Source organism: Bos grunniens, chromosome 25, assembly GCF_055505025.1.
Source record: "Bos grunniens cultivar Pamir isolate PY7600 chromosome 25, Bosgru_T2T1.0, whole genome shotgun sequence".
NCBI lineage: Eukaryota > Metazoa > Chordata > Mammalia > Artiodactyla > Bovidae > Bos > Bos grunniens.
In genome coordinates this window covers 20,416,170-20,554,933 of record NC_141189.1, presented here as the reverse complement: position 1 = coordinate 20,554,933, position 138,764 = coordinate 20,416,170, and the positions used below count along the sequence as shown (strand labels likewise).

Here is a 138,764-nt window from a genome sequence, read left to right as displayed (position 1 = left end):
CACTTTTTATCATACATTCTATCATATGAGGTCAGTTTCATTACCTGGATGCATTGTTAGTAATTCACTTTGAGCTCAACTGGCCTTCACTTTAATTGCAGTCCACTCCTATGACAATTTTCTTGAGTTAATCACCACCCGTCACCATACCCATCTTAAAATTTCAACTCCAGTGTGTCATCTGCAACCTACTTTTTCAGCTACTTTCCCTATTGGCCTTATTTAGACCTGAGGTTTCAACTCATCCCTTAGTCACTTACTGGCTTTCCTTCTATAGCTGCCTGTATCGCATCATTTCAACCACATGCTAACACTCCCCAAACCTGCTCACCCTTACCCATCTTGCTTATCTAAACAGCTCAGTCCCCAAAACTAGATACAGGTGCTGATAACTGCTGCTTAACAATTAAAAGGCTTGAAAGAAAGTTGAAGAAATAACTGCCAGGCACTGTGCTAGGTGCAGGCCTTACTTGACCCTTGAGAATGCTAATGACTCATGTTTAGTGCTGCTTTGAGCAGGAAGCTCCGCTGCCTGTGAGGATCAGCCCAACCCGGAGTACTCTAGTGCCTAACTAGTCCACCTAAGTAACCCCTGCCATTTGGAGTTGGACATGTGAAAGCCACCTATCTTTGCTGGTTTCCAAAAAGGTCATGTTCTGTCTTACTCAATTGACTGTTTGCTCTGGCTGGAATTTCCTTCCTCCTCTGTATCACAAGTTTCTACCCATTGTTTGAGAGTTAGCTTGATTGTTTTGAGTCCTCAGGGTTGCCTGCCTACCTCAAAATAACACCCTCAGGACACAATTGCATCACCGAATATGCTATAGTAGTATTAACTCTCCAGAGTGCTTACTATGAACTGTCTGATCTCCACTGCGTCATGGAAGCCAGCAATATGTCAGCTTTTTTAAAGACGGGAATATAAGTTTTGAGCCCCTATAGGTCTGGGAGATAGTGTCCTTCCAATGACCAGGTGCTTTAGTGTGCCAAGGATAGACAAAGCCTTATAATTAAGGGTTGAAAAGTAGCTCCTTTACTAGTCTCAGCATGCCAAATGAAGAAAGCTAATCCCCTCCAAGATGTTTAAGGCAGGGATTCAGAGAAGGTAGGCAACTAGTTTTAATGGTTTGTTTATTCCGATTTCTGCAAGTGTCCCCATCTATGTCTTGTCCACTTTTTCCTGTCTTCTTTGAGTGAGCTCTGTTCTTACTGTACAAAACTGTACAGAACAGAACCTCTGATTTGGAACCTTCATTAAAGTCTTTTTACACTACTGCCATTAAGCCGGCTTCCGTGGGTTTCTTAGCAACAGTGAAAACCTCACTAGCACACATACACACAGCGTATCCTGCTTTGTTTTTTTATATACCATGTGCTTAAGTCACTCAGTCATGTCCGACACTGCAACCCCATGGACTGTGTAACCCACCAGGCTCCTCTGTCCTTGGGATTTTATAGGCAAGAATACTGAAGTGGGTTGCCATTTCCTCCTCCAGGGGATCTTCCCGACCCAGGATTCAAACCTGCATCTCCTGTGTCTCCTGCATTGCAGGTGGATTCTTTACCTGCTGAGCCATCGAGGAATCACATCCTTTTTTAAGAATCGAGAATGATTTTGAAATAAGTGAATAAACCATATAAATCCTTGATAAAGGATAATGTGGAGCTGCTATAAATGAATAACAGGTATACAATATGAAAGAAATGGGGTTAACAGGAAAATTCAAAGATTTCATGCGTGGACTTCCCTGGTCGTCCAGTGGTTAAGAATCCACCTGTCTGTGCAGGGAACCTGAGTTTGATCCCTGGTCAAGGAAGATCTCACATGCTGTGAAACAGTTAAGCGCTCTGGCCACAACCGTTGAGCCCACATGCTGTAACTACTGAAACCCACGCTCCACAACAAGAGAAGGCACCACAATGAGAAGCACAAGCAGGGCAACGAAGAGTAGCCCCTGCTTGCCACGTGCAGCAACAAAGACCAGGTGCAACCAAAATAATGATCTCGTGAATTTTTTCAGCAACTTCAAGTGTTTATACCAGGGCTTTCTTTGTTGACTTTGAGATTATTTTTAGTGTCATGTTAAAAGGATTTTAAAACAGTTACTGATAATTTCATTATGCACTTGGGTGAACAGTGATTTTTTTTTTTAACCAACACCAACATGAATCTTTTCCACTCTGCAGTGTGGCTATTTAGTAATTTGCTATGAAGTTGGCTTGGCCAGTATAAATCTTTCTCAGTTTTCTATTTTTTAAGTTTTTAGTGGTACAGCAGCCAAAATGGCTATCATCAAAAAATGCACAATAAATGCTAGAGAGGGTGTGGAGAGAAGGGAACCCTCCTACACTGTTGGTGGAAATGTAAATCGGTACAGCCGCTATGGAGAACAGTATGGAGGTTCCTTAATAAAAATAGAGCTGCCATATGACCTTGCAATCCTGTGCATATATCTGGAGAGAAACATCTGAAAGGATTCATGCACCCCCAATGTTCATTACAACACTGTTTACAATAGCCAAAACATGGAAGAATCCTGAATGCCCATCCATAGAGGCATGGATAAAGGAGATGTGGAATGGAATATTACTCAGCCATTAAAAATAATAATGCCATCTGCAGCAACATTAATGGACCTAAAGAGTATCATACTGAGTGAAGTAAGTCAAAGAAGGAGAGAGATGGTATGACATCCCTTATATGTGGGATCTTAAATGGTACAAATCAACAGAAACAGACTCACAGACTTAAGAGAATGAACTTATGGTTGCCTTGGGGTGGGGGGAGGGGAAGGTTATGGGGAACGGATAGTTAGGAAGTTTGGGATGGACATGTACACACCGCTATATTTAAAATGGATAGCCAACAAGGACCTACCTATAGCACGTGGAACTCTGTTCAATATTATATGGCAGCCTGGATGGGAGGGGAGTTCGGGGGAGAATGGATACATGGATATGTATGGATGAGTCCCTTCACTGTTCACTTGAAACTATCACAAAATTGTTAATCGGCTATATCCCAACACAAAAAAGTTTTAAAAACAATTGAGTTGCAAGCTGAAAGAAAAAGTCCTTTAGTGATAAAAGATACTGATACAAGGACTTCCCTGTCGGTCCAGTAGCTAAGAATCTGCCCGCCAATGTGAGGACACAGGTTTGATCACTAGGGAGATGCCACATACAGAGCAACTAAGCCTCTGTGCCACAACTACTGAACCCACACTCCAGAGTCCAGAAGCTGCAGCTAGTGAAGCCCAAGCACCCTAGAGTCAGTCCTCTGCGATGAGAGAAGTAACCTCGGTGAGAAGCCCTCGCATTGCAACTAGAGTGTAGGCCCTGCTCACCACAACTAGAGAACGCCCACATGCAGCAACGAAGACCCAGCACAGTAAAAAAAAACAAGATACTAATACAAGAGGGGACATACATTTAAGATTTAAAATACTCTTTTGTGGCGACACTGACACCTGAAAATTTTGATAATTGCTTATAAATATGTTTTTACCTAGGCTTAATGATATATGATTAAAGCTGGTAGACTGACTCTTTTTCATCTAAAAATTAACAAATTTAATGAAAAATGAATATAGGGCAAACTATATCAGTGTTAGGAACCAGGTAAAATATAAAAGGGGCAGACATGGTCACAAATGTGTGATTTCTACCACAATACCACATTTTTAAAGTTTGGGTTTTTTCTATTTTTGTTTTTGTGAGAGTGTGTGTGTGTGTGTGTATGGTTTCGTCTGATTTTGTCACTCAGTGGTGGGTGGCCATCCTGGTGATTATCACTGGTGGAAACATACTAAGAATAAAAACAAAATAGCAGTTCATCGATTAGTAGCAATTTTTCTGTTAAGAAAATGTTGAAACTGACAGTTAATTCCTGAAATTTTGAATCCCTTGAATAGAATTGTTGTTTAGGAGGGATTTCAACTTGACTTTATCAAGTTAATTTGGATTCAAAAATAACCCAATCCAAGAATCCAAAGAATCTTGACTTTACTCAGAATTTCAAGTCAGAATCTCAGGCTAAAGAACAGCCTCCCAGTCATGCAATCAATTTTTACCTCTTGTAATTACTCTGGGAAATATTATTTTTCTGCATTTAATGTGTCTTTCTTTCTTAGTTTAATAGTTTAATAATATATTCTTAAATATTAATTAGCTTGGGAAATAAAATTTAATAAATATCAATTTACAAAGTCACATTGATATCTTATAATTTTAAATGTTTCTTATATCAAAAGAGCTCATTAGCACACTTCATTAATACTTTATATATAACTGATGTAACTTTGTATTAGTTTAAGTTGTGTAATCTGTTGATTTGATAGACATATATTGCAGTATGATTGCCAACCTTGTGTTAGCTAACATCTCTATCATGTCACATAGTTATCATTTATTTTTGTGGTGAGAACAAAGGATATAGTCTGTTAGCAGCTTTGAAGTTTATAATAAATATTGTTGGCTATAAACAAAAAAGAAGAAATGCCTGTAATTCTCTTTCTTGAGAAAGCAGATGGCCTTTTGGGAAGTACAAATAGATCATCACTAAGTTGGAGGCAGGGCTTCCCAGGTGGCCTAGTGGTAAAGAATCCACCTGCTGGTGCAGGAGACGCAAGAGATGCGGGTTCCATCCCTGGGTCAGGAAAATCCCCTGGAATAGAAAACGGCAACCCACTCCAGTATTCTTGCCTGGAAAATTCCACGGAGGGAGGCACTTGGTGGACTACAGTCCATGGGGTCACAAAGAGTTGGTCACAACTGAGCGACTGACCAAAGTTGTAGAGACAGGGTAAGGCTGTGGAGCACAAGAGGAATATTCCCTCTGAGTTCACTTTTGAAATGGAAGTTGCACTTCAGGTTTCCTTGACTTCAATCTTAGGCTACAATGTTGATTCATAAAGGTGAAGATTCTATCCAAAAATAAATGGCTATACCTGGTCGCACTGCCAGGAAGCAGGTGAGGCCACACAGGCCTCATTTGCCTGGCTATTACAGGAAAGGAAAAAACACCTAAACATACATAATTTTCAAATCATTATGGTATTGGTACTAGCAAGGGCAGACAATTAAGTGGAATTGAATACCATTCCAGAAATTGACCCAAATATAAAAGTAGTAACAGTTTCAGCATAAATAGATGTGAAAAGGATAGATTTTTCAGTAAATACTTTGAGAGAACTGGACAGCCATTTAAAGTAGACTTTTTTCACATCTTAAAATTCTAGATAGGTTAAATTTTTCTCCAAGATTTTACCCAAGTGTTGATCAATTTCACTCCAGCCTTCTAGAATCATCTTTTCTTAAATAGTTTGGTCTTTATTTTCCAAATCAGCCTGTCTATTGGAAACCCGGGTTCTTCCTCAGTATTTCTGACGGTAGTTGTGAGATCTGGTTTACCTTGGTTTCCCTTTTTTGAATTCCTGATGTCTATTCCTTGTGCTGATTTTTCTCTTCTAATCTCACTAGAATCTCCGTCTTCATAGATTTTCTGACATTTCTCCCAGAGCAAATCACATCCTCATTTTCCTATATACAGCAGCATCCTGCTTTTTTGTCTTATACCATAGGCTTTTCATCTTTTAAACTGAAATCAGTCATTAAGGTATTTTTCCAAACCAAGAAACAATTCCCCTGTGATGAATTACACCATTAGAGGGCAGAAGATGCTGCAGTTAGTTCTTTAAGAATAGCAACTCTTTTTTTTTCCCCCCTCTACAACTTTTTATTTTCTTTTCTGTGGTCTTGGTTGCCATGCGGTATTTTTTAGTTGCAGCATGTGGGATCTAGCTCCCTGACCAGGGATTGAACCCAGGCCCCCTGCATTGGGAACATGAAGTCTTAGCCACTGGACCACCAGGGAAGTCCCCTCTACAACTTTTAAAAATTACAAACTCAGCTATTACTCAGTATACAAATGGCCCGTTACCATTTGAAAAAGATATCCCTGGTAAAAAGAACGCCAATAAAATAGAGTTCCGTTGCCCTCAGTTGTTTAGAATCATCCACAAGTCCAAAGTCTACTTGATTCTCCATCCCCCGTTCTCTGATGGTTAGTGTTTTTTTATGAAGTTCACCCAGATCATCATATGCATTCTCAATTTGCAAGTTTTAAATTTTGTTTCTTAACAAAGTTGTACGTAGTTTTAAAAGTCACAAATTTCTTCAAGACATTTCAGTCTCTTGCCCTAAGCTGAGGCACCTCAACTCCAATTCTCCAGAGGCAATTTCAACTCTGCTAATTGTTTCTTTAATATACAAAAGTAGGGACTTCTTCAGCGATCCAGTGGTTAAGACTCCACTTTCCAGTGCAAGGGACACGAATTCAATCCCTGGTTGGGGAATTCAGATCCCACATGCTGAGTGGTGTGGCCAAAAACAAATATATAAACAAAAGAAAAAAAAAAACTACCCCAAAGCATAACCCAAAAACCTAAAAAAATAAAACCCCAAACCTTTTTATAATAAAATAGAGCATGCTCCTCTTATTTCCTGATTTTCCAGTTTCAAGTATTAACAATTACTTTAGTTCTTCCTTGCCTCCACCTGCCCCCACCCCACCACATAGACATCCTCTCCCATCCTCTAAATAAAAGTTTTATTATTTAGGCTAAATCAAATTGTGTATACATTATGATATGTTATCCAGAATCAAGTCATCTGGTATATAAGGATTTCTTGTAAAATTTTATTTTTCCTGGAATTAATAACTGGTTCATTAAAAAAAAAAAAATGTTTAGGACTTCCCTGGTGGTCCAGTGGTTAGAAATCCACCGGCCAATGCAGGTTCAATCCCTGGTCAGGAAGGATCCCATATGCCACAGAGCCACTAAACCCGAAAGCCACAACTGCATGTGTTGCAACTGTTGAAGCCCATGCACCATAAAGCCCACGCTCTGAAACAAGAGAAGCCAACGCAATGAACATCCCGAGCACGACAATGAAGAAAGTAACCTCTACTTGTTGCAACTAGAGAGAGCTCTCACACAGCAATGAAAACCCAGCACAGACAAAAATAAAAGTTTTAAACTAATTTAAAAGTGTTCTAAAAAAAAAAAAAGTGTTCTGTTTCCTGTAGATTACTAGAAATGTAAACAACCTCTTGGAATATTCAAATAAATCTTGTTCCTTCAGCTTTATCTTTTTGTGTGTGATAATTCTCCTAGAACCTTCTTTACATTTATTCTTTTTAGCCTGTCACACAGCTGTCACCGCAGGAGCTCATCTTATTATCCTGGAAATTCTCCTCACCTTCTCACCTGCACTGGATCTTTATGTTTTCCATGCTGTGTCTCTCTTTTAGGTTTGTTTCCTCATTTGGGGTAGAGGGCACATGCGCTAGTAAATTCCTGAGAAAGGATGCATGAGAGGTAAACTTTTTGAGCCCCTGTAATATTAAAAGTGTTCTTACTTCACCCTTACTCTTGATGTATGGCTTGACAAGGAACAGAATTCTAGGTTGGAAATTGTTTTCACTTATACTTGGAGGCCTTTCTCATGATGCAGCTTGGCACTGCTGATAAGGAGTTCAAATCCAATCTAATTTCTAATCCATTTATATATGATTTTTTTTTTTCCTTTCCCAGGAAACTTTTGGGAACTTTTTCATCCTGGGTGCATTAAAAAGCCCAGTAATGTACACTGATGTGAGTCTTAAAATTTATTTCACTGAGTGCTCTCTGAGCCCTTTCAATCTAGAAACTCCTGTCTTTCAGTTCCAGAAAACATTATTTTATTACTTGTGGAACAATGTCCTCCCATTTCGTTTTTCTCCTTGGACTTATTCTATTTATATGTTAAGATTTCCTTGGGTGATTGTCTAATTTTCTTATCACTTTCCTCCTATTTTCCATCTGTGTTTTTTTGTGGTGAAGATTTCAACATTTCCCAGTTTTTATTTTTGCTAGTATAGTTATAATTTCTCATAATTCTTTTTTTGTTCTATTGTTCCCTTTTAATAACATTCTGTTCTTTATTCATGGATATAATAGGACTGGTGGAGAGATGATAGGCTTTGTGTTTTGTTTTTTTCTTTTAGTTCTTGCCCCTTGCATGAAAAACTGTGTGTGAGGTTTGTCAAGTGGGTTCTATTGTTCTTGTTGCATCATTTCATTAGGGGAGACCCAGCTGCTAGTATCTCCCAGGCACTTTTCTTGGGCTAGTTTCCCAAAGAGGAATTTTCCACTCTTCACAATGGGATAGAGGAGGTGCAATATAATTACAAAGCTGGCTACCAGAAACTTTTTTTGAAGCCAGATAGGCTTCACTCTGTATACAGACTTTAAGTCGATCTTTCTGTTCTTGTTGCAGCATCCCTACTACAGCTATGCCCGATGTCCTCAAATCCTGAGCCTTTCTGTTCAGTGGTTCTCCCGGGGCTGCATATTGAAATTACCTGTGGAACTTTAAAAATACTGAAGACTGGGGCATTTTAAAACACTGAAGATGCTACCCTCCAGAGTTTCTGATTTAATACATCTCCCCAGGACTTCCTTGATGGTCCAGCAGTTAAGAATCCACCTCTCAATGCAGGGGACACGGTTTCGATCCCTGATCCGGGAAGATTCCACACGATGCGGAGCAACTAAGCCAGTGCACCGCAACTTCTGAAGTGTGGACCTAGAGCTTGTGCTGAGCAACAAGAGAAGCCTCTACAATCAGAAGCTTGTACACTGCCCTGAAAAATAGCCCCCACTTGCTGCAATTAGAGAGAGCCCATGAGCAGCAACGAAGACCCAGCACAGCCAAAAAAAGTTAAAATAAAAAATAAATCTAAAAAAGATTTACACAATTTCCTTCATGTGAAAAAGAAAAATAAAATTAAAAAAAAAATTACATTTCCCCAGGTGGTTTCAATGTGCAGCCAAGGGTTGAGAAGCACTGCTCTCTAGAGAGCTACTCTGCATTCTGCAGGATGAGCTGCTGTGTATCCACTCTTCTGGCCCTAATTGCATTCCTGCTTTCCGCAGTATCACCTATGTATTCTGATTCTTCCTGGACTTCGGTGTTATGAATAGTTTGACTTTGGGCTACTGATTTAGAACTCTGATTTTCTGATTGTTCATTTGAATTTCATCTTCCAGCAATGTGTTGTTATTGTTTCCTTTCCTATTCCTTTTCATTTGTATCCCTTTTCTCCCTTTATTATCATTAGAGTGAATTTTCAGGGAGAATCAGAAGGAAATATATTCAATCCATTATGTTTAGCTGGAATCCCTCAATCCTACTCTCTCATCAATAATACTGTTAGACAATGTCTAGCTGGGGACTTGGTCAAGTCCTCCAGATTAGCAAAACTTGGCCCATAAAATATCTAAGTTTTCCCCTGCTGCTGCTAAGTTGCTTCAGTCGTGTCCGACTCTGTGCGACCCCATAGACTGCAGCCTACCAGGCTCCACTGCCCCTGGGATTCTCCAGGCAAGAACACTGGAGTGGGTTGCCATTTCCTTCTCCAATGCATGAAAGTGAAAAGTGAAAGTGAAGTCGGTCAGTCGTGTCCGACTCCTAGTAACCCCATGGACTGCAGCCTACAAGGCTCCTCCGTCCCTGGGATTTTCCAGGCAAGAGTACTGGATTCTATAAATTTCTGGACTGCTCATGTTTTTAAGGCCATTGTAAATTCATGACTAGAATCCTTGGTCAACCTAAGTTGACCTATATCAGTCTATGTTCTTCCTTTAGATGACTAACTTTTTCTTCTGCTACTTCCCTTATTTCATCTTCTCTTCCTCCAACCTCTTTTATTTATTAATTTATTTATTTTGGTTCACTGATCGTTTGTAGTGTATAACTAAGGGATTTATTTTCCATGTACCTATCCATGAGCTTTTTTTTTTTTTTAAAGTTTTTTGAGTTATAATAAGCCAAAATTAATGTTCCAGGTGTATGACCTACTGATTCAGTATTTTTATACATTATAAAATGATGACTACAATAAGACAAATTATCATCTGTCATTACACAGGTTGTTACAATATCATTGACTATATTCCCTATGTGTACGTAACATCCCCATGATTTATGTATCTTACAGCTGAAAGTTTGTACCTCCTAATCCCCTTCACCTGTTTCTTCCATTCTACCCTCCCCACATCCCCTGCCTGGCAACCATCATTTTTGTCTCTGTATCTATGAGTCTGTTTCTGGTTTTTCCTTTGTTTCTTTTCTTTTTTGGTTTTTAGATTCCACATGTAAGCGAAATCATAAAGCATTTGTTTTTCTATCTGACTTATTCCGCCTAGCATAATAACCTTCTATGCATCCATCCATGTTGTCACAAATGGAAAGATTTCATTCTTTTTTACGACTGAGTCATAGTCCATTGTATTTGTATACCACATCTTTATTCATTCATCTATGTGTGGGTACATAGGTTGCTAGCATATCTTGGCTATTGTAAACAATGCTGCAGTGAACATAGGGGTATGTATAGCTTCTCAAACTAGTGTGTTTGCCTTCTTTGGATAAACACCCAGAAGTGGAATTTGCCAGTTCATATGGTACTTCTATTTTTTAAATTTTTTGTGGAACTTCCATATTGTTTTCCATAGTGGATATACCAATTTACATTCTCACCAACAGTGCATGAGCGTTCTCTTTTCTCCACGTCCTTACCAATACTTGTTATTCTTGTCTTTTTGATAACGTGAGATATTCCCTGATGATTAGATGAGTACATTTTCATTTGGCTGTTGACCACCTGTATGTCTTCTTTGGGAAAACATCTATCCTCTGCCCAATTGTTTAAATCAGGTTGTTTTTTTGATATTGAGTTATATGAGCTATTTGTCATTTCGGATATTAGCCCCTTGTTGGTCACATTGTTAGAAAATATTTTATTCCAGTCTGTAGGCTATATTTTCATTTTGTTAATGATTTCATTTGCTGTGTAAAAACCTCTAAGTTTAATTAAGTCCCATTTGTTTTAGTTTTTTTGCTTTTATTTCCATTACTTTAGGAGATGGATGCAAAAAAATACTGCTGCAAATTATATCAAAGATTATTCTGCCTAAGTTTTCCTCTAGGAGTTCTATTAGTATCTGGTCTAAAATTTAGGTCTCTAATCCATTTTATTTTTGTATTAATATTAGAGAATATTCTATTTTCATTCTTTCTTTCATGTAATTGTTTTCATGTACCTTCATTCATGTACACAACATTCATTTTTCATGAAACTATCCCATTTTCCCAGCACCACTTATTGAAGAGACTGTTTTTTCTCCATTTTATATTCTTGCCTACTTTGTCATGGATTAACTGACCATCAGCCCATGGGTTTATTTGTGGGCTCACTCTCCTGTTCCGTTGATCTATGTATCTGATTTTGTGCCAGTACCATACTGTTTTGGTCACTGTAACTTTGAAGCATAGTCTGAAGTCAAGAAGTATGATTCCTCTAGCTCTGTTTTTCTTTCTCAAAATTGTTTTGGGTATTTGGGGACCATTATGTTTCCATAAAGTGAAAGTGAAGTAAAAGTGAAGTTGCTCAGTTGTATCCGACTCTGTGACCCTGTGGACTGTAGCCCACCAGGCTCCTCTGTCCATGGGATTCTCTAGGCAAGAATACTGGAGTGGGTTGCCATTTCCTTCTCCAGGGGATCTTCCCAAACCAGGGATCGAACCCAGGTCTCCTGCATTGCAGGCAGACGCTTTAACCTCTTAGCCACCAGGGAAGGTTTATAGAAAATTTTAAATCACTTGTTTTAGTTTTGAGGAAAATGTCATTGGTAATTGATAAGGATTTCATTGACTCTGTAGATTGCCTTGGGTAATATAGTCATTTTAATAATATTGATTCTTCCAATCCAAGAACACAACATATCTTTCTATCTGTATCATCTTCAATTTCGTTCACCAGTGTCTTGTACTTTTAAGAGTATAGGTCTTTTGCCTCCTTCAGTTTAGTTCAGTTCAGTCGCTCAGTCATGTCCGACTCTGCAACCCCATGAACTGCAGCACGCCAGGCCTCCCTGTCCATCACCAACTCCCGGAGTTCACCAAGACTCACGTCCATCGAGTCAGTGATGCCATCCAGCCATCTCATCCTCTGTCGTCCCCTTCTCCTCCTGCCTCCAATCCCTCCCAGCATCAGAGTCTTTTCCAATGAGTCAACTCTTCGCATGAGGTGGTCAAAGTACTGGAGTTTCAGCTTTAGCATCATTCCTTCCAAAGAAATCTCAGGGCTGATCTCCTTTAGAATGGACTGGTTGGATCTCCTTGCAGTCCAAGGGACTCTCAAGAGTCTTCTCCAACACCACAGTTCAAAAGCATCAATTCTTCGGTGCTCAGCCTTCTTCACAGTCCAACTCTCACATCCATACATGACCACAGGAAAAACCATAGCCTTGACAAGACGAACCTTTGTTGGCAAAGTAATGTCTCTGCTTTTGAATATGCTATCTAGGTTGGTCATAACTTTCCTTCCAAGGAGTAAGCGTCTTTTAATTTCATGGCTGCAGTCACCATCTGCTGTGTTTTTGGAGCCCCAAAAAATAAAGTCTGACACTGTCTCCACTGTTTCTCCATCTATTTCCCATGAAGTGATGGGACAAGATGCCATGATCCTCGTTTTCTGAATGTTGAGCTTTAAGCCAACTTTTTCCTCTCCTCTTTCACTTTCATCAAGAGGCTTTTGAGTTCCTCTTCATTTTCTGCCATAAGGGTGGTGTCATTTGCATATCTGAGGTTATTGTTATTTCTCCCGGCAAGCTTTATTCCAGCTTGTGCTTCTTCCAGCCCAGAGTTTCTCATGATGTACTCTGCATAGAAGTTAAATAAGCAGGGTGACAATATACAGCCTTGATGTACTCCTTTTCCTATTTGGAACCAGTCTGTTGTTCCATGTCCAGTTCTAACTGTTGCTTCCTGACCTGCATACAGGTTTCTCAAGAGGTAGGTCAGGTGGTCTGGTATTCCCATCTCTTTCAGAATTTTCCACAGTTTATTGTGATCCACACAGTCAAAGGCTTTGGCATAGTCAATAAAGCAGAAATACATGTTTTTCTGGAACTCTCTTGCTTTTTCCATGATCCAGCAGATGTTGGCAATCTCATCTCTGGTTCCTCTGCCTTTTCTAAAACCAGCTTGAACATCAGGAAATTCATGGTTCACATATTGCTGAAGCCTGGCTTGGAGAATTTTGAGCATGACTTTACTAGAGTGTGAGATGAGTGCAATTGTGTAATAGTTTGAGCATTCTTTGGCATTGTCTTTCTTTGGGATTGGAATGAAAACTGACCTTTTCCAGTCCTGTGGCCACTGCTGAGTTTTCCAAATTTGCTGGCATATTGAGTGCAGCACTTTCACAGCATCATCTTTCAGGATTTGAAATAGCTCCACTGGAATTCCATCACCTCCACTAGCTTTGTTCGTAGTGATGCTTTCTAAGGCCCACTTGACTTCATATTCCAGGATGTCTGGCTCTAGGTCAGTGATCACACCATTGTGATTATCTGGGTCGTGAAGATCTTTTTTGTACAGTTCTTCTGTGTATTCCTGCCATATCTTCTTAATATCTTCTGCTTCTGTTAGGTCCGTACCATTTCTGTCCTTTGCCTCCTTAGGTAGGTTTATTCCTAGATATTTTATTCCTTGTGATGTAAGGGTAAATGGGCTTGTTTCCTTAACTTCTCTTTGTTATTTTGTTGTTAGTGTATAGAAATGCAACAGATTTCTGTATATTAATTCTGTATCCAGCAACTTTACTGAATTCACTGACGGGCTCTAGTAATTTTCTGGCAGCATCTTTAGGATTTACCATGTATAGAATGTCATCTTGAAATATAGTTTATTTATAATAGCAATCCTAACAAATGTGAAGTGACTCCCGACTGCTATTAATATTTTTCTCTATCACTGGTTTTTAAATATTAGATTGTGATATTCTTTGGTGTAGTTTTATTTTTGTGTTTGGTATTTGATTAGCTTTTTAGATCTGTGTGTTTATAGTTTTTATCCACTTAGAAAAATTTCAACTGCGATTTATTAAAATATTTTTTCTATCCCACTCCTTTCAGGGTCTCCAAGTACATGTATATTAGGCTGTTTGAAGTTTTCCCAAAGCTCACAATAGTCAGCTAATTTCTTTCAATCTTTTTTTTTCTACATGCTTCACTTGGGATTATTTCTATTGTTATGTCTTTGTGTGAATACATGCTAAGTTGCTTCAGTCATGTCTGACTCTTTGTAATCTTATGAACTGTGGCCCACCAGGTTCCTCTGTCCATAGGACTCTCCAAGCAAGAATAGTGGAGTGGGTTGCCATGCCCTCCTCCAGGGGATCTTCCCACCCCAGGGATCCAACCTGTGTCTCTTTTGTCTCTTGCATTGGCAGGCAGGTTCTTTACCACTCGCACCACCTGGGAAGCTCTTTTATGTCTTTAGATTCACTAATATTCTATTTTACAAGTATAATCTGCTTTTAATCTTATACATTATAATTTTTATATCAGTCATTACAGTTTTCATATCTAGAGGCTTGATTTTTGTCATTTTTATACCTTCCATGTTTCCACTTAACATATTTCATCTTTCCTCTAGACTTATATATATATGGAACATAATTATTACAACTGCTTGGATTGTCTTACATACTAATTCGATTTTGTGTCATTTTTATTTATTTTTTCCCACTGTGTGATATTTTTCTGTTTCTTTGCATGTTTGATAATATTTGAGATTGGATGGTAGAACTGTGAATTTTATTTTTATGTGTGCTTGGATGTTTTCATATTTCTTTAAATATTATTGAACTTTGATATGGGAATCAGTTAAGCTACTCAGAAATATATCAATTCTTTTAAGACTTGCTTTTAAGGTTTATTTGACTGAACTAGAGTTGTGTTTAATTTGGGGATTATTTGGGCCTAACACCGCAGCAAGACAATTCTTAGTATTCTACCCAATAATTACAAAGTGTTCCAATTTAGTGTGGTGAGCAGGAATTATTCCTGGCCCTGTATGTGCCTCAGGAATTGGTTCCTCTTAGGGTGGTTCTTTCAATTGTCTTTGGTAGTTTTATCACATGTATGAGGACATGTTATATCACATGTGATGATCTGTACTCAGCTGGAGACTTGAAGGGCACACCTGAAGATCTCTGGAGCTCATTCCCTGCGAGGCTCTTTCCTCTCCAGTACCCTGCCTGGCAAACTTTAACTGCCTTGGCTTCTGTGATGTCCCTGCTCTGTCTCCTCAACTCATGGAGACTGCCAGCCTCAGTCTGAGTCCCACCTCTCTTACTACAACTCTTACTACAACTCTCTCCAGGTAGTAACATGGGGCAATAATAGGGCTAATATCGTTTGTTTCATCTGCCCTTTTTGTCTAATGTTCATTGTCTTGAAAACTGTTGTTTTATTTAATCTTTTATTTTAAGCTGTTTCATGCAGAAGGATACATCCAATTCCTGTTATTCCATCTTATTTGGAATTAAGAGCCAATAATTTCTTTTTAAAAAGTTAAGCATAACGTTTTTTAAAATAGTCTTCATTTAACTGTATTATTGCATGAAATTTATAAGGATCAAATGCTGCTCTTTGTTCTGTCTACTAGTGCTTTATATGTTATAACTGATGCTTTACAATTTTGGATTATGAACTCATCTGCAGTGGGAACTTAGTCTGTGGGAATTCTGTGGAGCCTGAGTTCAGGGAACTTGCCTTGGGATCCATTTTATGTTTGCCTCTCCAAGGCTCCTCTCTTTATGTGTTATTTTCCACTTGGGGTATTCCTGGGTCATACAAATAGTGTATATTCAAACATCAAAGACACATGAGGACAGGCCTTGTTTATTAATTATGAGAGATTTTCCCCAGATTTCAGGTCAAATCACATAAACTTGCATGTTTTCTTGAATGTAAATGTGGACTTTTTTCTGTTGCACATTTTCAGTGAAAATACAGCCCTTTAAGGGCTCTAAGTTGTTGTGGAAATTTCTGTTGCATCTCCCCAGACACAAGACTTTGTCTCTACACTGCTCAAGGTTGCTGCCCAGTCCCCTAAGGTTGCCATGTCCCCATTAAACACCAGCTCCCAAGGCTGACACAGTGTTAACTCAGGTGCTTAGCTCTCTGCTTTTCTGTTTCTTCTTCCCTTCTAGAGCACTCAGCTATGCACTTAAAAGAAAGCTGTTATACATTATCTAGAATTTCCCTATGCTTATTCAGTCCTCCATATTTTTGGGAACAGAATTTTCCAATTTACATCTCGACTCACTATCATCAAACATCCACCTCCACAACTTCACTGATGCTATTCTTCCAAGGCCATTGATGACCAGGAGGCCACTGACAAATTCAAAGGATGCTGGATCAGTTAGGATACGTTCCAACCACAGGTGATAAAAATATGTGGCTAAAAGTGTTTTTTCTGTCCTTCTTCATAACATCCTAGTGTTACACCAATGATATTTTTTACCTCATTGACACATGAAGGCTGCCTCCCATGACCACATCCAATGAACAAAAAGTAGCACAGAAGGAAAGAACTTTTTCCTTGTGAGTTTATCTCTTGTCAAGCAGGATAAAGGAGGTTCCAGCAGCTCCAGAATCTTCTGGAAAGAATGGTCACATGTCCATCCTTGGAGCAATCTCTGGTGAAGGAGAATGGAGTCATCCCTGGGGCTGGAAATATTGATGTTGGAACCATAATCAGGATGTGTTAACAAAGAATATGAATTGTAGAATGCATATGGCAGTATCTCTGTCCTTAAGGTGCACATTGTCTAGAGAAGGCATCAGAAACTCAGATATCAGATCAGATCAGTCGCTCAGTCGTGTCCAACTCTTTGCGACCCCATGAATCGCAGCACGCCAGGCCTCCCTGTCCATCACCAACTCCCGGAGTTCACCCAGACTCACGTCCATCGAGTCAGTGATGCCATCCAGCCATCTCATCCTCTGTCGTCCCCTTCTCCTCCTGCCCCCAATCCCTCCCAGCATCAGAGTCTTTTCCAGTGAGTCAACTCTTTGCATGAGGTGGCCAAAGTACTGGAGTTTCAGCTTTAGCATCATTCCTTCCAAAGAAATCCCAGGGCTGATCTCCTTCAGAATGGACTGGTTGGATCTCCTTGCAGTCCAGATATAGCAAACTCAAATTTCATGGCCACACAAACTTAGGTGTGCAAAATTATAATTGCTCTAATTGTCTACACCCTGTGGAAAATTCTGAAAGAGATGGGAATACCAGACCACCTGACCTGCCTCTTGAGAAACCTGTATGCAGGTCCGGAAGCAACAGTTAGAACTAGACATGGAACAACAGACTGGTTCCAAATAGGAAAAGGAGTACATCAATGCTGTATACTATCACCCTGCTTATTTAACTTATATTCAGAGTACATCATGAGAAACACTGGGCTGGAGGAAGCATAAGCTGAAATCAAGATTGCCGGGAGAAATATCAATAACCTCAGATATGCAGATGACACCACCCTTGTGGCAGAAAGTGAAGAAGAATTAAAGAGCCTCTTGATGAAAGTGAAAGAGGAGAGTGAAAAAGTTGGCTTAAAGCTCAACACCCAGAAAACTAAGATCATGGCATCCAGTCCCATCACTTCATGGCAAATAGATGGGGAAACAGGGGCAGACTATTTTTTGGCCTTCAAAATCACTGCAGATGGTGACTTCAACCATTAAATTAAAAGATGCTCGCTCCTTGGAAGGAAAGCTATGACCAACCTAGACAGCATATTCAAAAGCAGAGACATTACTTTGCCAAACTAAAGTCCATCTAGTCAAGGCTATGGTTTTTCCAGTAGTCATTATGGATGTGAGAGTTGGACTATAAAGAAAGCTGAGTGCTGAAGAATTGATGCTTTTGAATTGTGGTGTTGGAGAAGACTCTTCAGAGTCCCTTGGACTGCAAGGAGATCCAACCAGTCCATCCTAAAGGAGATCAGTCCTGGGTGCTCACTGGAAAGACTGATGTTGAAGCTGAAACTCCAATACTTTGGCCACCTGATATAAAGAGCCGACTCATTTGAAAAGACCCTGATGCTGGGAAAGATTGAGGGCAGGAGGAGAAGGGACAACAGAGGATGAGATGTTTGGATGGCATCACTGAGTCAGTGGACATGAGTTTGGGTAAACTCTGGCAGTTGGTAATGGACAGGGAGGCCTGGCGTGCTGCAGTCCACGGGGTCACAAAGAGTCAGACAGGACTAAGAGACTGAACTGAAAACTTAATTTTACCCTACATAGTCATTCTGCCCCACACAGGAAGCTTAATGTATCACATCATGTAAACTCAGCCACCTGTGCCTACCACAGACACCTCTGCTCTTATTATATAGGACTTAGAACAAAATTTCTGATTATGGAAAACTTCTGATTTCCTCTTATGGGCATTTTACACTGCTACCCGTCTGAACTTTAATTGTAATTTCCTTGCTCAAACAGGCCCCCAAATTATAAGGTGACAGTGAGTCATACTATTTTCTTCTAAGGAAAGAGGTCCATATAGTTTGTTTACCTGTTTATTTATTTGAGTCAGTGTCAGAGCTTAGTAGCAACCCTAGTATGGAGAGTGTCAAGAGAACAAACATTTAATTTGATTTTAAATCTAAACCAGAGAAAAGTCACCCAGACGAGTTTATTCGGAAATGATTAGATTAAATTTACTATACTGGGTAGGATGGGGGCGTGGGGGGGCGCAGGGTGGGGAGGCTGGAGGGAGAGGGGAGGTTGGGGAGTAGACAAATACAAGATTCACATTTCTCATGCCTCAATTTGTGAGACTCTGAAATTTGCATCTGCTACATCTGTTGCTGTTTCTGTTGCCTCTAACAAACAATGTGCGCCTCCAGGATGGAGAGCTCACTTCGCGCATTTCTTTAACATCGCTTCTCTTCCCTTGCGCAAGATCCACAATGTACTAAGTACGCCACACACACAAAAAATGAGTTTGTTTAATAAAAGATTGTTTGGGTGTAGGAACAAGCGAGAAAAGGAGGTTACTGCAATGGGAGGAAATAAGCCTCACAGATTTTCCAGCCAGATCTATTTCACTGAATCCTGATTAAGGAGGGAAACGAAGGAATGCGTTGAGTGCAGAGAGGGCTGCAGACAGAACTGAGCTAGATCGCTAAGAGGAAGACAGCCTAATCAGAGCCAGACGGGCCCCACCTGACTCCTACTGCAGCTAGGGGGGAAAACGGCGGGCGGGGACTAGAAGGTTCAGCAGGAGCGTCTCTCCTTCTGCAGCTCCATCACTTCCCACCTCCGCCCCGCTCCCACTGCTCTGTAAGGAGGCATGGAAGCTGTGGGGAGGGGAGCCAGCCCAGTCGGGTATTCCAGAACGAGGCAGGATGGTGTGAGCTCGAAAGCCCTGCAATTGCTGGAGCAACGGTGGCGACACTTGAGTTATTCACAAAGGCTGGAATTCAAATGAGGCTGGCGCTGCTCCAAGTCGCAGTAGCTTAGGAGGAGGGAAAAAGGCATATTAACTATTCATCAAGATCCGAGCGTTGCTGGGGCTCTGAGGTTCTCCATCTGCATCCCTCCTTCTATCATTGATTTCTAGGGGGGAGGGGGCTCCTCCAGAAGCACTTTATCTGCCAGTCTCTGAGCTGGAGGTGGGGGCAGGGGGGCTGAAGTTAGGCAGATTTGTCTCGTCACATGATGGAGGACCTGTATCATGTGATGACTCCGGTGATGTTGGAGGCAGCATGTGACTCCCAGGGCTACGTGGGCTCAAAAACAATTTAAATACAAAAACACAAGCAGGTTCCCCTCCTTTCCTTTGCCTTTTGGTCTGGCTCTCCCTTCCCTTTGGGTTGGCGCCGGCCTAAATGGAAAACCCGTCGTCTTGCCTCCACTAACCTGTGAGCACCGGGTACCTGGAGGCCAAGGCCCCTCTGCTGGGCGGGGGGCGGTCCCCCGGGAGCTGTACCCCATCATTCCGCAGCCCGGTAAGTTCCTGAACACTTGGAGCGATCGTGTGTGAAGCCGATCTAGACCCCTCATTAGCGTGCAGGGGCACCCTGGTTGGGCGCGTTGGCAGGGAAGTGTCGGCGGGCTCTGGGGACCCGCGGCTCCCGCCCAGCCAAACAGACGCAGGCTTCCTGGGGGCAGCGCTGCGCGGCTGTGCCGGCTGGCATGTGCGCCCCATCTCTGCACCCTGCCTTCCCTGTCTTCTCCCTCTTCTCTCTTCTCAGCCTCTCTTACTTCTCATCTCTTCCCTTTCCACTCCCCTCTCCTTTTCTCTCTTCATCACCCCCACCCTCTGTCTCTCTCTCTCTTGGCTTTTCTTAGGAGTCCCTCTCCCCTGGACTGTAAACATTTGGGAGAAGTACCTAGATTTTATGATCTTTCTGTCCAGAATCTGAAGGACCAGCTTCTGGGGACCTGATGGTTGGAAATGTACCCAACAACCCCTCCTGAGATGGTTTGCTCACTAAGACAATGCAGAAGGCCCAGCTCCTGTCCTGCGTGTGTGCGTGCCTGTATGTGTTAAGGGTGACTGATGGATTTACTGGGGCCGTCAGAACTGTTTCTTGGGTGGATGTTTGCTGGCTCCAGATCCCGGCTCACCCAAAGGGATCATCAAGTGATAGGAACGGCGGTTACAGCAGTTAGGAGACCATGTCCTTTGACCCTAAACGACTGACTCCCTGTGGGAGAAATCGGGTGTGAAAGCAGAAGTCAACATCCAGTGCTCAATGCATAGGGGCTCATTCAGATGTCACGAGGCACCTCTCAGAGGTGGCTTAGAGTTTGAAACCACACCTCGGCAGAATGAGACAGAGCTCTGGCTGAGAAACTAGCCACAGGGAAGACACATGTAAATTTAATCATGGCAGTGTCTGTATCCACAGAGGAAGGACATGTTGGCCGTGTCAGAAGCTTCTGGTTCACCATTCCCTAGGTGTGCTGGCATCTGTTCAGCAAGAAATAATTAACATTTTTTAAATATTTATTTATTTGGCTGCGTTGGGTCTTAGGTGCAGTGCATGGGATGTTTGTTTTGGCAAGCGGGCTTCTCTCTAGTGGCAGTGTGTGGTCTTAGTTGCTCCAAGGCCTGTGGGGTCTTAGTTCCCAACCAGGGATCAAACCCGAGTCTCCTGCATTGGAATGGAGATCCTTAACCACTGGACCACCAGGAAAGTCCCAAGAATGGACTATTACTGAGCATAATCCATCCAACAATTCAATGTGGAAATGCTATTTGTATCCCCATTTTAGAGATGGGAAAACTGAGGCACAAAGGAGTTAGTTAGGTCACTCAGTTTGTAAGTGATGGAGCTCGGATTTGAGTCCAGGCAGCTTTTCTCCAGAGTCTGCACTGATAACCTCTGTGATAAAATTCCTTCCCCCAAATACCTATCCCCAATCCTGTGTGCCTGGTGGTGTGCAAGGCTTGGGGCCACATCTATGAACAAATAGAGACTTCCTGTTCTCATGGAGTTTACAGTCCAGTGGAAAAGGCAGCTAATAAACATATCATCACACAAGACTATGTATTTTTGTTTCAAATTAGAGTATTTCCTAAGAAGGAGAATAATAGGGTAACATGAGAATATATAACTGGAGACAAATATGTTGGGGGGCATAGGGGAAGATTTGCTCAAAGGAGTCCCCTTTGATGCTGTAGTATTTAAGTTATGACTTGAAAGGAGAATAGGAGTCAACCAGGTGAAGAGCCAGGAAGAGCATTCCAGGGAGAGGGAATGGGGTATCTGAGAACCGGGACCACTTCAAGAGGAAAAACAGGGGGACCACGGGAGGTGAGGCCATCCAGATATGTGGGTCACAGCTGTTGTGGTTCAGTTGCTCAGTCGTGTCCAACCTTTCTAACCCCGTGGACTGCAGCACACTAGGCTTCCCTGGCCTTCACTGTCTCCCAGAGTTTGCTCAAATTCGTGTCCGTTGAGTCAGTGGGTCACAGTAGGCCTTGCTAAAATGACTTGGGTTTCATCTCAAGATCAATGAAAAACCTTTTAAACATTTTATACAGGGAAGTAGCATAATTGTATTTGCAGTATGAAAAGACTCCTTCCAGAGGTGTATCAGTCAGTTTTTGCTGCATTACAAAGCACCCCAAATCTTAACGGCTTCAAGCAACCATCATTTATAGCTCAATTTGCTACAAGTTGACAACTGCAGCTGGGATCATCTGGACAGAATTACTTGCCTAGTTCACTCATACAGCTAGTCAGCTGGCAGGCTGGCTGGCAGTGGTTGATCTTAGATGGTCTTACTCATAAGTCTACTAACTGGCAAAGGCAATTGAAACTGACTAGACCTTGTGTCTCCATGTCTAACAAGCTAGCTCAGTCCTCTTCAAATGATGGCTGGTTTCCAAATTCAACAAGAGAAGGGAAGCTTTCAAACATCTGCTTGCGTTGTGGTTGTTAGTGCTCCATTTGCCTAGACAAGTTACATGGTCAAGCTCAGGTTGAAGGGATGAAGAGAAAAACCTCTTGACAAGAGGAGTTATAAAACACTATGTCTATTCATTTCCAGGCTGCTATATGAATTCGAAATGGTAAGCCTGAGGTTGTCTTCATTTACGGAAGAACTGAAAGCCAAGAGAAAGTTTAAAGCCAGTTTTGCTATGATTAGAGATGAACTTAGATCTGGTCATATATCAAGCTTTATTTTCTGCTTAGAATAACCAAGGGTCTGAGCATCTCTTTCAGATGTGCATCAGAGGAGTGTCTAAAAAGTGGTGTAGAAATATCTCCTCTTCTCATGGGGTTATCTGGGAATGACTTGGAATTCAAGAAGACTTTGAGATTGTTTCCCTAGAGTGAAATTTGGGCCATTTAGCATTTGGAGTGTGTTTCAGTGTTTTAGGCAAGACAACAGTGTGTACAGAGGCCCTGAGGCAAAGTAGGTGGCTTATTTGGGGAAATAGGAGGCATTAGTTTAATGTAACTGCAGTGGAGATGGCATGGGAGTAGACAGATTAGAAAAATATTTAGGAGGCAGAAAGAACAAGCCTTGCTGATGAACTTGATTGGAGTTTAAGAAAAGGGACATAGTCATGAGGACCTGCAGGTTGCTGATATCATTTCCTAAGGTGGAAAGATTAGGAGAGGATCAGAATATTTTGGTAGGGAAAAAGATAATGGGCAGGCAAAAAAAAAATAAGCATTCTGTCAATTTGGTCAAATGTTGCTGAGATGCTGAGTAAACTGAGGACAGGAAATTGTCTATTCAAGTTGGTAACATGGAGGTAGCTGAAGATTTTGACGAGAATAATTTTGGTGGAGCAGTGATGATGGAAGCCAGATTGGAGTGTGTTAAGGAGTGAATCCCTAGGGGCTCAGTGGTAAAGAATCTGCTTGCAATGCATGAGACCTGAGTTTGATCCCTGGGTTGCCAGGATTCCCCAGGGAAGGGAATAGCAACCCACCCCAGAATTCTTGCCTGGGAAATCCCACAGAGCCTGGTGGGCTACAGGCTTGCAATGCATGAGACCTGGGTTTGATCCCTGGGTTGCGAAGATTCCCCAGGGAAGGGAATAGTAACCCACCCCAGAATTCTTGCCTGGGAAATCCCGCAGAGCCTGGTGGGCTACAGTCCAAGGAGTTGAAAAGAGTTGGGCACAACTGAGCTACTAACACTTTCACTCTCAAGGAATGAATAAAGGTGCATAAACTTCAAAAAGGAGCACAGAAATCCGGCATCATTTAGATATGGATCGGGGTTGGGGATCTCTCTTGCTTTTATCTTTGCTTTTAAAAAATAAAAGCAGCAGCCTGTAGTTTATGTAAACTGTTGGAGTGGTCCAGTTGAAAGGGAGAGAGGGACTTGGGATCTAAAGTGTGTGTGAGTCAAGAGGTGATGATAAGGTTATTTTATTTTATTTGTTTATTTGGCTACACCAGGTCTTGGTTGCGGCACTCGAGACCTTCCGCCTTCATTGCAGCATGCGGGATCCTTAGTTGTGGCATGCAAACTCTTAGTTGTGGCATGGGGGATCCAGTTCCCTGCCCAGGGATCAGACTTGGGCCCACGGAGTTGGAAGCACAGAATCTTAGCCACTGGACCACCAGCAAAGTCCCAGATTTTTAGCAAAGTCCCTCCTTTTAGGAGGGAATAATGAGAAAAAAGATGGAGGTGATACATGACGATTTGGTGCTGAAAGGATGAAGAATTTCCCATCAGCCAACTTTTATTTTCCCAGTGAAATATAAGACAAAGTCTTTAGCAGAGAGAAAGGAGATGAGAAGAGGGAGGAGGTGAACATATGAAATGGAGAGGGTGAGATAAGCATCCTAAAGAGAAAAACAGGGCTGCTGGGCCCAGCAGAGAGCCTACTGAAAACAGCATGGATTTAAAATCGTCTCCTTTTCTCCAGTAACATTTAAGTGCTGGCTTCAAAAACCTGGAGAAGTTGGAGTGCAAGTTGGGTTGAAGTTTTGCTGAATGAATTCCACAGGAAAGAAAAGGGCCAGGTGTTGAAGGGGTTTTCAGAGGAATGGGTTGTCCAGGTGAGACACAGAATCCAAGCTGGGCCAGAGTGGGAATGGAACCAGGAAGGGATGATGGAGGATGAGTTAGTGGTAGGCTTAGCGGAACAGAGGTTTGATGAGGTGAAAGACTGCATTCTTGGAGGTAGTCTGGCATCGTCATCACCTGGGAGCTTGTTGGAAATGCAGACTGTCAGGCCTCAACCTAGATTTTCTGAATCCAAGTCTGCATGTTAACAATCCTCAGGTGGCTTATAGGTACACTGAAGATTTAGAAGCAAGGATCTACATTGTCTTGTGAAAAATAAATGGTGTTATTCTGGGCAGAGTGAGAAGTCAGTGAACCCCAAGATGTCTTACTCCTTTATTTTTTCCCCTTTAAAACAGATCTTGATTTAGCAGAAGTTCCCTTTTTAAAATTTGGTCCTGGGTTTTATTTTAATTTTATTATGCATAATCCCAAATGTATTTAGAAATGTAGTGAAAACCAGTCTACCAACATTAGTTTCACTAATTTTCAACTCGTGACCAATCTTGTTTTCTCTATAGCATCCCTTCCTGCACCCCAGCAAGACCCTCACCACCATCAAACAAGTTTATCTTGAATCAAATCTTGGACATGATATAATTTCTCCTGTAAATATTTCATCAACTACCTCTAAAAGACAAGGGCCCCCTTTTAAAACATAACCACTGTATCATCACCACATCCCAATAAGAATAAATTCTTCTTTTCAGATATACAGTTAGTGTTCACCTATCTGCAGTTGCCATGTTTGTAATAATTTGTTTGCATGAGCATCCATCCAAATTACGGTCTAAACCTGGCAATTGGGTAATATGCCTCTTCTGTCTTTTATAATTTATAGGTTCTTTCTTTATCTCTTCTTTTTTTCCTTGAAATTTTATATTGAAGAAACAAAATGATTTGTCTTCTAGATTTTCCCAGAGTATTGGCCCAAGGTATCATTGAATATGTTCCACTAGGTAATTGGACCTAAAGAGAACTGCTTTTGAAAATACTTTTATGGCAAAATGTATAGCACATAAAATGTTTATGTATTAATACATACATATATACAGATAGCCTGGGCTTCCCAGGTGGCACTAGTGATAAGAACCCGCCTGCCCATGTAAGAGCTGCAAGAGGTGTGGGTTCAATCCCTGGGTTGGGAAGGTCCACTGGAGGAGGACGTGGCAACCCACTCCAGTATTCTTGCCTCGAGAATCCCATGGACAGAGGGATCTGGCAGGCTACTATCCATAGGGTTGCGCCAAGTCAGACACAACTGAAATGACTTAGCCCACACGCACATATACATATAACCTGAAGAATAAGAATATCCTTGTAACACCTCCCTGGTGCCTTGTTTACATTTTTTATTTTGACTGTGCTGAGTCTTAGCTGTGGCACGTGGTCATCTTCAATCTTCGTTGCAGCATGCGGTCTCTTAGTTGCTTCATGCAAAATCTTGGTTGTGGCACGTGGGATCTAGCTCCCTGATCAGAGGTGGAACCCAGTTCCTCTGCACTGGGAGGGTGCAGTCTTAGCCACTGGACCACCAAGGAAGTCCCTGCCTGGTGTCTTGTGTGCATATGCATGCATTTTAATTGCTCAGTCGTGGCTGACTCTTTGCAACCACATGGACTGTAGCCCACCAGGCTCCTCTGTCCATGGAATTCTCCAGGCAAGAATACTGGAGTGGGTTGCCATTCCCTTCTCCACGGGATTTTTCTGACCCAGGAATTGAACCCAGGTCTCTTGCATTGAAAGCATATTCTTTACCATCTGAGCCACCAGGAAGCCCCACCTAGTGCCTTTGAAGCCCTTCAGTAACATCCCTCTTCATTTACATACCTCTTCATAACCTGCCTATCACAGAGATAGGTAATCTCTATCTTGACTTCTGTAGTAATGATTTTTCTTCTAGTTATATATATATATATATGTATTTATATGTGTATATATATACACATGAGTATATATATATACACACACACATATATATATACACATTCCTAACCTATTAGATTTTCTCTCGGCTTTTTTTTTTTTCATTATTTTACCATGTGTTTATTCTTCAATGTATGGACAAGTAGAACATCGGATTATTTGATAACAGTTGTTACTGCCATCTAGCTTGCAATATAAATATTAACTTCACATTGTCCGATAGCTTTCGCTCACCTTTCCACAGAAACTATTCTAGCTCACTACTGCTTCTCAAGAAACTCTCAAAGTTATGCTGTACTTTTATGCTACAGCCCCATTGCACGACTTTTGGTCATGGAAATGGTCAGGCCAATACACCCTTTCTCTTTTTTTTTTTTTAGGGGTTTCTTCACACTGAAATTTATTTATTTATTTATTTTTTTTCTAAACTCTTGGAAGGCCTGCTGCAGATATCATGGTTTTTATTCCCATGAAGTATCCCACATACTTCAGTACATATTTCTGAATTTCCTAAGAATAGGGATATTCGGTTAATAACTGTAATAGTACAGTTGTCAACTTCAGTAATTTAACATGGATAAAATACTTTTATTAAATCTACTGTCTGTATTCTAATACTGTTAACTGACCCTCAGTGTCCTTTTTAGCACTTTTTCCTTCTAGTACAAGATCTAGTCCAGGATCAGATATTGCATTTCATTGTCATGTTGATAAAGTCTCTTTTAATCTGGAACACTTTTACAGCCTTTCTTTGTTTTTTATGATATTGTCATTGTTAAAGAATACTGCCCCTACTTTTTTTTTTTTTTTTTTGACAGCTTTAATTTTTCAGCACTTTATTATTTTTTTTTTTATTTGATAAATTTAACGCCTTTTATTGCCATACCTCATTTTACTGTGCTTTGCTTTAGTGAGCTTTATAGATACATGTGTTTTTTTTTTTTTTTCCCCTTGTTAATTTTCTGTTTAGTTGATCTATCCATAAGTGTGAGTGGGGTATTAAAGTCTCCCACTATTATTGTGTTATTGTTAATTTCTCCTTTCATACTTGTTAGGATTTGTCTTACATACTGCGGTGCTCCCATGTTGGGTGGATATATATTTATAATTGTTATATCTTCTTCTTGGATTGATCCTTTGATCATTATGTAGTGACCTTCTTTGTCTCTTTTCACAGCCTTTGTTTTAAAGTCTAATTTATCTGATACGAGTATTGTGACTCCTGCTTTCTTTTGGTCCCAATTTGCATGGAAAATCTTTTTCCAGCCCTTCACTTTCAGTCTGTATGTGTCCCCTGTTTTGAGGTGGGTCTCTTGTAGACAACATATGTAGGGGTCTTGTTTTTGTATCCATTCAGCCAGTCTTTGTCTTTTGGTTGGGGCATTCAACCCATTTACGTTTAAGGTAATTACTAATAAGTATGATCCCGTTGCCATTTACTTTATTGTTTTGGGTTCGAGTTTATACACCATTTTTGTGTTTCCTGTCTAGAGAATATCCTTTAGTATTTGTTGGAGAGCTGGTTTGGTGGTGCAGAATTCTCTCAGCTTTTGCTTGTCTGAAAAGCTTTTGATTTCTCCTTCATACTTGAATGAGATCCTTGCTGGGTACAATAATCTGGGCTGTAGGTTATTTTCTTTCATCATTTTAAGTATGTCTTGCCATTCCCTCCTGGCTTGAAGAGTTTCTATTGAAAGATCAGCTGTTATCCTTATGGGAATTCTCTTGTGTGTTATTTGTTGTTTTTCCCTTGCGGCTTTTAATATTTGTTCTTTGTGTTTGATCTTTGTTAATTTGATTAATATGTGTCTTGGGGTGTTTCTCCTTGGGTTTATCCTGTTTGGGACTCTCTGGGTTTCTTGGACTTGGGTGATTATTTCCTTCCCCATTTTAGGGAAGTTTTCAACTATTATCTCCTTCTCTCGGCTTTTTGAATTGTATATAAATGTAATCAGACCATACATATTTTCCCATGACATTTATTTTGCTCAACATTTTATTTTTGAGATTCATTCTATTTATGTATGTAACTATAGTTCATTCATTTTTGCTGACATATAGTAATCTACCATGTGGATGTGCTACAATTCATTTATCCATTCTACTATTGATGGACATTTGGTTTTCCCCCTCAGTTTGGGGGTATCATGAATAAGACTGCTCTGATTGGTCTTGTACATGCCTTATGGACTTGGGCAAGAATTTCTCCAAGCTATATACCTAGGAGGGAAAGTGCTGAGTCATAGAGTATGTGTAAGTTCAACTTTACAAGAAAATGCCAAATTATTTTCTGCAAGTTGATTTTGTTCCCTTCCAAATCCTTACACCTTTTCATTTTTGTTGTCGTGGCCTTATTATACCAGCTAAGTTTTCTAATACAATATAATAGAAATGGTGATGGCCATTATCCTTTTCTCATTCTGATCACAAAGGGAAAACATTGAACATTAAATTGATTTTTTTTTTTTTTGGTTGAATGGGTTTTTTTTTAGAGTTTTCTCTCTTATCAGATTAAGAAAATTCCTATTTCTTCTTTGCTTGGAGTTTTTTTAAATTATGAATTATTTTTGAATGTTATTGAATACTTTTTCTGTGTCTTTTCTGATGATAAAATGATTTTCCTATTTTATTCTTTTAGTACAGTGAATTATACTGATTAATTCTCCCTTTTTTCTAGCTTTATTGACATATTGACATATATATATGTTTAAGGTAAACGTAATGATTTGATACGTGTGTCTATAGTGAACTGATTGCTACAATAAGGTTAGTTAACACTTTCATCCTCACATAATCACCTTTTTGTGTTTGTGATGATAACATTTAAGATCTACTCTCTTAACAACTTTCAAGAATGTGAAAGTGAAAGTGATAGTTGCTCAGTCGTGTATGCCTCTTTGTGACCCCAGGGACTGTAGCCTGATGGGCTCCTCTGTCCAGGAGATTTCCCAGGTTAGAATACTGGAGTGGGTTGTCGTTTCCTTCTCCAGGGGATCCTCCCCACCCAGGGATTGAGCTCGGGTCTCCTACATTGCAGGCAGATTCTTTACCATCTGAGCCACTAAGGAAGCCCTTAAGAATATAGCACAGTATTATTGAGTCTGGCTAGCAAAACTTTTTCATTTTATAGCGGAAAGTTTGCACCCTTTGACCAACATCTCCCCAATTTCCCCCATGCCTCAGCCCCTGGCAACTACCATTCTACTATTTTTGTGAATTTGAATTTTATAGATTCCACATATAAGTGAGAACATATAGTATTTATCTTTCTCTGACTTAAAAAAAAAGTTATTTGGCTGCTTTGGGTCTTAATTGCAGCATGTAGGATCTTCATTTGCCTCGTGCAAGATCTTTTGTTGTGGCTCATGGACTCTGTAATTGCAACTCTCGGGCTTAGTTGCCCCCTCGGCATGTGGGATCTTAGTTCCTTGGTCAGAGATCAAACCCACGTCCCTTGCATTGCAAGGCAGATTCTTAGTCACTGGAACACCAGGGAAGGCCCCCTGTCTGACTTAGCTCACTTAGTATAATGTCCTTAGGATCCATCCATGTGTCACAAAAGGCAGGGTTTCCTTCTTTTTTTCTGGCTGAATAATATATGTTTGTGTGTGTGTGTGTGTGCACGCCCACCACATTTTCTTTTTCCATTCATCCATTGATGAACACTTAGGTTGTCTTTGTTTTTGGGAACAGTGCTGCAAAGGACATGAGGGTGTAGATATCTCTTTGAGACAGTGATTTCATTTCTATTGGCTATATATCCAGAAGTGGGATTGCTGGTGATATGATAGTTCTATTTTTCAAGTTTTTGAAGGATCTCAATACTATTTTCCACAGTGCTAAGTCACTTTAGTAGTGTTCGACTCTTTGAGACCTCATGGACCTGTAGCCCATCAGGTCCTCTGTCCATGGGATACTCCAGGCAAGAATGCTGAAGTGGGCTGCCATTTCCTTCTCTAAGGGATCTTCCTGACCCAGGGATCAAACCCACATCTTTAGGTCTCCTGGGTTGGCAGGCAGATTCTTTACCACTAGCCCCACCTGGGAAGCCTGGTTTCCGCAGTCACTCCAGCAGTTTATGTTTCGACCAACGGTGATCCAGGATTCCCTTTTCTCCACAGCCTCACCAACACTTGCTGTTACTTGTCTCTTTGATAACACTCATTCTAATAGGTGTGAAGCAATATCTCATTGTAGTTTTTATCTGCATTCCATTGGTGACTAGTGATGCTGAGCATCCTTTTATGTACCTGTTGGTCGTTTGTGTGTTCTTTGGAAAAATGTCTATTAAGTTCTTAGCCCATTTTTTTTCTTAGCCAATTTAAAAATCAGATTATCACTAAATCTGACATGGAGTTATACAAGTTCGTTATATATTTTGGATATTAACTTCTTTTCAGATAGATGATCAGCTTAAATGGGAAAAATTTTTGAAAAAGAATAGGTACATGTCTGTGTATGACTGAGTTGCTCTACTGTGCATCAGAAACTAACACAACATTGTTAACTATACTCCAAAACAAAACAAAAAATTTAAAAAGATAAATGGTTAGCAAATATTCCCCCATTTGGTAGGTTGCCTTTTTATTTTGCTTTTTTATTTTATTTTATTTATTTTGCTTTTTTATTTATTTTATTTTTACCTTTTTATTTGACTGTGGGTTTTGCCGTGCCAAAGTTTTTAGTCTGATGTAGCCCCACTTGTTGATTTTTGCTTTTGTTGCCTGTGCTTTCGTTGTCATACACCAAAAATTGTTGCTAAGACCAATGTCGAAGATGCTTTTCCCATGCTTTCTTCTGGTAGTTTTACCATTTTGGATCTTCTATTTAAATCCTTAATCCATTTCCAGATAATTTTTGTGGGTGGTATAAGATAGGAGTTCAATTTTATTATTTTGCACGTGCATGTCCAGTTTTCCCACCATTTATGGAAGAGATTTCCTTTCCCTATAGACTACTCTTGGCTCCCTTGTAAAATGTTAGTTGACTTTACATGTGTGGGTTTATTATCTAGGCTCTTGATTCTTTTTTCCTTGATCTATGTGTCTGTTATTATGCCAGTACCATACTGTTATATTATTATAGCTTTGAAATAAATCATTAAGTATGATGCCTTCAGCTTTATTCTTCCTTCTCAGAATTGCTTTGGCTCTTCAGAGTCTTTGTGGTTCCATACAAATTTTAGGGTCACTTTTTCTATTTTTCTGGAAAATGCATTGGGATTTTGATAGAGATTGCTTTGAATATACAAATGTTTTTGGGTAGAATGAACATTTTAGCAATATTCTTCTGATCCACAAACACAGGATATTTTTCCATATTTGTGTCTTCAATTTCTGTCATCAATACTTTATAATCTACCATATACTTTCATATCCTTGGTTAAATTTACCTGTAAGTATTTTATTTTTTTAATGCTTTTATAAACAGCATTCTTTACTTCTTTTTCAGGTAGTTCATTGTTGGTGTATAGAAATGCATCTTTTATAGGTTTATTTTTGTATCTACAACTTTATTGAACTCATTTACTAGTTTTAACATTTTTTTTCTTTTTGGTGGAGTCTTTAGGATTTTCTATGTATAAGATTATATCATCTGCAAACAAAGACACTTTTACTTCTTTCTTTATGATCTGGATGCTTTATATTTCTTTTCCTTGCCTAAATGTTCTGGCTAGGACTTCTAGGGCTATACTGAATAGAAATGTTGAGATGGAGCACCTTTGTTTTATTCTTAGTCTTAGTGAGAAAGCTTTCAGCCTTTCACCATTGAGTATGATATAAGCTGTGGGTTTGTCATTTATGGCCTTTATCATGTTGTTGTTCAGTCGCTCAGTCATGTCCGGCTCTTTGCGACCCTATGCACTGCAGCACATCAGGCTTCCCTGTCCTTCACCATCTCCCGGAGCTTGCTCAAACTCCTGTCCATAAAGTCGGTGATGCCATCCAACCATCTCATCCTCTGTCATCCCCTTCTCCTCCTGCCTTCAATCTTTCCCAGCATCAGGGTCTTTTCCAGTGAGTTAGTTCTTTGCATCAGGTAGCCAAAGTATTGGAGCTTCAGCCTCAGCATCAGTCCTTCCAATGAATATTCAGGACTGATTTCCTTTAGGATTGATTGGTTTGATCTGCTTGCAGTCCAAGGGACTCCCAAGAGTCTTTTCCAACACCACAGCTAAAAAGCATCAATTCTTCGGCAGTCAGCCCTCCTTATGCTCCAACTCTCACATCCTTATATGACTACTGGAAAAACCATAGCTTGGACTAGATGGACCTTTGTTGGCAAAGTAATGTCTCTGTTTTTTTAATGCACTGTCTAGGTTTGTCATAGCTTTTCTTCCAAGGAGCAAGCATCTTTTAATCTCATGGCTGCAGTCACCATCTGCAGTGATTTTGGAGCCCAAGAAAATAAAGTCTGTCACTGTTTCCATTGTTTCCCCATCTATTGCCATGAAGTGATGGAACTGGATGCCATGATCTTTGTTTTTTGAATGTTGAGTTTTAAGCCAGCTTTTTCACTTTGCTTTCACCTTAATCAAGAGGTTCTTTAGTTCCTCTTTGCTTTCTGCCATAGGGTGGTTTCATCTGCATATCTGAGGTTATTATGTTAAGGTATATCCAGTTTTTTGAGAGTTTTTTTTTTTAATCATAAAAGGATGTTGAATCGTGCCGGGTACTTTTCTGCATCTGTTTTTAAAATTTTTTATTTATTTATTATTTTTTGTTGCACTGGGTCTTCATTGCTTTGTGCAGGCTTCCTCTCTAGTTGTGATGAATGGGGCTACTCTTTGTTGCAGTGAGGGGGCTTCTCATTACAGTGGCTTCTCGTTGCAGAGCACAGGCTCTAGGCGCTCAGACTTCAGTAGTTCTGACACACAAGCTCAGTAGTAGTGGTTCATAGGATGTTACTCCACAGCAGGTGGAATCTTCCTGGTTCAGGGATCGAACCTATGTCCCTTGCATTGACAGGAGGATTCTCATCCACTGCACCACCATGCAGGTCCCTTTTCTGCATCCATTGAGATGATCATATGATTGTTATCCTTCATCCTATTAATGTGGTGTGTCATGTTTATTGATTTGCATATGTTGAACCATGTCTGCATCCCAGACATAACCTCACTTGAGGATGGTGTATGATCCTTTTAATGCACTGTTGAATTCAGTTTGTATTTTGTTGAGAACTTTTGTATCTATACTCATCAGTGAAATTGGCCTATGGTTTTCTTTTCTTTTCTTATCTGGCTTTGACATCATGGTCATCCTAGTTTGTGAAATGAGTTTAAGAATTTTGTACTCTTCAATATTTTGAAAGTGTTTAAGAAAGACTACTGTTAATTCTTCTTTAAACGTTTGTTAGAATTCATCAGGGAAACCATCTAGTCCTGGAGTTTTCTGTGTTGAGGTTTGTGATTAGTGATACAATTTCCTTACTTGTTATTGGTCTGTTCATATTTTCTATTTCTTAATGAGTCAGTCTTGGGAGGTGGGATGTTTCTAGGAATTTATCCATTTTTTCTTAGATTATTCAATTTGTGGACATATAATTGCTCACAGCAGTCTCTTATGATCCTTTGAATTATTGTTGTAATGTCTCTTCTTTCATTCCTGATTTCAGCTATTTGGGTTCCCTTTTCTTTTTTTCTTAATTAGTCAAGCTAATTCCTGATGGCTTCCTGACTTCCCTGATGGCTCAGACGGTAAAGCGTCTGCCTACAATGTGGGAGACCCAGGTTCGATCCCTGGGTGGGGAAGATCCCCTGAAGAAGGAAATGGCACCCCACTCCAGTATTCTTGCCTGGAAAATCCCATGGACGGAGGAGCCTGGTAGGCTACAGTCCATGGGGTCACAAAAAGTCAGACACCACTGAGCGACTTCACTTTCACTTTTCACTTTCAGTCAAGCTAAAGCTTGGTCAATTTTATATTTTTTAAAAAACTATTAATTATGTTGATCCTTTTTGTTTTTCTTTCTAGTCTTCATTTCATTTATTTCTACTCCAACCTTTTTTTATTTCTTTCTCTCTGCTAATTTTGGGCTTGGTTTGTTCTTCTAGTTCGTGAGGTGTAAAAATTTCTGGAGGGGCACAGAGCTCATGGTTTGCCCAGAAAGGGGGATATGAATAAGAGGACAGGAGCTAGCCTGAGCTAGGCTAAAAGTTTTTCTGAGTATTGTGAGGATAAGGACACCTAAAAATTCATTCTCCTTCCTTTCCCCATGCCTTCTCAGCTTCCGGGTAGGAGGGTGGGGGGCTCCTGAGCAAGGAAGAGCCTTCAGGTTTCTTCTGGGGTTCCCAGAGCTTTGGGCAGGCAGTGCACATCCCCTGGTGCCACCTGACCTCATCCCCCAGCTTAGGGCAGCTTCTCTCTGCCTGTGAGCACCAGGGTCTACAGGATGACAGATGGTGATACAGTTCCCTTGATCACATCATTCTCATCCACCACCACGAGTCGGTGACTCCCTGCTTCCACTAGCCTGCTGAGAAAGGTCTCCAGAGCCTCATGCAGGTCGCACTTGAAGCTACATTTAAAGTACTGTGATTGATTTTTCAGGGCTTTGACTACAGGCACATCTAGGTTGTGGTAGATCTTTTATGCTGCCTGATGGATAACATCACTGAAGAAGGAAATGGTAACCCACTCTAGTGTTCTTGCCTGGGAAGTCCCATGGACAGAGAAGCCTGACCAGCTACAGTCCAGAGGATCCCAAAGAGTCGGACGTGACTGAAGTGACTTAGCACGGATAACATCAAATGTGGAATAGATGTTCACCACCTGACCTTCCTCGTTCACTGGCAGATCCTGTACAGAGATGCCCAGAGCTGTGTCAGTGGGGTCATAGTGCAGAACATGGCAATGCTGGCATAGAAGCTAATCTTCTATTAGACTTAGACATGAATTCTGGCTTAAGAGCTCAGTGATAAACACTTTGAGGAACATGAGAATGCACTTGTGGGTGAGGGTGTACAAGATGTTGCTTGATTCTGGGTCAACAACTGGCAGCCTGTGGATCTTGTTCTGAATTAATGAAAAGACAGCATTAAACAAGTTGGCATTAGAAGAAATGCAGACAAGTGGTTTGAAGAAGTCCTGTATATACACCTCCTTTCAAGTTTCTATTTTGTATTCTTCCAGCTCATAGCTCTGGAACCAAGGCTGACATATAGTAATAGTGCAGGATATTGATGAAATTGGTAATAATCCACATGCCCACAAGTCCTTGCTTTTTAGTATCCAGAAAGGGGCAACTTGTATACCTGCAGGGAAGTAGCAAACACAACCAAATTGGAGCTTGTGAGACTCAGGTCATAGCAGCCAGAAACTTTATAAGGGAAGGATATATGCTATTGGTGGATTCTGGGGTCTCTCTCTCTTTTAATTAATTAATTTTATTTATTTTTGGCATGCAGGACCCTTGTTGTGGCATATGGGATTTTTCATTTGGTGTGAGGGCTCTTCCTTGTGGTATGTGGGCTTCTCTCTAGTTTTGGGGCATAGGCTCCAGAACACCTGGGCTCAGCAGCTGCCACATGTGAGCTCTGTAGTTTTGGCATCTGAGTTTAGTTGCCCCACCACATGTGGGATCTTAGTTCCCTGACCAGAGATCAAACCTGCATCCCCTGTGTTGGAAGATGGATTCTTAACCACTGGGCCCCCAGGGAAGTCCTGATTTTGGAGCCTCTTGAGTACGTTCATTTTTCCAGAGTTGGAAACTCTCAAAAAGTGACCATCTCCATTGCAAGAGGCCCTGGCTGGGTTCATTTGCTCTAGGAACCTCACTTTCTTTTTTTTTATTATAAAGGTACTTATTGCTTTGGTGCTTCCCTCATGGCTCAGACGTTGAAGAATCTGCCTGCAATGTGAGAGACCTAGGTTCGATCCCTTGGTTGGGAAGATCCCCTGGCAAAGGGAACGGCTACCCCCTCCAGTATTCTTGCCTGGAGAATTCCATGGACAGAGGAGCCTGGCGGGCTACAGTTCGTGGGATCACAAAGACTCAGACGCAACTTAGCAACTAGACAACTACAACAACAACAAAATAGATAATGTATTTCCTGTGTTTCATGAAGTTAACTAGTTGCTATTATAGGTACAGTAAGAATTAACTCTGTTTTCTGACCTCCTGAGAATAATATTTTAAGGTAAGTGTTAGTCGTGTCCAGCTCTTTCTGGAACCCATGGACTGTAGCCCACCAGACTCCTCTGTCCAGGTAAGGAATTGTCTATTCATTGAACACAACTCAATAACTGGAGTTGACTAATGATAGACCAGGGAACAGTTAGGCACAGTGTAGTAAATTATGTTCTGTCATCTTATAATTCTTAATAATTCAGCTGTCACTCTAGACATTTTTGTGTCTTTGTCTGGAGAATGGAGAGAAATAAAATTTAGGCTGCTATTACAGACAAGGTAAAAATCTGGGGTGTCGGGGGAAGGAAAGGCTTCACAGAGAAGACTCTAAAATTGGGTGCTGCATGTGAGTGAAAGTTCACGAAGGTGACATGGGGAGAAAGAGAAGGCATTCTAGACAGAAGGAACAAGATGGACACAGATCACAGATGGAAGACATCTTCGCTGGGAATAGAGAGGCTGTGTGCATTTGTGAGAAAGAGTTCAGGAAGGCAGATTGAAGGGGCAGGGTGGGGGCCAGGTAATATGGTGTCCTTAAGAGTTAGACAAGCCTGGGACCAGACTCCTGCTTGGCCTCTAATTAGCTCTGCAATCTTGAGCAAGTACCTCTGTAATATTCTTAATTCTCTATGTGTAAATTCATAAAAACAAACTAGTACCTACCTCCTAGGATTACTGTGAGTTTGAAATAAGAGAGTCCATTTGAAATGCTTAAAATGACACTTGATCACGAGGTATCATTTAGGGGCTCAGTCAATAGAAGCGTGCGGTTGCTATTGTTACTGTCACACTAGTAACAATGTGTGTGTGGGTATACACACTAATAACAATAGTGCTTTTATGTGAATCAAGGGACTAGATTATGAAATGGTTTAGAGACCATGTTTAAGAGTACAGGCTTTTTCTTTTAGGTCAATGTTTCTAAAATGTGGTCAATTAATCTATAAAATTAACAGTCCTCAAGCAGCTTCTGTGGCAAAAGCAATGAAAAGATATCTGTTTAAAAATTTTATGAATTTGAAATGGAAGAAAAATTATCAAATACCATTATGCTCTTAATAAGGGTTCACACATAGAGATGGCTCAAATTGGACAGACTCTTAAGGTGTAGTTAAAATTAGTAGGATATCGTTTATTTTAGTTATATCATTGGAATATTATTGTTTATGTGTGTAAAGTTTGCATTTTTTCTTGTTACTCTTGTGTTATGACTCTGATTAACAAAAATAGATTAATGACTGAAAAAGTGATTCATTGAAATGTAAAAGCAATGATAAAAATAGTACAAAAACTACAATTCAGAAGAATAATTAGTGAACAGGATTTCAGGATCTTTTGGAACAAGAGCATCTGTGAACATGATGAATTCACTCAAGCAGCTGAAAGGGAAAGTGTGAATGGGAAGGGTGGCTATGAATATCTAAAAACAGGATTTTATTGAACCAGCGGTTTGTTCTCCTCTTGTCTCCAGTGTGCACTCTGTATTAGAAACCTCTGTCAGAATGCTTAGTGATGCTCTCAGTGGTTTTACATCATTCCCGAAACAGAATAACCTGGAGACTTCCCTGGTGGCCCAGTGGTTAAGATTCCTTTTTTTAATGCAGGGGGCATGGGTTCAGGGAATGAAGATGCACATGCTATGCAGCGCAACCAAAAAATAAGCAAATGAAAAAACAAAATAGAATAACTTTATGGGTCAACCTGGAGAAGGAAATGGCACCCCACTCCAGTATTCTTGCCTGGAAAATTCCATGGACAGAGGAGCCTGGTGGGCTACAGTCCATGGGGTCACAAAGAGTCGGACACAACTGAGCATGCTTGCCTGTGGGTCAGCCAGTAGTTTTTCCTGAAGCAGGCACAAAATAATATTTTCTGGTATGAAATTGATGTGTTTTATTTCTAAATGCGAAGAGGCCAGAACAGTAGCATCCACAGATGCAAGCCATGCTAGGGCCAACACGTTTATAAAACTGGCCTCAAACTCGGGACAAATAAAATGCTGGGAGAGGAAGCCAAAGCAGTCCTGGGCAAACCTAATGTCAGGACAGGATGCTGCATAGCGCAAATGACACACAAAGATGTGGAGCTCTTCTTATTGTAATGATGACAGCCAGATTTTGTTTTCAGTTCAGTAGCCCCTCAGTCATGTCTGACTCTTTGCGGCCCTGTGGACTGCAGCATGCCAGGCTTCCCTGTCCATCGCCAACTCCTGGAGCTTACTCAGACTCACATCCATTAACTCGGTGATGCCATCCAACCGTCTCATCCTCTGTCATCCCCTTCTCTTCCTGCCTTCAATCTTTCCCAGCATCAGGGTCTTTATAAATTTTTTTTAATAGTTGAGTAATTTATTTTGCTTTATAGTTAAGTAAAACTATAAAACAAAACTATATTTTGTTTTATAGTTGAGTAAAACCACAGAAAGGGAAAGATATACTTAACTGAATGCAGAGTTCCAGAGAATAGCAAGGAGAGATAAGAAGGCCTTCTTAAATGAACAACGCAAAGAAATACAGGGAAGCATAAGAATGGGAAAGACTAGAGATCTCTTCAAGAAAATTAGAGATATCAAGGGAACGTTTCATGCAAGAATGGGCACAATAAAAGACAGAAATGATGAGGACCTAACAGAAGGAGAAGAGATTAAGAAGAGATGGCAAGAATACACAGAAGAACTGTACAGGAAAGATCTTAAGGACCCAAATAATCACGATGATGTGGTCACTTACCTAGAGCCGGTCATCCTGAAGTGTGAAGTCAAATGGGCCTTAGGAAGCATCACTATAAACAAAGCTAGTGGAGGTGATGGAATTCCAGCTGAGCTACTTTAAATACTAAAAGATGATGCTGTTAAAGTGCTTCACTCAATGTCAGCAAACTTGAAAACTCAGCAATGACCACAGGACTGGAAAAGGTCAGTTTTCACTCCAGTCCCAAAGAAGAGCAGTACCAAAGAATGTTCAAACTAACACACAGTTGTGCTCATTTCACATGCTTAGCAAAGTTATGCTCAAAATCCTTCAAGCCAGGCTTCAGCAGTACTTGAATCGAGAACTTCCAGTTGTACAAGCTGAGTTTCGAAAAGGCAGAGGAATCAGAGGTCAAATTGCCAACATTTGTTGGATCATGGAGAAAGCAAGGGAATTCCAGAAAAACATCTACTTGTGCTTCATTGACTATGCTAAAGCCTTTGACTGTGGGTCAGAACAAACCATGGAAAATTCTTAAAGAGATGGGACTATCAGACCACTTTACTTGTCTCCTGAAAAACCTATATGTGGGTCAAGAAGCAACAGTTAGAACCAGACATGAAACAACTGGCTGGTTCAAAATTGGGAGAGGAGTACAACATGGCTGTATATTGTCACCCTGCTTATTTAACTTCTATGCAGAGTGTGTGTGTGTGTGTGTTAGTCGCTCAGTCATGCAGAAATGCTGGGCTGGATGAATCACAAGCTGGAATCAAGATTGCTGGGAGAAGTATCAACGTCTCAAATGATGCAGATGATACCACTCTAATCGCAGAAAGTGAAGAGAAACTAAAGAGTCTCTTGATGAGGGCAAAAAGAGAGTGAAAAAGGTGGCTCAAAACTCAACATTACAAAAATTAAGATCATGCCATCCAATCCTATCACTTCATGGAAAATAGAAGGGAAAAAAATGGAAGCAGTGGCAGGTTTCCTTTTCTTGGGCTCTGAGATCACTGAGGACAGTGACTGCAGCCATGAAATTAAACGATGCTTGCTCCTTGGAAGGAAGACTATGACAAACCTAGACAACGTCTTAAAAAGCGGAGACATCACTTTGCCTACAAAGGGCCATATAATCAGAGCTATGGTTTTTCCAGTAATCACGTATGGTTGTGAGAGTTGAACCACAAAGAAGGCTGAGCACCCAAGAATTGATGCTTTTGAATTGTGGTGCTGGAGACTCTGAAGAGTCCCCTGGACTACAAGGAGATCAAACAGGTCAATCCTAAAGGAAATCAACCCTGAATATTCACTGAAGGACTGATGCTGAGGCTGAAGCTCCCATACTTTGGTCACCTGATGGGAAGAGCTGACTCATTGGAAAAGACCTTGATGCTGGGAAAGACTGAAGGCCAAAGGAAAAGGGATGAGGATGAGATGGTTAGATAGCATCACCAACTCAATGGACATGAGTTTGAGCAAACTCCAGGAGACAGTGGAGGACTGAGGAATCTAGCATGCTGCAGTCCATGGGGTTGGAAAAAGTTGGACATGACTTAATGACTGAACAGCAACAACAACAAAACCGTTAGTGGGAATAGAATAAACCAGCTCTTTGCATCTCTGTGGTACCCATAGAAAGAGAAAGACATACCTTATAATTTTGAATTCTCATTATCATTTCATCTAATATTTTTGTGAGATATGATGCAGATTAGAAGTGTATTTGAGGGCATACTGATGAAGGACCAGGCATGTGTCCAGCAAAAAGGTTTGGTATGTCAGTATCAACTTTTTTTTTTTAATATTTATTTGTTTATTTTTTGGCTGCCTCTCATCTCAGAGGATGAGATGGTTGGATGGCATCACCGACTTGATGGACATGAATCTGACCAAGCTTCGGGAGTTGGTAATGGACACGGAAGCCTGGCACGCTGCAGTCCATGGGGTCGCAAACAGTCAGACACGACTAAGCAGCTGAATTGAACTAAATGGGTCCTAGTTGTGGCAGGCAGACTCAGTAGTTGCGGCTTACAGGTTTAATTGACCATGGGGCATGTTGGATCCTACTTCCCCAACCATGTTGGGACCCACGCCCCCTGCATTGGAAGGCAGATTCTTAACACTGGAGCACCAAGGAAGTTCCTGTATCTATTGCTACAAAAATGTACAGCCACTTCAAAACCTCACCGCTTAAATAATAGGAATTTATTAATCTCATGAGTCTGTCGGCCAGTGGAGTGGTTCTTCTCATCTCAGCTAGGCTTACCCTGGTGTCAGTGACAAGATGTGAGCAGGACCAGCTGTGTATTTTGTGGAGCTCAGAGCAAAATGCTGGGCCCCTTATTTAGACATTATGAAGAATTTTGAAGCAATGACAACAGAACATTAAACCAAGCATGGGATCTTTCTTACCGTAGGACCCTGTGTGACTGCAAAGGCCAAGAACCATGAAGCCAGTCCTAGCTGTGGGTCATCGTGTAGGCATCTCTGCTGCCCTCAGCTGGGTTCTTCCCTCTGTCTGAGTAGCAGTGTGGCTAGTCTGGGTTAGACTTGGCTGGGACAACAGGGGTAGCTATACTCTGTCCATTTCATCCTTTAGCAGGCTGGCCCAAGCATGTGCATGTGGCAAAGAGACAGGAGGAAGGACAGGCAAGCCCAAACACGCAGGCACTTCTCAGGTCTCTGCCTTGTCACATTTGCTGCTGCCCACTGCATGAGTGGTGGACTCACTGCATGAGTGGAACCACTGCGTGCTTCCCAGGGGGCACTAGAGGTAAAGAGACCACCTGTCCATGCAGGTAGACATAAAAGACTCAGATTCGATCCCTGGGTCGGGAAGATCCCCTGGAGGAGGGCACAGTAACCCACTCCGGTATTCTTGTCTGGGGAATCCCATGGACAGAGGAGCCTGGTAGGCTGCCATCCATAGGGTTGCACAGAGTCGACATGACTGAAGCAACTTAGGAAGCACGCACGTACGCACATTGGGTCACAGCAACTCCTATGGCCAACCCAGAAGTAGAGGGGGAGGGTGCTACCACACTATGACAAAAGGATGAAGAATTAGGGCCACTTTTGCCTTGTACCTCCCTCGACTACTCAAAACCAGCTGTATCCGAGTGCTAAGATTGCACATTGTCTTATTTACTAAGAACAGTTAAGAATGGTGATCTTCGCTAAGTGGTGAAGAAGGAACGAAAATTGTTAGCACCATCAAATCTCCACGACAGAGCATATGTCTTTTCCATGTGTCTTGCGAAGAAATGGGTGGCTTGGACTAAAACTGTTTTTCTACCCTAAAATGTGCTGGCTATCCAGGGGGAACGTACTCATGTGAAAAACGGAAACGAGGGAGGAGATAAAATTTCTTTATAACGCTAATAATGCCAGGAAAAACCAGAAACCAGAAATCATCCTTGTCATTACTGGTGAGGAAATGTTATCTCAAAGGTTTCCAGTGGGTGTCAACATGCCATGGGCAATAGGTTGAAAATCTCAAACCTCTCATTTCAACCTCATCAGATATTAAGTGCGGAAGATAACATATCAGGAAATTGAACTGTGATGCAAGAGGCTTTGTCAGCCAACAATGAGTCTTCCCTAACACTTGATTTTTTTCCATTTTCTGGAGAAAGACATCAGTGACACTGGGCATGTTTAAAAACCATTTAGTGTGCCAGAAAACATGGAGAAATTCTTTCCTGAGCTGAACCCAAACAGAAAACTTTAGAAATGCATTTGTATCTGTCGTCCAAGTTAAAACATCCAAGGACATCCCTGGTGGTCCAGTGGTTGAGAATCTGCCTGCCAAGGCAGGGGACATGGGTTTGATCCCTGGGCAGAGAAGATCCCACATGCCAACTAGGGCAACTAGGGGCACAAGGGGCAACTAGGCTGGTGCCCCACAGCTAATGAGCTCAAGTTCTGGAGCCCACATGCCGCAACTACTAAAACCTGCAACCTAGAGTCCATGCTCCCCCCGCTACGAGAAAAGCCATGGCAATGAGAAGGCCATGCACGGCAACTAGAGAGTAGCCTCTCCTCCCCACAGCGAGAGAAAGCCCATGTGCAGCAGAGAAGACCCAGCACAGCAAAAAATAATAAATATTTTTAGAAATCAAACCATACAGCCTTTGACTTAACTGCTTGTAAAACTGGCCTTCAGTGAGAGACTTCACCAGTGTTTCTAGGTATATGTCCCCATCCAAATATACACAGCACAGTATGTAGGGCCACCGAGCATTTGCTGCCCATCATTCTCAGTTACGGGCTTCCCAGCTGGCACTAGTGGTAAAGAATCGGCCTGTCAATGCAGGCAATGCAGGTTCGATCCCTGGGTCAGGGAGATCCCCTGCAGTAGGAAATGGCAATCCACTCCGGTATTCTTGCCTGGGAAAACCCATGGACAGAGGAGCCTGGCAGGGTACAGTGCATGGGGTCTCAAAGAGTTGACTATGACTGAGCGACTGAGCATGCATACGTTTGTAGTTTTGCTTTCTAATTTAGCAGAGCAAGAGAAATGGAATCTGTCATTAATCCAGATACACATATACATGTGCATATTATGTACTCTAAAGATTGATTGCAAATAATAGTATCCTTTTTGCTGATTTGTTATTCCTCACCATTCTACCTTTGCTATTTCAACTTTCTATCCAAACTCTGGATCTGAGTACCTTTGAATAGTTCTTTTTAGTAAGCCTGGTATACGGCACCATCTAAACTCTTGCTACCTGTTATCCAAAATTCAGGTACCAAGTGTATGTATCCCTTGCTATATGAACTTGATTTCCAAACTCAAGGTCAGGAGATAAATAGGTTTGATAACAGGGAATACTTGAATACTATTAATTTTAAGTTATATATTAATTTTATTATTTAAAAATTTTGTGAATGTTTACCTAAAATTGGAGGTTTTCATATGCTCCATGCAGCTAATAAGAGGTTATTAGGCACTGAAAATTTACGAAACACTCCTTTCCTTTAGGGAATGGGAGGGGGTAGAGATCACTGAAAGAGGTTTTAAATAGAGGGGGAAATATAATCAGATCTGCATTTTCAGATTATTCAGGAAAATAGTGTTGAGTTTGGAAGATGGCACATAAAATTCCATACTGGGGACTTCTGTGATGGTCCAGTGGTTAGGAATCCACCTGCCAACGCAGGGGACATGGTTTGATCCTGGTCCAGGAAGATCCAACACGCTGCAGAGCACCTAAGCTTGGGCGCCACAGTTACTAAGCTTGCATGCCACAGCTACTAAAGCCTGCATGCATAGAGCCTGTGTTCACTAAGAGAAGCCACTGCAATGGGAAGCCTATGCTCTGTAACTGGAGAGTAGCCCCTGCTCACTGCAACTAGGGAAAGCCTGCATGCAGCAACAAAGACCTAGCTCAGCCATAAATCAATTAATTAAAATAAGTAAACAAATGAAGGTACCTGTGTTCCCCCCAAAAACTTGATACTGGCCGACTTTATTCTTTCTACAAACATTCAGGAACCTACTGAACAGAGCTTGTACTGGAGGATACAAGAATGGAAAGATAGCAATGGGGGTCTATCGTCCCGAGTCCAGCCTCGTGGAAGTGACCACTATTCAAACAAATTACCCAACGATTAAATCACAATTGTGTTAAGTCCTGATGAAGAATCAGGAGTGGCTCTGAGAGATGGCACGGAGATAGAAACCGTTCTTAGAGAAAGGTGAGACATGAAGGTGAGAGAGGAAGGAGATGAAAGATGATTCCAGTTTTCTGGTTTAGAGCCTGAGGTTATTGACAGAAAAAGGAGGGTGGATTTAAGAGGAAGTGATTTGCCATCTTTTGATAATTAAGTGCTGTGCTATGCTGTGCTTAGTCACTCAGTCGTGTCCTTCTTTTCGCGACCTATAGCCCACCAGGCTCCTCTGTCCATGGGGATTTTCCAGGCAAGAATACGGGATTGGCTCGTCCTCCTTCAGGTGATCTTCCCGACCCAGGGATAAACCTCAGGTCTCCCACATTGCAGGAGAATTCTTTACCATCTGTGCCATTAAGCGATGGACATGATGAATTTGAACTGCCTCTGAGATATGCAGGATAGTTGTCCAGAAGGCAGGTGTGTATTTAAATGTGGAGAGAGAAATCTGAGCTGCAGGTACATATTTGGGGATACAGGATGGACTGGTAGCTATGGAGACTGACTCAGCTTGTCCACTATCCTTAATAGCTTCTCCTCTGGCCTCGGTCAAGGCTATAGACAACTGTTTCTGCAGGGCAAGATATTTTTTTCAACCAGCTTCCATCTCTTAACTTCCACTTTGAACCTCCCTACTTTGGTTTAGTCTTTATTGTTTTCTCTTGCCTCAAATCTATATATTTCCCTTATGGAATTTTTTTTTTTTCTTTTTGGTTGCTCAACTTCCATTCACTCTACTTCTGCTAACAGCTTCTGGGTTTTGCTTGAGGCTTCACCTTCCCCCACCACTCTAATCCTATGTAGTTCTGGTAATACTGATTCCATGTGAATTAGGGGCAGGAGAGTCTATACCTGTGAAAGAGGCCTGGCTAACCAAAGTGTCCTGGTGATAGTGATTACCTCAGGGTTGATCGCATGATCAGAGTAGGAAAATAAAAAAGAGATGCCATGAAAGCTTTGCTGAGACTTCTGGCAGAAAGTCAGGGGTTCTTTCCCTCCTAATGTAAACCTAAAGGGATATAACGGTAACATTTCTATGATAGTCTTATAGCCACAAGGATTTTGAGAACAGAGTGAATACAGTGAGAGGAACATGAGAATGAAGAAAATGAATCTTGGTGATCTTGCTGAATTCCGTCTCTTACTTATGGAATTTAACCCATTGACCTTGATTATTATTACTGTTTCCTCCTATTTAATTTCTTTATTTTTATTCTTTTAATACAGTGGTTCTCAGATATATAAGTCTGACCCCATCCCACAGATTCTAATTCATTTGGTCTGCGGTGTGCTCTGGCCATTAGCATTTTTTTAATTAATTTGTATTGGAGTATAGTTGCTTTACAATGTTGTGCTAGTTTCTACTGTACAGCAAAGTGTATCAGCTGTACATGTACCTATCTCTCTTTTTTTATTTCTTTCCCATTTAGGTCACTACAGAGCATTGAGTAGAGTTCCCTGTGCTATATAGTAGGTTCTCATTAGTTATCTCTTTTATACACAGTATCAATAGTGTATATACATCAATCCCAGTCTCCCAATTCCGGAGAAGGCAATGGCACCCCACTCCAGTACTCCTGCCTGGAAAATCCCGTGGATGGAGGAGCCTGGTAGGCTGCAGCCCGTGGGGTCACTAAGAGTCGGACACCACTGAGCGACTTCACTTTCACTTTTCACTTTCATGCATTGGAGAAGGAAATGGCAGCCCACTCCAGTGTTCTTGCCTGGAGATTCCCAGGGACAGGGGAGCCTGGTGGGCTGCCGTCTATGGGGTCACACAGAGTCGGACACGACTGAAGCGACTTAGCAGCAGCAGCAGTCTCCCAATTCATCTCATGGCCCCTTCCCTCTGGGTATCCATGTTTGTTCTCTATGTCTGTATCTCTATTTCTACTTTGCAAATAAGATCATCTATACCATTTTTCTAGATTCCACATATATGTATTAATATGTGATACATTTTTCTCTGACTTATTTCATTCTGTATGACAGTCTCTAGGTCCATCCACATCTCTACAAATGACCCAATTTCATTCCTTTTTATGGCTGAGTAAAGAGCCTCTTGATGAAAGTGAAAGAGGAGAGTGAAAAGGTTGGCTTAAAGCTCAACATTCAGAAAACGAAGATCATGGTATCTGATCCCATCACTTCATGGGAAGTAGATGGGGAAACAGTGGAAACAGTGTCAGACTTTATTTTGGGGGGCTCCAAAATCACTGCAGATGGTGATTGCAACCATGAAATTAAAAGATGCTTACTCCTTGGAAGGAAAGTTATGACCAACCTAGATAGCATATTCAAAAGCAGAGACATTAATTTGCCAACAAAGGTCCATCTAGTCAAAGCTATGGTTTTTCCTGTGGTCATGTATGGATGTGAGAGTTGGACTGTGAAGAAAGCTGAGTTCCAAAGAATTGATGCTTTTGAACTGTGGTGTTGGAGAAGACTCTTGAGAGTCCCTTGAACTGCAAGGAGATCCAACCGATCCATTCTAAAAGAAATCAGTCCTGGGTGTTCATTGGAAGGACTGATGCTGAGGCTGAAACTCCAATACTTTGGCCACCTCATGCGAAGAGTTGACTCATTTGAAAAGACCCTGATGCTGGGAAGGATTGGGGGCAGGAGGAGAAGGGGATGACAGAGGATGAGATGACTGGATGGCATCACCGACTTGATGGACATGAGTTTGAGTGAACTACGGGAGTTGGTGAACAGGGAGGCCTGGCGTGCTGCGATTCATGGGGTCACAAAGAGTTGGACACGACTAAGCGACTGAACTGAACTGAACTGAACTGAATATTCTCTTATGTACATGTCCCACATCTTCTTTATCCATTCCTCTGTTGATGGCCATTTAGTGGCCTTTGGTATTTTTAAAACTTTCCCATGTTGTATATGTAGTCAGGTTTGAGAATTCCACATCTAGCAGTCACTCTTGATTTTTTTTAATGTTTTATTATAAAATACCATATGTACAGAAATATAAGACACTCAGGAAAAAAACATAAAGCAAGCAAAACACAATTTTACCTTGAGAAATGAAATATTACTGGTACCCCAGAGCCTCCTGCGTGCCCCATTTCAGTTCATCTTAAATCTCCTGCCAGATATCTTCTCTCAGTACCTAGGCTCACTCTGTTTCTTCAGCATCCCTGGAGCAATTCAAGCCATAACCTGCTTTCAAACTCCTTCCTGCCCTCACTCCAATGTTGAAGTCTTATGAAATTCTAGTTTCAGGTCTTAATTTTTCTCACAGTACACATGTCTACATTTATTTAGATATAGACATATTTTCCTAGTGTTTTTATTTTTATTTTCTTTTAATTTGGCTGTACCACATGGCATGTGGGATCTAGTTCCTTGACTAGGGATCAAACCCATGCCGTCTGCATTAGAAGGTGAAGTCTTAACCATTGAACCGCCAGGGAAGTCCTCAGTGTTTTTAGATGGCATGTTTCTTGTATCCACCACTCCTTTCCCTAGAATTTGCAGTGTTGGAAGCTGGAGCTTCCAAATAAGAACCTCTGTTCTTATTCCAGGAGCTAGTTTCTGAGATTTTAAGGGATGGGGTAACTGTACTGCCTGACTAGATAGTACATTTATATTCGAAGAGGACAGGTATTCTCTCCTTCTTAGTAGGCATTGTGTATTCTTGGGGGCACTGCTCGCCTTCTGCGGCTCCTGGAATTATTCAGAAGTGTTCTACCTTGGAGAGCTAGCTAGGTAGCTATGACAGGGCCAGGCACCAGGAATAGCCTTTCCTCTTCCTCCCCGACCTCGGTCCCTATTGTTTTGGAAGCCCTTTAAGAAGGGCTCTGCTTCCCGATCCAGGCCAGCCCTCAAGTTCAGAGCCTTCTCTAGGAAAGTTATTTATTCCTTTGTTCAGAAAGTAGTCCTGGGGTCTTTATCCTGGGAACTTTCTCTGCCTGGAGATGTCAACTAGAGGGCAGTGTCTGATCCAGCCAGGCCAAATGCAGCCTGGTACTTAATTACCTTAACAACCGTAGGGGGGCCTCTCTCTCTCTTCATATTTGCTTATTCTAATCTTGGATTTCCCCCTGGCTTCCTTGGGAAGAGCTGCTTTTCCTCAGCAGTGTTTAGTGTCCAGTTTTCTCTACCCTAGTCTTGCCCTTGATTGCAAACTTTATAGAGTCTTACAGGAATTCTTCATCATTTCTTTCTTTGTAAAAAATATTTATTTGACTGCTCCAGGTCATATTTGCAGCATAGGGGATCTTTAGTTGTGGCATGCAAACTCTTAATTACAGCATGTAGGCTCTAGTTCCCCAACCAGGGATCAAACCCCAGCTCCTGCATTGGGAATGTGGAGTCTTAGCCACTGGACCACCAGGGAAGTCCCTTCTTCATCATTTTTGATTTAATAATAGGACTCTTTCTTGGTTTTTGGCAATTATATATGCAAAATTTTCCAGACTATATATTTTATACATAAATAATACATATTAAGTATACATAATTTTGTATATATGAATAATTTTGTATATATCAATAATATTTTTCTGTCATTTTAGTGGAATTTGGGAGCACAGGAAGTAGATATCTGTGCTGAGAAAATAAAATAGTGCAACTGGCATAAGATGGCATCTTATAGGGAGTAGCTGTATTTTTAGCACTACATTTGGGCCTTAATGCATACAGGAGTATGCTACAGTTACTTTTATATATATATATATATATTTTTTTTTTTTTTTTTTTTTTTTTGGCTGTGCTGGATCTTCCTTGCTACGTGCAGGCTTTCTCTAGTTGCAGCAAGTAGGGGCTACTCTTTGTCGGGGTACTCAGGCTTCTCATTGCAGTGACTTCTCTTGTTGCAGAGCACAGGCTCTAGGCACACAGGCTCTGTGATTGTGGCATCAGGCTTAGTTGCTCCATGGCATATGGAATCTTCTTGGAGCAGAGATGAAACCCATGTCCACTGTAGTGGCAGACAGATTCTTAACCACTGCACCGCCAGGGAAGTCCAGTTACTTCTATATTAACTAATGCTCAGCTTGCTAAGGGCTTCCCTCATGGCTCAGTTTGGTGAAGAATCCTCCTGCAATGTGGGAGACCTGGCTTCGATCCCTGGGTTGGGAAGATCCCCTGGAGAAAAAAATGGCTACCCTCTCCAGTGTTCTGGCCTGGAGAATTCCATGGACTGCATAGTACATGGGGTTGCAAAGACTTGGACATGACTAAGTGACTTTTGCTTTTACAACTTGCTAAATTTGTAAATCTAGAAACCCAATTTTCCCTAAGCCTTTAACATATGACTCACAGATAATGTTGTATTTATAAGTCTAGCTTTATCTTAACTTAATGACTAATTTTCATTTGTTCTTATATCAATGCTAAATTAGCATGTAAATTTGACATAGTAAATGTTCCTAAATATTTAACATCATTTACAAACTTGATTAATAACATTTCCGTAGCTTTGGCATTTTAACCACAATTACAGATTTGATTCTCTTCAGTGCTTCAAACATCTGACAAGGCAGACTTATAAATGGAATAAATAAAATTGCTAAGCGCTGAAACACTGTTTACAGACCTAATAAATCTGAAGTTATTTCCTAATCCAGAAGTTTTTTAACATTCAGTTTTAGTCTGAGTCAATCAAATTCTCTTAAATATTTTTAATTAAAGTCACAAATCTTCTTAAATCAATCAAATTCTCTTAAGCTAACATTCTGCCTACTTCACCTGTTTGTAGCCTGGCAACTGAAGGCAGCAGAGGAAAAACATGCACGATTAAGCTTATTGGTTTTGCTTTAAATTTATGTCCACAAATCTCCCGTAAGTCCCTGGTACTGCTTCTAATATTAAATTTCCCCAATATATTTACTCTCCTGTATTCCCAAGTAGCTTTTTTTTTTTTCTTTAAGGGCAGGGTGGTTATTTATTAGCCTTTTTTCACCTTTTAAAAATTATTTCTTTATTTTTTTTTGGCTGCACCGTGTGGCTTGTGGGATCTCAGTTCCCCAACCAGAGTCTGAACCGCAGCAGTGAAAGCCCAGAATCCTAACCGCTAGGCTACTAGGGAATTCTCTCAAACTATTATTATTTTTAATTATGGCAAAGTACATCTAACATAAAATTGACCATCTTAACCTTTTTTTCAAGTGTCTCAGATAACTTTTCACAATTTGTCTCTCCCTACTCTCCGTGGATGCTCTCATTCACTCTGTAATTGTAAATACTGGGAGCAATTAGAAAAGAATGATTTTGTTCTCTTCCCACTGCCAGATTTGCCAGCTTGTCTACATCTGTGCCCTTTTACGCTGCTCTCCCTTGTCTAATAGTGAAAGAACTGTTTGTGCCAATCTCTCCACCAAGCCTTGGATCCCGTCCTCCTCACCTGCTCAAGGACTCCGCATCCAATATTATCCCCATTCTCTTCCTTGTCAGCTTTTCCTTCTACTCATCCTTTCCATGGAGAAGGCAATGGCAACCCACTCCAGTACTCTTGCCTGGAAAATCCCATGGACGGAGGAGCCTGGTAGGGTGCAGTCCATAGGGTCGCTAAGAGTTGGACACCACTGAGCAACTTCACTTGCACTTTTCACTTTCATGCATCAGAGAAGGAAATGGCAACCCACTCCAGTGTTCTTGCCTGGAGAACCCCAGGGACGGGGGAGCCTGGTGGGCTGCTGTCTATGGGGTCGCACAGGGTCGGACACGACTGAAGCGACTTAGGAGGAGCAGCAGCAGCAGCATCCTTTCCATCAGCACGCCAGAGTGCTGTCTTTAGGCTTTTCCTTTCCTTCCAGCTGCTACCCCATTATGGAAAAGTTCCTTCAAAGGCGTGTCCACACTGTTTTCTCACCACTTTACTCCATATTCTCCATTCTCTCTTTGTGTGTGCTCAGTCATGTCTGATTCTTGGCAACCCTATGGACTGTAGCCTGCCAGGCTCCCCTGTCCATGGGATTCTCCAGGCAAGAATATCGGAGTGGGATGCCATTCCCTTCTTCAGGGGATCTGCCTGACCCCGGAGTTGAATTCTCATCTCTCGCATCTCTTGTATTGACAGGCAGGGTTCTTTACCACTGGCGCCACCTGGGAAGCCCCCATTCTCTTTTTAACCTACTCCAATACTGCCCCCAAGCCGCATGCTTTATAGTAGTGGTCCCCAGCTCTTTTGGCGCCAGAGACTGGTTTTGTGGAAGACAGTTTTTTCACAAATGGGGGTGGGGGATGGTTTCAGGATGATTCAAGTGCATTACATTTATTGTGCACTTTATTTTTATTATTATTATATTGTGATATGTAATGAGATAATTATACACCTCACCATAATGCAGAATCCATGGGATCCCTGAGCTTGTTTTCCGGCAACTAGACAGTCCCTTCTGGGGGTAATGGGAGATAGTGACACCCAAAGTGTGTTGCTTATGTCCAGTCTACTTTATAATTTTGTTTTGGTTTTTGTCACTGAGGAAAACCCTGCTTCACAAAGATAGGATGTTGAAAACAGAAGCAGGTCTTTCAGTGCTTTTATGGCATCTCAGGCCTTGACTTTAATCCAGAATGTGTGGAGATTTGAAGTTGTCTCAGACATGCTTTTCAGGCCACCATCATTTGCCATCTCTTCTAGCACGGACAAAGTTGATTCACCTGGCTTATTCACAAATAGGTCCCGGACCCATTCCTTCTCACTGCAGGGATCTTATGTGGTTCTCTTTTGAAAGCTGAGATAGGTGATCCGACAGGAGGTGAGCTCAGGCAGTGATCCGAGTAATGGGGAGCAGCTGTAACTACAGATGAAACCTGGCTCTCTTGCCCGCCACTCACCTCCTGCTGTGCGGCCTGGTTCCTAACAGGCCACGGACTGGTACCTGGTGGGGACCCCTGCTTTAGAGGACTGTGCTCAGATCCCCCTTTGGCTTTGCCCCTCCCCACAAGGGGAACACAAACCCCTGGATTTGCCTCTTCCTTGACCTCACTCAGGATGCCTAGGACCCTGTCTCAGCGGTCCCACACCAGTTCCCAGGGCCTGTGAAGGGCTGTTCCCCAAATCACAGGGGTGCAGTGTGTGTTTCTCCATGCCTCAGAGATGGCTGTTGGCTGGGGAGGAGGGTTGGGGAAGCAAGTGTAGGTAAAATTGGACATTCAGTCTGAAGGGAGGGAAGAAAAGGGGAAGGGGAGCAGGTCAGGGGCCAAGTTCTCTTTATACCAGTTCATTCTGATAAGGAACTCAAGGAAGTGGAGAATTCTAAGTCTGAACCTTGCCTGCCAATATATAATAAATACAATAATATTTTATTTAACAGTTTGTTCCATTGATATTATTTAAATATTTAGATCTGTGATGAGTAGACCTCCACTTGTACTTTTGGCCCCACGAATGCCCACTCCGGTCAGCCCCATGGAAGCTCTCTAGTGAAGGTCACTGATAACCAGCAGTTTGCCAACCCAGTGGCCACGTCTTCCTCAACCTCTCTGCAGCTTCTGACACAATGATTCACTTTCTCCTTGGTCTGCCTCCTGTTCCCTCTCCATCCATTCATTTGTTCCTCCTCCTCTTCCCACTTACCGTAAATATGCCCCACAGTTCAACATCACTCCACTTAAATTCTTTCCTTTGTTACCTGAGGTCTCATGTCTGTAAATACCAGCTGCTGCTGCTAAGTCACTTCAGTCGTGTCCGACTCTGTGTGACCCCATAGTCAGCAGCCCACCAGGTTCCTCCATCTCTGGGATTCTCCAGGCAAGAATATTGGAGTGGGTTGCCATTTCCCTCTCCAATGCATGCATGCATGCTAAATCGTTTTAGTCGTGTCTGACTCTATGCGACCCCAGGGACAGCAGCCCACCGGGCTCCTCTGTCCACAGAATTCTCCAGGCAAGAATACTGGAGCTGGTAATACTCTCTGGTAAATAGCAGCTACGGCCTTATAATGTGCTCCTCGTCTCCCTGCTCATCACCTCCACTTGGTTATCTAAGAGGGACCCCACAGTTTACATATCCAAATTAGAATTCTTGATTTCCCTTACTAAACCTGTCCCCTCTCACCCCAATCCCTCCAATATCTTTTCATCATCCACCCAGATATTTAATCCAAAGTGCTAGATGTTTTTCCTAGTTTCTCATTACCTGACATCCCACACCAATCAACCCATATGGAAGATATTTGGCTCTGTCATCATAACCTATCTTCAAACTATTCACTTCTCTTCAATTACACTGCTACCATCCTCTTCCAAGACGGTATCATCTTTCACCTTTAAGGGGCCTCTCATCTGGCTGGCCTGCCCCATGCGTGCCCCTCCTCATTACAGACTATGAATTCTTTTCATTTTGTTTGTTTGTTTGCTTTTGGCCAAACCTCATGGGCTTGTGGGATCTTAGTTTCCTGACCAGGAATTGAACTTGGATCCCTGGCAGTGAAAGCGCTGAGTCCTAACCACTGGACCACCAGGGAATTCCCAACAGACTATGAATTCTTACAGTAGCCCCAATGGGCTTTTAAAGCTCATAAACCAGACCACACGATTCCCTTGTTCAAAACCTCCCAAAAAATTCCTTTCACAGTAAAAATAAAACCCAAGGACTTCACTGGTGGTCCAGTGGTTAAGAATCCTCCTTCCAGTGCAGGGAAAATGGGTTTGATCCCTGGACAGGGAAGCTCAGTTGGTAAAAAATCCACATGCAATGCAGGAGACCCCAGTTCAATTCCTGGGTTGGGAAGATCCACTGGAGAAGGGATAGGCTACCTACTCCAGTATTCTTGGGCTTCTCTTGTACTTCAGCTGGTAAAGAATCTGACTGCAATGTGGGAGACCTGGCTTCGATCCCTGGGTTGGGAAGATCCCTTGGAGAAGGGAAAGGCTACCCACTCCAGTATTCTGGCCTGGAGAATTCCATGGACTATATAGTCCATGGGGTCACAAGGAGCTGGACACGACTGAGCAACCTTCACTTTCGGGAACTAAGATTCCACATGCCACAGGGCAATTAAGCCCGCATGCTTTGGAGACCGCTCACCACAGCTCGAGTCCATATGCCTCAATGAAAGAGGCTGCATGCGGCAACTAAGACCCACTGCAGTCAAGTAAATTAAGAAAAAAAAGAAAGAAAATCCAGTCTCCTTCCCCACGGTCTTCAAGACCCTACATGACCTGGCATCTACTTGGCTTTCCGTCTCCTCTCTCCATCACTCACTCTGTTTCCCCCGCCGTGCTGCCTTGCAGAGTCTGGAACACACCAAGCTCATTTCTGTTTCTGAAACTGTGCTCTGTTTGCTGTGCACGGATGCTTTGCTTCTGCGCGGTTTGCTCATTCGTACATTTTGGATCTCAGTTCAAATACCTCCTCAGGGAAGTCTTCAAACTATACTCCCTTTCACGTCTATCGCCTTAACCGTGTGTATTTTCTGCAGAGTATTATCAATTACTTTTTAAAAATTGAAGTATAGTTGATTTACAACATTATACTAGTTTTAGGTTTACCGCATAGTGATTTGGTATTTTTGTAGATTATACTCTATTAAAAGCTGTTACAGGATAATGACTATAATTCCCTGTAGTATACCATAGATCCTTGTTGCTTATCTATTTTATACATAGTAATTTGTGTCTGTTAATTCCATACCCCTAATTTGTCCCTCCTCCGCTTCCCTCTTCCGTTTGGTAACCACTAGTCTGTTTTCTATATTTGTGAGTCTATTTCTGTTTTGCATAAGCATTCATTTGTATTATTTTATAGATTTCATATACCTGTGGTATACTGCATTTGTCTTTATCTGACTTATTTCACTAAGCATAATATTCTCCAAGTCCATCCACATTGCTTGCTGCAAATGCCAGGATTTCGTTCTTTTTATGGCTGAATACTATTCCATTGTCTGTGTGTGTGACATCGTTATTCATTCATCTGCTGTGGGCACTTGAATTGCTTCCCCGTCTTGGCTATTATAAGTAGTACTGCTACTATATTGGGGTGCATGTATCTTTTTGAATTAATGTTTTTGTCTTTTTCTGGATATATACCCAGGAATGAAATTGCTGGGTCACATGGAAGGTCCAAGTTTTGAGAAAATGTTCATACTGTTTTCCATAGTGATTGCACCAGTTTGCATTCCCACCAACAGTGTACCAGGGCAGCCTTTTCTCTATATCCTCTCCAACATTTAGTATGTGTAGACTTTTTTTTTAATTTGTAGACTTTTTGATGACCAGCCATTCTGACAGATGTGAGGTGATATCTCATTATTGTTTCGGTTGGCATTTCTCTAACAATTAGTGATGTTGAGCATCTCTTCATGTGCTCATTAGCCATCTGTATGTCTTCTTTGGAAAAATATCTATTCATGTCTTTTGCCCACTTTTTGATTGCCTTTTTTATTTAATGTTGAGGTGTATGAGCTGTTTGTATGTTATGGATATTAACTCTTGGTTGGTCACATCATTTACAAATATTTTCTCCCATTCTGTGGATTGTTTTTTTCATTTTGTTGATGGTTTTCTTTGCTGTGCAAAAGATTTTAAGTTTAATTGTATGCCATTTGTTTAATTTTGCTTTTGTTTTGCCCAAGGAGACAGATCCAAAAAAATATTGCTATGATTTACGTCAAAGACTGTTCTGCCTGTGTTCTCTTCTAGAAGTTTTATGGTTTCAGGTCTTACATTTAGGCCTTTTCTTTTTTTTTTTAGTTATTGTTGTTTTAAAAGTTTTTTTTTTAATTATGAAAGTATAATGGTAAAAAATCTGCCTGCAATGCAGGAGACCCAGGTTTGATCCTTGGGTCTGGAAGATCCCCTGGAGAAAGGAATGGCAACCCACTCCAGTATTCTTACCCAGAGAATTCCATGGACAGAGGAGCCTGGCAGGCTACAGTCCATGGGGTTGCAAAAAGTCAGACACAACTGAACAACTAACGCTTTCAATAACACATTTACAGAAGCCTTGGAAAATATCGAACAAGATTACATATAATCCCACTATGTATTACAAATATTTTTTAAGTAGATAAATTAAGATTTCTAATTGGAGTTTCAATATCAATCACTCAAAAGTTAATAGAATGAATATACAGAGAAGGTGGCTCAGATGGTAAAGAATCTGCCCACAGTGCAGGAGAACCCTGCAATGCACGAGACTCAAGTTCGATCCCTGGGTCAGGAAAATCCCCTGGAGAAGGAAACGGCAATGCACCCCAGTATTCTTGCCTGGAGAATTCCACAGACAGAAAAGCCTGGTGGACTACAGCCCATGGGGTTACGAAGATTAGGACAACTGAGTGACTAACAGGAAGGACAGAGAAGTAGAAGGATATGTAGACCTGGAAAGCACTATGAACCAATTAAGCATAATTAAGATTTATACAATTTTCACACAACAGTAGCATACAAATTCTATTCACATTCCCATAAGCTGTAAACTAGGAGACACTGGAACATATCCAGGGACATAAAACAAGGTGCAAAAATTTCATAGTCTAAAGGTATTGAAATCATACAGAGTCTATTCTCTTATCACTGTGTAGGTCTTTTCTTGGCAAAATTGGAGTATAATTGCTTTCCCTGGAGAAGGAAATGGCAAATCACTCTAATATTCTTGCCTGGGAAATCCCATGGACAGAGGAGCCTGGCAGGCTACAGTCCATGGGGTCCTAAGAGTCGGACATGACTGAGCATGCACACATAATAATTGCTTTACAATGTTGTGTTAGTTTCTGCTATACAGCAGCATGAATTCATTATATGTATACATATATCCCTTCCTTCTTGAGCCTCCTTCCCATCCTGTTGGGCTTCCCCAATGGCTCAGCGGGTAAAGAATCCGCCTGCAATGCAGGAGACACAGGAGACGTGGGTTCGATCCCTAGGTTGAGAAGATCCCCTGGAGAAGGAAATGGCAACCTGCTCCAGTATTCTTGCTTTGAAACCCCATGGACAGAGAAACCTGGAGGGCTACAGTCCATGGGATCGCAAAGAGTGGGACACGACTAAGCACGTGGACACAGCCCATCCAGCTAAGACATCACAGAGCACTGAGCTCTGCTCCCTGTTCCACAGCAGCTTCCCATTAGCTGCTATTTTACAGATCAGATCAGATCAGATCAGTTGCTCAGTCGTGTCCGACTCTTTGCGACCCCGTGAATCGCAGCACACCAGGCCTCCCTGTCCATCACCAACTCCCGGAGTTCACCCAGACTCACGTCCATCGAGTCAATGATGCCATCCAGCCATCTCATCCTCTGTCATCCCCTTCTCCTCCTGCCCCCAATCCCTCCCAGCATCAGAGTCTTTTCCAATGAGTCAACTCTTCGCATGAGGTGGCCAAAGTACTCTCTCAATTCATCCCACCCTCTCATTCCGTGATGTGTCCACAGTCCATTCTCTATGTCTGCATCTCTATTCCTGCCCCTCAAATAGGTTAATCTGTACCATTCTTCTAGATTCCGTATATAGGCGTAAATACACAATATTTGTTTTTCTCTTTCTGACTTACTTCACTCCCTATGACAGACTCTGGGTTCATCCACATCACTACAAATGACCCACATTAAGGTTTTTAAACCATTTTGAGCTTATTTTTATGTATGGTGTGAGGAAATGCTCTTATCTCATTGTTTTACACGTGGCTAGTCCGTTTTTCCAGCACCACTTGTTGAAGGGATGGATATTTTTTTCTACCTGTGTTTCCTTGCCTCCTTTGCCATAGATTAATTGACTATAGGTGCATCAATCACTTTTGAAGTAATGTTAGTTGTGTATTTGTTTGTTCCCTGCGCCCATCTGCCATCATTAAGGCATAGACTTCATCCATCTTTTTTATCACCATATGCCTAGTGCTTCCTGTGATAATTCAATCAATAAAATTTCAAAATAAATGTACATTAGATATTAAAGTTCTTTTAAGTGTTCCACACACATTAAATAGCATGCAAAAATTACAAATTATCACAAGGACCATAGAAACTCTCTGCTGAACCTAAAGGGCTCAAGTTGGACCTATCTGTCCATCCCCTCTATTCTTGTTTCTACACTGTCCCATGTTTGTGAAGTCACTTCTGTAAGAGAGCAGATTATCATCTTAGGGAAACTGAGGTTACAAGTTCAGGGACTTCAGAGAGTAATTACAAACAGCAACAGAGGAAGTGAGATATGCTTTCTAGGGTAGGGCAATATCAGCCCCATTTTAATGACCTTGACCCTCTCTCATAATTACGCTGTATGTGATCTGTTTATGGAAGATATCCAATTTGTCTGTTTCACCTAGAATTTAATATTGAATTCACAACGTAAGCATCATTTATTTTTCACATTCAGCTATTTTTTTTTTTTTTAAAGAAGTCTTATTCTCCACACACCCAACTCCAGTACTCTTGCCTGGAAAATCCTATGGACAGAGAAGCCTGGTAGGCTGCAGTCCATGGGGTCGCTAAGAGTTGGGCATGACTGAACAACTTCACTTTCACGTTTCACTTTCATGCATTGGAGAAGGAAATGGCAACCCACTCCAGTGTTCTTGCCTGGAGAATCCCAGGGACAGGGGAGCCTGGTGGGCTGCCGTCTATGGGGTCGCACAGAGTCGGACACGACTGAAGCGACTTAGCAGCAGTAGCAGCAGCATTCTCCACACAACTTTTTCAATTTGTAAAGCTAGAATTTTCTTTCACCTAAATTGCTTTACTATTTATTCATGAGAATCTGTGCCTTTTTTTTTTTTTTTGCCCATTCCACTAGACTTGTGGGATCTTAGTTCCTCAAGCAGGGATTGAACCTGGTCCTAGCAGTGAGAGCACCAAGTCTTAACCACTGGACCACCAGAAAATACCCCCTGCCTTCTTTATATCGTACTTTCTCAGCTGTTTCATCATATCATTGCATGGACATTCCGTTTGCTGGTTTTGGGGAAAATTTGTTGCTCTTTGAGTATGTATTTTGTAAATTTCCAGGACTCTTTTCTTATTGCTGATCGTTTTTTGATGATTCTCCTAGGTTTCATGCAAGGAAAGATCGTTTTTGTCTCACTGCCAAGAGCTATACCTTGTTTTGTCTCCATGGTTTTTTGTTTGTTTTTGTTCGAGCTTCCAGAAAAACAACAGAAAACAGCGGTTGCTCATATCCTGGTTCAGCTTCTGACTTGAAAGAGACAAGGTCTGATGTTTTATTGTTAAGGACGATGCTGACTGTTGATCTGAGATTCTTTGATCATCCACTCCTTAATTCATTACATATTTATTGGTCCCCATCCAAGTGCATTGGGTTTGGCAGTATATAGGGCACTGAGCGCCTTGGGGAATGCAGCCTCCATGGCATGGTGCCAGGGGAAGCCAGATTGCAGTGGTTTGCAGAGAGGCATTCGATGGAAACCTTCTTTAACACATGCCAAGAGTTTTCATCAGACATGGATGCTGAATTATTTTTTATTTTTATTGAAGTACACTTGTTTACAATGTTGTGTTAATTTCTGCTGTACAACAGAGTGATTCAGTTATACATATATACTTTTTTAATATGAATTATTTTTTAATGCTCTTTCAGCATTTATTAAATGATTTTTTTCTCATTTGACCTAGAGGGATGACTGAACATATTAATATGTTTTCATTCATTTATTCAAGAAATAGTTGAGTGCTTCCTTATAAGCCAGGCACTCTTCTATTATTGTGATAAGTTGTGATTTTTACAAAATGTAAGCTGTTGTGATATCTTTGCTATCAGTTTGTAAAATATTCAGTGGTTTTTTTTTTACAATACTAGGATAATTTCTACTTAACTGTGGTGTGTTTTTCTTTACATTTTAATCACTAAGTCAAAGACCTTATTATTAATAATTCAAAGGATGCAAAATAATACAAAGACAGAAAGTTCTCATCCAATTTTCCAGGATCCCAAAGGATATTCCCTATTGATAGATATTTCTGGACCTTTTTCTTTTTCAGTTTTAGTAAACTTAAAAAAAAAATCATTTGCAAGCATTTTATGGAGGAGTTTCACATTGGTATTCATGGCTGTGGTACAGATGTCACAGTGGGAGACCACACCTGGCTCCACATCAGGTTGGCATCTCCTGCTAAATGGCACTTTGCTGCAGACCTGCCCCATCTGTTCTGTCTGGGCGACATGGCATTCCCCTCCCCTCTCCGCCCCATCCCCTGCTCTGGGCAAGCTGGGAGCCTTGCAGCAGTAGCCGAGATTCATTTGTTCAAAAGGTATTTACTGAGCACTTATCTAGCTCCATGGAACTCACATTCCAGGCATGGCAAATAATAAACAAAATATATCAAATGTACAGGATGTTAGATGGTGATAATAAGTATGGAGAGAAAGCACGGAAAGGGGGATGGGAAATGTTATTGGGGGAGTTTTGTTTGTTGTTCAGTTGCTCAATCAAGTCCAAGTCTTTGCGACCCTATGGACTGTAGCCCACCAGGCTTCTTTGTCCGTGGGGATTCTCCAGGCAAGAATACTGGAGTGGGTTTAAATTTCCTTCACCAGGGGATCTTCCTGGCCAGGGATCAAACCCGGGTCTCCTGTGTTGGCAGACAGATTCTTTACCACTGAGCCGCCTGGGAAGCCCTATTGGGAGAGAGGGAAGCATAATATTGTGGAAGGCTGAGGGTCTTTGCTGAGAGTTCAGACAGCAGTGGAGAATGGATGATCCACAGCCACTTACCACATTATCCATGAATACCCCAAAACACAGTGTTGAGCAAGAGAAGCAAGGCAATGAGAGGCGTATTCTATAGGATTTCGCTTATACAGAGCACAAAAACAGGAAGAGTGGCCTGTGACATCAAAGTCAGGTTAACAGTTATTGCAGAAGTGAAGGAGTGTTTAGAAGGAGACACAGTGGGAATTCTGTTAATGGTCTGTTTCTTAATCCAGGTGCTCTTAACACTCGCGTGTTCAGTCTCTCAAAATTCATCAGACTGAACATTTGTAATTGTGTGCCTTCTCTATACAAATATTACATGTTAACAGTTTCATTTTTTTTTTTAATTCAAAGTTAGCTATCTCATCGTTGGATGGTACAACCAGCGGAAGGCCCCATGAAATCTGTTGCCTTGTCTGTTTCCCCCCAAACCTGGCACATAACGGGATTCACTACATGTGTATGTTTCAATGAATAAGTGAATCAGTAAACAAACGCACCTCTATAACCTCTAACTGGTTTTGTACCTGGCTTCCCTTAAGCTAATCGTTAGGGAAAACTGAAGCAATGGTTATTTTTGTTGTCATTTTTGTGTTTCATTATTATTTTTATTTTTTAGGTTGTATTTATTTATTGAAGTATAGTTGGTTTACAATCTTGTGTTAGTTTCAACAAAGCGATTCAGTTATATATACATATGTATCTATTTTTTCAGATTCTTGTAGGTTATTATAAAATGTTAATATTAAATTTAGTTCTCTGTGCTATGCAGAAGGCCTTTGTTTATCTAATATATGATAGTGTGTATATGCTAATCCCAAACTCCTGATTTATCCCTCCCCCCTTTCCCCTTTGGTAACCATCGTTTATGTTCTATGTCTGTAGGTGTATTTCTGTTTTGTGAACAAGGCCCTTTGTGTCATATTCAAGATGCCACATATGAATGATATCATCTGATATTTATCTTTTTCTTTCTGACTCACTTCACTTCGTGCGGTAATCTTTAAGTCCATCCAAGTTGCTGCAAATGGCATCATTTCATTCTTTTTCGTGGCTAATATTCCGTTGTGTATATGCACTATATCATCTTTATCCATTCATCTGTTGATGGACATTTAGGTTGTTTCCATGTCCTGGCTATTGTAACAGTACTGCAATGAACAATGGGGTACATGTATCTTTTTGAATTATGGTTTTCTCCAGATATATACCCAGGAGTGGGCATGTATTTTTAAAATTATTTATATGAGAATATAAATAATTTTCTTCTGCTTCTATGAGAATAATAAATTCATTCAGCAGACATTCAAATACTTCTAGGATTTAGAGTCAGGAGATCAAATGAGGACAAAAAGTTGTCCATTGAGTCTGGCAACATGTAGGTTCTTGATGGTGTTGGTGGAAGCAGCTTCACTCTTGTGCATGTAACAGATACCAGACTGCAGAGGTCTAAGGGGAAATGGGATCTGAGGAGCTGCAAACAGCAAATGCTGACACATACTTCCAGTCCTTTAACTCTAAAAGTTAGGAGTGAATTGTGTGGGGTTGACAGTTTTCTTTTTCAGTGTTTGTGTGTTTATCATGAAAAATGAGCAAAACCAGAGCCTGTTTACATGCTAACGCAGGAAATCAGTAGCCAGGAGTTGTTCAGTTGCTCAGTCGTGTCTGACTCTTTGCAACCCCACAGACTGCAGCATGTCAGCCTTCCCTGTCCTTGACCATCTCCTAGAGTTTGCTCAAAGTCATGTTCATTGAGTCGGTCATACCATCCAACCATCTCATTCTCTCCGTCATCCCCTTCTCCTGTCCTCCATCTTTCCCAGCATCAGGGTCTTTTTCTAGCCAGGAGTAGTTCCAGTCGTTTACTTCTGCATTCAGTCTGTCAATCACCCTTGAAGTCCACAACTACTTATTGGTACCTTTTGTATCAGTTCTTGACAGCGGTAAAGAGCAGTGAATAAACTGGACACAATCTCTGCCCTCCTACAGCTTACAATCTATTAAAGAAGAGACACTGAAGACATAGGTGACAGAAAGAATGCTGCTGGCAAGGGTGTTGAATCAAAATACAATAGGAAGAATTAGCATAGGCAAGAGACAGCCTTACAGTGAGACAGTGGTGATACATCTTTTTTTTTTTACAAAGGGATAAGGCTGAAAAATGGATACAAACGTTGCTAAGAAAAATTACTGGTGAAGCAGCATGGTGCATTCCTTTTAGGCAAGAGCGTGGAAAAGTACACAAGATCAGGTGAAACCAGGCAGAGGACAGTAACTTAAGCCAGGCTGTTTGCAGGACCTGGATGCTGGATGAAGACTTTAGAGGTACATAATTCAGCAGCTGCCCACCTTGGTTCACAAATCAAACAGTTGTCAAGGGTGACTCATAAGACCTGTAAATAAGACTGCGTAGATGTCTGCAGAGTCACATCTGACACCAGGATCAGTAAGGCAGCAGCGAAGTTAAAAACCGCATGAAGCTTCCAATGAAAAAAATCTCAGAGGAAAAGCCATACTGGAGAAGAGATGCTTTTCTGACAAGTTTTCTCCCAGAAAAGCATAAGTATTGATTTTTGTTTTAGTTGAACACGAGCTGACGTCATTGGCCTCCCTGTAGGGCTTTATATTAAAAAATGATTGTGTAACTCTCAGCTTAATGAGAACCTCACAGGATGGGAGGTGTAGAGAGACCAAGAACAACCAGGGAGCCAATAGGTCCCTGTTACCCATCTTTTGTGCGATTCCTCACTATTAAAGTGATGAGTTTTTCTTCCTTATGCTCTTTTTCTCCCTCCCCTTCTCTCTCTTTTTATTTTCAAGGTGGGTAATTAAATCCTCAGTAAGTGTAATGCTATTACAGTCAAAATATCAAGTTTGCAGATTATTATTTTTTAAAATATTAATAAAAACAAAGTTTCTCTGTCCTTCCCTTGCATTTGGATAGGCTTTCTTGAGTGGGGGAAGAAAGGGATGGAATTAGTTAGCACCCAAAATTGGCCTATGAATGTGTGTCTTATAGGTAAATCTGTATCACTGGCTGTAATTGGGAGGGAGAAAAAAAAATTCAAAGCAGAGAATCACTAATATGATGCAACCCCTTCATTTCTCAGGTGTGAACACAGGCCCAGAGAGGTGATGTGATTTGCCCTAAGCCATGCAGCTAGTGGCAGAGCCAGGCCTAGAAGCCAGGTGTCCTGGCTCCCAAGACATTCCGCTGCCCGAGGAATGGAACAGGTAGTATCGCTCACACTGGGGGCCATGGGTCAGTCTTTTCAGCTCAGAGCTGCCTGGGGTTCCAACCAAGGAAACCAGAGGAAGCATCAGCTCAAATTGCTGACCACTGAATGACTCAGGGATAAAATTGAAACTGGGTAAGAGACAGAAGGGGAAGTTTGACATGTAACCCTCATAACTCTGAGACAGAGTCCAATGGACTGTGCTCCCAAAGCAGCGGTCAACTTCTCAAGGTGGTTCTAGCTGACCGTATCATGTCCTTCTTCAAATAGCGAGGTGGTGAGTCACCTTCTGGCCATTCTGACACCCACGCTGTCTCCGGTGCAATTCACAGTGTTAGGACAATCAGTGGCCACTTGCAGAGGACAGTTGAGGAGTCGGGGAAAAAGAAAGTGAGGAAGACCAGTTAGGAGGCTTCTGTAGGGACCCAGGAGGGAGATAATAAGGAAAGGCTGGCTGGTGGGATCTGCTGGATCAGGGTGACATCACCTGGGTTCGTGGCTGGGAAAACTGGCCAGCAGTGATAGTGGAAAGGTGGGCAAAAACTGAAATGTACATCCAAATGGGGAGGAAAAGAGTTCCTGCTTTCATATGTCATAGGGTGTTCTTAAGACTAGCATGGATAAAACCAGAACTACCTGTGATGCTATAAGTAAGATTTATTCTGTATATATAAACCTGGGTACTGGTTACTGTTAACATGTATTGACCCCTCTGAGGAGTCTTAAGTCATAGTTTCCTTTTCCTTTATAGTGATTATTTATGGAGCACCTACTGTGTGCCAGGTTCTTTTCTGAGTACATGGTATATATCAAGTCAGCTAAATATTGAATACTCTTGTCCTCATGGAGCTCATTCAGAGAAAAGTGGCCACAGAAGTCAGTCTCTTGGGAAAAACAATAGGCGAAGACAGCTGTGAGAGAAATAGCTCATTGAGATGGTATTGATCAAAGTAATAGCCAGAAAGAATAGGGTGAGTTTTACTGGCTCCCTCAAAGAAAGATTTTTTTTTTAGTTTTACTATTTCCTCTCTGATTTGGATACTTTTTATATCTTTATCTTGCCTAACTGCTCTGGCTCTGGTGGTTCAGATGGTAAAGAATATGCCTGGAGTGCAGAAGACCCAGGTTCGATCCCTGGGTCAGGAAGATCCCCTGGAGAAGAGAATGGCCACCCACTCCAGTATTCTTGCCTGGAGAACATCATGGACAGAGGAGCCTGGTGGGCTACAGTCCATGGGGTCACAAAGAGTCAGACATGACTGAGATACTTTCACTATGACATTAGTACTGTGTTGAATAGGAGTGGTAAACTGGGCACCCTTATCTTGTTTTTTGCTCTTAGAGCAAAAGCTTTCAACTTTTCACTCTCTCTTTTTTTTTTTTTTTTTAATTTTTATCAGAGTATAGTTGCTTTGTAATGTTGTGTTAGTTTCTATTGTACAGCAAAGTGAATCAGCTACCCATGTACATATATCCCCTCTTTTTTTTTTTTTCTTACTTTACAATATTGTATTGATTCTGCCACACATCAACATGAATCCGCCATGGGTGTACACGTGTTCCCCATCCTGAACCCCCCTCCCACCTCCTTCCCCGTACCATCCCTCTGGGTCATCCCAGTGCACCAGCTCCAAGCATCCTGTATCGAACCTGGACTGGCGATTTGTTTCTTATATGATATTATACATGTTTCAGTGCCATCCCCCCAAATCGTCCCACCCTTGCCCTCTCCCACAGAGTCCAAAAGACTGTTCTATACATCTGTGTCTCTTTTGCTGTCTTGCATACAGGGTTATCATTACCATCTTTCTAAATTCCATATATATGTGTTAGTATACTGTATTGGTGTTTTTCTTTCTGGCTTACTTCACTCTGTATAATTGGCTCCAGTTTCATCCACCTCATTAGAACTGATTCAAATGTATTCTTTTTAATGGCTGAGTAAGACTCCATTGTGTATATGTACCACAGCTTTCTTATCCATTCATCTGCTGATGGACATCTAGGTTGCTTCCATGTCCTGGCTATTATAAACGGTGCTGCGATGAACATTGGGGTACACGTGTCTCTTTCCCTTCTGGTTTCCTCAGTGTGTATGCCCAGCAGTGGGATTGCTGGGTTGTATGGCAGTTCTATTTCCAGTTTTTTAAGGAATCTCCACACTGTTCTCCACAGTGGCTGTACTAGTTTGCATTCCCACCAACAGTGTAAGAGGATTCCCTTTTCTCCACACCCTCTCCAGCATTTATTGCTTGTAAACTTTTGGATAGCAGCCATTCTGACTGGCGTGAAATGGTACCTCGTAGTGGTTTTGATTTGCATTTCTCTGATAATGAGTGATGTTGAGCATCTTTTCATGTGTTTGTTAGCCATCTGTATGTCTTCTTCGGAGAAATGTCTGTTTAGTTCTTTGGCCCATTTTTTGATCCCCTCTCTTTTGGATTTCCTTCCCATTTAGGTCACCACAGATCACTGAGTAGAGTTCTCTATGCAATATGATAGGTTCTCATTAGTTATCTGAAAGATTTTCTTCTAGGCAGAGAGAACTGAGATAACAGAGTTGTCTGGATCTGCCCAGATCAGTGACTGTGATCTTGCAGCTCCTGACAGGACCAGACACCCAGGAATAAACTGCAACGCAGGAGACACATGGGGAGGGGCTCTGAGCCAAGGCCAAGTGAGGAGGTTCAGACGTGCAGACGGAACAGAGTGTCTGAAGGAATGATCCGCTCACGTGGGTAGTCAGACTTCCAGAGACCAAGGAGTTTTGTCACAGATGATTTCAACACAGGAGCATCGGGAGCAAGCCATGGGAAGTCTGGGAGCATCTGGGATCTGGCTAAGTCAGATAAAGGGTGAGCGCCAGTCGTGGAACTGAAAGCAGGGCTGTGGTTTGAGGAACATTTCCCACCTATGGGAGGAGCAAACAACATCCCAAGCAAAGCACTGACACAGAGACTCGGGCCCAGGAATGAGAAAGGGAGATGCCATTGGAACCAGAGCATGAAGTAGGGACTTGGTCACAGGAGCCCAGTTATTAGCTGGACCCTTTATCAAACCTGGCGTGATAGCCATGAACCGTTAAATCTCTGGGAATTAAGCCTTCATACCACTGATGCACAGGACCTAGCCTTTAGAGAATGTGTTGTATGTAATATATTATCAGTAGAATACATTATATGTAAGATGAGGGAACAGGAAATGGGCACCATCTCCCTTCCCCGACCCCTGCCAGGATGGAGGGAAAAGGTCGTGTCTGTTGCTTCTTTTGTCAACAGTAATCCCCATTAGTGCCTCCTTGGTTGCCATGGCATTGGATGGTTCCAGAGAATCCTTTTTCTTGAATTATCCCAAGTACTCACCCCAAGACTCCAAGGATGGGTTTCTTAGCAAGACTGCTGGTTAGGGCAGGCACAGAGTCCTTATCTGCATTTTACTTAATCTTTGCGTGTTTCTTTCAACTACCACCCCATCCACCCTCATGCTTAGTCTCAGCTCATTCTCCAATCCACATTCCTTCCATTTCCATCTCCCTGGCTTCCACCTTTCTTGCTTATTCCCTATTTGGAAATTTAGCTTTCTCTTCACACGGCTTGGTGCCATCTTTGCCTGATTCTACGTATTCCTCCGGCTATGCTTCTGTAGTGGACGTTATGTTTGATTCTCCAACCCACCCTCATCAGTAGCGGCAATGCAGTTTGGTCCACACACTGCCACAGATACCATGTTAAGGTTGGCTTCCACTCAGCCCAGAATCTGTCTCTGCACCACTCAGCCCAGAATCAAAGTCCCAGGAGTAAGCATCTGACAGCCCAGGTTCATGGCTCCTTGGATCAGGTTCCACGGGTTTCCATGGTGTGGGAGCTGAGAAAGGAGGCAGCTGCCTTCAACTGCCCCTTGTCAGACCTAATCACAATGGATAATTCTCTCGGGGGTAATCTGGTGGTAATCAGAAGGGAGGGATTCTAATCAGTGTTGTCCAATGGAATAATAATGCAAAATCTTCAAGTACCACATTGAAAAAGGCAGAAACAGGTGAAATTAATTTTAATATTTTATTTAACCAATATTTCCAAAATATCATTGGGTTGGCATGTAATCAAAATATAACAAATTATTGGTGAGATATATTCCTTTGTAAACGTTTTGTTTCATTGAAGTATAGTTAATTTACAATGTTGTGTTAGGTTTCTGATATGAAACAAAGTGATTCAGTTGTTCATATATACATTCTTTTTCATTATGGCTTATCATAGGCTACTGAATATAGTTCCCTGTGCTATACAGTAGGACTTTGTTGTTTATCCAGAAATGTTCCTTTGTATGGTTGTTTTAAGTCTTTGGAATTCAGGGTGTATTTTTCTCTCACAGCACAGCTCATCCAGATGCTACATTTTTATTGGAAATATTTGATCTATGTTTATATTTGGGGCTTTCCTGGTGGCTCAGCTAGGAAAGAATCTGCCTGTTAATGCAGGAGACGTGGGTTCAATCCCTGGGTTGGAAGATCCCCTGGAGAAGGAAATGGCAACCCACACCAGTATTCTTGCCGGAAAATCCCACGGACAGAGAGGATCCTAGCAAAAAAAAAAAAAAAAAAACTAGAAACACATTCCCAAGTTCTTCCAGACCTGCTTAAAAGTTATCCAATTACTGAATCAAGTACCAAAAATAATTTGCCTTTAATATTCGCCTCCACATTGACAAGACAAATAGATCTTTATTAGAAGAATTGTTTGAAGCATAAGTTTATCTGTTTCAAAGCTATGTTTGTCCAAGTTATGTTAATACATTGTCTCTTGTGTCAACTCAGTAATATTAAGATGGAATGTGAAGGAGTATTGCACAAATTGAAAAGTAATTCTAAATTTATTCTTCCAATTTTGGGTAGGTTTTGCAGATAATTTACATAATACTGCTTATCATTTAAAATATTTTATATGTTGATTCATACCATTAAAGGTATAAAAATTATTGTTGATTTACATTATAAAAAGTTTCCATTTTAGTGTAAACCCTTGTACTTTTCTAACTGGGTCACAAGGTAGCTTTTTGTCTTTCCTTAGAGCTTCAGTGCATCTCATTCATACCCACTGTGATATCAGTAAGAAAACTTAAATCTCACTGCCATTGTTTATCTTTGATTCCTAAGTATTTGGTAAGAGTTTCTTCTGTTTCAAGAAAATCTTGAGTTGGAATTGACAAGACAGTAAATCTCTGTAAAATTCTCCTATGACTCAACCCACGAACATAGATTAGGATACAAAATCATCGCATTTATTGCTTTTTATTTCTTTCCATAAACTGGTGATGAGTCACAGCATTTGAATGCATACACTGAAAATTTTTAACAACTGTATCCATAACACTTTCATAGAATGTGCTTCTGAAAGTGAACACAAATATTTTCAATATATATCATACGGTGGGATAAAGCAATAAGGAAAATATCATTCTCTTATTTGGAAATTCCAATAAATCCAGATTTTTAACATAGCTGGAGTGCCATCTGTTATAATAGAAACTATTTTTTTTCATATATAACTGAAATTCTTCTTTATCAGATGTCAAAGATTCAAAAATTCTAATCAGCAGTTTTTTAAGCCATGAATTTACAATGTTTCTGTACAAATTTGGAAGACCTTTAAGACCCATATACCCAAAGTAGTCACTGGGCAGTGTCTCATGGCATGACCCAGCTAAAATTTGGTATTTTTCAAAATTTGAATTAATTTATCTTTGATAAATTCTTTTATTCTATGGGCATTTGGTAGCTTAATTGAAAATTGCTCACTTGTTATTAAATATCTGTTTAGTTTCTTCTTCATAATTTTTAATAAAGTTTTCACAATTGAAAAAATCATTTCTTTTACCATCTTTACATTAAAAATTGTGTGTACTTAAATGTGTGCAATTTTTTTAAATTTTAATTTATTATTTATGGCTGTGCTGGCTCTTTGTTGCTGTGACAACCTTTTCTCTAGTTGTGATGTGCAGGCTTCTCACTGTGGTGGCTTCTCTTGGACACATGGGCTCAGGAGTTGTGGCACACAGGTCAGCTGCCCCATGGCATGTGGACTCCTCTTGGAGCAGGGGTCAAACCAGTGTCCCCTGCATTGGCAGGCAGATTCTCAACCACTGGACCACTAGGGGAGTCCTGCCTCACTGATTCTTTTTAAATGTTGAGAGAAAACTTCTTATCAAAAGCAACTCTGTATGTGCAGAAAATGCCTCAATATTTTCTACTCTATTATTTTAAAATGTTTGTGTCACAACAACACAGCATTTTCATTTTGCTCTGCCATAGCAAACTGCAATTGACATTCATTGTGAAATTTGTGGCATTATCCTCTTCCAGTCCCTTTTTTCTTTACTATTTTGTGTGCTAGCTTCTGCAACTCCATTGGATCATCAGTATATGCCTTCATTTTATACATTTAAAAATTGATTTGTATGTAGAAAAGTAGTTGAATTATATTATACTTAAAATAATACATATTGTTGTTCAGTTGCCCAGTCGTGTCTGACTCTTTTCGACCCCATGGACTGCAGCACACCAGGCTTCTCTGTCCATCACCAACTCCCAGAGCTTGCTCAAATTCCTGTCCATCGAGTCAGTGATGCCATCCTACTATCTCATCCTCTGTCGTCCGCTTCTGCTCCTGCCTTCAGTCTTGCCCAGCATCAGGGTCTTTTTTAATGAGTCAGCCCTTCAAATCAGGTGGCCAAAATATTGGAGTTTCAGTTTCAGCATCAGTCCTTCCAATGAATATTCAGGGTTGATTTCCTTTAGGACTGACTGGTTTGATCAAGGGACTGTCAAGAGTCTTCTCCAACACCACAGTTCAAAAGCAATTACAACTTAAAAGGTATCCTATCCATATAAAATATTCCAGTAAACACATTACAGTGATTTACTTCAGTGCACAGAAAAAAAAAATCATTCAAACTGAAACAGTCCCCCCAAATCCACAAACAACAAATGTTGGAAAGGGTATGGAGAGAAGGGAACCCTCCTACACTGTTGGAGGGAATGTAAATTGGTACAGCCACTATGGAGAACGGTATGGAGGTTCCCTAACAATCTAAAATTAGAAAAAAAAAAAAATCTAAAATTAGAACGACCATGTGACCCTGAAATCGCACTCCTGGGCATATATCTGGAGAAAAACATGATTGGAAAGGATACAGGCACCCCAATGTTCATTGCAGCGCTGTTTACAACAGCCAAGACATGGGACCATCCTAAATGTCCATTAATAGAGGAATGGATAAAGATGTGGTACATATATGCAATGGAATATTACTCAGCCATTAAAAAGAACGAAATAACACATTTGCAGCAACATGGATGAACCTAGAGATTGTCATACTAAGTGAAGTAAGTCAGATAGAGGAGAAATATTGTATGACATCCCTTATATGTGGAATCTTAAAAAGGTACAAATGAATTTACTTACAAAGCTGAAAGAGACTCACAGATTTAGAAAGCAAACATGATTGCCAGGGGGTAGGGATAGTGAAGGAATTTGGGAAGGTCATGTATATATTGCTGTATTCAAATGGATAACCAACTGTATAGCACATGGAACTCTACTCAATGTTCTGTGCCACCCTGGATGGGGGGAAGTTTTGGGGGAGAATGGATACAAGTGTATGTATGACTGAGTCCCTTTGCTGTTCACCCGAAATGATCATGACACTGTTAATCAGCTATACCCCAATACAAAATAAAAAGTTTGAAGTTTGAAAAAAAACTGAATCGGTCCATATATACCAATTAAATAGGTGATATGTTTATATGTTATCCTAGGAAAGTGCACACGTGGCCTACCTGTAACAGCATACATGTGCCCTATATTATAAAATTAATATTTTATGCAATGCAGTTATTTGTTTGCCCTACTGAAATTCAATGTAACAAAAAAAAATCTGTTTTTCTGATTTAGTTTTGAAATTTTAAATATTAGGTATAGCTAAAAATTTATTTCAAGTGCTCAATGCCTATATGTGGCTAGTGGCTACTGTACTGGATAACACGGCTCCAGAAATACAAAACAACAATAAACTGAATGATTCCATTGTTCAGTTTCTTCCCAAAAGAAATTCTGTACATGTGCCCAGGAGGGCACGTAGAAGGAAGTTCTGGCAACATTGTAAACATTGTTTACAGTGGCCACCAACCAGAAAAACCTTATATCCATCAATTGGGTTATGGCCAAAAAAATTGTGATGTATCCATTCTAAGGCATTTTGTGTCACAGTTCAAAATAGATCTCTGATTAGGTTTTTAAAACATATCACTAGGTGGGGAACCGGAAAAAGCAAGCTGTTCAATGTGATGTCATTAAACAAATACCACATTTAAAAACTGATTAGACAGATAGATCAAGATAGATTCACACCAAGTTTTTCCTTCTGTGTTTCTGTGGAGGGAAAGAGGAAACTTAGGCTAACTTGGATTTAATAAGAAGAATGCATTCGTGTCTTACTCATCTAACGAAAATTAATTTGGAGAAAAGATCTTAAGAAAGGGGAAGTCTTGACAGAAGTGGAAAGATGAACAAAGACACCAATTAAATAGAATTAACAGCAATATAGATTATATGGTGTCTTAAGAAGTGTAATCACATGATTATAACATTTAATGCATAAGTCAAAAGTAATGCTTCAAAAAGAAGATATGCAAATTATATAGTGGCCCTCCTATAAACTGAAAATGGGAAATGCCAAACAGTGATTAAAACTAATTTATGTGGCTTGCCTCCACCAGCATTTTGGGAAACATCCAGGTTACCTATCATGTGCTGCTATTGCATTAAAGCACCCAGACCGTAGTCCCAAATTGTCATCCAGCCCCTTGACCTCACCAACATTTTGCAACACACCAATTGTTTTTCTAGTTCCTATTTTCATACCTACTGTTCTTTTTCTCCTGCTCCCTTTGTTTCTTAAATATAGATGTTGATTCAGTGGCAGTTAGGATCCAGACAAGTGGTGATGAGATCAAACAACATAACCTTTCTCAGGAAAGAGAGGGGGAAAAAAATCGAAGTGTTTGAGACCCTCAATTTGCCCTTCTTTATCATAGAGAACCCCAATTTCACATTAATAAATACCCCTGTGCTAGTTTTTTGCCTCTCCATAGATCGTATTTAACCCCAGGCCCTAGAGGACATGGACTGATTAATTTAATCCTGATCCCAAATTTCCCCTTGACCTACCTGACATTGATTGAGTAAATAGATTAGTCAAGAAAGACAATAAAATCAGCAGAGAGGCTTGGGAATCTTCCTGAACTTTGTGTAAAAATGTCCTGAAATTGGAGCTTCTTGGGAGCATTAGCTTCAAACCATGTCTTAAATTGAAATCACATTCCACTTCCCTAAGATCACAGCCTTTCACTAAGACAGGATTATGGAAACTCTGAACCATCCAAGCAGAGGATATGTGTCTGGGAGTAAAACTGAAATGAATAAATCTATAAAAAGTCGAACAATAACACCAAAAAAGGCAGCATGATTCATCTTGCAAATGACAAGAAGAAAAAATAAACAAGGGAGCATTAACTTTAGAAAGTATAAAACATGATGACAATGATAAGACCTAATAGAACGGTAATGAAAAGACTTAACCAATCCCATTAAAAAACAAAGCCCTTTGAGATGAGATTTTAAAAATCTAGCTACATCTTGTTTCCAAGAGACAAATCTATGGAAAGTGAATGGAAAGTGTTAAGCAAAAAAGGGGATGGGGTGATCTAAAAATACATCCGAAATACAAAAGCAAAGGAAACAGAACAGTAATAATTTTCGAGGAAGGAGGACAAAAAACCATTTTAGACCAAGTATTATTTTATGGCAGTAGGTACAATCCTCCTAAAAGATATTTGTTAACATTTATGAGATAAAAGGCAAAGCACTGTAGGAAAAAAAAAATGTAGGAATTGTCAAAGAAAATGAGACTGCTTTGTGGTTTTAAATAGTTTCCACTATAATTGCCATTTATTTCTATAATATGACTTCGCTAAGAGTCCCTTGGACAGCAAGGAGATCCAACCAGTCCATCCTAAAGGAAATCAGTCCTGACTATTCATTGGAAAGACTGATGCTGAAGCTGAAACTCCAATACGTTGGTCACCTGATTTGAAGAACGGACTCGTTGGAAAAGACCCTGATGCTGGGAAAGATTGAAGGTGGGAGGAGAAGGGGACGACAGAGGATGAGATGGTTGGATGGCATCACCGACTCAATGGACGTGAGTTTGAGTGACCTCTGGGAGTTGGTGATGGACAGGGAGGCCTGGCGTGCTGCAGTCCATGGGGTCGCAAAGAGTCGGACATGACTGAGCGATTGAACTGAACTGAACTGAAGAAGAAAAGTCTTACAAGAACTTTTCTTGACTCCAAGAGAATATAGAGTTTATGTGCTGTCTGGATTCATTATAATTACATCAGTAAGAAAAATTAACTTCTGTGATAAATGTAGTTTACAACATTGAGGAAACAAGCAAAATTATTTACAACAAACACTCTAGCAAATGCCATTTCCTGCATCAAATGTTTAATTTTTTAAGATTTTAAATTAATGGTCCTTGGGACTATTAAAATGAATCTCCGAATTTAAGAAAATTCTTTGCCTTTTTAAGTTATCAAACAGGCAAAAACTTACTTTTATAATGACAGAAATTCTTAAAGTTACATATTTAACTTAATTTTATCACTAGCATATAAATATCTCTTTAACATGTTTTTTAAAAAGCCAGTGTTTGCATTCTCAAAAGAACTGGAGTCAACATTTTTTCTATCTTAGAGCTTTTTGTTAAGTGTGATTGAATTTATTACCTCAAATTTCAAACAAAGGCTGAGGCAAAGAATGTGGGAATAAAAAGTAATCATTTCTATGGAATTAGAAGAAATACTAACAAAAATAAAATTAAGCAAGAAATTAACAAGATATTCTCGTTCTGAAGAACAAAATTTAAGAAAATCAGGATTTGACTAAAAAATGATAATATATCAGGCCAAGTGAAAACTTAAATCCCAAAGGCAGAAACTGTACAAGTCAAATTGTGTATTTGATAAAAAACAAACTATAAATGAATAATGTATTTTGGGGTTAATGAAAAAATCAAAATACCTAGAATTTTTAAAATTTCCCTATAAAATTACTTTGGGGAAAAGAGGGAATTAAAACTTCAGTTGCTGTTTGTGTACAAAAGAGCACAAAAATAACTATCTTTCAAAACTGATGAGATGAGGCAACCCAGTAATCAGAGGCAAAATCATAATTTTAAACACTTTTACTAAGAAAGCATAATAAGAAATAAGTTTCTGATAAAAAGATGTTATGGGAAAGGACTAAATGAACTAAAATAGCAGGTAGATTGAATCAATCATGACAACTACTATTACATTAACAAAGACAAAGAATTGTTAAATCCATGAACCAGATCTTTGATAAGATCAATAAAACTCTAGAAAGATTTATGAAGGAAAATAGAGGGCATATTTCAAAATTTGGAAATAAAAAAGAAAGTTCAACCAAATATACTGTCAAGATTTAGAAAGATATGAAAATATTTTCTCAAGTCTATACAATAACATTTAAAGTTTTATTTTATAGTGCTTTTTTTTTTTTAATGAAGCTATATGGGCAACAATATTCTTAAGAGAGTTCTTCAGAGTTCCCTGGTGGTTAGAACTCCAGGCTTTCACTGCCATGATCTGGGTTCAATCCTTGGTATGGGAACTGAGATCCCACAAGCCACGCAGCACAGGAAAAAAAAAAGATTTCTTAACACAGCATTAATTACATTCATGAAATATGTTAGGTGTTCTTTAGCAATATCTTATTTAAGATACAATATTTATAAATGAGCTTGGTATATAGATTTTCAGGTATGATTTTCAGGTTTTGATGTGACTTTCACAGAGAATGTGAATGTCTTTTACTTCTATGTGCTCTAATACAACTTATATAGAAGCCGAATTGTTTATTTCTTGACTATTTAGAAGAAACTCTCTAAGAAACCCTCTGGGTCTGGTGGACTTTTGGTAGGGAGCTGGTTGATAACTTCTGTTTTGTTCTTGCTTACTGTTTTAAGACTTATAACATTGTGTTCATTTTGTTGTTGGTGCTCAGTCACTACGCTGTGTCTGACTCTTTAAGACCCCATGGACTGCAGCATACCAGGAGTTTGCTCAGATTCATGTCCATTGAGTTGCTGATGCCATCCAACCATCTCATCCTCTGTCATCCCCTTCTCCTTTTACCTTCAATCTTTCCCAGCATCAGGGTCTTTTCCAATGAGTTGGCTCTTCACATCAGGTGGCCAAAGAACTGGAGTTTCCGTTTCAGCATCAGTCCTTCCAGGGAATATTCAGGGTTGATTTCCTTTAGGATTGACTGGTTTGATTTCTTTGCAGTCCAAGGGACTCTCGAGAGTCTTCTCCAGCACCGCAATTCGAAAGCATCAATTCCTCAGCACTCAGCTTTCTTTAGGGTCCAACTCTCAACATCTATACATGACTACTGGAAAAACCAGAGCTTTGACTTTATGGACTTTTGTCAACAAAGTGATGTCTCTGCTTTTTAATACGCTGTCTTGATTTGTCATAGCTTTCCTTCCAAGGAGCAAGCATCTTTTAATTTTATGGCTGTAGTCCCCGTCCTCAGAGATTTTGGAGCCCCCAAAAATAAAGTCAGCCACTGTTTCCACTATTTCCCTATCTACTTGCCATGAAGTGGTGGGACTGGATGCCAGGATATTAGTTTTTTGAATACTGAGTTTTAAGCCAGTTTTTTTTTTTTTTTTAAACTCTCCTCTTTCACCCTCATCATCTTTTCCAATTTTCAAATTTAATTGCATGAAGTTTTGCTAGGTACTAAATCTTTTCAGCATATGTGAACCGTGAACTTCCTGATGTTCAAGCTGGTTTTAGAAAAGGCAGAGGAACCAGAGATCAAATTGCCAACATCCACTGGATCATGGAAAAAGCAAGAGTTCCAGAAAAACATCTATTTCTGCTTTATTGACTATGCCAAAGCCTTTGACTGTGTGGATTACAATAAACTGTGGAAAATTCTGAAAGAGATGGGAATACCAGACCACCTGACCTGTCTCTTGATAAATTTGTATGCAGGTCAGGAAGCAACAGTTAGAACTGGACATGGAACAACACACTGGTTCAAATAGGAAAAGGAGTTCGTCAAGGCTGTATATTGTCACCCTGTTTATTTAACTTCTATGCAGAGTACATCATGAGAAATGCTGGACTGGAAGAAACACAAACTGGACTCAAGATTGCCGGGAGAAATATCAATAACCTCAGATATGCAGATGACACCACCCTTATGGCACAAAGTGAAGAGGAACTCAAAAGCCTCTTGATGAAAGTGAAAGTGGAGAGTGAAAAAGTTGGCTTAAAGCTCAACATTCAGAAAACGAAGATCATGGCATCTTGTCCCATCACTTCATGGGAAATAGATGGGGAAACAGTGGAAACAGTGTCAGACTTTATTTTGGGGGGCTCCAAAATCACTGCAGATGGTGACTGCAGCCATGAAATTAAAAGATGCTTACTCCTTGGAAGGAAAGTTATGACCAACCTAGATAGCCTATTCAAAAGCAGAGACATTACTTTGCCAACAAAGGTTCGTCTAGTCAAGGCTATGGTTTTTCCTGTGGTCATGTATGGATGTGAGAGTTGGACTGTGAAGAAGGCTGAGCGCCAAAGAATTGATGCTTTTGAACTGTGGTGTTGGAGAAGACTCTTGAGAGTCCCTTGGACTGCAAGGAGATCCAACCAGTCCATTCTGAAGGAGATCAGCCCTGGGATTTCTTTGGAAGGAATGATGCTAAAGCTGAAACTCCAGTACTTTGGCCACCTCATGTGAAGAGTTGACTCATTGGAAAAGACTCTGATGCTGGGAGGGATTGGGGGCAGGAGGAGAAGGGGACGACAGAGGATGAGATGGCTGGATGGCATCACTGACTTGATGGACGTGAGTCTGAGTGAATTCTGGGAGTTGGTGATGGACAGGGAGGCCTGGCATGCTGTGATTCATGGGGTCGCAAAGAGTCGGATACAACTGAGTGACTGATCTGATCTGATCTGAAATCTTTTCATTTCCTCTGTGTGATGTTATTTTCCTCCCCATATTTCTAGTGCTGTGTTTTTTGCTGCTTTCCCCTGTGGGTTTTTTTTTTTTTTTCTTCTTCTTCTAATTAGTTTACTCAGTAGTTTCTCTATTTTACTTTAACCAACCTCATCCCAAAGAGTCAGTTCTTGGATTAACCAGTTCTACTTTTTAAATTAGTTTGAGTTCTAGTTGATTCATTTCTTTATGATTTTCTTCCTTCTGATTTTTGTTTTTCTTTTTTCTAACTTGTTTGAATACTAAATTTGCTTGTTTTCCTTGCTTTTTTTTTTTTAACTAACGTATTTATTTAAGGCTCTGTATTTTCCTCTATTTTTTAAAATTTTTGGATGCACTGGGTCTGTTGCAGTGCATGGACTTCTCTAGTTGCGGTGCATGAGTTCAGTAGTTGCAGTGTGGGCTTAGTTGCCCTGAGGAATGCGGGATCTTAGTTCCCCGACCCAGGACTGAACTCACAACCCCTGCGTTGGAAGTTGGATTCTTAACCACTAAACCACCAAGGAAGTCCCTGTATTTTTCTCTTAACAACCCATATTAACTCTGTGACACAGGTTTTGGCACGTATTGACTTTCATGTCATTATTTGAGATATTATGAACTGGGTTTAAATTTTTTCTTTGATTTTTCTTTCTCTTCCCACATTTCCCCACCCACATGGGGTAGGTTTTTTTCCTTCTAATTTTGTCGCTAGTTCCTAGTTTTCTTGTGTTGTTATTTGTGAATGGTCTGTTATATTTCTACTTTTTAAATTTTGTTAAGATTTTCTTTGTGGCCTGATATTTTTTAATTATTTTAAATTTAAATTTTAAAATTTCTCAGAACCATGAAAAGGTGTATCCTCTATTATCAGTGTACAGCATTCGATACAAAACAACAAAGTCAGCATAGTTAAATATACATTCAGGTCCTCTAAATCTGTATTTTTAATTTCCTTTCTTGTAGACTGGGAGAGGTGAGCCACGTAAGTCTGTTGTTAGTCCTTGGTGTCTGTTGAAAGTTGACGCTCTGATTATTTCGATACTGGCTTCAATTGTGTCCTCATATCATGGAAGCTTTAGCCTAATTGTGGAGTGTACACACTCTTTGTTATTATCAAATGCCCTGTTTGTCTCCATTTCTTAATTTAATTATAGATTCAACCTTGTCTTGTATTAATATCATGAACCCAGCTTCATTTTTGTTATCTTTACCTGATATGTCTTTGTTCACACCCTTCAAACTTCCTGAGAAATTTCATTTGGCATACTCTTTTGTTTTCAACCAAAAGTTTTGTTTCATTTTTTTTGACCCAGGAAGTCTTTCTCTTTAAATTGTTTAAAAACTCCACATTCATTTATGGAAATAACAGATGTGGTTTGTTTTCATTCTCTCATGTTATACTTTCTGTTTTTAATATTTCCTTTATTTTCTACCATTTGGACACAAGCTTTATGTTGGCTTTGCTTCTCTTTGTTTCTGGTCGTTTTTAGCTTTATCATTTTAGGTTGCCTTTTGTACTTTCAGATAATATTTCAAGCCTCCATTTCCTGATGGTAAATGTCTATTTCCTTTAGTAAATGTCTATTGAGATCCCAAAAGAAAAGAAAATGGATGAGACTCCTGGGTTTCTGTTTGGTCGGTTTTTGCACTGGGGATAGTATGGGGCAGGCAGCAAAGGGAAACAGAGAGAGACTGAGACCAGGCGTCTTAGTGGCCTTTGGAGGCTGGTTCCTGTTTTCCACTGTTGTGCTAACAGCTGCATCACAGGACTGACTACCTCAGTTATTCCATCACCCAGTTTTCCCAGACATTCCTCCTGTTGCAGGAAGGGGGACCCCTTCTAGGGCCCAAAAGTAGACTCTTGTCTAATGCTCAGAAGTGAATTGTCCTGGGAGACACACGTGCTGACAAAGCAGGAGACGTTATTGGGAAGGGGCGCCCAGGAGGAGAGCAGGAGGGGAAGGGAACCCAGGAGCACGGCTCTGCCACGTGGCTCACAGACTTAGGTTTTATGGTGAGGGGGTTCGTTTCCAGGGTGTCTCTGGCCAATCATTCTGACACCTTCCTGGTGTCACCAAGATGGATTCCAGCGAGGAAGATTCTAGAAGGTTGATAGGACCCAGGGGCTGGCATCTCCTTGCTTTTGGTCTTTCTCGAATTCTTCCGGTTGGTGATAGCTTGTTAGTTCCATGTTCCTTACCAAGACCTCCTGTTCTAAGATAACTCATGCAAGTGGCTTCTGTCTTGCCTGGCCGGGATGGACAACTTCAGTCAGTGTTTTCCCTGACACTCCCACGTCCCTCTCAGCCAGAAGCGGGGCAGGGGAACTGGCAGCAGGTACTTCCGCCTGCCACACACACCACTGAGAGATTTATCTGATTTATTTTTTTACAGTCTGCTCTTCTGTCCAGTTCTTTCATGGCAGGAGATAGTGACAGTAGGTGGTTGAGACCAATCTATATCTCCCTTCCTGCTTTCCTGTTACCTGAAATACACCATGCCAGCCCCTACCTGTTTTTCAGCTCTCTTGTAGGACTCCGAGATGGAAGCAAGGAGCTTCTCCTCCAGTGGGTGTGGGAAGGGAAATATTACTAAGATTTTTTGGGGCTTTCGTCTATATCTTCTACCTATTCCTTACCCTGCTTCACGCTTCCTGGGATATAGGGCAGAATGCTGCCTATTGATTGCATGAAGCTTCTGAATTTTTTTCCATTGACATTTTAAAGCCAAAACATGAGGTCATAAACCTTCCTCTAAATGATCCTGGTGGGTTTTTAAAAATTAATTAATTTGATTTTTATTTTTTTTGGCCGTGCTGGGTCTTTGTTGCCGTGTGTGGCCTTTCTTTAGTGTGGCAAGCAACAGCTACTTTTTAATTGCAATTTGCAGTGGCTTCTTTTGTTGTAGCGCATGGGTACTAGGGCGTGAAGGTTCTGGTAATTGCAGTGTGTGGGTTTAATTGCCCCTACGGCATGTGGAATCTTCCCAGGCCAGGGATCAAACCCTTGTCCCTGCATTGGCAAATGGATTCTTAACCACTAGACCACCAGGAAAGTTCCATGGTGGTTTTTTAAATCTAGATTGTTGTCGATTTTTGTCCATTTCATTATATTGGGATAGAAAAACCTATCTCTTTGCTTATCTTCACTTATATATTCTAGAAGCTTCCTTTATTCTTTGCAGCATTATATTGTGTAGTATGAGTGTACCATAGTTTAATTAACTATCCTCTTATTGGTAGAGCAATTTATTAATTAATGGAGCGAGTAATTAATGCACAGTGTGATAAGGAAGCAGGGAAACAATCCTGTTTGCATAGAACTGGTGAATTTTAATTGATATAGTCCTTAGAAGATATACTCTATCAAAGATCTTAAAAACATCTGTACTCTTTAATTCAGAAATTCCATATGTAGAAACTTAAGATAATTATAGAAAAGCCTAATAATTAATGTACAAGAATCCTTACTGGTGCCTTTATATGGAAGCACAACATTGTTAGAAACAATCCAAGTATCTAACAGAGCAGAACTGGTTGAGAAAATCATGGTACAGCCATACTCTGGAATCTACACAATCATTGACTTTTGGGAGGGAGTGGTGAAGAGGCTTTCAGCTTATTTGCAGAGAGGTACACTGCCAGTTGTGTTCCTCATTCTACTTTCACTGGCCTTATGGTGAATCTAGGAAATGACTCCTAGATTCTAGCCCTGCTTTTGGTAAAGGTAAGACAGCTCTGAGTATGAATGCATGTGTGTGTGTGTGTGAGAGAGAGAGAGAGAGAGTTTGCACACATGCAAGGAGATCCAAAATGATTTGCCCATGGTCACCATTGCCTTGCAAGAGACTAGGCGAGGAATCTTAGTTTATTCCAGAAGAAGTGGGAGAGAGAAAAGAGAGTGGGAAGATGTGTCAGGGGACCTTAAGACCACCCTCAGGTTTGAAGATTTGCTGGGAGGACTTAGAGAACTCAGAAAACTGTTATGATCACAAAGTGTATTACAGTTCAGTTCAGTTCACTCATTCAGTCGTGTCCGACTCTTTGCCACCCCATGCACTGCTGCACACCAGGCCTCCCTGTCCATCTCCAACTCCTGGAGTTTACTCATGCTCATGTCCATCGAGTCATTGATGCCATCCAACCATCTCATCCTCTGTCATCCCCTTCTCTTCCTGCCTTCAATCTCTCCCAGCATCAGAGTCTTTTCCACTGAGTCAGTTCTTCACATCAGGTGGCCAAAGTATTAGAGTTTCAGCTTCAGCATCAGTCCTTCCAATGAGTATTTAGGACTGATTTCTTTTAGGATTGACTGGTTTGATCTCCTTGCCATCCAAGGGACTCTCAAGAGTCTTCTCCAACACCACAGTTCAAAAGCATCAATTCTTTGATGCTCAGCTTTCTTTATAGTCCAACTCTCACATCTATACATGACTACTGGAAAAACCATAGGTTTGACTAGATGGACCTTTGTTGGCAAAGTAATGTCTCCTCTTTTTAATATGCTGTCTAGCTTGGTCATAGCTTTTCTTCCAAGGAGCAAGCGTCTTTTCAATTGAGCTCTACTGGAACCATCATTTGGTGTCCCTGGTGGCTCAGTGGTATTACAGTGAAAGGATACTGATTAAAACCATCAAAGGAGAAAGGTACACAGGACAGTCCCAGCACTAGCCTCCAGCTATGTCCTCTCAGTGGAATGACAGGGATATTGGTTAATTCTCCCAATAATAATATGTGACAACACACAAAGTATTGTCAACCAGGGACGCTTACCTAAGCTTTGATGTCTGTGGTTTTTGTTGGGGATCAGTCATGGAGACACAGAATGACTGTGTGACTGATCTTAGTTACTCGGTCTCCAGCCTCTCCAGAAATTGAAATAATACAGAATGACCCAAAGCCCCCACCATAAATCACACATTAGTATAAACCAACTAGCATGGCCCAAGATCCCAGGTATATGAAGCCACTCTCATCAGGCAAGATAGTCAAGGGCTTAGAGGTCATCTCCCAGAAGCAGATCAAAGGCCATTCCTTTTCTTTGAAATGTGTATGGTTTGGCCATCCCAAGCCTGCTGAGTTAACCTGTTAGTGCACAGAAGAGAGAATAAAAGCAGAGTGATATTAGGAGACTTTCCTGGACAGAGTGTCCTGACTAATCCCCAAATATCCAGGAAAGTCTATAGTAAATCATGAACTCTTCCTGCATATGAAGTTCTTATGAAAATCCATGAGCTGGAAGAGTTTTGCATCAGAGAAAAAAGTGTTTTAGGACAACAGTTGCAGAAACAGAAGCCAGGAGAAGTAAGCCATGGGACTAAAGGACTTAGAGGTTTGCAGTCAGATTCTAACATCAGAGGAGCAAGAATTAGGTTGGAGAGTCTCCTCTAACAAAGAGTAGAGGCAAATGTATTTTTTAAAATATCATCTCACTATATTCTTTGTATGACTCATTGTCTACTACTTTTCCTAAAATAGTGGTTTTCAGCCCGAGCTGTACATTACAATCACCTGGAGAGAATTTTTAAAATGACCCCACCCAACTGAATCAGAGTCTTTGAGAATGGGGGCTGGGCATTAGTATTTTAAGAAAATTTCCTGGATGAATCTAATGCATAGCTAGGGTCGAGATCCACTACTCAAAAGTATTTTTGTTATAGTCATAATGATGGTCTTGTTTATTATTTTTTTAATGTGAACCATTTTTTTTTGCAAAATCTTTTTTTTTTAACTTTTTATTTCCTATTGGGGTATAGATGATTAACAGTGCTGTGATAGTTTCAGGTGAACAGTGTAGGGACTCAGCCATACATATACATGTATCCATTCTCCCCCAAACTCTCCTCCATCCAGGCTGCCACATAACATTGACCAGAGTTCCATGTGGTATATGTAGGCCCTCGTTAATTATTCATTTTAAATATAGCAGTGTATGCGTGTAGATCCCTAACTATCCCTTCCCTACCTTCTTCCCCTCCCCGCCACCCCAGCAGCCATAAATTCATTCTCTAAATCTGTGAATCTCTATTTTGTAAGTAAGTTCATTTGTATCATTTCATTTTAGATTCCACATATAAGGGATGTCATACAATATTTCTCCTTCTCTGTCTGACTTACTTCTGATGTGGACCATTTTTAAAGTCTTTATTGAATTTGTTACAATATTGCTTTTGTTTTGGTTTTGGTTTTTTGGCCAAGAGGCATGTACGATCTTAGTTAGCTCCCTGACGAGGGATCAAACCCACACCCCTTGCACTGGAAGGTCAAGTCTTAACCACTGGACCACCAGAGAAGTCCCTTGTTTACATATTACCTTAAAACAGGGTGTCTCAACCTCCTCATTACTGACATTTTGGCCAGACAATTCTTTATTGTGGGACATTGTCTTGTGCATTGTAGGATGTATATTTAGCAGCACCCCTGGTCTCCATCCATGATATGCCGGTAGCACCCCACTACCCAGTTGGGACAATAAAAACAATTGTCTCCAGATACCACCAGTGTCCCCTAGAGGGTCAAAATCACTTCTGGTTGAGAATCACTGCCTTATATGAATTACTGAAGGTGCCGTTTACAGAGAAGTTTCTGGGGACACAGTCTTACCCTGCTCCTCCTGTATCTATGCTCGGCTGGTATATCACTCAAATCTTTGTGAGGTGGGCATGCAGGGCAGCTGTAATCCATGTCCAGTGGAGAGTTGCAAGCAGTTGTATTGAAAAAATGTGACATACCAATGCAAGTTGGAAATCTCAGTGTTCTTGAGAAATTATATTTAAAAACACAGCCTGTGATGTTTGATAGAAACCAACACAATACTGTAAAGCAATCATCCTTCAATTAAAAATAATTTTTTTTAAAAAAGCAAAGCCTGGAAACAAAAAACAAACAAATATAGGCTAGGAACAAATCTTGACTCCAACATTTACTCACTTGATTAGCCAGATTTTTCAGTTATCTTTTACCAGCCAAAGCAGCTCTAAAACTAATGAACCCCATTCTTTATTGCTCATGAATCTGTGGTCAATAGCTGGTTGTTCTGGCCTCTCCCAGTCTCACTCTGTGTCTGGGCTCAGCTGCAGTTGGAGAAGTGGCTTTGCTGATCTTGGCTGGGCTCTGCCACGTGGCTGGGCCACAGCTGGAACAGCAGGACTCTGGTCTGCCCAGCCTCTCGCTCTGCAGTAAGCCAGCCAGGCCTTGTACAGATAGTCATGTCAGGGCTCCAGAAGAACGAGCAGAAACATGGCTGGCCTCTTGAGGCCTATGCTTGGAACTGGCCCATCATCCCTCCCCCACATTCTTCTGGTTCAAGTTGACCACGAGGCCAGTGGGTGGGAGAACAAATTCCACTCTTGGTGGGGAGAGCTGCAGAGTCCCTTTGCCAGGTGACAGCAATGTGACAAACACAGCGGTGGATGGAGAGTTGTGGTCATTTTTGCAGTCCTCCACATTAGGGCAAGTGACTTAGCCTCGTTAAGCTTCAGTGTTCTCATCTGTGAAACAGGGATAGTATTGCTCCACTCAGAATTACTGGGAAGATTCAATGCCTAGTGCAGAGTTGGTGCTTGTGAACAATAGCGGTTTTTACTCTTGTTATTCTATTCTTTCATGTATCTCAGTGGTTGCGCTTTTTTCAGTGAATGAATTCAGAATTCCTTAGTGCAACTAACAAAGCCTTTGTGATTTGGACATTGTCCGTCAGCCCCTCCACCTTCAGTGATTCTGAGCTACTTGAAGCTGCTCGATAGAGCAGCTACATGACAGGTGCCCCCACGTTTCACCAGTACCATTCCTTCCGCTGGGTTGTCCACTTGTTGGTGTCCTGAACAATTAGAAGTGAAGTCGTTCAGTCGTATCCGACTCTTTGCGACCCTATGGACTGTAGCCTATCAGGCTCCTCTGTTCATGAGATTTTCCAGGCAAGAGTGCTGCAGTGGATCACCATTTCCTTCTCCAGGGGGATCTTCCCGACCCAGGAATCGAACCCGGGTCTCCCACATTGCGGGCAGACGCTTTACCGTCTGAGCCACCAGGGAATCAATTAGAAGGGCACCTGAAATTCAGTCTGCTCTAGGGCCTATCGCTTGCCCACCTCCTCTGCCTTGAAGATGAGGTAATTCTTTATTCTTCATTATGGTCAGCAGTGGTTTCGGGGGGACATACGTGGAGCAAAAGAGGTTCCTGGACTGTGTAGTGAGAAAGTCATTCCCCCCCAGTGGTTTTCAGTACTTTACAAGGCAGTTTCACTCTGGTGCTCATTTGTCTTTAACACCTAATACCTGCCAGCCCGAACAGATGGTGAGCCCCAGTCTGAAAACTTTCAATAGGAAGAGGTTAGAATTCAACAGCCCTCAATTGTTTCCATCACTTTTATCGTTTCTTTCGTGGCAAGTGATGCTAGTTTTACATTTTCATAGCGCTATAAAGTTCCCTTCAAAACCACATTCGTTTGGCCAATAAAAAGGGGTCAAGTTCAAGGGGAAAACCTGAAATAAAGAACAACGTGGGTGGTACTCAGGACAAAAACAGAGAGGAGGTACTTAAGTGACAAGTTTGGAAAAATCCTGAAATACATCAGCTGTACCATCTCTTCTAATAAAGATCCTATAGCTCTGCCAGGATTCCCTGGTTGTCTGTGGAGTCATACCTTTGTCTGACCCTAGATTCACAGGCAGTGATGGCAACAATGAGATGCCAGCAAATTCAGGCAGGCTGGTATCATTCAGGGAAGAAGAGTTGCCAGTGAGTCAATCCTGTACTCAGCTGATTTGTGTTATCTCCATGGTGATAAGAGGAAGACGAGTCAGAGTGGGTAACAGCAGTCATTGTTACAGTAATAGTAAGCATAGTAACAGTAATAGTACCAGGAGTAGTTAGAGTAATAGGCAGAGTCATAGAAATAATTGCAGTAGTAGCAGAAATGTTCACAGTAGGAAAAATAGCAACCATTTATTGAGCACCTAATGTGGGTTAAGAATTGGGCTTTACTCTGTATGCATTGGCTCCCTTATTTCTCATCACAACCCTATGAGGCAGCTCTTCTTCTTACCTCTATTTCACAGATGAGGACATTGATCTTAATGAGGTAAAGTAATTAGCCCAAAGCTAGTCAGCAGGGAAGTAACGGGGCTAGGAGTCTAAGGTCGGTCTGACTGCCAGGTTGGTGCCGCTCCTGACCACAGACATTCCCTTCCACTAAGGTTTTGCGAGTGCAATCCTTTGCACCTTTCCAAGGCAACGGGAATGCTACTTCAGCAATTCATGTATAATTTAAGGAAATTCTGAAACAGTTTGAATATTTAAATGATGTCTTATCAAGGCAATGTTAAAAAAAAAAAATCTGCTTCTCTTCAATCCATAATACAATCCTCAGAAATTCAGTAGAATATCTGAGAACTCTCCTGTCTCCATCTCCAAACACCCCCAGCCCCACCCATGCCATTCCCAGCCTCCAGCCTCTCCCGTTTTACTGAAGAAATGAGATTCAGATGGAAAAATACTGGCACAAGCTTGACCGAGGTTCTCTAATAAAGACACCGTGCATCACGCATCAGCTGCTGCTGTTGCTATGGTGACAGCCACGATTTCTCCCAGACAGCTTGGGTCTGAAGGGAGGGTGGACCCTAGGGGAACAAGTGGATTTCTCCAACCTGTCAGTCCCTCTCACCTTTCCTGTTTCTCTCACCTCCCCCAAGCCTACCAGCATCCCCCCCTTCTTAGATGACGCTGACAGCGGGTACTAGCACCCCCAGGCCATCGTAATTAGCATCTGGCTCTGAGCCCAGTCTTCTGGCAGCACATTCCTCTCCTCCCTCGCCAGCCAATCTCCTTCCCCCAGCATCCCTCCATCAGCACTGCAGCAGCTGCGGCACCAACAACCTCCGCACCAAGGTCACCACCAGAACCAACAATGACAAAGCACTCACTTCCTTCTTGGGTGGGCACCGCACCGGTCAATGCCTCACGATCGTCTGAGCCATTCTGGGGTAATGCAACTGTGATTCTGAACAAAGAGCGTGTCCTTAGGAGGATGGGTAGGGGTTAACCACCCATTCTTGGAGGGGCTAGTGAGAGATGCATTTAATCAATTAAGCTCTGCAGGACAGAAGGAACAGAGCAAAATGAGCCTGAGATCCCGGAAGGGTGAGGAAAGGATCAGGCGGGTTCACGTGTCACTGCAGCTTGGAACCTGGGGTGCTGAGCACCGTGCTGGTGATGCGGAGGATGCTGATGGCAATGTCAATAGCACCATTTACTTTGTGCCAAATACCAGACCGAGCACTTGCCAAGCATTTCTGCATTTAATCCTCGCATCTACCGTGTGGAGTAACCGGCGGCAGCTACTGTGAGGATACCCATTTCACAGATGGGGATATAAGCCTAGAAAAGTTACATAGCACACCCCTGCCTGAGGAAACAATCACAGAAATCCAGAATGTGGGACGTTCTACAAGATAATTGGCCTGGACGCTTCCCAATGTCATTGATGAAAGGGTAGGGATCTTTTAGAAAAGAGGAAAGTAAAGAGACATCAAAACCAGATGGAATTTGTGATTCTCCTTGAATCTTGATATGGAAAATAGAAACAGCCATAAAAGACATTTAAGGGACATTTGGAAAAATCTGAATATGGACTGCATGTTAGATGACATTAGGAAATTGTTAATTTTTGCTAAGTGTGAAAATGCTACATTGGGCGCGTCTGTTGGTGCATGTTATTTTTAGGTGAGACAGGCCAAAATATGTAGGTGAGACAGGCCAAAATATTTAGGGGAGAATTGTAATGATGCTTGTAATTTACCTGTACATATACTTACTCTGTGATGTTTTCTAACACCAGCAACCAGTTCTCTAATTCTCTGGACACGAGTGGAGGGTCCTACAGTCCAGTTCATTCTAACACTAACTACCCAGAGTTGGGTTTCCCGGGTGGTGCAGTGGTAAAGAATCTGTCAGTGCAGGAGATGCAAGAGACAGGAGTTCAATCCCTGGGTCTGGTGGGGACTGTCTCCCACCAGAGGAGCCTGGTGGGCGACAGTCCATGGAGTTACAAAGAGCTGGACATGACAGCAACTGAGCCCACACACGATTAGAGTTAGCACAGATTCCACAGGGTAAGGGCTCAGACTAAGACAAAGGCTAAGACTACCCTACTTCAAATACCAGTCATGAGCCCCACGTGTCACCTGTACTTCTGACTGATGGGCTATAAATTCAGGGAATTCCTACAACAGGTTTGATAATGTGCTAGAATGACTCACAGAACTTCAGGAAAGCAATTTATTTAAATTTTTGGACTTATTAAACAGGACGGGCTTCCCTGGTGGCTCAGCAGTAGAGAATCCACCTTCCAACACAGAAGACGTGGATTCAATCCCTGGGTTAGGAAGATCCCCTGGAGAAGGAAATGGCAACCTATTCCAGTATTCTTGCCTGGGAAATACCGTGGACAGAAGAGCCTGGCGGGCTATAGTACATGGGGTTGCAAAAGAGCTGGACATGACTTAGCAGCTAAAAAGCAGGTGGTAAACTCCATCTAAGGCTAAATACCAGCACGAGACAGATAGTCAACAAGTACTGTAAGGGAAAGTTGAAAAGAATTTTCAAAAAACAATATTATACAACTCAGATCAGATCAGATCAGTCACTCAGTAGTGTCTGACTCTTTGCAACCCCATGAATCGCAGCACACCAGGCCTCCCTGTCCATCAACAACTCCCGGAGTTCACTCAGACTCACATCCATCAAGTCAGTGATGCCATCCAGCCATCTCATCCTCTGTCGTCCCCTTCTGCTCTTGCCCCCAATCCCTCCCAGCATCAGAGTCTTTTCCAATGAGTCAACTCTTCGCATGAGGTGGCCAAAGTACTAGAGTTTCAGCTTTAGCATCATTCCTTCCAAAGAAATCCCAGGGCTGATCTCCTTCAGAATGGACTGGTTGGATCTCCTTGCAGTCCAAGGGACTCTCAAGAGTCTTCTCCAACACCACAGTTCAAAAGCATCAATTCTTCGGCGCTCAGCCTTCTTCACACTCCATCTCTCACATCCATACATGACCACAGGAAAAACCATAGCCTTGACTAGACGGACCTTTGTTGGCAAAGTAATGTCTCTGCTTTTGAATAGGCTATCTAGGTTGGTCATAACTTTCCTTCCAAGGAGTAAGCGTCTTTTAATTTCATGGCTGCAGTCACCATCTGCAGTGATTTTGGAGCCCAGAAAAATAAAGTCTGACACTGTTTCCACCGTTTCCCCATCTATTTCCCATGAAGTGATGGGACCAGATGCCATGCTCTTCGTTTTCTGAATGTTGAGCTTTAAGCCAACTTTTTCACTCTCCACTTTCACTTTCATCAAGAGGCTTTTGAGTTCCTCTTCACTTTGTGCCATAAGGGTGGTGTCATCTGCATATCTGAGGTTATTGATATTTCTCCCGGCTATCTTGATTCCAGTTTGTGTTTCTTCCAGCCCAGCATTTCTCATGATGTACTCTGCATATAAGTTAAATAAGCAGGGTGACAATATACAGCCTTGACATACTCCTTTTCCTATTTGGAACCAGTCTGTTGTTCCTTGTCCAGTTCTAACTGTTGCTTCCTGACCTGCACAGTTTATTGTGATCCACACAGTCAAAGGCTTTGGCATAGTCAATAAAGCAGAAATAGATGTTTTTCTGGAACTCTCTTGCTTTTTCCATGATCCAGTGGATGTTGGCAATTTGATCTCTGGTTCCTCTGCCTTTTCTAAAACCAGCTTGAACATCAGGAAGTTCACGGTTCACATATTGCTGAAGCCTGGCTTGGAGAATTTTGAGCATTACTTTACTAGCGTGTGAGATGAGTGCAATTGTGTGGTAGTTTGAGCATTCTTTGGCATTGCCTTTCTTTGGGATTGGAATGAAAACTGACCTTTTCCAGTCCTGTGGCCACTGCTGAGTTTTCCAAATTTGCTGGCATATTGAGTGCAGCACTTTCACAGCATCATCTTTCAGGATTTGGGATAGCTAAACTGGAATTCCATCACCTCCACTAGCTTTGTTCATAGTGATGCTTTCTAAGGCCCACTTGACTTCACATTCCAGGATGTCTGGCTCTAGGTCAGTGATCACACCATCGTGATTATCTTGGTCGTGAAGATCTTTTTTGTACAGTTCTTCTGTGTATTCTTGCCATCTCTTCTTAATATCTTCTTCTTCTGTTAGGTACATACCATTTCTGTCCTTTACCGAGCTCATCTTTGCAAGAAATGTTCCTTTGGTATCTCTGATTTTCTTGAAGAGATCCCTAGTCTTTCTTATACAACTCAGGAACAGCCAAATGGAAGATATGAATAGGGCAGGGTGGATGCCCTCTCCATATATTGAGGAGATATATGCTCTCTCCATATGTTGGGTGCCCTCTCCTAGCATTGAGATGTTCACGAACATTGATGTGATTGTTGATGTGTTCACCAACTCAGAAGCTCTCTGAACGCCATCATTCAGAGGTTTCTATGGAGGTTTCCTTACACAGGCAGAAATTATTAAATCATTGGTCATTGGTGATTAACTCATATCTCTAGCACCTCTCTTTTCCCAGGAGAAAGGTGAAGCTGCTATTTCCAGCCCTGTCCTCAAGACTAGGTCTCTCTGAGGACCAGTACCCATCCTGAAGCTATATAAAGGCCCCTACGCACCAGTCATCTCATTAGCATACAAAAGACACTCATCACTCCAGAGTTTCAAGGGTGTTAGGAGCTGTGTGCCATGAACCTAGGACAAAGATTTTTTTTTTAATTATTAATATGTAATCCTTGTACATATGCATGCATGGCAAACCTAGAAAATATAGCAAAATATTAACAAATGTTGAATCTAGGTGGTTCATTATTGGGTCATCAATAGTACAGGGACTTCCTTGACTGTCCACTGGTTAAAACGTCAACTTCCAGTGCGGGGAGGTGTGGGTTCGATCCCTGACCTGGGAGTTAAGATCCCACATGCCTTGCAGCCAAAAAAACCAAAGCATACAACAGAGAAAATATTGTAACAAATTCAATAAAGAATTTAAAAATTGTTTTTGTTCAGTCAGTAAGTCATGTCCGGTTTTTTGTGACCCCATGGACTGCAGCATGGCATGGTCCACCTCAAAAAAAAAAAAATCTTAAAAAATAGCACATCATATATTACTATTATGTTTATCATATATCATATATTAGTATATAATTGTACTATTCTTCCAACTTTTCTGTATCTGTGAAAATTTGTATAGTAAGATTGTGAGAGAGTATAGAAAAGAAAGCTTAAGTAACTTGCCAAAGTCCAAAGGTTATACAGCTATTAGGTGTCAGAAGCAAACTCAGATCTGAGCCACCAGGTTTCAAAGTTCACATCCTGGGATCATGGCTCTGCTGCCTTCCCAGAGAGAGGACAGAGCCTTGCTCACCTAAGGATGTCAGAGGGTTCCTTTTGCAAGGGCCATGTCTCAGGCAAAGGTAAGGAAAACAGGTGGTGGCAGGGGAGAATTCCACTCACCCAAGCAGTGAAACAACCCTTCAACAACTCACTCAAGAAATATTTTTGCAAGACCACTATGTATGTTCACCCAGTAAAAAATGCAGTCATGAATGAAAACAGACCAAAGTCCCCACTTATGTGCTCCTTACATTGCAACCCACTTTAGACTACGTTATTCTTAGCAGCAAAGCCTGGCATCAGATACCATCAAAACATAAAACAACCTCAGAAAGAGAGTCAGGAATATGCACTATAATTTTTGTAGCCTTTAAAAAACATCTGTGATATCAAAACAACATCAACATGAGCAACAATGTCAAAAGTATTTCTTTTTAAAAGCACTGTGTCCAAAATTTACTTTCAACACTAGCCTTAGCAATAAGCCTAAAGGTTCCTGCTGAGATTTGTCGCTTTCTCATTTTAAGAAAATGAAGTTATAATAGACTGGAATTTCATAAGCATCTTCATTGCTTTATCTGTACATGCGTGCGTGCTGTCACTTCAGTTCAGTTCAGTCGCTCAGTCGTGTCCGACTCTGCGACCCCATGAATCGCAGCACACCAGGCCTCCCTGTCCATCACACTTTAGTTTTGTCCAACTCTGTGACCCTGTGGACTGTAGCCCATCAGGGTCCTCTGTCCATGGGATTCTCTAGGCCAGAATACTGGAGTGGGCTGCTCTCCTCCAGGGGATCTTCATGAGTCAGGGATCGAATCTGAGTCTTTTACATCTCCTGCATTGGCAGTCTGGTTCTTTACCACTGGTGCCACATGCTTTGGTCAGAATTCAGCGCTATGTTGCTAGCTTTGCTGGGTGTTTTTAGCTTCTACCGATCCTTAATAAGCCACTTATCCTTAATAAGCAGTGTTTCTCACCTCAGTTGTACAACAAAATCACCCAGCAAGTTTTGACAACTACTGAGAGCCAAGCACTAAGTTTCAGGGATTCTGAATAAAGTAATGTAGGGTCTAGTCTTGAATATCCTACAGAAACAGTTAGTGACCTTCTGCCCTCCTGCTCCAAATGTTGGTTGAAATATCTATTCAATCTAACAGCATTCCAGCAACACATATATAGATCAAATTAAACTAATTAATATGCTATTAATGAATAAAAACAAAATCTTGGGACTTATGAAAATATTTAATAGCATGAGATAAATTACCTAGGCAAAAGAGCTCAGAAGAAAATGTTTCTCCTGATACAAAGATTTACTTCAAAGAAGGCAGCATGTTTGAAAAATGGTCTACACTCAATGAGATAATAGACCAAGACTGAAAAAAAGAGGCAGATACAAAGGAAAATTTAACAAAACGTCTACTTAACAAAAACCTTTTTGGAAGCAGGAAAAGCAGAGATAACACAGGAGAAGGTTGTATCAATGCAACTAGAGAAGAACTTGGGAAAGGTAGAGGAAATAGGTCAAGAAGTGAAAAAATAACAGTGGAGCTTCCGAATTCAGTGCAGTGGAAAAGAACTGGCTGGGAATCTTTAATACTAAGAGTAATGATATAACGCAGCATTGGTTCAGTCCCCAGAAGCATTATCACAGGGAGGAGGAGAAAATGGAAGGAGCTACACAAATTGCCTCGAAGGTGCACGTTATAGATGCTGAAAATCTGGTTAAGGACCATCACATCAGACCTGGATGAGTCTCTCCCAAGGAGTAAATTCTACAGATTATAAATCAGTATTATTGACAGTCACATTTTGCAAAACGTACCTGTTTTCTAAATGCAAGTAGTGTTTGAACACGTATTAATAAAATGAAATGGGAGGTCACACATGATAAAAACAAAACAGCTATTTAGATATGATTGTTTGGAAAGCAAGTGGACAAGAAAATCCCAATGGCAAGTTAGTTCTCAGATTTCCCAGCCCTGGGCATCTCTTCTCAATAGAAAGTTGATTCAGGTCAAATGTTAATGTTCTTAAATGGTCTACCTTTTCTTTCCAACTTGTGATTCAAAAGTGAAATAGTATCAAGTGATTCAGTGGGTCCACAAACAGCAAGGTGCCAGTTTTCTTGGGTGGGATTAGTAATTTGGGACTAGTTACAAAAGTAAATGTCATAGTGTTAGTCACTCAGTCATGTCTGACTCTTTGCAACCCCAAGAACTGTACCCCGCTGGGCTCCTCTGTCCTTGGAATTCTCCAGGCAAGAATACTGGAGTGGGTAGCCATTCCTTTTTCCAGGGGATCTTCCCCACCCAGGGATCAAACCCAGGTCTCCTGCATTGCAGGCAGATTCTTTACCATCTGAGCCAGCAGGAGCCCAATTAGAAAGGGACTTTGCAAGTAACAGAGCCTGGATTGCAGGTAAAGGCAGAGACATCCTTTCTTCTCCATTGCAACAGAGTGACGCATAAAAGCAGACAAATCGTTCAGTATCATGACAGAAGGATACACGTGCAAAGGAAGCTTTTTACCCACTATTTGTCTTAAAACACTTCTCATGCCACCCAACACACATACACACACATACACAGTTTGGTTTAAATCTGAACAATTACATGAAGTAAACATTTTTCGAAAGAATTGCAGGAAAGGTGATGAAAAGACTGCCAGAGGAGCCATGTCCCTCAATTCACTCCAACTCTCCAGCCAACACCACCAGTGTTAGGCAATTTTCTGATCCCAAAGGGAAGAAGAAAAGTTAAAGAAGCAAGGCCTTTTCTAGACAGAAAGAACAAACTGACCCTGCAGACATCCAAAAAGATACTTTGCCTGAGAAAAGCTGAGATTCTTCCTACTTCGTAAATGCCTGAATTTCCTAAGATTCCATCTTTCGGGGAATTCCCTGGAGGTCCAGGCAGTATGACTCCACAGTTTCACTGTGGGGACCTGGGTTTGATCCCTGGTTGGGGAACTAAGATCCCACCTGCTGTGCAATGCAAAAAAAAAAAAAAAAAATCCATCTTGCTAAAGGATATGGACACACTTTGGCTTTGGAAGGAGATTCTGTTTAGATAGGAGACACTGAGTACCGTGAGGAATCTAGGACTTCCCAGCACCTCAACCTTTTCACTCCTGGAAACCTCTGCTTCTCCGTTGACGGAGGTTACACAACTTCACAGTCCAGACAGGTATGCCCCTCCTCTCTGACTTTCCTTTCTACTCCTTCCCCTACTCATCCAAAGCAGTTCTATCCTTCTTGCCTAATGGAGCTATTTACAACCAGAGTATTAGGACTGAATGAGACAAGAAGAGCTGACAGCCTCCTAGAGACTTAATAGTGTCAAGGGCAGACGTTTAATTCGGATAATGCCTCAGTATTCATCTTTGTGCCAATGGGATTAAAAAAAAAACAACAACTCAAGAATGGTTTACTTGCACTGTCTGTACTTCCCCATCCCTCAGTCACTTCTCAACCTTCTCGCCTTCCCACTCCACACTTCTGAAGTGCTTCTCATCATGGTCACTGATGACCTTCTCTTTGCCCCAAGGGGGACATCTTGACTGGGTTAGACAAAGCTGTTCACTCCTCTTTCTTCCAGTTCTCTTCTGCAGAATCCGTGATGCTTCCTCGTGGCTCTCTGTTTCTTAATCTTCTCTCTCTTTTTGGCTTCTCTTTCCTTTTACCCACCCTAGAGACGTTCCTATTTCTCAGGGCTCCACTAGCCCTTTTTTTCTTTCTCCATTTATTAGTGTGGCTTAAATATCACCATTGGGGACTTCCCACATGGTGCTAGTGGTAAAGAACCCTCCCGCCAGTGCAGGAGACAGAGGAGGTGAGGGTTTGATCCCCAGGTCAGGAAGATCCCCTGGAGGAAGGCCTGGCAACCCACTCCAGCATTCTTGCCTGGAGAATCCCATGGACAGAGGAGCCTGGCGGACTACAGTCCATAGGGTCACAAGGAGTCGGATGCCACTGAAATGATTTAGCACACATGCAAATATCACCACTACACCACTGATGTGGTTTTTGTGTGTGTGTGTGTGTCTTTTTTAAGCACTTCTTTTACCTTAGACAATGTATGCATGCTAAGCTGCTTCAATCGTTTTCGACTCTTTGCGACCCTATGGACCATAGCCTGCCAGGCTCTTCTGTCCATGGGATTCTCCAGGCAAGAATACTGGAGTGGGTTGTCATGCCCTCCTCCAGGGGATCTTCCCAACCCAGGGATCAAACTCGTGTCTCTTAAGTCTCTTGCATTGGCAGGTGGGTTCTTTACCACTAGTGCCACCTGGGAAACCCCTTTTTATCTTTTCTAAACCTTTTTTCAAGACAACTTTTGATTATTTTTTTAAAAAATATGTATTTATTTACTTGGCTGCATCCGATCTTAGTTGCAGCACTCAGGATCTTCACTGTGGTGCTTGGGCTCAGTAGTTGTAGCTTGTAGGCTCCAGAGTGTGCGGTCTCTGTAGTTGTAGCTTGCAGGCTTAGTTGCCCCACGGCATGTGGAATCTTAATTCCTGATTGGGGATCAAACCCTCATCCCCTGCATTGGAAGGTGGATTCTTAACCAATGGACAACTAGGGAAATTTCCCTTGATGCCTTTCTGTCTCGAGTCCGGGCATCCCTGCTGAGCTGCTAATGTGTGTGTGTGTGTGTGTGTGTTTTAGTCGCTCAGTTGTGTCTGATTCTTTGTGACCCCATGTAGCTCTCCAGGCTTCTCTATCCATGGAATTCTCCAGACAAGAATACTGGAGTTGGTTGCCATTCCCTTCTGCGGAGGATGTTCCCAACCCAGGGATCGAACCCGGGTCTCCCACATTGCAAGCAGATTCTTTACCATCTGGGCCACCAGGGAAGCCCATTGAGCTGCTAGATTGGTGTCCAATTGCCTCCTGAGTATCACCTGGTTGTCCCCGAGATTCCTTAACCTCATCACATCCAACACTGAGCTTATTGTCCTTCCCTAAGTCTATTTGCCCTCTAGTTTTCTTCCCCCTGGACAAGGTACCAGGGTCTATCAACTGCCTAACCTTGAAACATGGGAATCATCTTCAACTCTTCCCTCCCGCTCCCTCATCACATCCAGTTCCCCAGCAGACTGTGGTGAGTCTACCTATTAAACCGCTCATGAATTACACGACCACTGTCTTGTTTCCTATGCTCACTATCTCTCTAGTTGCCTTGCTTGCCTCTGCTATACTATAAACTCCATGAGAGCCTGAGCTTGGTCTGTCTTGTTTACCATTTTATCCTCAGAACCTAGAATAGTGTCTGGGCATGAAACACGTTGGCTGGGCTCAGTACATACTTCTGGAATGAATGGATAAGTCCTTAAGAAGCTCCTGCCTTGAATTACCTGTGCTTGTGGAATGAATGGATAGGTCGTTAAGAAGCTCCTGCGTTGAATTACTTGTGTGTGCTTCCTCTATTATCTTTCATCATATCCATTGTTCTTGTGGTTGCTTATTTTCCCAGAGTAGGTAATGGCCAGGATGGCCCACAGCGATTCTTATCCTCTGATATCCCTGCCCTTGTATAATCCCCTCATCCTTGCATGTGGACTGGATCTAGTGAATTATTTCAAATGAATGTAATATAGCAAAAGTGATAGGATGTCACTTCTAAGAAAGAAAGTGAAGTCGCTCAGTCGTGTCTGACTCTTTGCGACCCCCGTGGACTGGAGCCTACCAGGCTCCTCAGTCCATGGAAATTTTCCAGGCAAGAGTACTGGAGTTAGCATTTCCTCCTCCAGGGGATCTTCCCGATCCAGGGATGGAACCCGGGTCTCCCACATTGCAGGCAGACGCTTTATTGTCTGAGCCACCAGGGAAGCCCACTTCTAAGATTTGGTGACAAAGAGACTCTGGCTTCCATTTCTCAGCATTCTCTTGCATGCTGTCTCTGAGGGAAGACAGCTACTATGTTGTGAGCTGGATTCTGGGAAGATCCACTTGACGAGGAACTGAGGAAAACCTTCTAGCCGACAGGCATCAAAGAGGCTTGCCAACAAGCATGTGTGTGAGCTCAGAAGTGGATTCTCCCTCACTTGAGCCATCAGATGAGACCACAGTCCTGGCTAACACATTGAGTGCAGACTTGTGAAAGATTCTTATTCACAGATTCTGTGAGATAGTAAATAATTTGTTTTAAGCTGCTAAATTCTGGGGTAATTTATTGTGTAAAAATAGATAAGTCATATATGACCTAGGGCTCAATTTTAAACTGCATGCTCTAAACCTTCTAAGGTCCTAAATTAATTTGGTTTAACCATGCTATGAATACTATAGAATGGTTAAGAGAAATGAAGTCAATCTATTGGTTATAATGTAAGGCATTTACAACATTGAATTTTAGAAAGCAGGGTGAAGAACAAAACCTATTGTAGGGCTTCCCTGGTGGCCCAATGGATAGGAATCTACCCGGCCAATGCAGAGGACACACGTTCGACACCTGGCCTGTGAAGATCCTACATGCCGAGAATCAACTTAGTCCATGAGCTGCAACTACTGACCCCATATGCCACAGCTACTAAAGCCTGTGAGCCTGGAGCCCATACTCTTCAACAAAAGAAGCCACTGCAATGAGAAGCCCAAGTACCTCAATGAAGAGTAGCCCCTACTTGCCACAACTAGGGAAAGCCTGCACATAGCAATGAAGACCCATCACAGCCATAAATAAATAAATCTTAGGAAACAAAAGAAGGCTTATTGTAGGATATCATTCTTGTAAAAGAAAAAAAAAACCTCAATACACAATATATTTCTGTAGCTACAAGTAAATGTATGTACATATCTGGAAATGAGTCTGGAGGTAAACATATCAAGTCATAGCATGCCTCCCTGGGTGTGGTTAAGAAGAACTTAAACTTTGCCTGTATGTCTAGAAATTTTAACACAAAGAATGTATTTAGGTATAACTTTTGCTATGAAAAAAAGTAAACACTACTTTATTTTTTTAATGTGCAGGCTCTTCGTTGCCACATGGGCTTTCTCTAGGTGTGGTTGTGTGGTGACTTCTCTCTAGTTGCAGCTCTCTGGCTTCTCTTATTGCAGCACACAGGCTCTCTAGCTGCCCATGGCATGTGGGATCTTAGTCCCCCAACGAGGGATCTAGCCCACATCCCCTGCATCGGAAGTTGGATTCTTAACCACTAGACCACCAGGGAAGTCCCTAAAAAAATAAATATTACTTTACTTAGAGATTTAGAGGCTTAGAGATTATATTGTTCCAGGAGATAGAGATTATATATTTCCAGTGAAAATAGTTTTTTTAATTGGTAAAGCTTATTCTAATAAAACTCAAATAATATAGACGCATAAAATAGAAAATGAAAGGTCATGATTACCTCATTGTCTCAATCAATAATTATTAACAATTTGTTTCATATTCCATATTTTCTTTTAAATCAATTAAATAAAAATAGGATCCTATTTTACTTCCTGTCCTGTAGCCAGATTTTCTTTCTATTAATCATACATCATGAGCATCTTTCTATACTTATACATCTGGAGCTACTAATTTTGTTGTCGTGTTGCATATCATTCATTATATACATGTGCTGTAATTAATGCAACTGCTAATATATAACCTCCACAAGCACAAGACTTCAACAGACTTGCCTACCTTTAGATCCTTAGGGGCTAGAACAGTGCTTGAAGCTTGGTAGGCATTCAAAAAATATCCACTGAGTGAACTAATTTATCTCATCAACTACCAATAGATGATTGGTTTGACTATTAATACAACAGAACATTGCTTCACACTTGTATGATTATTTTCTTGAGATAAATTCCTGAAGATGAAGTTACTAGATCAAAGGGATATTTTTAAATTAGAGACTCCCAGGTGGTGCAGTCGTAAAAGAATCTGCCTGCTGATGCAGGAAATACAAGAGACATGGGTTCGATCCCTGGATTGGGAGGATCCCCTGGAGTAGGAAATGGCAACCCACTCCAGTATTCTTGCCTGGAAAATCCCATGGACAGAGGAGCCTGGTGGGCTACAGTCCAAGGGGTCACAAAATTTTGAAACATGTTGCCAAATTTACCTGTATTTAGTCTTTACCACCAGAAAAGGCAATGGCAACCCACTCCAGTACTATTGCCTGGAGAGTCCCATGGATGGAGGAGCCTGGTGGGCTACAGTCCATGAGGTCGCTAGGAGTCGGACACGACTGAGCGACTTCACTTTCACTTTTCACTTTCATGCATTGGAGAAGGAAATGGCAACCCACTCCAGTGTTCTTGCCTGGAGAATCCCAGGGACAGAGGAGCCTGGTGGGCTGCGGTCTATGGGGTCGCACAGAGTCGGACACGACTGAAGCGACTTAGCAGCAGCAATAGCAGCGGTCTTTACCACATTACATTCCTACCCATCAGTGTATAAAAATATGTATTCCCCTACACCCTCACCAGTATGGGATATAATTCATCTATGACATAAAGTTGTGATGGGGTTTTCAATTACAAATATTGTGTTGGGGAACTGGAGAGATTCCCCACAGATCTTTTGTGAGACTGGGCAGGATATAATGCGCCCACCATGCTTGGAAAATTAATTTAAATGAAGAGTGTGCCAGTCAGGGTCCCAGCAGGAAAGTGTAGGCACACTCAAATCGGGTAATTTAAGGGGCATTTAAGAAACTCTTTCCAAGGGAGGACAGTGCATCAGAAAAACCATAAGTATCCCCAGGGACTAATTACATTGGGTTGTTTTATCACCTCTAAACCTGAAAGGCAAGAGTGGCTACTATAACCTGGAGACTGAGAAGCCCATGGGGTGAAGACCGCCATGCAGGAGCTGTGACCCTAAGGAGCCACCACCCAGCAGGGTGCAAGCTGGAGATTAAATCCTTCCAACTTCCTTACCTTCTGGGGCTCCCTAGTGGTCAAAACCAATGGGAAGCCCCTGAGTAAGGGAGCCCTTTGAATAGTCCTTTTTTTTTTTTGGCCTCCCAAAAGCACAAGGTATACAGCAAACAGTAAGTGCTCAATAAGTGTGTTCCTGAATTTAACTCTCACAACAATTTCCTTCAAGGTAGTCATTTATATCCCAAGGGGAAACTAAAGCTCAGAGAAATAATTAACTTGCCCAAGGTCATGCAACTAGTTCTGGAGGGGTCTCAAGCCCTATGCTGTTAAATCTAAGGAACCTGCTCCTGAGGGCAAGCAGACGGTAGTCACCACAAAGACTTTGTCAAATAGTGAAGTCCAGGGACTCCCCTATGGTGGTCCAGTGGTTAAGAATCCACCTGCCAATGCAGGGGACACGGGTCCCATCCCTGGTCCGGGAGGAGCCCAGATGCTTCAGAACCACTAAGCCTGGTGCCACAACTACTGAGCCTGTGGTCCTCAACGAGAGAAGCCTGTGCAACCCAATGAAGAGCAGTCCCTGCTTGCAGAAAGTCCACGAGCAGCAACAAAGACCCTGTGCAGCCAAAAAATAAGAAGAAGAAGAAGAAGAAAGTCCCTGAATACAAAGCAGGACCACAGGTGCTGGGGTGGCCACAGAAGACTCTCCTGCAGCTGCTGGGACAGGCAAGTTGGTAGCCCAAGTCAGCTGCAAGTCTAGCATGGCATCCCCAGGGAAACCTGTCTCATCACTGAAGCCACCTGAGAGGTGGTGGGGTACAAACTGCCCGTGTTCAAATCCTGACCCTGTCCCTACCAGCTGCATAACCCTGGGTGGGTCCCGAGGACATCGGTCCTTTTCTTCGTGTGTGAAGCAAGAACCATCATCTTAACCTACCAAGGTGAGGACGTCAGGCGTGAACACCTGTGGTACCCAGCACCTTGTTACCTGCATCACCTCTAACTCACAGGGAACTGCTGCTTCCTGGCCTCACTGCCCTTCAAAGGTCCTGATGCACAATCTGTCCCTGATTACACCCTGCTACTCAAAGCCAGGGACTTCCCAGGTGGCTTAGTCGGTAAAGAATTCGCCTGCAATGCAGGAGACCCAGATTCAATCCCTGGGTCAGGAAGATCCCCTGGAGAGGGAAATGGCATCTCAGTCCAATATTCTTGGAGGATCCCATGGACAGAGGAGCCTGGTGGGCTACAGTCCATGGGGTCTCAAGAGTCAGACCCAACTTAGCGACTAAACCACCATCACCACCCAAAGCCAGAGACGTCTTGTCCAGGGCTCGGAAACTTCCTTCCATCAGGAGTTAAGCATTCAGTATTTTCGGCTCCATAGGCCATACATCTCTGTCCCAACTACTCAACCACTTGGCTTGGCACCAGAGTGACCAGAGCCCCCTCCATCAACGTGAACATGGCTGCGTTCCAATAAAACTTTATTTATGGACACGAAAATTTGAAGTTCACATAATTTTCACATGTCAGAGAGTAATATTTTTTCGAATTCTTCTTCAATGACTTAAAAATGTAAATGCCATTTTTAGTTGGCAGGCCCATACAAAAACAAGCAGACTGGCCAAACTTAGTTCTTCATCTGGAATTGGCTAGCGAACCACTAGTCTAGACCCCTTTAGGCAGGACTGACCCCTGACAGTGCCCTTGAAACCTGACTTTCTTCTGTAATCTCACAGCATCAGGCCTCAGCTCAAACCCCACCTCTTCCAATTAGAGGGAAACCTACGGCCGAACTGCAGCCCTTCTGGCTTTCTTCCAGTTTTTCCAAGGGGCCAACTCCTTCCTGCCTCAGAGCTCCGGGAAGGGTGCAGGGCGGGGTGAGGGGGTAGGGGGGGAGGGGGTGGGGCACTTCCTTCTGTCCATCTACAAGCTGCTTGATCCTGGAATCATGTTTGTCTTCCATCCCACTGTACTTTCAAGGCCCAACATAGTGCCTAGTATGCAGTACGTGCTCAGTAAATGTGCATTGAATGTAATCCTAAAACAGTGCTTCAAGTAGGTGGGGAAACTGAGGCTCAGAGACAATAATTAACTTGCTCAAGGTCACACAGCTAATTTTGGAGGTTCCAAAGTCCTGTCTCTCTCTCTCTCTTTTTTTTTTTGGCTGCACCATGTGGGTTGTAGAATCTTAGTTCCCTGACCAGGAATTGAACCCAGGCCCTCGGCAGTGAGCATGGAGTCCTAACCACTGGACCGCCAGGGAATTCCCAAAGTGCTGTCTTCTTAAGTGCTATACACTGTTGCCAAAGAACTCTCCAAGTCCATCAAATCTGGTGCCAACATCAACTATCTGATGACCTTGGGTGAGTCACAGTGCCTCTGTGCTTCAGTTCTCTCATCAGTAAAATAGATATGAGAGTAACACAAGGACTCCCTCAGCGGTTGTCATGGGGATTGGGGGAGTTAATAGATCTTGCCTGGCACCCAGCAAGCACCATATGCAATGTCAGTCCTTGTCAGCAGGGAGCCCTGAGCTGTGAAGGAGATGGAGGTCTTAGATCAGGGCAGAAAAATGGCTTCCTCCTTCAGCCCTGCGGTGACCCTGGCCCAGGGACCCCGAGTGGGCTGGAATTGTCACTCAGTCCTTGGAGGAGAGGCCACTGGCTGTTTCTAAGGAAAACCAGGACCTCTCAGACTAGGTGGTGAGACCACCCTGGCTTCGTGGGGGTTAAGTCCAACCAGAACGTGTTTATTTTCCCCTGTGTCTGGAAGGGCCTCTCTGGTCTCCATGGCAACGTGATTTCCTGTCCTGGTTTTCCCTTGGACGAGATACCTGCTGAATGCAGAGGCGCCTGGGCTAAAGCTGGGGTGGAGGCCAGCGTTGAGGCAGGCCGCTTTCCCTGCCTCCCCAGCGCGGCCGAGTGGCCAGCCAGGGCCCCTGTCACAAGAGCCTTTGTTTACCAGTCCAGACACCCAACTTAAGGGTGACGTCATGGAATCCAGCCCGGAATCCTTGTTACGCCCCATTTTCTTTCTTCCTTTTCAAGGGTTTTGTTTCTTCCTGAGGCTAAGGAAACAGGCTCACACACATCGCCAGTTTGCTGAGAATATTTCCAAACCCCCTCGAGCACAGGCCCTACCCTGGGTCTGGGAACTTCCCTAACGATTATTCATTCATTCTTCATTTCATTCATTCAGCACACATTTGCATATTGGATTAAATGCCCAAACTGTGCTGGAGTTGAAGAAACGGAGGGGACTGGATTAAGTCTTTCTTTAGTCTTGAGGAGTCCCTCTCTTAGAGAACAGAGAGAGACGTGGAAGTAACTAAACACTATACACCATGTTGCCTCCACAGAGGCATTTTCAGGTCTGGTGTGAAGGCGTGATGGGAAGAAGCTCAGTCTCGGCCACCTGTCTGCTTTCAGGTTCAGCTCCTAAACTCTGTGGCATTAGGCACATCCTAGCCTGAGCCTCAGTCTTCTCATCTATAAAATGGGGATGATGCTGACACCCAATCAAGGGCGTTACCTAGTGTGATGTTGAGGAGCCTGCTCTTTGGAGTGGGACTGGTGGGTTCAGACCTCAGCTCTACCACTTACTGGCTCTGTGTTTCCAGGAAAGTTACTTATGTTGTTGTCATTGTTTAGTTACTAAGTTATGTCTGTCTCTTTTGTGACCCTATAGACTGTAGCCCTTCAGACTCCTCTGTCCATGGGATTTCCCAGGCAAGAATAACAGAGTGGGTTGCCATTTTCTTCTCCAGGGGATCTTCCTGACACAGGGATCGAATCTGTGTCTCCTGCATTGGCAGATGGATTTTTTTTCTTTTTTTTTTTTTTAACCACTGAGACACCAGGGAGACCCCAAGTTACTTATATTCTCTGTTAAAAGGGGACGGACAATCCTGATGTCCATCACATAGAGCTGTTTGAGGTCTACCCAAGTGAATGCATGCACTCAGGAGCGTTCTTAGACCTGTTGTGTTATTACCTACCTCAGGGGACCCTGTGAGCCCAGAGGAGGGATAGACTGGCTCCCCCTGGAGAATGGGTGAGCAGTGAGAGAGACCTTCTCAGAGGAGATGGCATCTAGATAATTAGCTATCCAGTGTCTCTACAGTCAGCCCTCTGTATCTGGGTTCCACACGTGTGGATTCAACCAACTTCAGATGGAAAGTAATTGAAAAAAAATTATTCCAGAAAGTTCCAAAAAGCAACACTTGAATTTGCTGCATACGGAGCACTACTCTGAATCCACACGAATGCAGTGATGTGTAGCTCTGCCCTGTTGCAGCCTCAGGGCCCCTTACAGGTCCTCAGAGTCTCTCCAGCGCTCCTTGTTTGAGCATCCTTCACCTCACCGTTCGTTCCCTCGCTCCCTGTGTTAGGTGAACTCTTTGTTTTTGTGAAGGAAAAAATAGCTTCTAAAGAGCAATTAAGTGGTCAAAGCAATCCCTCAAAGGCTAAGAGGGAGCATAAAGTGCCATCTCTCGACAAGAAAACAGAAATCTTAATCTTTCGAAAAGCGGCATGAGGCTTGCCGAAGTAGGAGTCAGGTTGCTAAGAACAAACCAAGCATTTATACAGAGATGCGAAAAAAGCCGAAATTTGTGGAAGAGTCAGTGCTGGCCCTACCATGGCAAAAATGGTCTCTGCTCCATAACAAGGTACTTGCAAAGAATGAGCAAGCATTAAGTGTGTGGTCAGAAGACGTGTCATAGAAACATGTTCCCAATGGTGGCAAACTTATGCATGAAAAAGCATCCAGCCTCTGTGAGCATAGAGGTTATGGGAGGGGCTCAAAGAGAGTGAGAGGAAGATGCAGGATGGTAGGGTTTGGCTGGCTGGCTTTGTGAAGCACTACAGGCTCAAGAACTTAAAGATGGGGGCAGGGGAAACCCCCACTGACAATGCTGAAGCAGCATCAGTGTTCCCAGAAAAGTGCAAGAAGCTCATAGACAAGGAAGGCTACCTTCAACTTGCTCTGCAAGAAGGTACCCAATGGTACCTGCATCCATAAGAGTGCCAAGCATCTAAGGCTAATTTAAAGTATATGGGAGGATGTGTGCAGGCTACATGCAACACTACAGCATTTTGTAAGAGACCTGAGCATCTATGAATTTTGGTGTCTGCAAGGAGTCCTGAAACAAATTCCCTGCAGATACCGGGGGAGGGGGGCGGGGGGCATGTGCTACTGTTTGTCCCGTTTCTTCCTTAAAAGGTCACGGCTCATATCTGCATTATTTCATCATCTTATCCCCACCTCCTTGCACAGTTCATGGAGCAGGAGATCAAAGACTGTGTGAATGGTCAAATGACTAAAGGATAAACCCACCCTTTTTATCATGGCATGTAAGACCTTCTGCAATTTGACTGTGGCCCACTGTGATGGTTCATTTTATGTGTCAAATTGACTGGGGCAAAGAGTGCCCAGATATTTGATTAAGTGTTATTTCTGGATGAGGTGTGTCTGTGAGTGTGTTCCTGGGTGAGATTAACATTTGAATCGGTATAATGAGTCAAGCAGATTGCCCTCCCCAAGGTGGGTGGGCCTCATCTAATCTGTGGAAGTCCTGGAGAGAATGAAAGGCTGAGTGAGAAAGAATTCTTTCTCTCTGCTTGATGATTTTTGAGCTGGGACATCAGTCTTCTGCCTTTGGACTCAGACTTAGGCTGAAACTTACACCATTAGCTGGTTCTCAGGCTTTGGACTCAGACTGAAACAACACTAGGCTCTCCTAGGTCTGGACTTCTCAGCCTCCATAATCATGTGAGCCAATTTCTTATGAAAAATCTCTTTCTATATACATCCTATTATTGCTGTTTCTCTGGAGAATACTGATACACTCACTGGGTCTAATTTCTGGAAATTCTTCCCAGCCCTATGTCCCTAGGCTCTGTGTATGACATTGTTAGTTGCTCAGCCATGTCCAACTCTTTGGGACCCCATGGACTGTAGCCCACCAGGTTCCTTTGTCCATAGAATTCTCCTGGCAAGAATACTGGAGTGGGTAGCCATGCTCTCCTCCAGGGGATCTTCCTGACCCAGGGATCAAAACCGGGTCTCCTATACTGCAGGTAGATCGTTTGCCACTGAGCCACAAGAGAAGACCCAGGCTCTAGTTATAAGAAACCTTAAGAAGTCTTAGCTCTTTCAGTTTTCTTGGATATCTTTCTTTTCATCTTTAGCAGGTGAAACCCAACTCATTTCTTTATTCATTGACTAATATTTATTCAAAACAATTGTGTAATGGAAGGAAAAGTATGGAGGGTGCCATGAGATGTATTGCAAAGCAGATTCTATTATTCCTTCAACACCCTTCCCACCTCCTCTCAACCATTCAGAAGCCATTAGAGGCATTGACGCTCCATGGAAGCAGGGAAAGGGAGGAGCCTGATTGGTAAAAAAAACAACTATATTATATCTTACATATCAGTGATTGATTCGGAAATCTGAACCTAGGTCAGCCAGAGTGTGGTCTTCTCCTAGAGGCAGGGACTGATTTTAAAAGGGGCAATGACCCAACTTAGCCCAGAGGGTAGGTAGACAAGGACTCATGACGTTTGAGAGATGGACTCCAGATACCTTTGTCTCTCCATGGAAACAACATAGATGTCCGTTGACAGATAAATGGATAAACAAGATGTGGCAGGGGCTTCCCTGGTGGTCAAGAGTCCAGCTGCCAAGGCAGGAGACACAGGTTTGATCCCTGGCCCAGGAAGATCCTACACACCATGGAGCAACTAAGACTGTGCACCACAACAGTTGAGCCTGTGCTCTGCAGCCCGGAGGCCACAACTGCTGAGCCCATGTGCCCTGGAGCCCGTGTTCCACAACAAGAGAAGCCGCCACAGTGAGAAGTCCGAGCACCTAGAGAATAGCCCTGGCTCACCGCACCTGGAGAAAAGCCCGAGCAGCAGTGAAGACCCAGTGTAGCCAAAAAAAGATGTGATATATATACACACACTAGACTATTACTCATCCATAAAAAAGAAACAATAAAATAATGCCATTTGCAACAGCATGGATGGACCTAGAAATTATTGTACTAAGTGAAGTAAGTCAGAAAGAGAAAGACAAATACTGTGTGATATCACTTACATATGGAATTCAAAATACAACCCAAATGAACCTATCTATGAAACAGAGACAGACACACACCTATAGAGAATAGATTCGTGGTTGCCAAGGTGGAGGAGAGGCAGGGGAAGGAAAGAGTGGGAGTTTGGGATTAGCAGATGAAAACTATTCTACATAGGGTGGGTAAACAGCAAGGTCCTGCTGTGTGGCACAAGGAACTATATTCAATATCCTGTAATAAACCATAGAGGACAAGAATATTTAAAAGTAGGTGTGTATAACTGAACCATTTGCTGTACATTATAAATTCACACAACACTGTAAATCAACTGTGTGTGTGCTAAGTTGCTTCAGTTGTGTTCAACTCTTTGTGACCCTAAGATCATAGCCCATCAGGCTCCTCTGTCTATGGGATTCTCCAGGCAAGAGTGGGTTGCCATTTCCTACTCCAGGGGATCTTTCCAACCCAGGGATCAAACCCATGCCTCCTGCATTGGCAGGTGAGTTCTTTACCACTAGTGCCACCTGGGAAACCCATAAAATCAACTATACTTCAATAAATTTTTAAAAAGGTACATTGGTCTCGCCTCTTTTGGATGTTATTGAGTAAGGAAGTAAGGCCATCACTGAAGCTACTTTCTCTCTACAAGCCTGTGAATGAAACCTATGTAGGACTTAGCCAAGGTCAATGGAGCGGAGCCACAGGATCCAATCAGATTCTGTCTACTCCATATCTGGACTCTTTACTGGATTTGATTCATGTCCACATTGTTTAAACCAGTTGGAGGTATGGTTTCTGGTTTTAAAAACATCTAGGAGCATCCTAACTGGTATAAAAAAGTAACATGGAGACCTAACCATCAAGAAGCAATGTTAGATTCTTCCAGAAAAGAGTGGCATGACCAGATTCAACACTTCAAAAGAACCTTCTTGGCAATGATGAAAATGAGCTGTGTTTGAGACTGCGTTGCTAGATGCCTAGTGTGGATATGGGTCAAGAACAAATTGAAGAAGAGACCTAAGACTGGAGGCTAAAATATATTATCTTGACTAGAATCATTCCTCAGACGCCAAATGTTCTGACATGGTTGGGACCATATACAGACCTGGAGAAAATTTAGGAATATTCGTTCATGGATCCAACACATTTTCTGGAGCTCTTATGTGCCAGCACTGGGCTAGCTGCTGGAGATGCAGCAGAGAACAAGGACACAAATCACTGCCCTTATCCAACTGATGTCTTAGTGGAGGGACAGGCAATAAACAAAGCTAATTAAGTACACATATAGCGTTGGTTAGATGGTGATACATGCTACGAAAAAAGTTTTTTAAGGAAAAGAAATATGGACTGTCAGAAAGAGAAATTATTCAGCCAGAAGTTGCCACTTCATGGTCATAAAAAGTGAGCTTTTTCTCAGCAAAAAGCTTCAAGGAATGGTAACTTTCTGTATTATTTTGTGACTGATAAGGGCCAGAAACATCTTTTCTGGATAATGTAACCCTAACATGGATTGGGTGCCTGCTATATGAAAGCCAAAAGCATTGTTTCAATCTGTTCACAGATACTAGTTTACTTCATCTCCGTTTTATAGATAAGAGAACAAAAAGTGAGTGATGTCAAGTACGTCACCCGAGATGACACAGTGGCAGGGGCTCTGAACCTGGGGTCGGTCAGCACTGAGTTTCATGTTCTGCTTTTGGACCGTATGATGCTATCTCAGTGCAGTAGGTCCATGAGAAAACTCATGGTCCTCAGCAGATGTGATCAGTAGCATTAGATAAGACACCAAAAAGAAAACGAATTTGTTATGAAGGCTATGTTTGAGTAGATAAATGCAATCTATCAAATGTGTTATGTTTGAGTAGATAAATGCAATCTATCAAATGTGTTACAGAAGAGGAAATGCAGAAGTCTCTAGAGGGACCCCCTTGGTGGTCCAGTGGTGAAGAATCTGCCTTGCGAGGCAGGAGATGTGAATTCGATCTCTGGTCAGGAAACTAAGATCCCACAACTAAGCCCGAGCACTTGTGTGCCGTAAGGAAAGATGGCGTGACAAAGATCCATGTGCTGCAATCAAGACCCAACGCTGCCAAAGAAATAAAGAAATATTTTTTTAAGTCTCTGGAGGGTAAAGATAGTTAAGCCTCACCTCCAGACCTGGCTAGCCTTTTTGCCAATATTTTGGGGTCCCTCTCACTCCATTGACCACATATCTCTCCCTTTTTGGTTCCCAAGTTATCATCACAAGGGGTTGCCAGGAGTTTGTTGGAGGTCTGGAACAGACCCAGAAAGGTGAAGATCTTTGGTATTTGGAGCAGTGAGTCACCCGGATTTCAGAAAATAGGCTCCTTGTCCCTTTTCCAAACAAAGAAACATAACTTCATGTAGTTATGGAAACCCCATATTAGAGACCTGAGGGCCAAGAAGGAAAGCAAAGCATACCCTGTGCATACCTTCCTTAGGGCTACTTGGCTTCTCTGCCATCCACTTGTGTTGCAATCATAAGTGAACTTGTCGGAAAATGATTTTAATTGTACACACAATATATGAATATCTTCTCCTTACAATGAAAACGTAACAGGTAAGGATAAGTCCCGTTTAGCTGCCATTGCCAATCCTAGGCTTCCTTTCCCTGCCTCTGTTCAGTGTGCTTAGGGTCTATCCTTACAGAAGTTTATCTAAATGTTTCTTTTTTCCTGTAGCATGCACATACTGTTGCTTTGTGCTTTTGAAAAAAAATAGTGTCATACTATACATGCAATTCTGGAATTTTCACTCTTTATTTAAAAGATAGTCAGCCCTAAAGATACATGCACTTCAGTGTTCAAGCAGCACTATTTATTATAGCCAAGACATGGAAACAACATAAATGTCCATCAACAGATAAATGGATAAAGAAGATGTGGTGTTACTCAGTCATATAAAAAAATGAAACAATGCTATCTGCCACAACATGGATGGAGCTAGACATTATCATATTAAGTGAAGTAGGTCAAAGAAATCTTGTAAAGTATCACTTATGTGTGGAATCTAAAAAAATAATACAAATGAATGTACTTACAAAACAGACTCACAGACATAGAGAACAATCCATGGTTACCAAAGGAGGAAGGGGAGAGGATGATAAATTAAGAGTTTGGGGTTAATATATGCATAGTACTACAAGGATAATAGATAACAAGGTTCTACTCTATAGCACAGGAAACTATACTTAATTTTTAATGTAACACAAGGACCTTATACTCAATATCTTGTAATTACCTATAATGAAAAACAATCTGAAAATTATATATATATATAACTGGATCACTTTTCTGTACACCAGAATCTAATACAACATTGTAAACTAACCATACTTTGATTGAAAAAAAAGAAATAGTATATTGCTGGTCATCATCTTAAAAAAATAAAAAATAGTCATCCCTTCATATCTAACACCTCACCAGGAACTATTCTTAGTGAACATCCTGGAAGGAAAATTAATATTTATCATGGTTTCAGTAGGTGCCAGAATCTATATTGAATGACACATTTTTGAGGTCTCAGATTTGAATCAAAGCTGTATTTACCTTAGGGTAGACTGGCAAATGGGGTTTTCCATGTGGCTCAGTGCTAAAGAATCCGCCTGCCAATGTAGAAGGCGCAAGAAACACAGGTTCAATCCCTGGGTCGGGAAGATACCCTGGAGAAGGAAATGGCAACCCGCTCCAGTATTCTCGCCTGAGAAATCCCATGGACAGAGGAGCCTGGTGGCCTACACAATCCAGGGGGTCGCAAAAGAGTTGACCACGACTTAGCAACTAAACAACAACAAACTGGCAAATATTTTCCCAACTATTACTTAGAATAATAGTTTAAAAATAATAATAGTAGTAGCATGAAAAATAATAAGCATACTCATACTATGGCAAGATAGTTTAGTGAGCAATTAATTCATAATGTGTTCCCAGTAGATTTTTCCTTCATGGGCTGTAAGAAGGAAACCAGATTTTGTGTTCTCTCACCTGAAAGGGATTAGTTGATATGGAAGAAAGCAGAAGGAACCTCAAAACAGCCTACATCTTTGACTCTTATTCTTTCAAATATTATTTGTTGCAGGACTATGTTGGGTCATCTTTGAGGATGAGGGGAAAAGGCAAGTATCTTAGATGGAGGGGAGACAGAGCAATGAATACCAAGAGGGGGGGAATTGTCCCCAGGCCTAGACATGGGACAGAGACTGGCATGTCCCCACCCAATGTCCCACCTCTTACAACACCCTGGGGAGGTAACTACCTTGTGCGTGCTAAGTCGCTTCAGTCATGTCGAACTCTTTGTGACCCCAAGGACTGTAGCCCACCAGGCTCCTCTGTCCATGGGATTCTGCAGGCAAGAATACTGGAGTGGGTTGTCATGCCCTCTTCCAGGGTATCTTCCTGACCCAGGGATCGAACCTGTGTCTCCTGTAGCTCCTGCATCGCAGGCAGATTTTTTTACCACTGAGCCACCAGGAACGCCTACAACAGTACCTCAAAGGGACATAATTTCATGTGGCCATTTGTTCTGTGGCCTGAGGCTCCCAATTAGCCAAGTCCCCTTGGTCCAAGCTCCACACAATAGCAAGCAAACCACTTATCTTTAAAAGCCCGACACCTGGACTCAGACAGCGGTGCTAAATGCATTGATCCAAGAGCAAGGCCAGAGAGCACTCCCAGGACCAGCGTCCACCGGCACAGACGACTGAGCAGGTCCAGTGAGTTGTTGAAGAAGTTCCCATGGCTTTAATTTGGTTTATTTATTTATTTAAAATTTTCATTTTATATTGGGGTATTGTTGACTAGCAGTGTTGTGTTAGTTTCAGGTATACAGCAAAGTGATTCAGTTATACGTATACACGTACTGATTCTTTTTCAGATTCCTTTCCCACTTAGTATTGTATTATTGTGTATTATGTATTGTATTATTACACAGTATTATAATATATATATTTATCTTTGTGTGTGTAAGGGAATATTACTCAGCCATAAGAAAGAATGAACTCTTTCCACTTGTGACAACATAGATGCACACAGAGGGCATTATGCTCAGTGAAATGTCACATATTATGTAATCCCATTTATGTGAAATACTCAGAGGAGGCAAACCCACAGAAATAAAAAACAGATTAGTGGTTGCTAGAGGCTAGAGGAACAGGGAGTGAGGAGTGTCTGCTAAATGGGTATGGAGTTTCTTTTGGGGATAATGAAAATGTTTTAAAATTGATAGAGGTGATAGTTATATATAAGTCTGTCACTATAGTGAAAACCATTGAATAGTACACTTTAAAAGGATGAACTTTATAGTATGTCAATTATGTCTCAAGGGAGTTATTATTTTAAAAAAATTATAGAAGAAGGGAAACAGTTATTGGGAGGGGTGGGCAGATTTTCACGATTCCACTGCATTGCTTATGTATATGACTGTTTGAGAAACTTCCTAAGGAAGATTTCATGCTAATGACGCTGATTCAGCACAAAGATAATGGGTTATCCCTGAGGCGTCAGTCAGTCATTTCAGTCAGTTCAGTCGCTCAGTCGTGTCCCACTCTTTGCGACCCCATGAATTGCAGCACACCAGGCCTCCCTGTCCATCACCAACTCCCAGAGTTTACTCAAACTCATGTCCATCGAGTCGGTGATGCCATCCAGCCATCTCATCCTCTGTCATCCCCTTCTCCTCCTGCCCCCAATCCCTCCCAGCATCAGGGTCTTTTCCAATGAGTCAGTTCTTCGCATCAGGTGGCCGAAGTATTGGAGTTTCAGCCTCAGCATCAGTCCTTCCAATGAACACCCAGCACTGATCTCCTTTAGAATGGACTGGTTGGATCTCCTTGCAGTCCAAGGAACTACTCAAGAGTCTTCTCCAACACCACAGTTCAAAAGCATCAATTCTTTGGCGCTCAGCTTTCTTCACAGTCCAACTCTCACATCCATACATGACCACTGGAAAAACCATAGCCTTGACCAGATGGACCTTTGTTGACAAAGTAATGTCTTTGCTTTTGAATATGTTATCAAGGTTGGTCATAACTTTCCTTCCAAGGAGTAAGCATCTTTTAATTTCATGGCTGCAGTCACCATCTGCAGTGATTTTTGAGCCCCCCAAAATAAAGTCTGACACTGTTTCCTCTGTTTCCCCATCTATTTCCCATGAAGTGATGGGACAAGATGCCATGATCTTCGTTTTCTGAATGTTGAGCTTTAAGCCAACTTTTTCCTCTCCTCTTTCACTTTCATCAAGAGGCTTTTGAGTTCCTCTTCACTTTGTGCGATAAAGGTGGTGTCATCTGCATATCTGAGGTTATTGGTATTTCTCCGGGCAATCTTGATTCCAGCTTGTGTTTCTTCCAGCCCAGCATTTCTCATGATGTACTCTGCATATAAGTTAAATAAGCAGGGTGACAATATACAGCCTTGACGTACTCCTTTCCCAATTTGGAACCAGTCTGTTGTTCCATGTCCAGTTCTAACTGTTGCTTCTTGACCTGCATACAGATTTCTCAGCAGGCTGGTCAGGTGGTCTGATATTCCCATCTCTTTCAGAATTTTCCACTGTTTATTGTGATCCACACAGTCACAGGCTTTGGCATAGTCAATAAAGCAGAAGTAGATGTTTTTCTGGAACTCCCTTGCTTTTTTGATGATCCAGCAGATGTTGGCAATCTGATCTCTGGTTCCTCTGCCTTTTCTAAAACCAGCTTGAACATCTGGAAGTTAACAGTTCACGTATTGTTGAAGCCTGGCTTGGAGAATTTTGAGCATTACTTTGCTAGCGTGTGAGATGAGTGCAATTGTGTGATAGTTTGAGCATTCTTTGGCATTGCCTTTCTTTGGGATTGGAATGAAAACTGACCTTTTCCAGTCCTGTGGCCACTGCTGAGTTTTCCAAATTTGCTGGCATATTGAGTGCAGCACTTTCACAGCATCATCTTTCAGGATTTGAAATAGCTCCACTGGAATTTCATCACCTCCATTAGCTTTGTTCATAGTGATGCTTCCTAAGGCCCATTTGACTTCACATTCCAGGATGTCTGGTTCTAGGTGAGTGATCACACCATCGTGATTATCTGGGTCATGAAGATCTTTTTTGTACAGTTCTTCTGTGTATTCTTGCCACCTCTTCTTAATATCTTCTGCTTCTGTTAGGTCCATACCATTTCTGTCCTTTATCGAGCCCATCTTTGCATGAAATATTCCCCTGGTATCTCTAATTTTCTTGAAGAGATCTCTAGTCTTTCCCATTCTGTTGTTTTCCTCTATTTCTTTGCATTGATCGCTGAGGAAGGCTTTCTTTTCTCTTCTTGCTATTCTTTGGAACTCTGCATTCAGATGCTTTTATCTTTCCTTTTCTCCTTTGTCTTTCACTTCTCTTCTTTTCAGAGCTGTTTGTAAGGCCTCCCCAGACAGCCATTTTGCCATTTTGCATTTCTTTTTCTTGGGGATGATCTTGATCACTGCCTCCTATACAATGTCACGGAGAAGGCAATGGCACCCCACTGCAGTACTCTTGCCTGGAAAATCCCATGGATGGAGGAGCCTGGTAGGCTGCAGTCCATGAGGTCGCTAAGAGTCGGACACAACTGAGCGACTTCACTTTCACTTTTCACTTTCATGCATTGGAGAAGGAAATGGCAACCCACTCCAGTGTTCTTGCCTGGAGAATCCCAGGGACGGGGGAGCCTGGTGGGCTGCCGTCTCTGGGGTCGCACAGAGTCGTACACGACTGAAGCGACTTAGCAGCAGCAGCAGCATACAATGTCACAAACCTCCGTCCATAGTTCTTCAGGCACTCTGTCTATCAGATCTAATCCCTTGAATCTGTTTGTCACTTCCACTGTGTAATCATAAGAGATTTGATTTAGGTCATACCTGAATGGTCTAGTAGTTTTCCCTACTTTCTTAAATTTAAGTCTGAATTTGGCAATAAGGAGTTCATGGTCTGAGCCACAGTCAGCTCCTGGTCTTGTTTTTGCTGACTGTATAGAGCTTCTCCATCTTTGGCTGCAAATAATATAATCAATCTGATTTTGGTGTTGACCATCTGGTGATGTCCATGTATAGAGTCTTCTCTTGTGTTGTTGGAAGAGGGTGTTTGCTATGACCAGTGCGTTCTCTTAGCAAAACTCTGTTAGCCTTTGCCCTGCTTCATTCTGTACTCCAAGGCCAAATTTGCCTGTTACTCCAGGTATTTCTTGACTTCCTACTTTTGCATTCCAGTCCCCTATAATGAAAAGGACATCTTTTTGGGGTGTTAGTTCTAGAAGGCCTTGTAGGTCTTCATAGAACCATTCAACTTCAGTTTCTTCGGCATTACTGGTCGGGGCATAGACTTGGATCTTGTGATATGGAATGGTTTGCCTTGGAAATGAACAGAGATCATTCTGTCATTTTTGAGATTGCACCCAGCTACTGCATTTTGGACTCTTGTTGACTATGATGGCTACTTCATTTCTTCTGAGGGTTTCTTGCCCACAGTAGTAGATATAATAGTCATCTGAGTTAAATTCACCCATTCCAGTCCATTTTAGTTCACTGATTCCTAGAATGTTGACATTCACTCTTGCCATCTCCTGTTTGACCACTTCCAATTTGCCTTGATTCATGGACCTAACATTCCAGATTCCTATGCAACATTGCTCTTTACAGTATCGGACTTTACATCATCAGTCACATCCACAACGGGTGTTGTTTTTGCTTTGGCTCCATCTCTTCATTCTTTCTGCAATTGGTTCTCCACTGATCTCCAGTAGCATATTGGGCACATACCAACCTGAGGAGTTCATCTTTCAGTGTTCTGTCTTCTTGCCTTTTCATACTGTTCATGGGGTTCTCAAGGCAAGAATACAGAAGTGGTTTGCCATTTCCTTCTCCAGTGGACCACATTCTGTCGGATCTCTCCACCATGACCCGCCCGTCTTAGGTGGCCCTACACGGCATGGCTTATAGTTTTATTGAGTTAGACAAGGCTGTGGTCCATGTGATCAGATTAGTTAGTTTTCTGTGATTGTGGATTTCAGTCTGTCTGCCCTCTAATGGAGGCTTATGGAGGCTTCCTGATTGGAGAGACTGACTGAAGGGGAAACTGGGTATTCTGGTGGGTGGGGCTGTGCTCAATAAATCTTTAATTCAATTTTCTGTTGAAGAGCAGGACTGTGTTCCCTCCCTGTTATTTGACCTGAGGCCAAACTATGGTGGAGATATTGCAGATAATGGCGACCTCCTTCAAAAGGTCCCATGCACGCACTGCTACACTCTGTGCCCCCAACCCTGCAGCAGGCCACCACCGACCCATGCCTCCACCAGAGGAGGGAGAGACTATTTTACTGATCCCATAATTTTCTGAGTGAAAAGAAGTGTGTACATGAATCTGGGCATATGCACAAACTGGCTGATATTGCCAGTTGCTTATCCCTTTTCCATTCCTCTCTTTCTTTTCCATTTTGTTTTGGGCAGTTCAGTTCAGTTCAGTTGCTCAGTTGTGTCTGACTCTTTGCCACCCCATGGAGTGCTTCATGCCAGGCCTCTCCGCCATAACCAGCTCTCAGAGCCTGCTCAAACTCATGTCCATCGAGTCGGTGATCCCATCCAACCATCTCATCCTCTGTTGTCCCCTTCTCCTCCTGCCCCCAATCCCTCCCGCATCAGGGTCTTTTCCAATGAGTCTGGTGTTCACATCAGTGGACAGAGTATTGGAGCTTCAGCTTCAGCATCAGTCCTTCCAATGAATATTCAGGACTGATTTCCTTTAGGATTGACTGGTTTGATTTCCTTGCAGTCCAAGGGACTCTCAAGAGTCTTCTCCAACAGCACAGTTCAAAAGCATCAATTCTTCAGTGCTCAGCCTTCTTTATGGTCCAACTCTCACATCCATACATGACTACTGGAAAAACCATAGCTTTGACTAGACAGACCTTTGTTGGCAGAGGAATCTCTCTGCTTTTTAATGTGCTGTCTAGGTTGGTCATAGCTTTTCTTCCAAGGAGTAAGTGTCTTTTAATTTCATGGCTGCAGTCACTGTCTACAGTGATTTTGGAGCCCAAGAAAATGAAGTCATTTGGGGGCAGGACTGTGCTCAAACACCTTCCCAGGCTTCCTTGAAGCTAGCGGTGGCCATGTGAAAGCACTCTTGCCGATGAGAGGTAAGCAGAGTTCTGTCAGAGCTTTGTGGGGTAGTTTTTGCTTTTGTGTTAAAGAGGTAGGCTCAGAACTGGCCCTCTGAGACTTCCCTGGTGGTCTAGTGGTTAAGATTCTGAGCTTCCAGTGCAGGGGATCTGGATTCAATTCTTGGTCAGGGAATTAGATCCCACACGCTGCCAAAAGGAACAGTGCAGCCAAAAAAATAAAATAAAAATCTGGTCCTCCTCTCGACCCACTCTGTCTTCTTTCTGCCTGGGTCTTGGACTTGATGGCTAGAGCCAAAGCAACCATTTTGTGGCCAAGAGAATGACAGACACTGACAACATTAAAATGCAGAAACAACGGGAGAAACTACCTAGGTTTGTGTGTCTTTTGATTTCTTTCATTCTAATCTTCTTTCTCACTTCCGTTTATATGCTAGTCTTTCACTTACCTGTGAGAAAAAGGAATCCTAGTGTTCAATGTGGTCCGTGGACTTACAACATAGGCATCACCTGAGAGCTTGTTAGAAATGGAGCATTTCGGGCCTGCCCCAGCTTCCAAATCAGAATTCATAAGATCCTCAGTTGATTGAGAGACACATTAAAGAGTGAGAAGCTGTGGTTTCAGTAATCACACGAGTGTGGCTGATTTCGATCTAACTGAGATGGAGGTTGCCTAGACTCCACAGCACACGATTAGGTGCTGTTCTGTTATCAACAAGAATGGGAGATCATCACAGGCAGCTGGCGTAAGAGAGAAGGAGCATGGCAGGACAGCCAGGAGTACTGGTGTGGGGCATTTTCTGGATGTTTATTAAATATTTTACGGTATTTACTCCATTCCCGGTGTTGTTACAAGCATTATGGCAAGAATGGCTTATTTAATCTCTGTGACAACCTATGACTCATTTCACAGATGAGTAAACTGAGGTACAGATAGGGTAAGTCATATAGCTGGTGAGTGACAGAGGCAGGAGAGGAACTCACGCATTCTATTTCCAGAGGTTGTGCTCTCTTCCCTGGATTCTCCCCATAGGCTTTGGGAGAATTTTTAAAATTAATGAATTAACTTAGTTGTGGCATGTAGGATCTTTAGTTTTGGCATGTTAAACTCTTAGTTGTAACATGTGGGATCTAGTTCCCTGACCAGGGAATGAACCTGGGCCTCCTGCATTGGGAATGTGGAGTCTTAATGGCAACCCACTCCAGTGTTCTTGCCTGGAGAATCCCAGGGGTGGGAGAGCCTGGTGGGCTGCCGTCTATGGGGTTGCACAGAGTCGGACACGACTGAAGCAACTTAGCAGCAGCAGCAGCTTCTGGACCATAGGAAGCCCTTGGGGAGAATTTTAAGGAAGCCAAAGCACCTGTAGGGAGATTAGAAAGTGGATAAATATTCCTTTTGTCTTCCTAGTGAATTTTGGGAGGTATGGGCTAAACATGCATTATTCTCATTTCATCTTCGAAACTTCATCTCTTCAACGCTTATCTGCTGAGTGCCTGGTATGTGCCTTGAACTGGGGGTATGTTGGTGGCGAGATCCTGTTCCTGCCCCCACAGACCTGGGAAGAGACAGGTAATGAGTTCTGATGTGGAGCAGTCAGTCCTGGGAAGGGAGGAGCAAAGCAAGCAAGGAGAAGGACATCTAATCCAAGAGGGTTTACAGGAGACAGAAAAGAGCCAGATGAGGCATGAAGGATGACCAGGAACTATTCAGGCAAATCTGGGCTGTGTAAAATGTACTTCTGAGGGAATTGCCAAAATAAAGACCTAGAAATGAACAAGAGAGTGGCACTGAATGGCCACTGGTACCATTTCCTCAACCACCAGCCCTGAAGGTAGATGCGATTAATTTCCATTCTACAGATGTGGAAACTGAAGCTCTGAGTGGCTAAGCAGCATGCCAAATTCTAGAGTTACAAGGCAGATAAGTAGCAGAGATGGGCTTGAAATCTGCTTGTAGTTCAGTCACTAAGTCATGTCTGACTCTTTGCCACCCCCATGGACTGCAGCACACCAGGCTTCCCTGTCCTTCACTGTCTCCCAGAGTTTGCTCAAACTCATGTCCGTTGAGTCGGTGATGTCATCCAACTGTCTTATCCTCTGTCGTCCCCCTCTCCTCCTGCCTTCAATCTTTCCCAGCATCAGGGTCTTATCTGACACCAAAGGCAGTGTTCCTTCTACCATGTTTATCCTACCCCTTCTAGAATCAGGGACTGTATGCCTTCTGGTACTTAGAGACTTAGACCAGCAGTAACACCTGTGTAACTGCAGCAGCTGAGATCGAAAGATATTTCCTAGGGTTCCCTTGCACCTTCCCCTTTATCTTGTGACACTCCTGAACCCCAATGGGCTGTGGATCTCCAGGGTAATGTGCTTGACGGGCTGTGTTCAGTAACTAGGTTCAAGGTGACGGGTGACGTGCCAGTCTGGCTGGCCTTACACACCCTGGGGGAATGGCCCACATATGTGTTTTCACCCTGATCCCTGATCCTACACCTTTAGACGTTCACCACTCACCTTGTTAAACATCTTTCTAACTTCTTTGACAAACTGCTGGTCTCCACCCGCGCCACTTTCTCCCCTGCCTAATAAGGCGGGAGGCTGATATATTATCAGGTAGCTTTCTGTCTGCTCCTTGTATTTATTTGGCACTGACCCAATGCCATGAGGCTGCCAAGTGGAATCTGGTCATCTTAGGTTGAATTAATGAAAGCATAGGGCTCAGAATCAGGGAGGTGGACTTGGATCAGTGCTCACCAACAAAGAACATTCTGTTCTGGGAGAAAGGTTGCCAAAGGCAGCCAGTTCAGAGGAGGCTGTCCAGAGAGTAAGAGGCTCAAAGCCAAAATGTATGAGTAATATTGAAAGAATTGGGGTTGTCTGGCCTGAAGCAGGAATGACTCAGGAGGTGATGGCTCCCAAACGAATGAGACTCCAAGGATCTGCAGGGGTCATGTCTCAGCATCACTTCAGAGTCCATTCCTCTGCTGGCAGCCGGATCTTCAAGCCCTCAAGCCCTCCCAAGCCCCTGTGTTTCCTCATTCATTCCCCTTACCAAGCCCTGACATTTCCCTCTCTTCAAACCCACGACCTTGCTCTCTCTTCTTTTATTTTTACAAACGATTTTGCCTTCTTTCCAGAAAAAATTGAGGCCAGTAAGAAGAAAATAAAATTCCCTGCACCATCAACTAATTAGTATCTGAATTCATCCTCTCCCTCTTCCTTCCTGTCTTACGGGAGAGAGGCTGGACTCCTTCCCAGGTGATTGCTTCCGCCATGACTCTGGAGGTCATCCGTCAACCTTGTTCCTGCTTCTTCAACATCTTCCACTCCGCTGCTTCTTTCTCCTCTTCCTATGCAGGAAGTCTAAGTCCTCTCCCCAAAAAGCAAACCAGCCGCCTGCTGCTCCCACTGGTTGTCTCCTTTTCTACCTTCTCATGCAGGTAATCTTATACTCCCTCTTCTCTTCCTATATTCAGTTCTTCAAGCCATACCATATAAGCTGATGCTATTTAAGATATTGGGGGACATCCCTGGTGGTCCGGTGGCTAAGACTCTGTGCTCCCACTGCAGGGGGCCTGGGTTCGATGCCTGGTCAGGGCACTAGATCCCACATGCCGCAACTAAGAGTTCTTATGCCACAACTAAAGAACCTGCACACAGCAAGGAAGGTCCCATGTGCCACATCTAAGACCTGATGCAGATGAATAAATAAATATTTTTCAAAGAAACTTTGTAAAAAAGACATTGGACAATATTGGGTTGAACCATATGAAATGACATGTTTCTGGTAAGAGCTTTCTTGTGATATAATTCACATACCCTACAATTCATACATTCAGTGTATACAATACAATAGTTTTTAGTATATTCACAGACTTATGCAACCATTCAGTTCAGTTCAGTCAACCATTACCATAATCAATTTTAGAACATTTTCACTACCCCACGAAGAAACCCCAATATCCATCATCCCCCAGTTCACCATCTTTCTGCATCCCAACCCTTAGCAACTGCTAATCTACTTTGTGACTCTATGGATTTGCCTATTCTGGACATTTCCTATAAATGGAATAATATATTAATAATATGGAGTCTTTCTCATATGACATCTTTCAATTATGGTAATGTGTTCAAGACTTGTTCATGTCATGGGTGGTATCAGTAATTCGTTCCTTTTTATAGCCAGATCATCTTCCATTGAATGGATCTACCACATTTCTTTGCACATTGATCAGTCAATACATATTTGAGTTATTTCTACATTTTGACTATTATAAATAGAACTGTTAAAAACATTTGTGTACAAATTTTCATGTGGACATATGTTTTTACTTCTCTTGGGTGTCTACTTAGAAGTGAAGTTCATGGGTCACGTGGTAACTCTATGTTAAATGTTATGAGGAACTGCTAGACTGTTTTCAAAGTGGCTGTATTCTTTTATATTCTCACCAGCAGGGTATGAGGGTGTCAGTTTTTCCACATTTTTGTCAGCACTCGTAATTATCCTTCTTTTTTTGTTACAGCAGTTCTAGTACATGTAAAGTGATATCTCATTGATTTGTTTTCATTTCCCTCATGACTAATGATGTTGAGCATGTTTTCCCGTGTTTATTGGCCATTTGTCCTGAAGAAATGTCTTACAGATCCTTTTCGCATTTCTTCTTAGAGTTATGTTTCTCTTTTAATTTCAAGTATAATCCATTTACAAAGTTGTATCAGTTTCAGGTGTACAGCAAAGTGATTCAGTTATACATAAATATATATATTCTTTTTCAGATTCGTTTCCATTACAGGTTATTACAAGATATTGAATATAGTTCTCTGTGCCATACAGTAAGGCTTTGTTCTTTATCCATTTTAAAATATAGTAGTTTGTATCTGTTAATCCCAAACTTCTAATTTATCCCTCTCCTCCTTCCCCTTTATTAACCATAGTTTGTTTTCTATGTCTTTGAGTCTATTTCTGTTTTGTAAATAAGTTCATTTGTATTATCTTTTAGATTCCACAAATAAATGACATAATGATATTTTTCTTTGTCTACTTAGTGTAATAATCTCTAAGTTCATTCATGTTGCTGCAAATTGCATTATCTCATTCTTTCATTCTTTTTAGGGCTGAGTAATATTCCAGTATATGTGTGTGTGTGTGTGTATATATATATTTACATCTTCTTTATCCATTCATCTGTCAGTGGACACTTAGGTTGCTTCCATGTCTTGGCTATTGTAAATAGTGCCACTATGAACATTAGGGTGCATGTATCTTTTCAAATTAGAGGGTTTCTTTTTCTGCATATGTGGCCAAGATTAGGATTGCTAGTTGTTCAGTCACTCAGTGGTGTCCGACTCTTTGCGACCCCATGGACTGCAGCACACCAGGCTTCCCTGTCCTCTACCACCTCCTGGAGCTTGCTGAAACTCATGTCCATTGAGTTGGTGATGCCATCCAACCATCTTGTCCTCTGTCGTCTGCTTATCCTCCTGCCCTCAATCTTTCCCAGCATCAGGATCTTTTCCAATGAGTCAGTTCTTCGCATCAGGTGGCCGAAGTGTAGGAGCTTCAGCTTCAGCATCAGTCCCTTCCGATGAATATTCGGGATTGATTTCCTTTAGAGTTGACTGATTTGATCTCCTTGCAGTCCAAGGGACTCTCAAGAGTCTTCTCCAACACCACAGTTCAAAAGAATCAATTCTTCAGTGCTCAGCCTTCTTTATGGTCCAACTCTCTCTTTAATGAACCATCTTTATGGTCCAATAGATGGGGAAACAATGGAAACAGTGACAGACTTTATTTTCTTGGGCTTCAAAAATCACTGCAGATGGTGACTACAGCCATGAAGTTAAAATACACTTGCATCTTGGAAGAAAAGCTATGACCAACCTAGACAACATGTTAAAAAGCAGAGACATTAATTTGCCAACAAAGGCCTGTATAGTCAAAGCTATGGTTTTTCCAGTAATCACATATGGATGTGAGAATTGGGATTGCTAGATCATATGGTAATTCTGAGTTTTTCATTGATACTCCATGCTATTCTCCATAGCAGCTGCACCAATGTACATTCTCACCAACAGTGTAGGAAGGCTCCCATTTCTCCACACCTCGCCCAGCATTTATTATCTGTACACTTTCTGAGGGTGGCCATTCTGACCAGGGTGAGGTAATGACCTCATTGTAGTTTAGATTTGTATTTCTCTAGTAATTAGAGCAGAGAAGACAATGGTACCCCACTCCAGTACTCTTGCCTGGAAAATCCCATGGACGGAGGAGCCTGGTGGGCTGCGGTCCATGGGGTCGCTAAGAGTCGGACACGACTGAGCGTCTTGACTTTCACTTTTCACTTCCATGCACTGGAGAAGGAAATGGCAACCCACTCCAGTGTTCTTGCCTGGAGAATCCCAGGGGCGGGGGAGCCTGGTGGGCTGATGTCTATGGGGTCGCACAGAGTTGGACACGACTGAAGTGACTTAGCAGCAGCAGCAGCAGTAATTAGCGATGTTGAGTATACTTTCATGTGCTTGTTGGCCATCTGTATGTCTTCTTTGGAGAGATATATATCTAGGTCTTCTGCCAATTTTTTTTTCATTTGATTGGGTTTTTTGATTTCTTAATATTGAGTTGTGTGACTTGTTTGTATATTTTGGTAATGAAGCCCTTGTCAGTCGCATTGTTTGCAAATATTTCCTTCCATTCCATAGGTTGTCTTTTTGTTTTGTTTATGGTTTCCTTTTTCTGTGCACGGTTATGTATCTTTTTATTATTGAGTTTTAAGAGTTCCTTACATTCATTTTCTAGATATAAGTCCTTCATCAAATACATGATTTGAAAATATTTTTCCATTAAATTGGTTTTCTTTTCCACTTTCTTGGTAATGTCCTTTGATTCGCCAAACTTTCTAATTTTCATAAAGTCCACTTTACTGAATGTATCTATTTTGTTGTTTTGTTTGTGCTTGTAGTTTCATGTCTAAGAAACCATTGCCAGATCCGAGACCATAAAGATTTACTCTTATGCTTTCTTCTAAGCGTGTTACAGGTTTAGTTCTTACATTTAGGTCTTTGATTCATCTTGAGTTAATGTTTGTATTTGTGAAAGTTAGGAGTCAAGCTTCATTTTTTTGCATTTGACCATCCTGTTTTCCCAGCACCGTTCATTGAAAAGACCACTCTTTCACTCACTTAATTGTTTTAATATCCTTGTTGAAAAATCAAGTGGTTGTAAATATGAGTGCTTATTTCCCAATTCTCAATTCTTTTCCATTGATCTTTATGTCGATATCTATGTCTATCAAAGTGTTAATTACTGTTTTGCAGTAACTTTTGAAATCAAGAAATATGAGCCATCCAAATTTGTTCTTTTTCTAGGTGGCTTGGGTTATTCTGGTGGCTCAGATGGTAATGCGTCTCCCTGCAATGCGGGAGACCCGGGTTCAATCCCTGGGTCGGGAAGATCCCCTGGAGAAGGAAATGGCACCCCACTCCAGTACTCTTGCCTGGAAAATTCCATGGACTGAGGAGCCTGGTAGGCTACAGTCCATGGGGTCACAAAGAGTCGGACATGACTGAGCGACTTCACTTTCACTTTGGCTATTCTATGTCCCTTTTATTTCCACATAAATTTTAGGATCAGCTTGTCAATTTCTATAAACAGTCCAGCTGGTATTCCAATACAGTTGTGTTAAATCTCTCAACCAACTTGAGGAGTGTTGCCGTCTTAACAACATTAGGTATTCTGAATGTCCTTCCATCTATTTAAATTTTTTCAATGCTGTTTCTGTCTTTGAAGTTCCAAAACGGTTGAATATTGGCAATTTAGTTATTTCAAACCTAATCCACAGAGAAAAGAAAGTCAGATTTTCCCACAAAGCCAGTGTAATCTTCACACACAAACCAGAATCCAGTAGCATCTTAAAACCATAATGCACACACCCTGTTCGCAACAGGGCAGTGGTTTCCTGTGGGGAGGGGTGTAAGAATGGAAACTGGGAGGGGGGTGTGTGGAGCTGCACGTGTGTGTTCACTTTGTCATTCGCTCAGCTTTTTTTCCTTTATTGACATTTCTATTTTATCAATTATAAAGACACCTCGATAAATTTTTAAAAAATTTATTGGCATATAGTTGATTTACAAAGTTGTGCCAGTTTCAGGTGTGAAGTGAATCAGTTGTACATGTACGTCTATCCACTCTTTTTTATTTATCTATTTTGGCTATGCTGAGTCTTCACTGCTGTGTGTGGGCCACTCTCTAGTCGTGGTATCCACTCTCTTAGACTCTTCTCCCCTATAGGTCATTACAGAGTATTGGGTATCATTCCGTATTTTTGCTTTTAAAGATTGATTGATTGATATGTGGCTGTGCTGTGCGTGGGATTTCTCCAGTTGTGGTGAGTAGGGACTACTCATCGCAGTGCTCGGGCTTCTCATTGCGGGAGCTTCTCTTGTTGCAGAGCACGGATCCTAGGGTGCACGGTCTTCAGCAGTTGTGGCTCCTGGGCTCTAGAGCACAGGCTCAATAGTTGTGGCACACGGGCTTAATTGCTCCCTGGCATGTGGAATCATCCCAGACCAAGGATGGAACCCATGTCCCCTGCACTGGCAGGTGGATTCTTAGCCACTAGACCACCAGGGAAGCCCTTACCTTTTTTAACAGTTATTTTTAAACATTGTTCTAGATAAACCCAAGATTAAAAAATAAGTTTAAACATTCCAACGTGAAGACAATATGATGATATTCACAGGTAATATAATTACATATCTAGACAACCCAACAGTACTATTGGAAAAACTCTTTCAAAAAAATCTCTAAAACAGACTGAATTAAGCCAGGAAGGTGGTTGGTTGCAAGAGAAATATTGAAAATCAACAGCATTTTTATGTTTCAGAAAAAGAAAGCTAGAAAAAAAGGAAGAAAAATACTGTACTCAAAAGAGCACCAATACTCACTTTTATAATGTCAGCATCAACAAAGATGAAAGAAAATGGAAGAAGAAGCAAATGAAAATACATACCATGTTCATCAATAAGAAGATTTAATGGTGTGAAAATACGTATTCTCCCTAAATTAACCTTTATTTTTAACTTTATGTCAATAAAAATACATTATGAGGGTTTTTGTGAAAGTAGACAGAGTCTAAAGTTCAAATGGAAAAATAAACAAGTGAGGCTAGCCAGGAAAATTCTGAAGAAGAAAAGTAATAAAGAAGGATTAACCCTAGTATGCTGGTGGTTTAGTCACTAAGTTGTGCCCGACTCTTCGTGACCCTAGTATGCACTGAAGCATATTATAAAGCTGCATTTATGAAAAGTGTTTGCTACTGGTACATGAAAAGAAAGACAGATTAATGAAACAGGTTAGAATTCAGAAACAGATTAAGTACATTTGAGAAGCTAGTGTATGGTAAAGCTGTATTTCAAATCAGGGAGGAAAGAAATAAAATCATACAATATAGTCATTGATTCTCAGGTAATTGCCCAGCCATTTAAGAAAACATAAAGCTGGGTGCTTATCTGATTCCTTACACCAGATAAATTCCAGACAAATAAACATTTAAATGTAAATAAGTGAAACAAAGAATAAGAAAACATGGGCATGTATACACACACACATATAATTTTGAATCAAAGAAAATCTTTCTAAGCAAGCCACAAAACTCAGAAGCTGAATAGGAAAAAAAATGGCTACATAAAAATTAAAATAGCTGCGTAGTATAAAAACAGCATAGACTAAGTTAAAAGATAGATAACGCACTAGAAAAAAGTGAAAAAAATTCAGACTACAAAAAAAACCCCACTTTCTTTAATATCAAAGAGTTCATAAATAAAAGGGAAAATATGAACAGCTTGAAACTGGACTTTTTTGTGAACATGAAGTTCACAAAAAAGAAATCCAAATTGCTTATAAATACATAAAAAGTCTCTCAACCTCACTAGTGACTAAAGAAATATAAATTAAAATGAGATAACACATTTGTAAAGATCAAAAGTGTTGATATGGGTAATTCATGTTGATGTATGACAGAAATCAAACCAACATTGTAAAACAATCATCAATCAATTAAAAATAAATATTTTTAAAAGTGTTGATACCTTTACACCAGTGGCATGGCTAAAAAGTGCTTCAGTTCCGTTCAGTTCAGTCGCTCAGTCGTGTCCGACTCTTTGTGACCCCATGAATCGCAGCACGCCAGGCCTCCCTGTCCATCACCAACTCCTGGAGTTCACTCAAACTCATATCCATCGAGTCAGTGATGCCATCCAGCCATCTCATCCTCTGTCGTCCCCTTCTCCTCCTGCCCCCAATCCCTCCCAGCATCAGGGTGTTTTCCAATGAGTCAACTCTTCGCATCAGGTGGCCCAAGTACTGGAGTTTCACCTTTAGCATCATTCTTTCCAAAGAACACCCAGGACTGATCTCCTTTAGAATGGGCTGGTTGGTTCTCCTTGCAGTCCAAGGGACTCTCAAGAGTCTTCTCCAACACCACAGTTCAAAAGCATCAATTCTTTGGCGCTCAGCCTTCTTCACAGTCCAACTCTCACATCCATACATGACCACAGGAAAAACCAAAAGTGCTTAATAGTGCCCAAAAGGAATAAGAGGAAATAGATGCTTTCATAAATTGTTGGCCAGGGCATAAATTGGCAGTCTCTTTGAAAGGTAATCTGGTGATACTTATCACCATGGACAGAGGAGGTTGGTGGGCTATATATAGTCCATGGGGTTGCAAAGAGTCAGACATGACTAAGCAACTAAGCACAACATCACATTTAAGGATGTTCAAATCCTTTGACCCACCTAGTTCACTTCTGTGAATCTACTCCACTGATAGCTCAAATACATTAAGAAAGGAATAAGTAGAACTTTTTTTTTTTTAAAGCAATCACAAACTAACAGAAAAGTTGGAAATACAGAAAAAGAACTCCCACCCCTGCACCGAACCATTTGAGAGTAAATTGCTAACACAACCTGAAAATAGAACCAAATCCATGCCACATCACCCTACAGTAAATGAGAGTTTATTTCCCATTAGCTCAGAAACTCTCATGTATAACCTAATACAATGATTGAAATCAGAAATTAACATTATCATCTAATCCTCGAACTCTTCAGGTCCATAATTATCTGAATGATGTCTTTGTAGGGAAAGGATCCAGTTCAGAATCAAGCATTGTTTTTGGTGGCTGTATCTTTTTAGTCTCCTTCCATCAGTCTTTCCTTGATTTTTATAACCTTGACACATAAAAAAAATTACAAGCCAGTTCTTTTGAAGAATGCCCCACAATTTAGTTGATCTCAGGTTTCCTCATGATCAGGTTCAAGTTATTTTGAACGTCTTTGACAGGAACCCCACAAAATGATGCCGTGTTCTTATTGCATCTTACCAAGTGGTGCTAGATTCAGATACTACAATCTCTGGATGATGTTCACTTTGATCACTAACAGGGTGTCTCTCAGGTTTCTCCAATGTAAAGTTACTCATTTTCCTTTTACATTTTGAAGCATTTTGTGGGAGGTGTTTTTGAAATTATGTAAATATCCTGTTCTTTGCCAAACCTTAAAAAAAAAAGAGCTTAATTGACTCACATATTTAAAGTGTCTAATTTGAGAAGTTTTGACATATGTATACAGCTGTGAAACCATCACCACAATCAAAATAATAAAAATATCCATCATCCCCAAAAGTTTTCTCTTGTCTTTTTGTAATCTTGCCCTCTCGTATTTCCCTGAATCTTTCCTATTCCTTGGCAAGCACTGTTCTATTCTATTCTATTACTATAAAATAAGTTGCATTTTCTAGAATTTTATATAAATTGAATCATACAATTTATACTATTTTGGATCTGAGTTCATCCACATTGTGCATATCAGTAGTTCATTCCTTGTAAGTGCTGAAGAATATTTTACTATATATATATTGATCAGTCTGTTTATGCATTCTTCTGTTGATGGACAGTTGGTTGTTTCTAGTTTCAAAGTGTTACAAAGGAAATGTCTCTGAACATTCATGTACAAGTCTTTGTGTGAACAAATGCATTTATATCTTTTGGGTAAGTACCTATTAAAAAACTATCAAAATGGTTTTTCAAAATAATTGAATAATTTATGTTCCCACCAGCAGTGTGTATAAGAGCTACAGTTGCTTCACTTCCTTACCGACAATAGTATTATGAGCCTTGTTTTTGGATGTTTTTAATAGGTGTGTAGTGGTATCCTATGGTGGTTTTAATGTTCATTTCTCTAAGTACTAAATCTTTTGAGCATGTGTGTATCTTATTTACTGAAGGTCTGTTCACATTTTTGGCCTATTTTAAAAAATGGGTTATTTTCTCTGTATTGAATTTTGTGACTCCTTTATGTATTCTGGACTTAAATTCTTTATGTGGTTTGCAAATATTTTCTCCCTGTCTGTGGCTTTTCATTCTCTCTCTGAACAGCATCTTTTAAAGAGCTGATATGTTTTAATTTTGATGTCTTATGAATTATGTTTTTGGTGACTGCCTAACCCAAGGTCACAAAGATTTCTCTTATGTTTACTCCCAAAGTTCTATAGTTTTAATTTTCATATTTAGGTATATGATCCATTTTGAGTTAATTTGTATGTATGATATAAGGAATGGGTTGAAGTACTATATTTTTTGCAAATTTATTGAAAAAATTATCTTTGCACCCTTTGCTGAAAATAGATTGATCAGATGGGTATAGATTTGTTTTGGGATTTTCTGTTCTGGTACATTTATCTATTTATCTATTTTGGTGTCAATGCCACACTGTTACTGTTGCTTTCTAATAAGTCTTTGAAGTTGGGTTGCTTGGTCTTTCTCAAGGTTATTTTCGTTATTATATGTCCTCTATAGTTCTAGATGAGATTTTTTTTTTCCTAGATGAGATTTAGAATCAACTCGCCAATTTTTACCAAGCCCCCGGCCTCCAAAAAAAAAATCTTGCTGGGATTTTGATTATCATTCCAGTAAATACATACATCAAATTAGAAATCCTTGGTGGCTCATCAGTAAAGAATCTGCCTATATGGCAGGAGAACACTTACCAATGCAGGAGACCTGGGTTTGCTCCCTGGGTCAGGAAAATCCCCTGGATATGGAAATGGTAGCCCACTCCAGTATTCTTGCCTGAGAAATCCCATGGACAGAGGAGCCTGGTGGGCTACAGTCCATGGGGTCACAAGAATAGGACATGACTTAGCAACTAAACCACTAGCATACATCAAATTAGAGTAACTAACATCCTAATAATACCAAGTCTTCCAATTTGTAAGCACCACTATCTCTCTGTTTATTTAAGTACTCTTTAATTTCTCTCCGCAATATTTTGTTATCAGGGTATAGATTTTGCACATTTAGTCAGATTTATCTCTAAGCATTTCATATTTTTGATACCATTGAAAATAATTGCAATTTTTAATTCCAAATTCCTATTGATCATTGCTATTGTATAGAAATAGAACTGATTTTTGTATGCTGCCTTTAAACCCATTTACTAAAGCTAGTAGTGTTTTTGTAGATTCTATAGAACTTTCTGCATCGAAAGTGAATAAAGATAGTTGTACTTCATTTCTACTCTTTTGTATTGACACCCCCAGAATAATGTTGAATAGAAGACGTTCAAGTAAGAATCTTTGTCTTATTCCTAATATTAGAGAAAAAATTCAGTATTCCATTATTAACAATCATGTTAGTTGTAGAATTTAAGTGCCCTGTAAAGTAATGCTCAAAATTCTCCAAGCCAGGCTTCAGCAATATGTGAACCGTGAACTTCCTGATGTTCAAGCTGGTTTTAGAAAAGGCAGAGGAACCAGAGATCAAATTGCCAACACCTACTGGATCATGGAAAAAGCAAGAGAGTTCCAGAAAAACATCTATTTCTGCTTTATTGACTATGCCAAAGCCTTTGACTGTGTGGATCACAATCAACTGTGGAAAATTCTGAAAGAGATGGGAATACCAGACCACCTGACCTGCCTCTTGAGAAATCTGTATGCAGGTCAGGAAGCAACAGTTAGAACTGGACATGGAACAACAGACTGGTTCCAAATAGGAAAAGGAGTACGTCAAGGCTGTATATTGTCACCCTGTTTATTTAACTTCTATGCAGAGTACATCATGAGAAACGCTGGACTAGAAGAAACACAAGCTGGAATCAAGATTGCCCGGAGAAATATCAATAACCTCAGATATGCAGATGACACCACCCTTATGGCACAAAGTGAGGAGGAACTCAAAAGCCTCTTGATGAAAGTGAAAGTGGAGAGTGAAAAGTTGGCTTAAAGCTCAACATTCAGAAAACGAAGATCATGGCATCTGGTCCCATCACTTCATGGGAAATAGATGGGGAAACAGTGGAAACAGTGTCAGACTTTATTTTTCGGGGCTCCAAAATCACTGCAGATGGTGACTGCAGCCATGAAATTAAAAGACGCTTACTCCTTGGAAGGAAAGTTATGACCAACCTAGATAGCCTATTCAAAAGCAGAGACATTACTTTGCCAACAAAGGTTCGTCTAGTCAAGGCTATGGTTTTTCCTGTGGTCATGTATGGATGTGAGAGTTGGACTGTGAAGAAGGCTGAGCGCCAAAGAATTGATGCTTTTGAACTGTGGTGTTGGAGAAGACTCTTGAGAGTCCCTTGGACTGCAAGGAGATCCAACCAGTCCATTCTGAAGGAGATCAGCCCTGGGATTTCTTTGGAAGGAATGATGCTAAAGCTGAAACTCCAGTACTTTGGCCACCTCATGTGAAGAGTTGACTCATTGGAAAAGACTCTGATGCTGGGAGGGACTGGGGGCAAGAGCAGAAGGGGACGACAGAGGATGAGATGGCTGATGGCATCACTGACTCAATGGACGTGAGTCCCAGTGAACTCTGGGAGTTGGTGATGGACAGGGAGGCCTGGCGTGCTGCGATTCATGGGGTCGCAAAGAGTCAGACAGGACTGAGCGACTGATCTGATCTGATCTGATCTGATGAGATTTTTTTTTTAATCAGAAACAAATACTGGATTTTTTTCCAAAACTTTCTCTGCCTCTGTTGAGATGACTATATGGTTTTTCTTATACGTTTTGCTGTGTTTATGTGCTGTGCTTAGTTGCTCAGTCTTGTCCAGCCCTTTGCGACTCCATGGACTGCAGCCCACCAGGCTCCTCTGTCCATGGGGGTTCTGCAGGCAAGAATACTGAACTGGGTTGCCATACCCTCCTCCAGGGGATCTTCTCAATCCAGGGATCCAACCCAGGTCTCCTGCATTGCAGGTGGATTCTGTATAGTTTTATAATATGATGATTGATTTCATTTCTGGAATAAACATCACTTGGTTGTGGAATATTGTCTTTCATATACAGTTGGGTTTGTTTTGCAAAAACACTTTAAATTCTGTATTCGTGTTCATCAGAAATGTTGGTCTGTAGTTTTCTTTCCTTGTAATATCTTGGCCTTTGCTACTGGAGTAATTTTGACTTCTTATAAGGAATTGAGAAATAATTCCTCCTCTTTAATTTTCTGGAAGAGTTTGGTAGATTTTGATGTTATTCATTTCTTAAATATTTACTAGAATAAATGAAGCAATCTTGACCTGGACTTTTCTTCATGGGACGATTTTTAAATACAAAGTCAAATTTTTAAACTGATAAAGGACTGTGCAGGTCATCTCCTTCTTCTTGAGTGAGTTTTTGTAGCTTGTCTTTCAAGGAATTTGGCCATTTTAATTAAGTTGCTGAATTTTTGGCATACACTGGCTTATACGCTTATTGTCATTTTAATGTCTTTTTAACTTGTAGCATTATCGTCTCATTCATTTCTGTTCTTATTACTTTGTGTTTTCTTTTTTCCTGGCTAAAAAATAATGAATTTTGCTGATGAAACTAGTTTCTCAAAGAACTAGCTTTTTGTTTCATTGATTTTTCCATTGTTTATTGTTTTCTGTTTCACTTATAACCCCCCGATCTTCATTATTTCCTCTCTTTTTTAAAATTTTATTTATTTATTTAGTTTTGGCTGTGCTGGGTCTTTGCTGCCGTGAAAGCTTTTCTCTAGTTGCAGGGAGCGGGGGCCACTCTCTCGTTGCAGCGCTCCGACTTCATTGCCGTGGCTTCTTGTTGCAGAGCACAGGCTCTAGGACGGGCAGGCATCGATGTCCGTCACATCAATGTGACGATGTCACATGGGCTCAGTAGTTGCAGCTCTTGGGCTCCAGAGCAGAGGCTCAATAGTTGTGGCACATGGGCTTAGTTGCTCCGTGGTATGTGGGATTGACCCAGACCAGGTATTGAACCTGTGTCTCCTGCACTGGCAGGCAGATTCTTTACCACTGAGCTACCTGGGATGCCCTCTTGATGAACTGGCCCATTATTGTTAAAAAAGGATCATCTTTTTCCCTGGTAATAGTCTTTGCTCTACAGTCTTTGCTGATATTAATATAAACACTTCAGCTTTCTTTGGATTGGTGTTAGCTTAGTTTATTTTTTTCCTTCTCTTTGCCTCTAACCTGTCTGTGTCTTAGTATTAAAGGGGGTTTCTTACAGGCAGCATACAGCTGGATCCTTCTTTTTTATCCATTCTATTTCTGCCTTTAATTGGGATGCTTAGACTACTTACATCTGATGTGGTCTAGTAAATTTAAATTTCACATTTTGGCTATTTGTTTTCTGTGTGTCCCATTTGTTCTTTGTTTCCATTTTTCTTTTCTTTTCTGTATACTTTTAGTTGTATAATTATTGTGACTTCATTTTACTCCTTTGTAGGATGCCAAGAACTTTTAATGTTTAGAGGACAGGCTTTTAACAAATGGTGAGAGGCAGAAGAATCAAGGGTTTGATCCCTGGGTCAGGAAGATCCCTTGGAGAAGGGCATGGCAACCCACTCCAGTACTCTTGCCTAGAGAATCCATTAGACAGAGGAACCTGACGAGCTACAGTCCATGGGGTCACAGAGTTAGACACAGCTGAAGTGACTTAGCACGCACGCATGATGGGAAAACTGGATAGCCACCTGCAAAAGAATAAAACTGAGCCCTTACCTTACACCGTTTTACTCTTTTGTTGGCTTAATAGCCATTAACTATTGTGTTATTTTAGCAGTTGCTGTAGGTTTTACATTTACTTTCTTCATCATATTCTACCTTTAAGCAATAGTATACATCTTGGGAAACAGACATTACAACAGTATATCTATTTCTCCTCTTCCAGATTTTGAGTTATTGTTGTCTTACGTTTTATTTCTACATATGTTGTGAACCCCACAATACATTTCTCTCATTTTTGTTTTAAACAATTATCTTTTAATGATATCTGCTGATGCTGTGTGATGAAGTCAAAGTGAAAGTCGCTCAGTCATGTTGGACTCTTTGTGACCTCATGGACTACATAGTCCATGGAATTCTCCAGACCAGAATACTGGAGTGGGTAGCCTTTCCCTTTTCCAGGGGATCTTCCCAACCCAGGGATCAAGCCCAGGTCTCCCACATTGCAGGTGGATTCTTTACCAGCTGAGCCACAAGGGAAGCCCAAGAATACTGGAGTGGGTAGCCTATCCCTTCTCCAGCGGATCTTTGCAACCCAGGAATCCAACCAGGGTCTCCACATAACAAGAAAAAATGTGTTCATATTTATCTATGACTTACCTCTGTAGGTACCATTTGCAGTGTTCTTTATTCATTTATATACTCTAGATTTCTATCTTGCTCATTTTCCTTCTGTCTGAAAACTTCATTTTACCACTTTTTTTTTCTGATAGTACAGATCTGCTGGTGACAATTATTTCAGATTTTCTAAGCCTGAAAAGCCTTTATTTACTCTTTACTTTTGGAAGTATTTTTGCAGATAATAGGATTCTAGGTTAATCGATTTTTTTCTTTTAATGCTTGAAATATGTTGTCTTTTTGGTTGCACTGTTTCTAAAAAAAAATCTACTGTCTTCTGACTCTATTCCTTGGTTATAATGTCTTTTTCTGTAGCCGCTTTTAAGATTTTTCTCCTAATGATTGTTTTTAAATGATTTGATTCTATTGCACTGGTACCATTTTCGTCATAGTGTGTGTAAATGGAGGGGTGGGTTTTACGTTTGTCGATATTCTTGAATTTGTGGTTTATAGTTTTCATCCAATTTGGAAAAAATTTACTATTATTTCTTCAACTATTTTTTCTATTCCCCATTTCTCTCCTTCAGAAGCTCCAATAACATACATATTAGGCATTTTAGGTTGTTTCCCAGTTCATTGATTCTCTTCATTTAAGTTTTAGTCTTTCTTCCAATCTGTTTTGTTTTAGAGAGTTTCTATTGCCTTGTGTTCAAGTTCAGTAATCTTTTCTTTTCCAAGGTCTAATCTGCTGTTAACCCCATCCAGTATATTTTCTTCTTAGACAGTGTAGCTTTAATTTCCAGAAATTTACTTTAGATATTAAAAAACAATCTTCCACATCTCAACTTTTAGAACATTTGGAATACAGTTATAATAATTGTTTTAATGTCCTTTCCTCTTAATTTTAGCATCTATGCCACTTCCGGGTCAATTTCAACGGATTGATTTTTCTCATTACAATCATATTTTCCTACTTTTTCACATATCTGGCAATATTCTATTTGATGCCAGACGTTGCAAATTTTACTTTGTCTGATGTTGAATACTTTTGCATTCATATAAGTGGTCCTAAATTTTCTTCTGGGATGTAATTACCTAAAAACTCTTTGAACCTTTTAGAGAGTTCTTTTAAACTTTGTTGTGTAGCACCAGAGCTGTGGGTTTGTTTTTTTTTTTTTAAACTCTGTTGGGTAGCACTAAAATAGTGTTTGTTTAGACCTAACTTTGTCCCAATATTAATGCAAAACCCTCCTGAGTATTCCACCTGATGCCCGAGGTTTTCTGCACTAATAGGAACAGGAGCTCTGTAAGTCTATATATTTTCCTTCCAATTCTTCCAATATTTCCCAATCTTGAGTCATTCCATGACATGAAGGCACTGTTGGTTCTCAGCTAAAGTGGCAAGTGTGACCCTCTGCAGATCTCTAGAGCACTCCACCTGTGTGATTCTCTCCTCTCTGGCACTCTGACCTGTCAATCTAGCCACTTTGATTGCACTCTACTGCTCTAGACTCTCAGCTTCATTGCCTCAATTCAGGGAGTCCACTCTGCTTGGGCTCCCCCTCCCTGTACCACTGTATTATTGCCAAGAAACTATCCTCAAGCGGTAATCTTGGGCCATCGTAGGGCTCACCTCCTTTGTTTCCATCTCCCAGGGATCACTTTCTTAGTTATTTGGCTACCCTGGGTGTTTGTTGTGGCTCGAGGGCTTTCTCTAATCGAGGCTTCCTGACTTCTCTTGCCGTGAAGCACAGCTCTAGAGTGCACAGGCTCAGCAACTGCGGCACATCAGCTCTCTAGCTGTGGCTTGTGGGCTTAGTTGCCCTGCAGCCTGTGGAATCTTGGTTCCCCAACCAGGGATCGAACCCGAGTCGCTT

General features: G+C 41.5%; 1 long non-coding RNA gene and 1 pseudogene across 1 annotated transcript; one reads left to right on the top strand and one right to left on the bottom strand.

The window, feature by feature from the left end:
• The first annotated feature begins 19,630 nt into the window (after nucleotides 1-19,630).
• LOC147345236 (uncharacterized) lies at nucleotides 19,631-130,982 on the top strand. Its single transcript, XR_015154617.1, has 3 exons — nucleotides 19,631-19,921; nucleotides 64,607-64,730; nucleotides 128,186-130,982. It is a non-coding gene; the product is annotated as an uncharacterized LOC147345236 (long non-coding RNA).
• LOC147345237 (5'-AMP-activated protein kinase subunit gamma-1-like) lies at nucleotides 34,736-54,148 on the bottom strand (annotated as a pseudogene).
• Nucleotides 130,983-138,764: the final 7,782 nt, after the last annotated feature.